This window comes from Manacus vitellinus, unplaced genomic scaffold (genome assembly GCF_001715985.3).
Source record: "Manacus vitellinus isolate BGI_N305 unplaced genomic scaffold, ASM171598v3 scaffold_16_pilon, whole genome shotgun sequence".
NCBI lineage: Eukaryota > Metazoa > Chordata > Aves > Passeriformes > Pipridae > Manacus > Manacus vitellinus.
This window is the reverse complement of record NW_021939189.1, coordinates 8,669,927-8,796,167: the sequence shown is the minus strand read 5'-3', so window position 1 is coordinate 8,796,167 and position 126,241 is coordinate 8,669,927. Positions and strand designations below refer to the sequence as shown.

General features: G+C 40.7%; 1 protein-coding gene across 3 annotated transcripts; it reads right to left on the bottom strand.

Moving 5' to 3' along the window:
* Positions 1–10,933: 10,933 nt before the first annotated feature.
* Positions 10,934–104,922, bottom strand: ARNT2 (aryl hydrocarbon receptor nuclear translocator 2). 3 transcript variants are annotated; one of them, XM_029958723.1, is made up of 20 exons: positions 104,896–104,922; positions 81,079–81,190; positions 75,375–75,422; positions 72,250–72,294; positions 69,445–69,658; positions 67,805–68,018; positions 50,983–51,085; positions 48,938–49,003; positions 48,376–48,461; positions 41,140–41,216; positions 39,029–39,163; positions 38,114–38,188; positions 35,135–35,286; positions 29,320–29,392; positions 29,041–29,164; positions 24,960–25,059; positions 22,314–22,452; positions 20,647–20,812; positions 17,989–18,125; positions 10,934–15,574 (listed from the first exon to the last, which is right to left on the bottom strand). In XM_029958723.1, exons 2-20 carry the CDS (start codon positions 81,186–81,188, stop codon positions 15,476–15,478), a joined length of 2,163 nt encoding a protein of 720 aa, XP_029814583.1. In that variant the 5' UTR covers positions 81,189–81,190; positions 104,896–104,922; the 3' UTR covers positions 10,934–15,475. The 3 variants fall into 3 exon arrangements, with proteins under 3 accessions (XP_029814583.1, XP_017925185.1, XP_029814584.1); XM_018069696.2 differs by lacking the exon at positions 104,896–104,922 and adding an exon at positions 87,216–87,350; XM_029958724.1 differs by lacking the exons at positions 72,250–72,294; positions 104,896–104,922 and adding an exon at positions 87,216–87,350.
* Positions 104,923–126,241: the final 21,319 nt, after the last annotated feature.

The following is a 126,241-nucleotide window of genomic DNA, read 5'->3' as shown; positions in this document are numbered from 1 at the left end:
TTTCTTCTTCCTTGTGTTTAAATGACTGGAAAAATGTTTTGTCAAAGTAATTTCCTGGGGTTTTCAAACTGGAATAAAACCCTCCCAACTCTGCAGACCTACCTATCTGGCACACAGTGCTTCTTGTTGAATGGGAAAGATGGAGTTAATTACCAGGAAGTGTAAACTGCGCTATAATATCTTGGCAAAAGTGTGTACAATGAAGAGCTGTTTGCTCTGCTGGCCTTGCAGTGCTAATAACACCCATGTGTCTGCTGGACTAGGTGCCATCAGGAGTCAGCAGGAACTGGAGGACCTGCATGGCGTTGGCGTGGATCAATCATTAATCAAAACCTGGCAGCTGAGTTCGGGGCTGTGCAGGAGGGACAAGGAGTCAGCTGGGACAGGCAGAGGGATATGCAGAGGGAAACACAAAGGGAAATGCAGAGGGATACACAGAGGGATGTGCAGAGACTGTCCCCACACCAAGCACTGCCTGTGCTGACCTATCCCTGCAGGCAGCATCAGCACGAGCCAGATCCTGCACAGGGAGACCCGTGGCTGCCTGGATCTGGCATCCTTCTCTGGGCTGAACCAGGACACCAGGGCAGAAATATCTGACCTTGAAATCAGTCAAATACATGCATGTAAATTAATAAACTGTAACAAAGTGCTTATCAGTCCCTCATTACTAAAGATTATTCTCCAATGCCTGCACCACTTGCAAAACCTAGAACTGGCTGGGTTTGTTCCTCTCCTGTTCCTCCCATAAGGTATACGTGCAGTCAGCACTATTTAACCATTCCCAGGAAGAGATGAGTTTTCCGATGAGCTTTCCTGAAAGGAAATCAGTGTTTCATCTCCACCCAGAAAAGTCAGCAGGACTGGATAAAATCTGCAGTCCTGTACGTAAGCCCGGGGGAATGGCAAGCGAGCTAGGCTTGTACAAGCACTTTTGGTCCAGATGAAAGGTTCATGCAAAAAGAATTAAGCCCCTGAATTTCCGCACTTTCAGTGTGAAACAGAGGGTGCCCAGCCTGGTTCTGCTCCCCCCAATCTCTTTTTTTCCCCTTGGCTTGCTGCCATTGTCTTTGGCAGAGCTGGGGTGGTTGAGGGAGCCCAGGGAAAGGGGGCACTTGCTCCTCTTGCCCACCATAGCAATTATTTGTAGCCCTTTCAGGTATTTTCTAGCCATGTAAGTTTTGCTCAGGAGTCTGTATACACACAGACATACATTTATACATCCACACACACCTACTTCAGACATATATTCCTGCATATAAACACATTTATACAGTGACCTTTGTCCTTCAGAAAGTGTGTCAGAACCATTTCTGCCATGTCCATGTAATTCCATCAGCACACGTGCAACTCCCAATGCTTTTCCTGCAAAATGATGACACAGAAGGGCAGGATGAACACACCATGGGAGTGTAGTCAGCCCAGTGCTGCCTTACACACTGGCACCTCAACATGAAACTGGGGGGCAGTGGATGGCCAAACTGGTTTGATGGTTGTGTAATACAGCTGGTCACAGCTCATCTCCTAATTGCTGTCCCCATCCAGGAAGGACCCTGAACACCTACACAACTTTTGCGACAGCAGGCCTTCAGGCCAGGCTCTGGGCTCACTGGGGCTTTGTTTAGTGCACCAGAGCCCTGAGTGCCCGAAGCAGCTCTCAGCATTCTCCCCTCCCTCCTGGCAAATCCTGGAAGCAGCCCAGCCCCTGGAAGCTGCTTTATTTTGTGTCAGGAGCTCCAGTTCCCTCCACTGCCCACATGCATGCTATTTTGGTGTCACAAACACATGCCCTTTCTGGGCTCCTCTACTGCTTGGGGGACCCTGGGTGCAGAAGCAGGTTCCTATAACTGTAGATTTTCAGGCTGCTGAGGTTGGTTTTTCTTCCCTTTCCTGTTCCTTGGACAGGCCAAGGCACCTGGCTTTCATTACTTTTTAGTGCTCTACTCTAGGAAGCAAATGGTAGTTTAAGAAGGACTTTTTGCTTCTCACATCTTGCTTTGAAGAAACTACTGTTTAAAAAAAATGTTTTCTCATCCAATGTCATCACTGGTAATGCTGAAAGGCTGCTTTCAGCCTGCCGGAAACCGGCCTCGGGGAGACCTCAACACCTGCTAAAATCCTGCCCTGAGCTGGGGCCTCTACAAAAACCCTCCACCACAGCCCTCGTCAGCAGAATTCAGAGCCAGTCCCTCTCCTCGGACAGCTCACAAGGCAGCCAGGTGCTCTTCCTCCAGCCTCGGAGGGCTGAGGAGCCTCACGTGAGAAAGTCAGGTCTGAAGGACCCACCAGCAACCTCACACAGCTGCCAAGAGCTGCCTGGTCAGGATGGGGCTGGTGAAGCAACAGCATCTCCTTGTGAGCCCTGCGCAGATTCCTCAGCCCAGGAGCACGAGGCTTCACACCCATGTACAGCTCATCCTCACTCCTGGTGTAACAGCCAGAGGAGGCCCAGACCTGGCCCCCCAGGGGAACAGAACAGCTCCCCTGCTGCATCAAGGCCAGGTCACAGCTTAATCCACCTCACTGCTATTGCCAGGGCTCAGCACAGCCAGTGTCAGCTCCAAATCCCTGTTTGTGGGGCTGGTATCACACTCAGTACATTCACAGAGGCATTTTCTCACCCACTGGGTGGGGTGACCCCCTGGAGAAAAATCCAGCCCAAAAAGGGCTGAGGATGGGAAAGGGGAGGGCAAGGAAGAAGAGGAAAGTCGTGGAAGCAACAGTCCCAGTGGGAAACCCAGATAAGAAATAAACCATGAGAACTACCTACCCCTGACTTGCTCTGTGAGAAATATCCACTCTCAGCATTGCCAATGCCAGCGTTATCTTTAACATCCAACACTCCAACTTTCTTCCTGCCTGTACCAGGCATTCCTGCTTCATTAGCATACCTGGAATTTCTGAATCATCTTTGATTTCTTTCACTGTGACTGCCTTTTAGTTTCTATCATCCACTGCCCAACAAGATAGCATCAGTGGGGCTTGCAGGCTCCAACACAATCCCATTGAACAAAGAATAAAATAATTCATTATCAATGCTCAGAGCCCCAGCCTGAGCTGAGCTGTGCCTTTTTGCAGTGCTTGGCTCAGTACTTACTGCTGTCAGTCAGCCTCCAGCCTCAGAAAACCTGTGTGGACCTTTAAGACCCTGTGGGACAAGCCTGTTGCAGGTGACACAGAAGGTGAGCGTTTCTCTTTCCTGTTGTCGCCGTGCACTTGGCAGCAGAGGAAGAGTGTTGGATCTCCAGCCCTGCATGGGTGCAGCTCCCTGGGGAAGCCGGCTCTGCATGTAGCTTCTGGAGAGGAACAGAGACAGCACTACTGACAAAGGCTGCAGAAACAACATGATACATGTGTAAGGGCAAAGCTGAGAGCTGAAATGAACTGCCAGAGCCTGCTCCCCTGGATAGAGCATTCCAGTGCTGTAGAGCAGAGTATGGAGCAGTGGGATCACTCAGTGGGATCACTTAGCAACTGCATTGACACCAGAACCTGAACCAAACTGTTTGGAAGTGAGAAATGTCACTACTTTTTGATGTAGCTGTGCCCACATGCTGGAGCAAAGGGAAGTGATTTGAGCCCCAGGGTGCCTGTGCCGCCTACACAGCCAAGAGAAGGGCCCTTGATAGTGAACTAGGGAGCAGGTACAGCAATGGTTTTTCTTTCAAGACATCAGTCAGTCCCACTAAGCCTGAAACATTTTGTCTCAGAGGAATCAGCTCACGCAAGTGCTGGGACATTTTACTTAACCAAACCCACTGCTTTTTATCTTCATAGTGGTAGTAAATGGCAACCCATCCTCTGTTTTTTATACCAAAAACCAGTGACCAGGATGGGTCACATTACTGTTAAATACATCCCTTGTTCTTCTGTACCCTGTAATGCAAAGACAGAAAAGAGGCATTTTAATAAAAGAATAAAGATTGGTTGTTGGGTGGCTGGCTGTGTCCAACATCAGGCAAAGTTTTTTCTTCTCATAAATGAAGAATCACAACACTGAACACTGAGGGTGCTCAGACTCATTAACTGATAGCTCTGACTCTGACAGCAACATATTTTTAAGAAGGGGTGATTGTTCATCAGCTGAGGAAACCCCATAAGGTGAAAAGAGGTGTCTTTCCTACCTGCCATATGGGCACCAGCCCATCAACCCCCAAAACTAGCTCTCAAATCAGAAGCCAGGCTAGAAAGTAGAGTCTGGTAGAGGGGAAGAGGCTCACTGTTCAAGGGGAAATGAACTTGGTCATGTCATCAACATTTTCTGTAATGCTTTTGTTTTTCCTCATTTCCCTATTTTTTGTTTGTGAAAATATCATCCTGGAGGAGGGATTATTGCTTACAAATAAAATAGACTGCAACTTGCCTAATGGGAGCAGTTCACTTTTACATGGTTGTCTCTTGACATGTTTACACAGCTGGCCAGATACCATTAAAACATATTTTCTCAGGAGGCAGTGTGGTCTAGTGGAATGAGCATGGTCCTAAGAGTCAGGAACTCCCACGTTGTAATTTTGGGTCACCAGTGATTTGCTTTGGTGCATAGAGTCATTTAACCCCTGTGTATGTCAGTGTCCCAAAAAGACACCTCCTTGTCACAGTGTGATGCTGAAGATCAATGTGTGAGTTCTGGGGTGGGAGGGGATCAGTCCTGATGTGGTACCCAGGGTTGAAAACACCCAAATAAAGACTGGAAAGGAACAGATTGGCTTTAACTTCCTTCTCCATCTTCACCTTTGGTGGGTTTGGGTTAGGCAGTCTCTGAATCAGAAATGATGCATCTGACATGGTCTTGTGTAAGTTGTCCTACTCCAAACTGAGACCATCCATAAGCACCCTGCAACAACTTGTTCCTATTCTCAGCAGTAAGGAACACAGGCCTTCTTGGAGAGATCCCCACAGCTTTGCAGATCCTTACTGAAGTGAAAAAGCCAACAAGTAGAGTGCTTTTACCTCAGGAATATTAAGGACTAAAAAGCATCAATTTCCAAAAAGCTGATGAACCTATCAAATATTACATCTGAAAAGGAGCTTGCATGACAATGGGATTGTAAGAGCCATGGAATGACTGGCTCTAGTTCCAGCTCAGACAGTTAAAAATCAAGTAAAACCTAAATTGATATAATTGATAGTTCAGTGATATTGAACTAGGGCCTATACTTTGACACCACTGGAAATTACAGCCTCCCTTCTTAGACTGCATCAATCCAGGATACTTCTGACACAGCATCGTGCTTCCTGAGTAGACTTCACATGTGACCTACAAATTGCATGGACACCAATCCATAGTGCTTCTGGGTGATGGTGGAAATAATCCTATAGGAAAACATTTTAGCTGGCAGCTAAATTGTGACATTACCTATTAAAGATCCTCGTTTACTTCTCCCACTGGTGTTACGTCTGGCAACTGCTGTGTTTGCGTTTCACTCTGTAAATAACCATTTTATATGATGGGATATTGGAGATCCTCCAGCAAAACAACATTCCAAATCAGGCAACAGCTATTGTGTTGCATCAAGATGGCCTCTATCTTCCCTCTCTTGGTTTCTCAGGGCCTGTAATAAAAAGGAAAAGTTGCTTGCAAAACTCAGGGACTGGCCATGCTGATAGGCTGTATCTCTGGGCTCCTGTCAGCAGCCTTGAGGGATTTTTGTCAACAACTTGAGTCATTTCAGAGAACTGATCTGCTCTTTAAAGGAGGATGGGTGTGGGAACAGCTCAGCAGCAGAACATCTGACAGGCAGTGTGTGGTACAGAGCACTTTCTCAAGGACTCTGGATATGGGAAAGGATGAGTCAAGGGGTGAGGAGGTGGTCGCAGCCCAAGTCTTGTGGCCAAGTATGTTCAGTCCTGTGGCTGCTCTGCCTGGCTGAGGAGGCCAGATGGACTTTTTAACTGGCTCAGGGTCAGTGACCACATAAAGGTCTTTGTGCCTTCTCTGACTGGGCTGTGCTGAGGGCTGGAGCTGACCCCACCAAATCCCAGGAACACTGGAGCTACAGCACCCATGGACCTGCCTCTTCCACCTCCTGGGGAGTTGGGGCTCTCCCCAGCTTGAGATCTGGTCAACCAAGGCTCTGCCCAGCCAAAGATGGAGACAGCAGAACCCTTGGCAGCCTGTTCCCAACTGCACAAGCTCTCCGATAGAAGTTTTTCCAGATATCCAAACTACATCTCCTGAGCCATGGGTTGTGTCTGCAAAGCTCTGCTGTGACCTGCAGTTCAGCAAACAAACCTTCTCCACTACTGCCGAGCTCCAAGTCCAATGAGGAACAGAGGAAGGTGGAAACCATTTCAGTAACATTTCTGGGCACATTTGAGAAAAGTAGTTTTTTAACTCAATGTCAGAGGTGACAGGGAGCCAAAAAATGCAGCATTTAGTGTGCATTCTCTTCATGAGAAACAACTAAAAGAACTAAAAGTTTTCCTTTTTTTTTTTTTTTTTTTTTTTTTTTTTTTTTGAGAAAAACAGTTTCTCTTCTGGATGGCAGACTTAAATAGCAAAAAAATTTGTGCCTTCAGGATATCTTTAACCCAATTTTAGAACCTCCTGGAAGTTGGAGTTATTAATGGACTTGTTGCTGGAAGCTCAGTTCCAGTGTTTTAAATGGCTGTGAAACAAGCTCCTGATGGATGAACGAGCACAAAACCAAGAGGAAAACAGGAATCTGTTATCTGATATTCCCACCCCTGCTAATAAAGTTCTCTTTTTCAATGCTGAGGTCTTGGCTGGTGTTAAAAAGAGTCTTGAAAAATTGCCTTGACGCCTTATTAACATTGGTACAAAAATCTACTCACCCTTCACCAACATGGGACAAAATGGATATTTTACAAACCTGTCAAAGGAAATGTTACCTGAGCTCGGAGCAGGTGCTCAGTCTGCGATGAAGTGTCATGTGTATCTATAGTGATCTATAAATATCAAATATTGCCTTTGACTGATGTAAGGCTTTTGTCTTTTAGTAGCCTTATTTATATAATTGGCACTTGCTTCAGTGGGTTTGTTCCAGTATTTCATTACCAGCTGATATATCCAGGTCAGCCTTGGTAGGTTAGTGCAGAACCCCACTCCCTCAGCAGGATCTGAAAATTTAGGTCAATTCGCATAACTTTTACGAATCTTTAGAACTAAAATGATTAAAGTGACAACTTCCATTGACTCCCTGCTGACGTCTCTGACCTTAAATCATGGAGGTCACAAAAAATATGTGAAGAATCTAAATAAACTCCAATTCAGACCTCCTTTAGATTAAGCATCTCTGTGGAGTGGGGGCATCGATATGGCTTAAAGGAAGTGCACAACATAGTTTCTCAATAATTAAAACTTTTCATAGGCATTTAACAAATTTCACTGCATATCTTTTTTTGTCTACCCCATGAAATGCAGTTTTTAAACAGACAATGACAAAGATAAACACATCAAGTTACTGTGGTATCAGTAATCTGATAATTTTTCATAAAGCTGTTACCATCATGAAGTTTCAGGGTTGCACGGAATAAAATTTTTCAGTCAAAGGGTTTGATATTTTTCCATGCCACACCAGAAGAGATGCAAACATTCGGTGTTTAAGCTTCATGGGTGCAATGACAAAGATCCCTTTCAACGTCACCAAATAAATCATCGGGCAAGAACCTTTCCTGACTGCACAAGAAAACCATGATGACACATGGGCTTGGTATTAAAGGAAGAGGCCATGACTGGTTGATGCTGCATAAAATCAATGTCCAAACCCAGATTTTCTTTCACTATAGCATGGTGTTTTTTTCCATTTTGGTACAGGAGCCTTGCAGGAGCTCTGGTGGGCTGAGTCACATAGTGGAGAGCACTGTGGGGAACAGGGATGAACAGGGAGGAATGTAATTCCACCTCTGCAAGCTGTGCCAAGGAGACACTGCCGGGGGGGGTATGAGCTGGTGTTTCCAGGTACCTCTTATGAAGGTGGGATCCATGTTTGCTCATGTTTCCCAGAGAAGAGCAAGGTAACTGTATCTGTCCCTCACATCCAGAGTCCAGTATGGGTCACCTCAAGCAGCTGTGAATTTTCAGAGCATTCACTCTATGGTGGCTCTCTCTGGCTTAATTTATCATCACCAGCACTTTATGGTGTTGCCTCCTGATGACTTCTGCTCCAAATTACATGGACCAGAACCTAATGGCATCTGTTTGAGCGAGTGGAAGGAAGGAAGGAAGGAAGGAAGGAATCCCACAGCACTTATGTCCCCTCCATGAGTCATGTTTTGGTATCCCAAGGCTGTCACACACATTTGGCTCTGGACACATTGAAATTACATGCAGCAAAGGAAATCCAGGGAGCAGAGTGCTGCTTCTGAGATAATTCCACAGGATAAACACTTTCATGAAATGGAAAGTATTATGATCCAGCTTTTGCCCCCTACCACACACACTGCAGTGAAGGCAGAGTGGGCTGTGTGTACCTGTGCCAGGGCAGTGTTTTCTCCTGCGTGTTCATTTAGCAAATTGGAGGCCTCAAACAAGGCAAGCTTGGGTCTTCAAAATCCTTGCTCCTCAGTGGCAATGGGTCTGTGAGGCCAGTAATCCCAGTGTTAAGTGGAAAACAACTGTACTGTGATTTTATTTTGCAGACTGAAGTCACTTCCCATCAGGGCCACACACAGAACTGCTTTGGGCTCCAAGGGAAGGGTCATTAGCCACAGCAGCCAGGGATGGGCAGCAACTGTGGGGAGGCTCTGAGAGCCACCCAAAACATGTTTGGGATGACAAGGTGCACCAAAGTAGTTCAACCTTGCACTTGCTCCCATGTTTCCAGACCTCTTGTTTTTAAAAGCATTCCAAGTATCTAAAACTTCACCTTCTTCACTAAAAAGAGGAACCTGCTATTTCTAAGAGGCAGCAGCAGCTTTGGGGGATTCAGTCTCCTGTAACAGAGTGTGTGCTTTGGGGAAGGCTCCCAAGCTGCAGTATGGACTTTCTTCAGTCTCTGAGCTCTGCCTGCACATTTGTAATTACAGCAGTGTGTCCAGCCACTATATGTTTTTCTGCAAAAGCCATGGTAATTGCACTTCTGCACTGCTGCATTATCCAGGTGTGAGCCTTGGGTTGACATTTTCTTCCATTGGGTCCCAAATGGCACATTTTGTATATTAGTATTTAGTGCCAGTCTATAATTAGAAGATAATTTTTTCCAGAGCTAATGAAAAGATGCCCTAGCAACCTCTGGATCTGATCCCACATCCATTAATACAGCTCAAGTGATTCCATTTCATTTTATGTGGGACAGACCACAAAGTTTGAAGAAAGATGCTGCCAGGTATTCCCAACCAGGAATATGATGAAACTTGGTAAAACATGAGGGAAGAATTCAACCTGTATCTCTCCCTGTTACATCCAACTTGGAGAAAATCTGGGAAAACTAAATGAGTAATACTTCCTGAACTATGACGGTATAACTATGGAAATATGGTTAAGAATTAGCTCCCATGGAAAAACTAAGAAAAATGTATTTCTATCATCATAATGAATACCTGACCTGTTGTTATGAGTCATTAGTGCCAGTTTAAGTAAGTGCAGGGATACAGTGAGGCTTAGTTCCATTTCTTTCCTGCACACCAGACTCTGTGGATTTCTATCATGGTGCCCTGCCGAGCTGCAGTGACTACTGGTCACCAAACATGTGGCTCCAACCCACATCCAGCATCTCCAAACCCATATTCCACACCAGAATTAATATCTCCCAGCACTTCCACACCCAGCTGTCACCACGGTGCCCAGAAGTACACTTGATTTAGCATGTGAGAGCACATTTAATGATGATCCATACGAAAGGAGTGCTAGGTGGGATCCTAAAACATCCCAACCACACTGTACCGTGCTTGTCATGGATGCAACACCCGTTCTGTGTGGGTAATGTTCTTCAAAAGCAACTAAGAGCCTATTAAAATGCACTGGAAAAGCACTGAAGAGCTGCCAGGCAGCTGCATTTCCAAAAGGGACTCACGGTCTGGCACAATGTGCCCACTCATCAAAGATGCTCACAAACATCTGAGCAAACGCCAAAAGAACATCACTTTGCTGAAAACCCAATTTTCACAGCAAAACAGCTCGAATGGCACATTTTCATGGACCAACCTCTGTCTTTGGCACAAGCAAGTAGCGAGCAGAGCCTGACAGAGCAAGGGGGGCTGGTGGCTGAGTACGACTAAGCCCATCTGAGTGCTCCAGTTTCCTTTGGGGCCCAGCAGAGCCCATGGTCATTCTCCACAAGCAGAGCCCTGAAAATGGAGTATGAACTGTGAAAACACCACCTACCCCACATCAGGAACACAGGCCCTGGGGCACAGCATCTTCAGCTCCTGCCATGGTCCAGTCATCAGCTTTTTGGATTTATTAGAAAGGTAAATCCTGCTATCAAGTTGACAAAGAAATACAGTATAAATGCAATGAAGAACAGAGTGAAAGGCAAATGAGCCTTACATAAGAAGGGCTGAAAAGGTCACCAGAATGGCTGTGGGAAGGATACAAGTATTTTTCAACTTTGAACAATGGGACCAAAAGGTGGACAAGGAAACCACTGTGATACCACCCCAGGGAGTGAATAAATATTGCCACAGAGCATGAATTAACTCTAAATCAATTGTGCTCTAATGAAACCCCGTATAATACAGACACCGATTCACCCACCTCAGCAAAACAGGCTGTGAATTAATGTTTTTCTGGAACTTCTTTTAGCAGTTGAGCTCTCAAACTATCATTCCTCTCTTGCTCCCTCTGGACAGCCTTTACAAGACAGATAAAAGGGGAACATCCTGTCCCCAACCACAAAGTGCAGGAGGAGATTTCAAAGACAAAGATCAATGCTTCATCTTCTGATTTCTGGCATGAATCTTATAATTCAGGATTACTTCTTACTTGACAATTCCCAACAGTATATCTTACTTATTTACAGAAAGACAGGAATTAACAACAGTTCATGACATTTTTTATTTTAATGAAATTTAAAAAGGCAGTTATTAGTTATACATACACACAACTGATTCTGTACTTGTTAGTCATAAATATAGAACATTCAGAAGTACAAAATACACTTTATCCACAGCACAATTTCACATCAATATGAAGAGTTTAAACAGATATGTAACCAAGTGCCTAACAATGGCAGAAGCCCATTTTTGGAGTTGTTTTCTTTTTCTTTCTTTTCTCTCCTTTTTTTTTTTTTTTTTTTTTTAAATACCATTAATCTACACAATGTAATCAGTGCCCACACTCATCAGTTTCATGAAATGCACTCTGGAAAAGACTGACCTTTTAAAGACAATTAGATGCCATCACCTTTTCTTTGCTCCATTAACAGCAACAAACCCAAGCCTACATTCTCTTTTTCTTCTCACAGTTAACAACTGTGAAAAATGGGACTCTGGCAAAAATCACCTGAAGCCAAACTTGAGCACTGCCAGAAAAAGTGAAAATATCTGAACTAGAAACTAGTCCACTCGATACCTTGCAAACAAAGAGCAACAGCAGTATGACACCGATAAGGCATTAATGACAAAATGGCTGTATTATTCTCGAAAAAAGAGTACACCTATGTATAAAAATATATGTCATAGCAATTGGGTAAATCCAACACTATTTAACACTGTGCCAAAAGTAATTAAGAGTTAAAAAGGCAGTTCTGCAAGAAGTATTTACAGTTTCATACTGTACTTCAAAAGAAAAGAAAAGGCAACAAAGCTACAAATGGAACTATCTGGTTAAAGCATCACTGTAGTACTGCCAGTAGCACTTGCACAAGTAATGTGATGGAATCCCTCTTGTTAAAACAGGATTTCTTGTCTGAATAAATGAATATAAATATTTTCATAGCTAAAATCTTCTGTCTACATCTCTGCTCCTTGAAATAACTCACCCAGACCATCACTATTTTTAGTTTCTTGCTCCCTTAGTTTAAACCCCAAAAGATTCAGTTTCAAGAAACACTGTGTTTGCAACAGTTCGATCAGAAATCACGGCTTTATTTCCAGCTTAAAAAAACACAAAAGAAACAAGAAATCCACCACCTGTGAAATTCTGGAAACTGGAAGCCAGAGTGCCAGCAAAGCTACACCGACAGCACGTAATAAAAACATCAGCATTCCCAATGCACCTTATAACTTCAGCTATAGGATATAAGTAAGTTTGCTTTAGTAACCAAACACATGACAAAAAGAAACAGCACAGCCAAGGCTACACAGCTTTGTCAGCCACAAGACCTGGGGCGTGGCTGTTGGAGAGGAGCAAGCCACGGACACGAGAGCGCGGAGGGAGGGCAGCGCAGGTGCCCGGCGGCAGCAACGGCTCGACTTGATCGTTTGCTTGGTCAGAAGCACAAAGTTGCCAAACTCTTTAAGCTCATTAATTGCTCCCTCCTCGCTGGCTCGGGAATGGCAACCCAGTGCCTCCCACACAGGTTGGGAGAGCACTGCAGAGATGGGATGGCCAGGAATGGGAGGGGAGGAAGGGTGGAGATGCCAAGAATGAAGCACAACAGAAACGGGGGGTGATAATGGCTCACGGGGAAACCCCAAACCTGGCACTGTCCAGACTGCCCTTAACAGAGTAGCCCTCACCTTTCCCAACCAGAAAGGCAGGAGTAGTCCATAAGGTAAGAAGCAGTCCATGTTCTGATCCCTCAGGTACACTGATTTGAAAAAAAATAATACTGTATTTAAAAACAACAACAAAAAAAGAGATGTGCTTCAAATTCTGCTAACAGTGCACTTCTAACTGCACAACCAAATTCTGTACATGAGAAGCCTTCTCCAGTAGTATAAAAACCATGATACGCTGAGGAAGTTACCATTGCTGAGGTCAGGAGAAAGAAAATTACTTTAAAAACCCCATTTTTAAATTGAATTCAGGAAGTAATGAAAATTACACATACTTAAAGCAGTTTGTTGGGTAAAATAAGACAGAGGAACAGCATTTTTTCCAATATTTTTTCACTTTAGGGAAAAATATTTTTTAAGAATTTTATAAGAAATTACATTTATTATGTCAAGCATCTTCTGTGCAGGGACACAAACTGCTCACCTACTGCTCCCTCCCTCGTGATCAGCCCCTTTCAAGTCCCTGTACGGACACTGAGTGCCTCGCTCAGCCAGCGCAGCATCCAGGCACATCTTACAGACATCACTGAATTTCACTCTGGGGCAGCAGAGCTTTGCCTGTCCAATTCCATGAGCACTCACTGATCCCAGCAGCACGAGGGAAAAGGGAGATGGCTCCGAGAGAATAAACATCCATGTATTTAAAAGAATAGTGCGTAAGAGCATGGCTTGCTCACCTAAAAAGATGTTTTCCTGATCTCTGGGAGAGAAGAGATATGAGGTTTTTTGTTTGTTTTCAGTGTGATTTGGTGAGGTGGGTACAGACCAGGAGATCTGAGGCCTCTCAAGTACTGCACCTAGAAATATACAAAAATTTCCTACAGAAGGAGTCCCTAACCCCACTTGCTCATAGGGTAAGAGATTGGTCCCAGATTTAGTGAAAGAAATAGTAGGACGGACTCTTCCTGGATACTGAAACCTACATGCTGATCTCGGAGAAGGCTGGGAAAGCAGTGTCAGATGGGCACACCACCACATGGCCACCTGTGACAGCTGTGTCCCTGGGCCATGCTCACAGCCCAAAGCCTGCATGGCCAGAGTGGGCTGTAGGGCAGGGCCTGCCTGCTTCCCAGGACAGAATCCTGACAGGATGGACTGTGGTGATGTGCACCGTGCCCTCTGTCAGAGGCACCCCAGAATTCAAGAGGGGTTACCAGAAGGAAGAGCTTAGTGCTGTGAGGTCTAAGAATTACTGCACACACTGAGATCTTCTGGATGGGACTGTGCCCTGGGGTTGCTGTTTCAAGGTCCCTGATGGTCCTTAAATATGTAAAAGCTGAGGGAAGCTGTCCCCTTCCTCCTCTGCAAAGGCTGGCTACCACTGTCCAACCTCAAAGGTCGTGAACAACGTGCACGTGGGAACTTGGGGTTTCTTGTCCTCATGAGCAATTCCTTCTCCTCCCATTCCAGAAGAAATGATCTGGATAAAAATTCCGACTCTACAATCCAACCTTTGTAACTCATCATGCATATGAAATACTGAATAAAAAAACTTCCTACCACATCTCTGATGAAGACATATGGTAGGCAACTCATCGAAGAGGAAGATGATTAACTTACCTCTGCAGAAAAGCATATGGCATTCAGAGTAGTCAAGAGTCCTCAACATACTTGGTAAGCTGAAAATCCCATATTTAACATAATAGGGTTAAAAGGGTTTAACAGAAGCAATTGCTTGGGAATCCAAGCAAAAATTCAAGTTATCACTGTGTACGCAGTGGACAATAGTCCAATCGATATCTATTACCAACTCACTCTAAAAAAATTATACACTACAAAACCATCTCACTGCTTGCAGCAAATGAGCTTGAATGATTTCCTAGAAACAGGCCACCACCCTGCACTGTTAAAATGTGAGGTTTCACAGTATAAAAAAGTACTTCACAGAAAGGAAATGCAGCTAATATAGAAAATGCAATATCAATGTGTTTACAGTCATTTTTTACGAGGCAATTTTTTGAGAAAGCAAGAACAATAGAAATTAAAGCAGCCAGTGAGAAATGTACAAGGTTATAGGCCTCAATTCAGTGCAAAACCAGACTAATAGCTTATGTAAGTAAATGTTTGTTCTGAACAGAGAACCACCTGAATTAAAAGTAAGAACACCTATGTGAAGTGATGAAGATTCTCACGATATTCAAATCCGTCACATACATCATCAAACTTTTTAGTACACTCCAGAATGGACCCTTTGTAAAGGCAAAAGAAACCAGTACAGGAAATCACTTCATACAGCACAAGATATACATAAAGTACCAAAATGTACACACATTCAAGTTTAAGTTAGAAAAGGCAGAGCTGAATCTTCTGGTGAGAGAGGCCTACATTATGTTGCTTAATCTCAACATTTAAAGTGACCTAAAAACTACAAGAATCAAAGAAAACAGAATATTGTGTCTGCTTTCAGAAACTTAAGCTTAAAGCAAGGCATCAAAATTGAGCGGTAGGCACTGTAACAAGACATGACCTTACCTTTTCTCTGTTAGTCTTTGTTACTTTGTTATCTATTTAAAAATTACCATTCAAAGGAAATATTAGGTATCATTCACATTCAAATATTTAAGACTCAGAGATTTTTTTTTTTAAATCAAGCAAAGTTTTTCATCTCTGAGGTAGATGACAATAAAATAAAAGAAAAAAATGGAGCTGTCAATGAACACTAACAAGTGCTGGAGTTCCTCTGTCGGCACTGATGCACCCCAAGGAGGAGAGAGCAAGCCCTACACCACTATCTGAAACATGAGAAACGTGTCTTCTGGTTTAGTAGCTTCTACAGAAATGCAACACAGAAAAAGCAGCGCCAAAATTACACTGAAATGGCCTTGGAGAAGAACTTCCATTTCTGCTTTGCAAGTTACTCAGAAAATGGTGGAAACATGCCCAGGTCAGCAAAATCTTCAATGTTGTAATTGCCAGTGCCCTGCGTCGGATCCCCCGGCATCGGCAGCATGTCCTGCACGATAAGGAAAAATCAAAGTGAGGTGTCACTTGCTAACACATTATCCAGACACAAACTGTTTCCTGTTCATCTTTTCAGTGTAAAGCCAGAAGAGGCCAAGTTTAGATAAATAAGGTGAAAACCAGACTTGTGCAGGGGGCCAGGCTAAGGTTTATGTGCTACTTATGGTTTGCTGGAGTGTTTCTGAGCAAGAGGTGGGACTTACACAGGGCAGAAGTTTTGGATTGCTCCTCTGAATGAGGCACACTTGAGCTGCCTCCTACTCCTTCCAGACAGGAAAGGCTCCCCTTGGAATGGGTAGCCACACATGGAGAGAGGCAAACTCTCTGGTTTCATTACATGGGAAGTATGAAACACCTCACAGGCTTGAGCTCCTGTTGTATAAGGGTGGGTTTGGGCAGGGTCTCCTCCCCAGCACTCTCTAAGTGAACATATTAGTGCTCTGCAGAACACTAAAGACTGGACACCCACCCCAGCTCACAGGATGCCCAAGCAGCCTTCATGACTGTACAGAAGCAGAGGAAATAGCAGGAACTTCTCAGGAGAAATGGGATTTCATGGTAATTGCTCCCACGTGTCTTGAGACAAGTAAGGTCTCTGCAGGAGGCTTCAAAAAATACTCAACCTTTCCTCTCAGCCGGAGACCGAAGCCACAGGGAAAAGATATCCCTTGCTGGGAAAACCAGAGTTTATGCTTGCTTTTCCTGTCAGTCCTTACAATAATAAGCTCTTATTGCAAAGCCAAGTCTTGCCAGGGATGGCTCATTATTCTCACAATAAAACAAAACCAAAAAAACAAACAAGAAATCTCACAGGACCCGCTCTGTGAAAGAATAACTCAGAGAGCTGCTGCGCACTGGGAAGTCGCCTCAAAATAAAGACTGATTAAAATCCATCTGAGGTCTTCATAGTATCCCTGTTGATGTGGTTGTGAACACAACTGGCAGTGTCTGAGCTGCCAGGGAGGGCCTTCCTTTTCTGACCAAAACTTGCACTTATTTAATGTTTTCCCACATTGTCTCCCAGCCAAAGGGAAGTTGTAGATGCCCCCATCTGTTTACATCTCCATCTCTGAAGGCATTTCTGCTGCTGGGGCCTCCAGGCCGACTTCTCCTCAGGTACAGATCCAGCAGGGTCCCCTCTCAAGTCTGCCTCTCTCCTTATGTCCAGCTAACCCAAGGTTGGCTTTGGGCACAAACAATCCAAGCAGCTTCTTGGAGGCCTCTGAACTGAGTTCATCCAAGTTTCTCATCACACCCAGTTATTATCCTAATTCCCTCCAAATGCACACTCACCTCCAAGAGGTCTGCAGGTGAGCCCAGCTCGCCTTTTCTCCTCTGGTCTTCTTCCCACTAATTTATTGAGAATTTTTTTCAGACACAGCACTTGTCTTTGACACAAGCAAGACCCTGCTTGGAGCCCAGTGTCTCTGTTGGCCATCAAACCATACTGTCACTGGATTCCAGCTCCACTGGAATCCCTCTGAATATTCTTTTGGTTTAAAGTACTTGCAAAGCGATTAAACTTCACTAACACAAAGAGATGCAGCAGATTAATCTTGCCTGGGTCATGGGCTAAAAGCATGCAGACAGATGTAGTGCTGTTATTTGTTTCTGTGTGAAGCAATGGTTCATTCACACAGGAGTATTTCCATGCTAACATCTCTTCTGCAGCGTTCCTGCAAGCAACTGTGCACGAGCCTGGTCTTGCAGGTGGATTTACTTTCTAAAAGATAATGAGGTGCCCCACTTCTAAACCTTGCTTGGGGCTTGAACTGTCTTTCCTGCATTTATCTGCATTGTTTTCTTGGAAACTGTCTTCTTGATCTAATTTAAAACCAGTTATACAAGGATAGTGATGGTATTAGTTAACTTATGAAGTCCTACTCCACCTGTAGTGAAGGCTCAAAATTATAGGTAGTATTACAAAATTAGATAGTTGAAGAGGATTGTTTACCATCTATCTGATATCTGACTGGGTTTAACCTTAAAAAATTATTGGCCACTATCTTCTACACAGTATCAGACTCCTTTCCTGCTTGAACTATCAAAGACAAACACATTGATGTCTAATTGGACTTGACTGAGATGTTAGAGGCCAGAATCAGGATAAGAGACACTACACCTGGGAGTATTTCTTGAGTTCTCTGCAAAAGACATGAGCCCTAAGTGCAGAGTGCAAAGAGATGGGGAAATAGCATTTTAAATCAGCAAAGATGCTGTTCTGTGGCAGGAAACAAAACCAGCTCAGTAGCTCAGGCCAGCTAACAGCAGTGCAGACCTAGAGCAGCACCCAGCAGGAGGGAAGGGCCCCAAGCCCTGCTGCACCCTGACCCTTGAGTGCCACGGCTCTGAACTCAGCAGGGGGAGGCTGTCAGAGGGACTCTGGGCTCGCTGAACTCTCCTCACCTGGAACACCTCGGTCTGACTGGGCTGTGGGTGCGAGTGCTGGTCGCTGCTCTGCTGGTTGTGGTGTTGGCTCTGCCACTGCGACCAGACTTCGGAAGGTCTCCCCTGGAACTGGCCACTGCTCTGGCCACCTTCAGCTGGAGGAGGGGAGAAAGGGCACAAGTCAGACAGCAGCTCCTCCAAAACACCTGCCTGCTTTGAGGCGTCATCCATCAGTGCCTGGGTTTGCAAATAAGTCTTGGAGAAAAGATCCCAAGGGACACCAGCCCTGTGGGGTGGAAGTGAAAGGGAGTTTCAGCCCTGACTGCAGGGTGGGGGCCAACCCAGGAGCAAAGCTCAGGGCCATGGCTGCACAACCTGGCAGGTGAACTGCCCACAGCAGAATGCACAGTGACACCACAAGCCAGGCATGGGAAGACAATTTTCAAGCATGCCCCCAACATTTTTTAATCACTATAAGGAGTATTTGCCATTTCACTTAAAAACCAAACTGCACCATCTGAATGCTCTCTCTCTTCAAAAGGCTGAATTGTTGCAGAGCAGTGGGTGCACAGCTCTCTACCCATCTAAGAAGCATGTAAGCAGATGTAAGATTTCTTAAGCAGATGTAGAAACAGTGAGATCAACACACAACAGCCTCACAGTATTAAATGCAATCATTACTGCATTAAATGCAGTGTTGTTTGTTGGACTATCCAACATTATAGATGCAAAATGATTTATTTAACACACCGTTTACAGCAAATTATCATCCTGTTCCTACAGTGATAGTTTCTTAAAAGTCTGAGGCCATTTACATTTCACAGAGTAACACAAACAGCAAGACTTTATAGTAAATACACTTAAAATGATGATTTCAGGGAGATTTAATTTCTTCTGGATAGTCTACCAGGAAAAACATATGTTGGTTACCTGTTACACGTACATTTTTCAGGAGTACAGCCACAGAGCACACTTAAGCTGAACTCATTTTACCCTGTATTTCTACAGACTGGCACTGTATGTGTAATATTTCTGGGTAATTTTCCTTCCATTATTTACAGTATGTCCTTCTAAGAATGCTTTTCCTCAAACATTTTTTCCTCTTTTTCTTCTATATGTTTTTCTATATAACTACTCCAAGTATTTTTGCCTGTTTTCCTCTCACTGTAGAGAATCAAGCTGTGTATATCTGCTTCGTCCTGATCATCAGTGTCCTCTGCCAAGGGTGCCAAATTTCCTGTGCCAAACTTCCACACATGTGCTATGTCAAGTCTTTGATAACCAGACTCGGTCATGTCAAATCAGCCACTACTCACAGTCATGGCTTCAGAAAATACAGAAACACCTGCTCAATCCAGTCCTTTTGGCTACCAGCTAAGCCATGCAACACAGATAAAGGGAACATTTTACAGGAAAGTAAACAGGTTGTAGTGATGTATTTCTATCACATCAGAAGTAGATGATTACAGCTCTTCCCTGACTGACATTACCACAACCAGTAATTCAGCTGACTCACAAACCCTGCAGCCATTTTAAGGGCCAAAATAAAATTCATCCAAGTTACCCTTTAAAAGAAAGATTGCAAGTTTGGTATTTGTTTTTTTTTTTTTTCCCCTCAGAACAATACACTGAAGTTAACTCAGTGAAGCAAATGATGCTTCTTTTCAGCAGAGCAGTTACAGCCAGCCGGCGGTCGAAGCCATTCGTCTCCGTGAAGGCTGTTATTAATAGCATCCAAGCTGATGTAGGTCAGGAGATGTTTCTCATTAGGTGAAAGGGTTCTTGCCAAGTAGCTTAGGCCTGAAATACAAGTCTGTCTCATAAACAAATGTACAATGCCTGGTGGAAATGGAAATGGAGGCAGAAATAAGCTCTGTGGGAAGAGCTCCCTTTCAATTCACTTTTTCTAGGCACAGGTCTGCAGTGGGTCTGCACCAGCTCTGTTCCCAAGGGACAGGGGAAAAATGACACACATTAGCTCACTGTTACCTATGCTTTTAGGAATTGCACATTATTACCAGCCAGTGACATTTTTCATGGAATTCACGTGTGTTTATCATGGATGGATTCATTGTATTTTTTACTCTTGAATATTATTCTGCACCGGGTCATGGTCTGAAAGCCATTAAATTAGCATGTAATAGGAAAAGAAAACAACTTCAAAACATGGCACCTACTCTGATTAGGTTAGTAGCAGTACAAAACAAATCCTGCTTCCAGCCAAACTCCGACACACCATCTCTGTGCAAGAGGACGCTGCCGTGCAGTCAGAAAAGATGAAAAATGAACTGAACGCAAATTTGTGCCACTTAAGTGTTCTCCTGAGAAGTAAAAAGAAACTGAACCTGCTGACCACAATCAGGGAGGATTTGTACTAGTAATATAAGCAACTTCTGATTCTTTTGTGATAGCATTTACCGGGAAAAAATAAGAAAACTTCCCTCATGCCATAAAATGCCACAATATTCTGAAGTGTGTTGGATGCGGAGCAGATGAAGTGTGGAGGAAACAGGTCAGCTTTGTTCCCTGTACTCAGTAGGAGAAAGCAAAATGCTCTCATCACGTGGGCTTCCCAACTGACCCACCAAAAGAACAGGTTGGAGGATTTTTAATGAAGTTAATACTGGAGAGTTTCATTTTTATGCGCATTTCTGTTTTACATCATTTAAAACTTACCAAACCCTGCACTTCGGTTTGCCAAGCTGGAGTAGGCATTCCCACTTGGAGAAGAGGTGGCTGGGCTGGAAAGGGGGCTGTATGATGATGGATCAGCTGGGTAGGTGTGACTTGTTCCAATCCCAAAGGGAGATGACTGAGCCTTGCCAGACTGAGATGGAATTTGCTGAGGAATAAAGGGTAAAAAAAAAGGATAAGTTTTATTGTTGAGGAACAGCACAGTAGAATCACTTTTTAACAACATAAAGCAAAGACTAAATAAACTCTGTAGATGTGAACAGGCACGTTTTTCCTGTCTCAGCCATATTTCATTTCTGTCAAAGCCAGCTTACTGCTGCAGAAGGAACACAACAGACTGTAAACCAACACTTACAGCTCTCCTGCTGATTAACTCACATGTACTCTGTATCAGAGCTATATGGAAAACCAGGATATCCTTCACCTCTATTACAAAGATGAATCTCAAACTGAACATGTATAAAGAATTAATGGTTGGTCTTGATGATCATAAAAGTCTTTTCCAAACTTGATGATTCTATGATTTCTGGAAAAATGCAGGGCAGCTGTGGGACTAAAACAGATCCCTACAGGCACATAACACGAGGAAGATAATATTAAGTCTTCAGTTCAGTTCCAAGCTAAGAAATTGCACATTTCTAAAGGCTTCCACAATGGCAGTGAGAGCATGCCATGTCACTTCTGCAAGGCTTAACTCTATTTTACTTTATTTAAGATGGATAAATGAATTTCAATTTCCTTGTAATCACACACAAATTCCATTGACTTGAACAGAATTTGTGCAGTAGGAGGGATGGGTAATTTCTTTCGGCCATTTTCAGCACCCTCCATATCATTTAAAAAAACCAAGTTAATGTTATGACAGGATTTCCTTAACCAGGTGTGACAGATAATCATGGCACACTGAGGGCTGGGAAGAATCAGAGATTGATGTGGAAACAATTCAGTTGCTGAAAAGTTACTTAGTGCCCACCCCAACATGCCATTCCAGCCTACCAAACAATGGGAAGTCAAGAGTGATTAAGAGCAGCATTATTAAGATCAAACTTGACCATTTCATATTATCTGTCTTCTAACAGAGTTTCAAACAGGTTTTTTTTTAATTGTTACACAGAACAGGAAGTGATTTCTGGGCTAACATTGACAAGCACAAGGCATCTGATGGAGGTATGTGCTGTTTCCTCCAGCACACGACACAGTGTGAGCTACACTGGGCAGTGCTAATGGAAGGGCAACAGGCTGAGCAGCCTCTGCCCTGAATTCATGCCTGGATTTGTATGTGCTCCTTCTGTCAACCCTGATAACTGTGGGTAACATTGCTGTTCTGGTCCCAGAAAGATTTAATTCACAGGCTCAATACTAAAACAGAAGATCTGTCCTCTTTTACTTCATCCAGTGCACATATACAACAAATGCAGGACAAAGACCTTCCTGGGCTTTAGGTCAGCACAAAATCCAGTGCAGTTGCACACAGGGCAGCTGGCTCAGATTATTACAACCTGCCAAGAAACAGAAGGAAGGTACTGATTCCTCTCCAACCACAAACTAATAACATTCACGTTATAAATGGGGTTTACTAATTCTTTTGTAAAAAGCAGAGAGATTGCAAATCTTTATTGACCATGAAAATAAAGCATTTAAATCAATACCTGTCCTGGGAATGGTGGCCGGTTTCCTGTCCAGGCCACCTGACTCTGGTTGAGCTGGCGAGATATCTGTGTCAGGTTCTGGCCTGTTGATGAGGAAGACTGGATGTCGTTCACACCAGGCACATGTACCACAGATGAACTAAGGGAACAGAAACCTCATTTGTAGGGCATATTCTCAATCTGTATTCCAGATATGAAAATGCTGACAGTAACATTAAAATGAATTATTCAATCTGTCTTGATAAAAAATTACTTGGAACCATCACAAAAACTATGAAACATACTGGTATTCTAAAATGTCAGTTCAAATAGACACAGTGGGCAAAATTATTTTTAATTAGACTTCAGTAATCTCTTTGAAGGGTTTCTAAGAATAAAATTGTTCTCACGTACAGTGCATAAACACTTAGCCCCATGCTAGTTTAGCATTTAACACATTAAAAAACCTCCTTTCAGAGAGTATTCAAGCAGGTACTTCATTGTAAATTTGTGCTTGAAGTCAACAGTATTTAAGTATTGCTTAAATGCCACTCTAAATGAAGATGGGCACAAAAGACAATACTTATAAGCACTTCTTTATTTGTTTCCTGCCTGGGAAATGAAGAAATATGTGTTATATATTAAAAGCTGGGCTTTTAACTCCTTTTTTTCACTAACTGATGCTAAAGAAGAGCATGCAGTTACATACTCAGGCAAAAGAATAATCAAGACAGGAAGTTAAACTAATGTAATAACTTTGGAATAATAAAGTATTTCCAGAGGAACTTGTTTATATGTTAGCTGTTCCCTAATTACTGAATTTCACTACAGAGAAATACCCAGAAATTCCTAATTATAAATAAAATTCTATGAAGGACTGTTACGCTTCCTAATTTTACTTTCATGGAATTCTTGAGCAACTGAATCTACACAACTACACATTGTGAATGGGTTTTTATATATAGAAACATTCAATACTTTACATGTGCTATATAAATGAATATAAATGAAGACACAGCATACAAAACCACTTTTGTGCATCAACTGAAACAGTTTGTTCTTTTCTCCAACCCCTTCCCTATTGTTTATTTTCACAATCTTACAGAGAAAGAATGGAGCAGATTGGGAAAAGAAGTAAACAGGACTGAGCAGAGAGAAAGCTGGAATCAGAATCCTTGGAAAAGGCTGACAGAATCCCTCCCAGAGTGTAAGCAAAACGTGGCAGGCATTTGAATATGGCCATTGTTATTCTAAGTTATTTCTTAAGCTGCCTAAAAGCAAAGGGTGTGTTTAGAAATTCTTTGTAGAGTTTTTCTATTTTTTTAATTTTTATTTTTTACTATCACAGAGATTCCAAAGAGGGAAACATAGACTAGCAAGTCCATCTAAACCTGGCTGAAGCACAGAGCAGCTGCTGGGGAGGGCTGGCCCTACTGCCTTCTCAGCTGGACTGGCAAGTCCCATCATCTAAGGAGCTTAGATTATATCTGGAATATGTACTTTGAAAACAGGATTCTGCAAAATAGTGCCCAGAGGCTGCCCAGGCTCAGTAACTGAATGGGCCAGGCTGGAGATTATTCAAGGAGGACAGTTCATTGAGGGTGGAAATGCTGGCAGAAGTGCAAGCCACTGTTTGATGTAAGATGTAACAGAACAGTAGTAGGAAAAAAGCTATAGTTAAACATCAGGAATTAACAAAAGAAACAAACAAAACACATGCCAAACCCCAAGATGCCAAGTCTTATCCGGTAATATACAATATCCAATTAAAAGACATTTTAATTTACTGTCATATCCCCCCAAGTTATTCTTGATTTTAATTTGGAAAACACACGCATGGGGATTTTATTTCTCCCCACTGAGATTATTAGCAATTATAACTTTAAGAATACATTGGTTTAAATAAAATCAGCATTTGCAGATGTTTTCCAGTTCCTGGAACTGAGAGGCTCTGAATGGCTGTTTCTTCACTTCCACAACCTTGGTTGGTCTGAATAGGAGAATGAAACTCCAGTATGACAATCCCAGAGCGATACCAAAAGGCACTAAGGTAAATAGCATCGCTGTTACCACACTCTCAGAAAGTGACTGGAAATGACAGGCACACAGAATAACTAAAAAATGCCTCAGAAAATGCCAGACTGCCATCTTATGTGTATTTGGGAGCTGCCTTAGAAAACTATTCATGCCTGTGTCCCAGTCGTGACCTGGGACTGTGGATGCAGCATCCCTCTGTTCCCTTTGGAAAGGTATCCACATTGATGCCCTTCAAGGCAGGCTGCAGGAGTACTGACAGCTGCGAGTGCAAAACAAATCTTTGCACCTTCCTACTTTGGTTGAATATTCCTCAGATTTCTGAGCCTGCTCCACCACCTCTCAGATTTATTTCCCTTCAGGATTTGTTGTTGCTTCTTAGCTTTTTTCCAATTACATGATCACAGCAAAAAGTATCTACTTACCAGCCAATAATTCTGAGATACCCAAATCACCCCAGCTTGTGAACCCAGTTTAAGTGCTGAGACACCACGTAGCAGGGAAGTGCAGACACAGCTAAGTTCATTCACATAAAGAACACCCTTAGGTTGGTTTTTTTTTCCATCAGATCGAAGGGGAGCAGCCCCCCACTCTCAGACAGAAACTGATACATTCAGGATCTGGACTAAGTACCTGAAAGTCTTTCCAGAGTGTCCTGGCTGAAAGGGGCTTCCCTGTGAGTAAAGCTGCTGGTTTCCTGCTGTGGATGCCGAGGCCATCATTTTTTTATCTGCTACAAAAGAAAAACAGTGCACAGAAAAAAATTAATTTAGGGGATGAGAAAATTTTTTTCTTTCCTTCTTAAAGCTTTATGAAGAAGCCCTGGGGAACACATTAGGAATGACACAAAAGGGCTGTATGACAATTCAGTGTGAAACCAGAGGCACAGCTGGTTTGTGTCTCCTCCATACCCTCCTCACAGGCCATACCTCATTAATGCCATTGTTTGCCTGGAACACAGCACTGGGACGTGCCCTCTGGCCACACAGCCCCGACCCACTGGAAGCTAAAAGCTGCTCCTGACCACGCAGGCAGGGGCAGGAACGTGAGACAGAGCACAGCTCTGGCTGAAGTGGGGAGTGAGGGGTGCCCAGGTCCCAGCTACAGACTGGAAGGGGAACAAAGGTTTTCTGGAAGAAAGATGTGAGGTCTGCTCAGGGGGATGGAGGAATGTCACATGAAACATGGTCTGAAGAAGGTTTGATGCACGTGCACCTCTGGGGCTACCTGGGAGTGGCCTCAGGTGAGGGTACATTTCTGGCACCAGGAAACTCCCCCCAGGGCCACTGCTGTTATCACAGGCTGCTTGCACTGAGGTAGCAGTTGAGGGCCCCCACCCTGCTGGGTTAAGCGACCCAAGGAACGGTGCCAAAAAGCCTCTCTCCTGACCAGGTGACAATCTGCTTCCCCTGGGATAGCTGGAGAGGAGCACCCACCTCCCAGGCAGCCTGGTGGCACATCTCAGGGTGACCACCTGAGAACCTGGGTGGTCCTGCAGCCCCCACCTGCATCTCAGTCTCACAGGTGTCGAGTGCCACAAGCTGTAGTGCACACCTGAGCCGTAGCAAGGCAAAACACTGGTCTCTCAAGGATTTTGCTGTCCTATATGTGGCTTGAGGGGGCCATGAAATAGGATGCAAGAATCCCAGTGGGATGTGAGACAAATCAGTGTAGTGAATAACACACAAAAGAAGATGCCATTAACTTTTATAGTCTACTCTTAATGTGGCAACTGGAGATCAATCTCTAATTGAATGAAACGAGGTTGGGTGAACAGCATCATTTGGTCCCTTAATTTAATTAGTTGGCACTGGATTATTCCAAAGCCCAGGGAAATCTCACTACTACTACTTTTCTTAAAATAATTTCCAGGTCTGCTCCACCATCCTTTATTCACTTTCTTAGCCTTCCCTCCAAGCACAAAACACCCTGCAACTCGCTGATGGTTTTGCAACCATTTGTTGCTACACACCTGACAGGCCTAGGAATCAAGTCTGCCTCCTCATTTTCCCCTTTGATCCTTTCAGATTCCCACTCATTTCACAAGATGCTCTCCTGGACAAAAGGCCCAGTCAATTCACAAGTAACAGAAGTATTTTTTTGTTTTCACTAGCTTTTAGAGACCTTCTGAGTGTGACTCAGAAAAAGGCCTCCAACACACACCAGCTTTCCTTCCCAAGGAAAAAAGTCACCTCGAATTACCTCACAGGAGTCTTGGAGAGGGAGTGTGCATGCCACTGATGAAAGCTGCCATTGCTTTTCCTTTGGAATCTAGAAATTTGTAAAAATTCCTCGGCAGCTACATATTGCCCAGCACAGTCACCGAGTTTTGGCTGCAAACCTACGCTCTCATATCAAAAAAAACAGGGAGAAATGGGGACAAGATCTAGAGAATGTTGTGTATGTAGCAGGAAAAATTGAAAATGGCTCAGGATCTCTCTGAGAAGGGCAGATGATTTTTCCTTTTTATGTAGTAATGTCATTCTTGCATGAGATGCCCCATTTTCTAAGGTCACTCTTTGCAGGGACACCAAACTCTCAGGGTTGGAAGAGACTGAGCCAAAATCCTGTGGGTACTTTAGATATTTGAGAACAACTGACCAGCAAAATTGAGAGTGCCCTAAATGAACAGGAATTCCTCAAGTGGAGCAGAGTTGCCATGGCAGCTACCAGGGTCTGTGCCACAGGATGAGGCCAAGACAAAGGGGACTAATCGCAAGCAGTTAATTCTCCTTCCTGAGTTACCCTGAATGCTCTTTAGCCTCTGAATCTGGCCCACATCTCTCCCAGCTGTATTCCTGCTCAGGACTTTACACACAGTTCTCTGCTCTCACCTTTGGTACAGCACTGAAAACTTTTTTCTGTGTATGTTTTACCTGTTCCTCTCTAAACTCCACCACTGTACTGGTCAATGATGGCCCATCTCCCAGTAGAACCAGTGTTTCTGCTTCTAGAATGAATATCTCTAAAAACTGCACCATCCTGGGCTTCAAAGCATTTACATGAATCAGTAAAGCCAGGCTTCCACTCCCAACTTTTGGTTTTCTAATGATGTGTCGTCATTACATGCAATAATGGCAGCAATCTCCCTGTGTCAACTCATGTTTTTACAGAATGTAGCAGAGAAAGAGATCGGGTATCAACATAATGCAAATGTCTTGCAGGCAGCATGCAGGCTTGTCAATATTGGTTTTGGACAGGGTATCTCATCTCTAACTGTGAACCATCTTTTATCATTCAGAGGAGACCTTGATCACAGCTTCCATGAGAAATTCAGACAGGGAGAATGTCCCAAAAAAAGCACAGCCTGTAAATTGATAAGAATGAAAAGAGTAATGGCATTTCCAAGAATATAACCTCCCAGCTACTTCACAGCTTGCTACACCCTTAACCCTAACCCCTCCTCACAAACAGTTGAGAGTTGCCTGAAAAAGAGCCAACAAGGCAGCCACAAAGCAGTATGTTCTTGCTTGGAAAAACATATTCTGGTGTTTAGGGTTGGAGTCTTGCTACCTTCTAATGGACCCCTTTTATGGCCTCAGCTGTTGACTTCACTGTTAGAGTAGACAGACAAGGATGAACAGGAGTAACAGAAAAGTCCTAGCAACAGGAGGACACAGTATCAGGTCTATCCTGCAGTTACAATGCCTTCTCCATTTGAAAAGGCCAAGCCAGACATAAGAAACCAACACAGTGAGGTCATCTCCCAACACCCCTGGAGTCAAACCCTGTGGGTCGTTTCCTCTGTGCACTGCGTGACACTTGCACAGTGATTTATTTAAAACAAATGTAAAAATTTCTCTTTTTCAGTGAGGACAGTTAAGAACAATAAACAACCAATGAGTTCTTCCACAAGTAGTGGAATTAATGAGCCTGGTTTCCTACAGATATATTTCAGATGACCCCTTCAGCTGCCAGTCTTCTCAATGACTTCTGTCTGTCAGGGCCAGAGGCAGCACAGGCTGGGCTAGTTTGAGTCAGGTACATCTCTCCCACTGGCAGGTTGGCTGTTACCTCTTAGAACAGGGCTGGGAAATCCTTTGGTGAGGGTACTCAGTAAGGACTCTGCCCTCACAGTAATTTTCAAGAAATATAGAAAAACCTACTGTTCCTGAGACTCCTATCACTCTTAGAAGAACTTGCCAACAAGTTTAAAAGTTGTGGGAAAAAGAGCAGGGACTCTTTGACAGGTAACGTGACTGGAGATGCCTCAACTGACCAGAGAACAAGTATCTTATTACACTTCAAGGCATATGCCTCTGAAAGCATCACTGCAAAAGCTGGTGATTTGACAAAAAACTGCAAGTCTATCTTAAGACTATATGGCAACTTTCTTAATCCATCCCTATTTAGAGAGGTGAACTCACTGGCTTTCTAAGAAAGAAAATACATACTTAGAAATGGCAAGATCTGTTCAGTATGTTTAATATCTATGAACACTGTTCAAGGTGTTTTCCTGTGAAATGAAAAGGGAAGCAAAACCAGGTAGCTCTGGTGATAAAATCTGTCCTTCCCTCCTTGAATTTATTCCTATCATTTTTAGGGGAAACACCAACTAAATGCAAATGCCAGGAAATGTCCCCCAAGACTGCTGCTGCTTACAAATTTCTCTGCCACAATGTAGTTTCTTTTCATTCTTTTGAAGCTGTGTTCCACATCATGTAACCAAGCTTAACATAGTATTAAAAATTAAACACCAGAGACATTCACTTACAAGTAGTTATTCCAGCAAACATCTCAGCAAATCTAGGATCTCTCTCTTGGGAGAAGATAGCATCAGGCTTTTCCACAGACTTTCCACCCTCATGAACATTAGGTGGTATACTTGGAACAGGCACCTGTTGAGATACAGAGAGGAAGGTAATTCCCTCCACTGTATTTGACAAAAACAATTCAGGGACAGTCACAATGTAGTTTTAGTTTTGCTGAAATCTGCCATTGCTTTACATTTTAAATGATCAGAGGCACAAAAAGAAAAACACGAGAATTTCACCTGAGATAAGTCATAGGATGACAGCCCATCTCTTTGATGTACTTCGAGTTCTGCTTGCTGTTGCTGAAGTTGTCTGCAGGGGGGACAAAATGACTTTGTTACAAAACCCAGCTAAGATACAAAAAGGAATAGTCATGGTCTCCTGTTTTACACTCCCAGTGAAATGTCTCTCAGGTGATTTAGTAAATCCTTTCCTGTGAGATTCATCTGTTTTTACAGCTTTCTCGTTCAGAAAGCCTCCACCACAGGAATGCAACGAGGCATAGGAAGAATTTTGCTGTGATAGCACAGAAATGTAGGTGGGTAAGTAATGGAGGATAGAACACAACCTCCTTATAAAGACTTTTAGAGTTCACCATTCTTAATTCATCACCTTTCTCATGTTAATGATGAATATACCAGACCCCTTCTCTGATCCTCCTGAGACAAACAGAATGCTTGCTGGCATTGCAGGTCTCAAGGGAGACTGCTTCTCTAATGACAAACACCTCAGCAGCTGCAAAGTTATCCAAATGTTTTGTACCTTCCATTAACAGTTGCTTTCTGTTGCTTGGTCCCAATGAACAAGATTACCTCTGGCACTGGTAGCACACTTATCTCTGTTGGGCTCTTTGCTCAGTTAGCAAAAAAGATAAACCCCCCAAATTATGCTAAAGCTCAGAGATTAGGATAAGATTGGAGTTGAACTGACAAAATGCTTGGATTTGATACTTGCAAATGATACTTGACAGTGCTCACAGTTTCTGTTTCTTGCCTCCTTCCGAAGGAAAAATCACCCAACAGACTGGAATTACACACTATGTGGGTATTCCCCAAGGAGACACAATAATGGGACAGGTGGGAATAGATGAGATTTTACAAAACAGCAAGATCATGGATTTGAAACTCCAGAAAATTGCTTAAATTTTAGATTTTCATCCAAATCTTCCTTTAAATTTTGAACTAGATAGATTCAAATGTCAAGGGGCCGAGAGAAAAACTGGCAGACAAAGGCAAATGACAAATTAGGCACAAACTGATGGGAATGTGTGAAATCACTCAAACAAGCTACCGAAGTAAGTAACAGATTTTTCCATCCCTTGATGCTTTTCCAGAAGACACTTTGCTCAGCCACGAGGTTCCATGGTAAATTGGACAAAAATCTGTGACCTGCAACAAACAGCAGATCGGAGGCGATGGCAAAAAGCCTTCTGCAAGCCTTGGGGTGCAAGAACACATAATACAGGGAATCACTTTTGTCCTAGGAGCAAGATGCAAAAAAAAGGCAGTCCTCCAGGTCATTAGGGAGCCATGGATTTTCCATATTATTTTAGCCAACAGAAAATTCCTGAAAATTACCTCTGGAATGCAAAGACATTCTTTGTTCACAAGCATAAAATGCATACTTTTCCAACAGAACTATGGGAGGTAATTTAATCATGGGGAATCTATGGGGAAGTTTCTAAATACCACCCTGTGGACAATAAACACCCATTAAATCCTGTTGTTAACGTGAAAGCTAATTACACTGTTTCATTTGTTTTTATTACCACCAACTTGGTTCGTGTGTCAATAAACAGCACATTAGGTCTCCTCTGTTCCTTATAAAGTATGTTTTCTTGATTCAGCCCTATACATACAAATGAGCCAAACAAAACAGCACACTTACCAGTCATCTGTTTTGTAGGCACTTCTCTAACCTAGTGCTCCTTTGCCCTTCTCTATCTTTCATCTCTAATACTCATTAAGCTGCAGTACAATATAAACATCACATCATGTTAACAGCACTGAACTTAGGAACAACCTCCCAAATCCATTTCCTATAAAAACCAAACAGTTGTGTGTATCTTTACTGAACTCTGTGCAAGCTATGCTGTACTTAATTAAGACTGAAATGCAAAGCCAGGTTAGCATCTTCTGCTGTTGTTGGCTTCTACAGCATAAATAGTTTAAATGATGCTTGAAACCTGAAGAAACTGTGCAGCAATTCCTGGAGCAGCTGACCAGGGAGAGCTGAGCAGTGCTGTGGTGGCCGCTTCAGACCCTGCCATCTCACCACCCTTGTGACTGAACAGCCAACACAGGCAGGTCTCTTCAGTCACCCAACTGCTGGACAGTAAAAATGATACAGAAACAAGGAATTAGCACCAGTTTGGGCAAAACTCAGAATGTCTTCTCACTTTGAAACCAAATCCCAAACTGTCCCTGGTTTCAATTTCAGTTTCACAGGTTCAAGGAGTAAACAAAAGAAACTTCCTGGCTCTACAGGATATCCAGCACAGCAAGTGAGGTGGTACTGTCTGGGTCAACAGAGGGTTCTTCACCTACATGTTCAGTATGAAACTGGGAAAGCTCTTGGCTTGAACAAGGAATGGTTCAGCGAATCTAAAGGCCTTGATAGTTAATTCAAATTTACTTCAGTAAAGCTATGTGGAGGAAAAGTGAAGATGCTGTGAAAGCTCTTTTGTCATTGGAGAGGATTTCTGATGAGTTAATTTCTATGAACACTGAATTCACCAGTTCCCTTTCCAGGTATCACAATAACTAAAAAACTTTAAAGTTAACAGTTTCTACGGTGGGAAAGAAACAATGCTACTGTATCCCTACCAAGCTCTTTTTATGTAATAGAGGCACCCATGCTTCCTGTATCTGGTTGGGACAAAAGTGGAGTAGTAAAAGCCTTGGGGATGCTGTTGCAAAATCCTCTTTCAGAAATTGTCAGTATCTCCCTTTTTAGCCTACAGCATCAACTTACCCCAGTGAAAGGGTCTGTTTAACACCAGGACCAGGGAGCCTGCAGATGGCACGAGATCATGAGAAAGTAAGTCTCTACCACCACTACCACAGGCTGGATTTTTATCAGAATAGTTGAGCTCTATTGTTTGGCCCAGAGAATCTGAAACAGAAAGCATCTCTCCCACAAAGTGCAGGCTGTTTCATCCAGAAGGCTGCCTCCAGCAGGGACCTGTGCCAGCTCACTCCGAGAGAGAAGGTCTTGAGACTCAGGACTCAAGGATTCATAAATTCACTCACAGGATTCATAAACTCACACAGTGTGTGATTTTGAGGTTTACAAAAATGAAGCATCAGAATTTATATGAAGGTCAGAAAAATACGTCTCTTCTTTATTTTGAGAGAGATATATACATATATATAAAATATATTACATAATCTGTCACCATGACATTATTTCATTCAAACACTGCTCTATCTGTATATTAAATAAACGCTGATCATAATTATTATTTCTCTTTGGAAATCAAACAGTCCCAACTACACAGGAAGACGTGGCCAAATGGGGGACTTCTCTTTTCAGCCGAACACAGCACAAATGCAAAACGTTAAATGCTCCAATTCTCCAGGAAGTTTCTCTTGGATGCCTACACCCAAGTGAAACTGAGAGAAGTTTTCTTTTCTTTTTTTGCAAGGAACTAAGTGAACATTTGAACCTAATGTTTCCTTATCCTTCTGTACCAAAACCAAGCTTGGAAGGTTGACTATTTGAAGCTTCAAAGGAGTATCTTTATTAAAAACAAGGAGAAAAAAGAAGAAACAAAACAACCAAACCAAGCCAACAAATAAAAGTAAAAATCAATTAATCCCTCCACAACTGGAACCACCACTGCCCTCTACAGTCTTTTGCAAAAATGCTGTTCACTGACCAACTGATTTAAACCTAGATCTTTCAGCTACATTGTCTTTACAATTTCATGCTGAATTTATAACTGCCTCAAACCTGTATTTTATGAAGCTGCCCAGGTTATCACAGCAATAGGTAAATCAAAATACATCTCTGTGTAGAACTGCCTTCAGTTGGGCAGAGGCAGGCAGCCCTTCCTGGTCTGCATGGGAAGCACCTTGCTGGACCCAGAGCACCTGATACTTCCAGTGACACGTAAGGATGGCCACGCACATGGGGTCAAACCACAAGTCCCAGCAGGAGCTTAGTGAGAAGGCGGAAATCACCAGTCACCGTGACGTACAACTCCCCAAGGCAGCTAGGAAATCATAAGTCAAAACATGACCCCAAATGTGAAAATAAAAGAAAATAAAACCAGATACAGGCAGGAACATCAATACTTTACAGTAAGTTCTCTTTGGAAATCTGTCTGAGAACTGGGAGAGAACGGGGGGGGAAAACAAAACCAGTTTGAATAATGCATTCTTTCTACTATTCAAAAGCAGACATATAATGGGATGTATCTTGCCCATTTCAGAACATTTTCAACATGACAGGAAAGAGGGAACATCCTCTGTCAAAGTAGCAGCAGGCAACTTCCATATTAGGTCAGCATTTCTGGGTTGTTATTCAAACCTAGCAAGAGAGATGGAACCAGAGCCAGGAGCTGGCACTGTCCTATTCCTCACAGTGAGTGCTGCAGTGCCAAGCTGAACAGTGTAGTGCAGGCTCAGAAAAAAGCATTCCCAGAGTCAACACAGCGTAAGTCTCCAACCCCACTTTTTCATCTGTGGCCTCTTGGGAACAAAGCACAATTAAGCCAGCCCGGGACAAATCTCAGAAGTCGTTTTTTTTTACTTTGCAGGACTGTTTTTGCATATACAAATTACTTGGAAAAGTATTATGGGACAGCAGAAATGCAGAAATATCTCTTTTGATGCACAGTGCAGACAGTAAGATATTTAGCTGTCTTTTCAAGACACGTTTTCCTGTTTTCAATGAACTTAACTATTCAGTTGTTTAAGCCCAACTTTTCAGGTGTGCAGAGAAAAAAAATGAGCAAAACAATTGTGATGTAAGTGAGTGCACGGTCCTTTCAGTTCAGGTATGTGCCATGTCCAAAGGAGCAGGACAAGGAACACCCAGGGGCACTCACTAGCTTTCCAAGCTCAAATGCCAAAGCCCCAGGGGTTTGGTTTTGCTGCGAAGCAATAAGCAGGCATCTCCACTAGCAGACTGCTCATTCAGCACTTCAGATATACAGTCTAACAGGCTGAGATCTTAAAACCAGTAATTTCCTCACAGCTGAAAACTTGGCAAAAAAACCTCTGGTCAGACCAGAAGCAGACTGAGTTTTAGGAATACATTAAATTCATACTGGAAAGAAGAAACATTTATTAAAAAAATCCCCACACTACAAAGCAATTGAGGCCAGATTAACTTCTGCAGTTACTGGCTGAGAACTCAGGAGGCTCCAAAAGCATCTCTGCTCAGTCCACAGTGACAAACCTCCATCATACTCCGAGGATGACTTCCTCCTAAGAAGCCAAATGACAGATTTTCGAAAATAGTAATGCAAAGACAGGATGATTTCATTTCCATTTTAAGATACGGATTGGATTGTCCCCATGTTTGGGGATATTCCACAGACCTAAACTGAATTCCAGGAACCCTCCTCACTCAAGTCTACTAGGAAATAATTTTCCCAGCTTCATTATGTCATAAGAGTAGACACAGCTCAAGCAGAAGATGCCAGGACTGCAGAATGGTATGATCACAATGAACATGGACACAGAATTTTCTTTTGGCTTCGGAATCAGACTAACCTTCCTCCAGTATCAGGACAGCTGGCCTGCTGCTGGAAGCTCTGTGCTAGTTTAAGGCAGCCTGGACCGAGATCAATGGGTTTGTTTAATGACATAACAGATAAGTGACGTTTTCCCCCCAGTGCAGCCAGGCCCTGGAAGCATCTCAGGATAATGACACAGAGAAACAGCTACACTGTGAGATCCCATGATGCAGAAAAACCCTGTTACAGACTTACTGTTATACAGAAACAAAGGTAGCTAGAAACAGGCTACCAAAAAATCAAAATCTGCTTTACAGCAAAAAGTAATGCTAAAAAACCATGTACAGAGCACCTGGGAAGGCACATACTTTACGTTAGTGTTGGTGCAGATGATGTATTCAATCTCATCAGAATAAGGATTCTGAAACGTGAAGCTGCTGGTTCTGATCAGCATCCACTCCCGGTTTTTGGTGCGAAAACGATACATCACAGACAGGACTTGACCTTTCAGTTTCACCACCTGCAAAGCCATTTGGAAAGGTTAATAAAAGGAGATTGCTACCTGCTGTGTAAATGAATAGTAAACAGCAGCAACTGGTATGCTTTAAACTTGAATTACAGAAAGCCAAGGACAGATTGGAGAAATCTGCAGGCGGAGAGAATAAACAAAATCCTATTCGTGTTTGCAGCTTTTTCCTTCAGAATGAAATCCTCACACTTTGTCATATAAAATGCCATTTTCCAGCCTGCTTAGAAAAAGAATACAGACTCAATACAGGACAATCATTCAGGTCGTGTTGCTCTCCCAACAGGGAAACGTTAAGAATGTTTAATGTGAAGCACTTATCGAGAGAAACCAAACTGAGGATCTTTTAAATGTTTATAGGTAAACCATAAACCAATCACTGCAGCTAAAACAAAAGACCACAAGAAAAGCCATTTCAACGTTGACTGACTGCTTTTCTGCTTGGATACCTAGCTATACAATTCATACATGTAATATACCAAATCACACATCAGCATCAAAATTTAGGACAATGCTTAAACACAATGGTGTCTATTGTTTGGGGTTTTTTTTAGAAACTGTAAGGGGTTGGTTCCTCCCCACCAAACACACTAAAAGACTCTCTAGGATGGCAAAGTGCTAACAATAAACACTTTCTTTGGGCTTTCAGAAGAAAAAAAGAGCAATCCAGTGTTTGAAGGGAGAGAAGACTGATAAGCAACTGTCCATTCTAATAGTATGAATGAAAACAAGAGAGCAAAATCTTTGCATGGACAGTCTATTTGTTTGTAACTAAGAACTCAGGTGTCTGGCAACATGTAATTCAAATCCTGGGTTTGGTAGCTGAAGTTTTGTTCAAGTCAACAGTTGGGCACCAAGTTAGAATTAAGAAGCTGCCAACTCCAGTACACTCAAAGCAATCCTCACACACTGGCCCTGTAACCACATTTCATGTGTCATCCAACAATCTTGGTTTAAGCCAGAAGAAAATTTTCATGGTTTAAAGTCATTCAGCTGGCACTTTCCTGGACTATCTCTGTTTACATTTTATTGCTTTTCCACCAAGCTATCTCAGAGGTGCCTCAAGGAAGGAAAGGGAAGGTCTACTGCAAATAAATATTACATCTTTCCGTGGATTCTTAATCCTTAACACCTGGAATTTACTTTTTATTAGCTATCTGCAGCCTGTATTTTCTAAAAGTAGAAATCCTACTATTTATCTTCTGTCTTTATTGACAAGAAACTGGATTAAGAAAAATGCTCCAACCTTGTTTTTTCAGAGGTTTGCACTTCAAATTAATCAACTGGATATAGGACTAAATGGGAAGAGTGCAAATAGAAGACACAAAAAGATTTAGCAAAGCCCAGGAAAGTTCAAAATCATACTGAAGTAAATGCTTGGTTGGTTTTATTGGTTTTTTGTAATGCTTTTGTAGTTTGAGTTCACTGAGTGACATTCTTTTATCAGCAATTTTCTACCACCACACCCAGGGTAAAAGCCACAGAGCCGGTATAAAAGTGTGCAATCCCAAAAGTAACCTACTGGGTATCCAATAGCTGTGTTCTGGACCCTTTGATACTATTTGTTGGTCTTGGCCTTGAGACTATCTTATTTTGGCCTGATTTTTCCCACCCTGATGAATGAATTTATCTTCCCAAGGAAGTAAAAGCTCTGAGACAGATACTGGCAATTGACCAAAAATTGCAAAACCCTGCCTTCCTCCTCTGTTATGCACCAACCTTGTTCTGATACTGTCAGCAAATTAGAAGTGTCAAGTTTACAGAGGGTTTTTGTCAAAAAAAAAAAAAGAAAAAAAAAGGAGTTTGAAATCACAGTTACCTTTTTAATTAAGATATTTCTAAGGCCAAAGAAACAATAATAAAACAAACTGCAGTGATCTATTGTCCTGAAGTCTCGATTAAGCAAACACTAATTCTGTAATAATACATAAAGTACAGAGAGTGCTGGTGGGAAAATTCTGAACTGTCTTAAAACAGTGCACACAAACAAAATAGCACAAAAAATTTCAAGGCTAATGTTTAACTTTACTTTCTTACATTCTTTCGAAATAAAAACCACCTGGTGCAAAGCTTAACTGTTTACTTCAGTCTTTTATTGCATGACTGGAGTAACAGCCCTAATCACACTGCTACTGTACTGAACAAAAATATACCCAAAAAGCAATTGCCCACTAAAGAAACACCACAATATTTTCATAGATTGGACACAGATTGAGTGAACAGGAGCTTTTACTTCTAATTACATTTTTTCCTGCTGTCTTTTTTTATGACCTTAAGCAAATCATGTAGGTCCATGATCCAGCAAATCACTTATGCACATGCCTAACAGCGAGTAGTGACAGGGAAGTCCCCAGCAACTGAGTTCAGGGACACTCTGCCCGCCCTCCAAGGCCTGATCTCCCTTCCAGTGAACAGAGCGAGGACCAAGTCATTAACTCAATGTTAGTTAGTCAGCCCTGCTGAGCCCCAGGCAATCACTGGATGGATTCACTGGAGAGGGATGTTTGGTGTGTTATTATCCAGCAGCTCTCTGTCACTGTCTCTTGGATAGATTAGTGGAATCAATCATTTGGGCACCAGTGAAAAACAGCGTATGTGTTCTCACTGCTCCTGCGCCGCTGATGCGATCGGGCACCAGTTCAGGTGCACCATTTATTATGCAGCTTAACCAATTTCAAAACTGACCAACAAATTGTTTTGTATCTTGGCACTCCTCCTGCATAACAGAATACCTTGAGATGCTAAACATAAGAGCTACTTCTGTAATCAAAATAGTACCAAAAATAACAAATTGTGGAACAAAAGGAGCAGGACACAGCACCTGTTGGAAACTCTCTCGCAAATGGCTTTGATCTTCAGGATGGCAGAATTCTAGAATATCTTTCCCCAGAAGATCCTAGAACAAAACATAAACCTGTGTAAAAAACCCAAACCACAACCCAAATCCATGAGCAGATGTGCAAGTAATCCAGGTCTACCACCCTTAATGTGACTAGTCAGTTAATCAGGGATGAATCACACAAACAAGGTTTGCAGGCATCATGTCCTACGTTATATTTGTACTGCTGCACAGATATATGTATGTACAGAAAATTTTGAAGTGCTTCTTTAATAACTGTGGAATGGTGCCTTGAAGAGACTGACATTCTCTACTACAGTTCATTTTATGGCACTGATTTTTGTAAAAATAGTTATTATAAGGCTATCTAAAATCAAAATAAATTGAAAAACAAATGAACAAGAAATTATTTTTGCCTTTAAATTGCAACTGTTGGGAGTTATTTGAGGGTGAGTTGTGGTAGTCAGGAATTCATTTACTATTCTGCTCAGTTCTGTACTAGCCTCCTGTTCAGAGGAGCAGATGTAAGCCTAAAGGAAAATATATGCCATAAACGATGTTTGCTTACTGTTCAATAGATTGGCAGAAGCAAAGGTCTACAGGATTAAAACTCTCTCCAAGCACTGTTAACTTTCTATCACAGAAATGTCTTCACTGTAAAGCTGTGCAAGGTTTAGAGCACTTTGCTGTTAGAATTCTAATCAGATCTAAAGGTATAAAAAGATATCCCACATACCAAAGGGGAAAACAACATTTTACAGAGGCATGGACAGCAAAGAAAAATGAAAAGCATTTAGTGCATAACGTATGAATTATCAGCTACAAAGATTTCATGTTTGCAAATGGAATTCTCTTCATTAGCTCTAACCATTCTCCACCTTCCCAGTGGTCACAGACCTGGGGCTGGTAGCCAATGACGCTGATGCACCTTGGGTCGACAAAGGTGATGACTCCATCAGAGTTGTGCCTAGACAAGAACTCAGTGGGGACTGACATACCATTCATGTCCATGCACACTGGAGAGCTGGTTACCTAGGACCAAGGAAGTCCACACAACAGTCACCTCAAGTCAAATTTGGTTACGTAACTAAAGAACAGAATCTGTTGGCACACTCCTCACTACTGAAGGAAGTCATACATAAAACAACAGCAGATAAACAACACAGAACATCCTTTAGTCTAGTTTGCAGACCAAATACCTCATCCCATGACACTCATCTATACTTAACAGCACAAGAGAGAAACAAATACACCAGAAATTCCCAAGAAGGAGGGATATAGTAAGGATGTAAGTCCAGCTAGATTCATCTCACACTGCAGGCACATTAGGCATCTTGGTTCCTATCTCTGTCAACCAAGAATGTTTAGAGAACAATGCAGTCCTCCTGTTTTAGCATAGGAAGGTCAATCTCTAGAAGAAGTCAACACACTATCTGTAGACATATCCTACAGGACTGTGCAGACTAAGCACCCATATTTCAGGTGATGTGAACCTTACTCAAAACACCACAGAACCTGAATGAAGTCCTCCAGAGGCTGAGGCAGGGGATGTTAGGCCAGTAAGTGCCTGCTCATAATGAAAAAACACAGTCCTCTAAATCTCACCAGAGATTTGTACCTCAAATCTCACCAGAGAGAACGATGCATTTCCAGCTCTCTGCATGAAATCTGTGCAATCAGGCCATTTCATATCCATTCTATCCTACTGGGGCTACGGTCCCAATGCAAAATGAGCAAAATCTCTCTTTTTTTGCTGCCTAGAAGCTGATTAGCCAGTTAACTGTAGGCAAGATTTCAATTTGCTGTTAGAGAACAACATTTAACAGAGTTTTTAACAGAGTTTTTAAGCACCTTGACTCCTCTGTGATTTAACCCACCCACAGAGCCTCCTCTTGCCCTCCCTCACATACCCTGATGGCTCTTCTGACAGAACAGATGCTTTGACACTCCATACATTATTAATGTGATTTTCTTGGAAATCATCTTCCTTTGGCAGCTGTAACATATGAATCCCTATAACTTCCTTCTCTCTGTTAGTGGAATATATTACTCTTGATTATGAAAGCATGATTAACCTAAAAACCATCCTGCAACACTTCTGTAGCTCTGCCATGGCAATGGAGACCCACTCTACAGAAGTGCTCACATTGGCAGGCTGTTCGCCCCAGGTAAGATGGGTTTGGCACCTGTGCTGTAATGAAAGGTCATTCTACCTCTCCTCTGAAGGAGTGATACCACCCCAGCAGATGGCAATGAGTGCAGGAGATCATGCAAGAGGCTCAGACACGTTCCCCCGTGGCAGAATTCCCAGACCAGGAAGATAAAAATTAGCCTCCCTGCTGTGGTGATGGAGATTCACCACGGTTGCTCTGAGCTCTTGTCAGCAATGAAAAAAGGAAGAAAATACACTACAACAATTGCAACTGTCTGGACAAAAAGGAAGTAAAATTTTATTCTCCCAGTTCCTTTGGCTGACATCTCATTTGAATGCACAACACAACACACACTGAGAATAAAGCTGTGATTTCTGAAGTGCCTCTTGACTACCTTATCTTTGCCATTTTCAGAACACCTACTGCAATCACAGTTTTTGAAGTAGTTGATTAGCCAGAGAGAAAGAGAATGAATGGAAAAATGGCAGGGAGCATATCACGGGCTTTGGGAGCCACTTTAACCCACCATCTGCAGCACCTGTACAGCCACGTTTCTCACTGTCTACAATATCCCAGCCCTACACACCCTAAAGAATGGCAGATCTGTACACACTCATCTTCAGAAGTATCTCTGCTGTTCTTAGTGGACTAAGTACACACATGCACCAAAATTACAGTTTTATTTTGCTCTGTTGAAAGTGACTGACTGCAGACAGACATCAAGGTACTTTATATATTGGAGGCATGTTAGAATTTACAGTCCAGTACCAAAACATTGTACAAATCTTTTACAACTAAACCAAAACAGTGATCATGCTTTCAGAAATAGTTTGTATAAGGAAAGACTGCCATTACCTGAAGCCTTCCTATTGCCACGAGACAATATTTACTACCTTGTCCAACATCAGCATCTTCTTCTGGTATAGTCATTCCTAGAGTAAATGATAATAAATACTGTTACAATTAGGAAATTGGGCTAAACATAGATGCTGCTAACCTGGTTCTGTACTGTTCTAGATGCTCTAAATCACAAAAAATAACTTTATTTTCTTCTCTAGGATTCAGTCATTATTTCTGGGTTCAGATCAGATGACCTTTCTCAGTTATGCTCAATCCTCACATGCATACACAGGACCCACAGCAGCAATTCTGGCTGCTGAAGACAAAGCAGATACTAAAATCCCATTATACAGTGAGATGGACAGTAAGATTTCCATGAGTATGGCTCTGCAGCGTGTTACTGGAAACATGGGGTCACTTAAATGGTCAGTGCATGCACACTATGTTCAGTTTCCTTTGTGAATAATATATTATAATGAGTCTTATAAACAAGGTACAGCCTAAATTAATCACTAATTTTACGCTCATATTTAACAGCTGGTATTACTTTTTTCTATAATGGACTAAATCTGGGTTGTTACGCTGAAAGACAAAAAATGCGGATGCTTTGCTAACAGCCCTTGCTTCAGTTGTGTAACAGGAGTAACTGTTATAAACACAGGAGTAATTTCAAAACATACATGTGTACTATTTTCCATCTCAGTGTTTCAGAAATAGGAACATCCAGATTAACACTGTTTACTTGCTCGTTGGCTAAGCCTTTAGTAAAGGCTGTTTCCCAACTCCAGTTCTGAGATACCAATTTCCTATAAAGCACTTGAAAAAACGACTTCCAAGAGTGAACCACTGACTTATTTTAAGTGATTTGTAAACTCTTTCACAAGGCGTTTCAAATAAATCAGTCACAACAGGCAGTGAATCATTTAAGAGGTACTTACAAGCATTAATGAAATTAATTGCAAAGCAGCTATCAATTACAAAACAACAGCCAATTTATTCTCTAAATTTATAATTCCCAATGTAAGTCAATCTTTGGACTGTGCAGAGGATGACAACACAACCACTTTCTTAAATGACACCTCTGAAAAATGACTATAAATGCTGCCAAATGAACTGAAGTCATCTCTAAGGAAGTTATTTTGTATCAAAATAGTTGAATCTTATCTGACAATCAGCTTCCAAATAGCACTTTACAGGTATTTTTTGGTCCTCATTGAGCTATATAATAAAATAAAATACACAGTGTATGAAAGAAAACCCCTCATGTTTTTGTATATATATTCAAACTTGTTTTGCGATTAATCTCAGAATCTGGGGGGCACAGCTTCATTTGCAGCCCCCGACTGATAACTAGGATTTTATGAAGGGATCTCAAGAGTTTTACAGAGGAGCATTATTGTCCCATCTAACAAGAGCTGTTTCAAGGAAATAACTCCAGGCACTGCAGTTGGATAACCTTTACCAAAAGATCCCTTTTAAACAGAGTTTTTCATTTGAGAAGGACAAATTTAAAGTATTTTCCCTTGACTTCAAAAGCTTTCTCAATCATTTCCTTAGTGGTTCAGAGTATTGCAAAGGACAGCAAAGATACAGCTGGATGGTTTCCACTTTGTATAATCTTTTTTTTCTGCAGCTTTCAACAATGCTTTCATTTTTAGGAACTCGGTCCATGCTCGCTATTGCCCAAATAAACTCAAATAAACTCAAAGCAACATAAACAATCTCCAAAATTAAACCTAGCTAAGAAAAATTATTTTTGACGTCACTCTGTTGACAAAGGGAGGCTGTTGTTATAATTTTCACTCTTTCTTTTTTCCTCCCCAAGGTGGATTACATTCGGTCTGCATAACACATTGGAAAATGTATTAGTTGGGTTATCCCACAAGACACTCTATGAATAAAAACCAATCTGCCTGGAATTAATCAATACATGATCCAGGGGGAACTGCTAACCCTTCCCTGAAGTGCCTAGAGAAAAAATATGACAAAATGATTGTGTGCTCCTTTGCAATGTAGGTGCCATTAGTGGCAGCATTTCATAGAGGGAAATTATTTTCTTTACTCTTCTGCTGGTAGTTCCAACGATTCAACTGTGCCTGTGCTTATGTGGGAGGATGCATTTGTAGAAGAAACTTACTTTGCTTTAGCACACTTCTTATTGAACATACTCCAATATGGACAGGTAAATAAAGATATGTGCCCTGCACTTAATACCCGTTTGTCCAGCTCTTAACATAATGTAATTTTGCTCCTGGACACCGCCAAGTGCCATCATTATCTCTAAAAAAAGTAAGAGCTTGGAGGAATGCAGCCATGAAACTGATCTTCAGGGGACATCAACAACATAAACATACATTAGTTATTCACAATCTTTACGCATAACCCCGCAAGAGACTTTATTTCTCAACACTGAATATACGCTCCTCTTGAATAATAAACACAGTGCTGTGCTTGCTCCAGTTAATATCAACAATTTGCAAAGCTAAGCCTGCAACTGAGCATCACAAATAGAATGCGGTGCCGTCAGAGGTTATATTTAATTTCCAAGTGTCCTTTATGCCAGCAAACAGTTTCCCACAGGGCAATGGCTTGTGTTTGTGTGGACATAAGGAACTTTTCAGTTTTCCCAAAGAGCTTCCACTTGGCTTCAACACCAGAACAGCTTCATCTTCTGCCTTTTTTTTTTTCTACCCTTCTCCCCCATATTCTCTGTGAGACACAGAACAGTGTTAGTGGACTTGTGGTTTTATTTCACTACACTAAAAATTAAATGATTTACAAGTCTTTAGAAAGATGTAAGCTAAGTGTCCAGAGATCATTAGCAATCCCCTGCTAATGTCTGTCTCCATCAGAATCATTTCTGATGGTTACTTGCTTGGGGATGGAACTGCACTGTGTGACTTTATCTCCCATGCACAACAATGGAAAAAGGCTTTCATAAAAAGAAAAGCTGTGCATGTTTATGGCATACCAAGGAAAAAAATCTTGTGGAAAATCCCAATAAAAACTAAATTCTTCTTTCTTTAAAAAAATAAATAAAGCCTTGAAAATGATGGCACTGCAAGGAATATTCAGGCAACTATTTTGTTTTGTATTGGAAGAAGGGAGTACTTTGCACAAATGTCTAGATTCTGGCCAAAACTTTAAAAATAACCTAACAGCTTCGGCATGCTGTGGTTAAGAACGTTACCGTAAGTCTGACTTGGAAGATTAAAATGTTTCTTTTTTAACTAAAGAGAAAAAAAGATTTCAACATTATCTGAATTTGACATTATTCTGGGACTTTTTATTGAAAGCTTTTGAAATAAGTATCTATCTAAGCCTTTTCTTCACTATGTGCTTTTCTGCTGGTGCTGGTTTTGATTTACAGAAAACAACCAACATCTTGACAGACTGTATATTCTCTCTACACCAAATATTTTCCATCAATTGTTATGGCATGAAAAAAACAACCTATTAGGAAAATATCATATGGACCACAGAAGACTCATTTCCTTCCAGGAAGGACATGCTCAAAGGGGAAAAAACACAGCAGAAAAGCAAATCTTGCCTAGGTTGAAAATGGAACAATCAAGAGAAGGTCAGCATTTCTCAGTTTTGTGACTGGTTATGAATTTGAAGTACTGTCTAGGCTAAGGATGACAAGTTCTAGCTGTGCTGCTTTGCTGGGAACAAAGGGACAAAGGCTGGAATTGGTGCTCACCCAGTTCCAAACCAGCGATCCTCCTACCTCGTTCAAAATAACCCAACTCTATGTTCTCACTATTCAATCTCACATGCAACATAACTGGTTGGAATGTCCATCTGGATTACCTGACTCCTTTTTCCTTTGACTTCCACACAAAGTTTACCTGATATAAGCGTGTGGGTATCACGTGCTGGGTTTTGCACTTGATCTTAGTTTTACCCTTCTCTTTTCAGGCACCGTGGAGGAAAATGAATGGACCATTAACAAACACAGCCTGAACAGAGGATGAGGCATGATGCTTCCTGAGTTTTCTCTTCCATTTCTCAGTGAAAAAGGGGCTAAAGGCAGTCTCCAAGTACCTGCTGCTCCATAAATGTGAGAAAAACCACAAAGGCAGGCAAGATGTGCAAAATGTTTTCATGCTGACCACAGACCTGAGCCATAACACAAAAAACGCAGTCTTTAAAATATGCCACCATACTGGTGCCAGCTGTCTGTAGCTTATTCTTTTTTACCTATTTGAAGTACCCAGATTACTTCACAGATTTGCATAGACTCTTCACTGCAACAACACTGTCAAACCTGATAGTCTGTCACACTGATAATGATCACAGAGCAGTTCTTGATATTTCTGTATCACCACTGATTGTTATATTCAGTGTGGGATTAAAAAAATTACACAATGGCCACAGACAATGCAATTCAACCCAGAAAGCAAAAATAACAAGTGCTAAACAAAAGAGGTTAAGTACAGATTAAGTGCATTTGCTAAATATTTGTTATTTTGTTTTTGAAAGTATGTTTTGTGTTGTATATTACCTATATAATGCACATGCCACACTGCATGCTTTGAGAGAAAAAGATCTGGAGTTTATATTAGAGTGCCCACTTGGCGATTGAAAAATAAATTAAAATTATCTTTTCCACAGATGAATTTTTAAACAGTGATTTAGCACAAGCCCATTTATTTCAAAGAATCCAGAGATGATGCAAAGGCCAGGGCTTGCTGCTCTCTAACTGATTTGAACAAATGTAATTTTATTACAGGGTAGAAAGGCCTTAGCAAATTCCATTACTGCTGCAGTTATTTCATTTGCTTTGCAGATTATACACATCAGAATTACCACAGGAAAAGAGAAGAAATGCAGTATGTTACCACTTATTTACCTAAAAACATAGGGGAAAAATTCAGCCCATGGATATTCCCACTCAACCCTGAAAGTCAATGAATGCATGACAATCACCAGCACAAAGTAGGGAAGACTGGGAGGGCAAATAAACACTCATGAAAAAGGCCCCAATTTTCAACACTATGTGCCCTGAAAAAGGCACTCAGTCATGACTAATATGAGTAAAAATCTGGATGGTAACATAAAAGACCACTGAAATTCCACACAAGGCCATCAAAAACAAAAACATCCCTTAGGATTGTGCTATAGTTTGGAGAAATTAACATTGTGGAGGAGAACTGGGATATCATAAGGGAGCACCATGTGACTTTGAGGAGTGGAGTAATAGAAATGGGATAAAATCCAACATTACTAAATGCATAAGCATGCACTTGGGGACTAGTAACAGTCATAAGCTACAGCAACAGAAATGGGATGGAACTTGGTATTACTAATTGAAACATCACACAATTCAAAGCAAGAAGATCTGCAGCTGACAACTGAGGAGAAGGCAGGCTGGTACACATATCAAATGACTGAGGATGCCAGCAGGATGCACTATACAGAAGAGAAGGATGCTGTATCATACACTGCCAGTCAGGACAGGAGATATTGTTTGCATTATACACCATTACAATCTCATCTGAAACAACAGTGTATAGTGCCAGTGACCTGCATTTTGGGAAGTGAAAACACAAACAAGTGCAGAGAAAAGTCACAAGGATAAAGAGAATGCACTGTGAGAACGGAGAGTAGAAGAAGTGGGCTGGATTATCTGTGCTAAGTCCAGGCTGTCAGGATATGATCTCCTTCTGGAAATGCACCAGAACACTGGAGAGAAACAGAGATACGAGGCAGGAAAACTCCCACTTGATCTTCAGTGAAATAAAAACTTCCCATAAAATAATGACGACTGAAAATTAAAGAGATTGTTAGGCATGGGAAAGCAGTGAGGTTTTGGAAGAGTTGGAGACAGGGAAAACATCTCACTAACGTAAACTGGAACTTACAATGTGATTGATACCCGGCCACTGGGCACTCAGAGATCCAGAAGATCCTTTTAATCCCATGTTCCTGCACTGCATCCCTGCTGTCCTGCAGAAATGGTGGCTGAAGGGCACACGCTGCCAATGTCATAACCTAGTGCAGGTTCATGCATCTGCAGCTCTACACTAGCAACATACACTCCTGAAGTGTTAGATCTCTTTAAACATCCCATAACGTGCAGCAAGCTTCTCATTCAAGCTAAGCAACGAGCTGAAAGAAATCTTATTTGACCTGCACATTCCTGAAGAGACATCCTGTATATCACGGTTGAATTCAATTATGTTTGGAATTACCAACAGAAAAGTTAATGTCTTTGTGGAAGAAAACAAACAGAAAAACCCCTGCCATTTGCAGAACACTTGACGGTGCTCTCACTCTTTTGAGATAGAAGTGAAACTGGAACATTTTCACTCCTATTAAATCCCATTAGCAACAAGAGGGGAAGTTTTCCTCTGCTTCCCAAACTGCAATTCAGCAGAAACCCAACAAGAAATTCACATCTGCATGCTGGTGTTTGCACCCCACTGCAAAGACTTGGTACAAACAACCTCTCAGCACTCATCATCTCTGGATAAATGTGATTTATGGCTGTGGTACACGACCGCAAAAGGGCAGGACAGCTCCTGGTTTGATTCATGCCAGCAGCACTGTCACATTGCAAACAGCCTCTACAACTCCTGCAAACGCCAAGGTCAAATAACCCTGCTCATAACCATGTCTGGATGAGCTCCTCTGTCTCCTCTTTGAATTTTTCAAAGGTAAATACTCCCATATGTAATATTGAGTTCCAGTAGGTAAATGTTTTTCTCTGTAGTTCAAAGCAATATGCCAAGACTTATTCCCAAGAAAACAGCCTCAAACCAGAATTTATCACAAATACTGAACATTCTCAAGTAACACCATCACTGTGAAGACCCATGTGCCTAAACTGTAATTACAAATTTTCATACACAGGTGCTTGCAATTCAGTACTTAAGTGTAAAGTATTAGCTGGTGTTTTCTAGAGGTACACATGCTTTGCATCCACCTTCTTCAAATCAGACCATTTTTATGTTGGTTTATGAGGTTGAAAACTTTTGTTCTCAGTTGCTGGAATCCTGCATTACTGACAATTCCTACAGTTGCTCTGTGCCAATGAAATTGAGAACGGTGTCACATGGAAAAATGGGGATGCCCTGAGTAAATAACAACAACTGATTTCTTGTTATCAAGAGCTTCTCAAGATGAGGTTTAATCAGTGACCCCACTAAAACTCATCCTGTTTTTCTAGAAGCAAACAAAGCTGAGCCAGGTTTTCAGGTGTCACTGACAGTGTGGTGCACACCACCTCCCACGAGAGACACTCACCTGCTGGTGGCCATGCCTTGATATAGCCAGTGCAATGGACAACAGCATACTGTGCTTCTCCCTCCTTCACTGGGCCAAGGCCATTCCTAAATGAACAAGAAACACAAAAATATCATGTTGACTGACATGCAGAATAGCTTTGTGCTTTTAAACTATGACAGTTAATGACTTACAGGTATTTGTAAGTTATGCTGGAAACAACCAAGTGTCAACCTATAGTTCTGTGCACTGTCAGCTCCATTACGTTGCTATTCAAGCTTTACCTGTCTTGCATAATATTTCTCCAAGAAAGATACTGAAGCTTAATTCAGAGATGGAGCTGGTTAAGACAAAGAATTTGAGTGACACGTGCAAAAAGATTTTGTTTGCAAAAAAGGCCCAGTGACTCCAGCACAGCTGAATTTGGTGGTGAGCTCTCCTCTCCCCAGCCCCAGGGCTGTTTTATGCTGTGTGCTAATGCAGGTGTTTGTCCAGGTAGCACTCCTGGAGAGAGCATGAGCACTCCCATTTCCCACTGAGGTAATGGCAGCTAACTAGTCTGTGGTAAAATAAATAATAGTACCTGTATCTTTTTCTCATGGTTGTTATTCTGTTCAGAGGTAAATGATCCAGAGGAGCATTTCCACACCTAAAAGTAAATTAACAGTTTATAGGACTCAAATATAAATATAAATATACATGATGAAAATGCACTTTCAGATCTTTATTAGCATATATAAGTAGACAATAATGGATACTTATTTCTGACAAAAAGTTGCAGATTCATGTTTTCTCAGAATGTGCTGCTTCCGCAGGCTGAGCTTTTTAGGTATGCTACAAATATTTTCTCTATTTTAGAAAAATAGAAGAGACTAGAAAAAGATTCCCTTCTGCACTCCCTCAACCTAAAAATTATTTGAAATTGATATTCCAAGGGTGGCTAAAGAATAGACACTCTCCAAAATACCATAAAACGAGGGTGAAAACTGGAGAAGAACATAAGTCAGGACACCAAATACCCACACAAACCAATCTCAGTTTTCCAGTAGCTCCCCTGGACAGAGCATTTTGACTGCCATAGCCCAGCTACAATGTCAACAGACATTAAACTAATGTTTGCAAGATCAAACTATGTACACTGTCAAGAAACTTTAACACTTATTGATGTGCATTTTGTTATATTTCTAAACATGTCTAACTGTATAATTTCAAAAATTCATTTGAAGCTGAGTAAATAGTTTGAAGGGTAAATGCAGTTCATTTTCAATGGGAAAAGGAATAATAACAATGAAAGAAACAATCACAAGGAAAGTTCACATTATTTGAGGCTCATTCTTCCCAGAAGGTTTTTTTTAATTCCCCTTCTTTTTTTCTTCTCAGTCATTGCCAAGGAGATGGAATGAACAATTAAAATAAGATTTAGAATTAGAAAACAATGGGGCTACTGGCACTTGTACAATCACTCTGGTACACTGGAGTTTACAGAAACAGAGTGCTAAGAAATAACTGCAATGTGAATTGTTTTGAAAGCTGGGGAACAACTGCAAACAGGACATTAGGTCTGGTTTTCTGTGTACAAAAAAGTCCTCCTAACACCATCAGTGTGTGCAGCTTGGAGGAAGAAACAGCAAAGTTCCCAGTGCTGCTCTTCCTAACTGAATTTCTTTCCTCCCAGTTAAGGGGGGAAAAGTGCTCTAGGTGCTCTATCTGTGAAGTCTGATCTTGCAAGCATAAAGTGTATAAACACCTTACAATGGCACCCAAGAGCCATACATTCAGTCTCCTCACATGATGAAGAAAATTCACCACAAAACCAAAGTATAGGTATCTGTACTGTAATATGTCACATATTTTGCTTTGTGCTTTTCACTCTCTGGCGAATTTTGCATTTGCTGTTTTCAGCACATATATTGTATTTAGGCTGCAGATGCAATTATGTACTTTCCCCTCTTAACCACACAGACAGAAATTTATTGCAATAGCAACAGGCATTTTAGCCTGTTAGCACCTAAAACAACAGAAGTGCTCATGAGCCCCGATGAAAAGCACTGGGCAGGCAAATATCTTTAAAGAAGCCCAAGCATTGCAGGAGAGGTTGGAAAATTGCGAATTAAAAACCCTCTAACAATTACTCATTTATCTAGTATCAGCCAGCTGACATCTGGTAATTCATACCAGGCTTAGGTTAATTCCTACATAGCTGGCTAGTTTGCAACTGAATTCCTGTTTATTTTCAAGATTCTTTTAATATTATTGGTTTGCTGAAAAAATACACAGAGTTGGGCTTCCATTACTCTTGCGAAAGCTTTGTTCCTAAAGTATTGATTCAAACAACTTAACTGGAAGAGACAATGGCTAACATTCCAGGGGTGAAGTGGTCATGAAGTTCTCTGAAAAAAGCATCCTACACCCCACACTATTAAGAATAACTACAACACACAAACAAGGTGCTGTTTTGTCATTAATTGTAAAGGAAGACAGGTTTCAGTTTTCCTCCAATTCCAAAAGCAAGCATTCTAGAAATGCTTCATGGGAGTGTCATTACAGCTTTGGCTTTTAAGCAAGGTCTGAAGTCAGACAATCTGAGGCAGGACTGGAACCATCATGGAATCCAAGGTAAATGCATACCTCATCCTGCAAATGAAAGAGCGCCTGGATCCCATGCACATTCTCATTGAGGACTGCTGACCCTCTTTCTTTACTGTTCCAGTCTTCAAGTCCAGGATTCGTCCTAGAAATGCCAGGGAGAGCAACTGGTGTTCAGTGCATAAATTTAATTCCATTTACTAGAAACTAAGATAACAAGAAGTTCATAAGCTGAATGCCATTAGCCCAGTTAGGGGAAAAAATACCAACGAAAAGTCTTGATCCTGGTCTCAGAGGGGAGGATCAGTTATGTGCTGGCTTAACTAACGATTTCAGCAAGGCTGACTGAGTCACAACAGTGATGGCTCTTCTCTTGATTGGCCCAAGACCAACTTCCAAGGCAGAGTCAAATGTCTGGAGGCAGACAATGACAGCAGGCATAGCTTTTGACTTGATTTGCTCCACTCTTTACCAGAACTGTGGATAAAGCAACTTGTATCATTCCCCAGACAGCTGCTCTCTTTCCCTGTGCTTGTGCTTATCCAGATGCTCCCATCACAGCACCACTTCACACAGCCAGAACTGTTGTGATGGTGAGAAGCACGTAAAACCAAAGTTTTCTCCTGGATAGCGAGATACATCACTTGTGGCGGGGTCCTTTCATAGTTGATGAAAACCTGATAAGTCAGAGTATTTCTGAAGTTAATTTTCAGCTGGACCAGTGAGAGGATCTGACTCACCAAACAGAAACACGAGTCCATGCAAGGTCCATGTCCAGACCCTGCTGACTACAAACCTCAGAATCACACACCAGAGGCACAGCACTGAAAAGTGCAGACAGCTACCAAGTTGTCAAGAGGGACCACTGAGCTGGCACTCCTATGGTAAGTGGGGGGAGGTCTTTAGTAAAAAACAGGGGGTAACAGATTAATTTTTTCATTCAAAACAGAAGGCAGTGGTTACTACAGATAGGTTCAGATCAGTGACTGCAGGGTACTAGTTATCACCTATAATCCTTCTGTTTATCACCAAAGATCTAACAGAATGGACTTTTGTATCTACAGCTCAGTTGATAACAAATAACAGATGAGTATAAAATCTTGCACAGACTAGAAATGAATCACTGGCCCAGGTCCATGATGCTACAAGGCTGGAGGCAGCCACAGAAGTGACAGTGGGCAAGAGAAATGCAGTGCAACATCTGCTGGGCAATTAAATGACAGCCACCAGTGCTGACAACATCAGACCATGAGCAAACCCACATGCTTAAGGTGGGTATCTTTCAGTAACAAACTATATAAGCCTAAGTCTTTACTGTTATATAACTAGCCAAGTTTACAGCAATGTAAGATACCATACTCTGTACTGTAGAAATCATGCAGAATACATTCAGTCTCCTCACCAGACTGACTTAAAAGTCTCTGTCCAAAAATTAAGTTATGAAACAATCCTACTGCCAAACACCAATTTCAGAATTACTTTACCCTTAAATATTTGCTTCCATCCATGAACGAGAATAAAATAATTATGTAATAGTTTAAAGATTAATGTTTTAGCTAAAGAACCAGGCAGCAGCAACTCTTAAGGTATACTCCAAATAACTCCTTCTGGAGGAAAGCCATCCTTGCCAACAGGTCATTTGGTGTATCTCCAAGGTGTATCTTGGATGGCTAAGAAGTTAACAAGTCTGGGAACAATTCCTAAAGATGCTTCAATTCAGAGCACTGTGCTGTATATCAGTACTGGTCTACAATTCAGGTGTGAGATGGGATGAAATCATACCACCATATTTCCCAGCTCAGTTATGCTGACCCTATGAGTTAGGATGGATCTGAAGTTCAAACACACTTCCTTTCCCTGCATTGGAGTCTGTCTCTCTGTCTTATTTTGTATAGCCAAAGCCACAGTCTACTTCCCTATCACCTCAAATAATCACACAATTTAGAAAAATAAAGTATCATCAGGTAGAAGGCAAGCTGTTCACAAGCGAGGGCAATACATGACAAAACAAAGAAGATAGAATACATGCAGGACCCAATGGCTGTCCATGTAAGTATGCCAGTCAAATCAAATCATTAAAAGCATTTTTCTCTTTGGACACACTAACTTTGTCATACACATAAACAAAAGTTGTTTTCTGTGAACTTTTTTTTTCCGTTCCAATATAAATTCTTGAAGAGACACTAATAATCAAAAAGCAGTGACAGTAAATGTAACTCAAACAGCTAAAAGGAATTTCTCTGGTTTTATCATCCAAGAACATCTATTAAAAAAAAAAACCAAAAAGGATGCTTCACAATTACGTGGCCACTAAGTCTAGAATTGCTGACACGTGTTCCTTTGGCATGTGTGGAACCCCCAACAACAAAAGACAGAGTTTTTAAATTTAGCTTTTTGTTTGGCAATGTCTTAGAAATATGTACCAGATAACAAAGAGAAGTCTAAATTTTGCCCTGACTTACAAAATCACTGCAGGGGGCATGTGGGAGTATGAGTCAGAAATGTTTGGTGTACAGATATTACGACAAAGCTCTCTCAGCAGCTTGTTTCAATAGTCCATCATCCATGTGTTAACCTTGCAGAGCTCTAACAATATACTGCAGATTTTGACAAAGAACAAGCAGTTTGTGTCTCATCTGGTACTAGAAACATGATAAAATTGTATCAAAAAGAGAATTATAGATCAACAGACTAAGTAAAGCAAAACAGCATAAATCACATCTCAGCGTCACAAAGGCAGCTCAGTTCAAGGAGGTGGCATGCCCTGATGATAGCTCTGTCACAGAACCATAAAATATTCTTATCTCTGTGTTCCTGCATCCTCCATGATAAATGTTCATTTAAGTTTCTCCACAGGATGCACATGAAATGCATCTGATGTTAAAGTTGACAATTACATTTTTATTAATAAGAAATACTCCAGGATGCTCTGACAACTTCTGTTAAGTGAACAGTGCATGCATGTATTTTTTTAATTTCTTCTTCTAGTTTCTTCAATAGAAGAGTTTAACATCCCAGTGCCACCACCAGCTGGACTCCTTATGAGCTTCCCCACAAACTGGTAATTGCATGTAGTTCATTTTCATGGTAAACTTTTCTCCTCTCCAGCTCCAGACACAACTGTGGGATACAGCAAGTGCAGGAGCACTGCTGTGACTGACACTGCTGTCTTATTGCCACTTACAGCAGCTGCACAACTTGGAGGAAAACAGAGTTTGTTTTGCTGCAAAGGAGAAAGCAAACAAATGAGCACAATGCTTGTAAAACTAGCACATAAATCTCTACAGTTGGTCTGGGTATAATTGATAATTTGTTGAAATCTCCCCACTACAGCCCCCATCCAGAAGGCAGTGTTGCTTCAACCTGTAATAAAACCAGTTGTCCTCAGAGCAGGAACCTGCTGTGTGATCCAGGAACCTGATGTCAGCTGTCATGACAGGAAAGGGCTGTCAGAGGGGGCCACAGAGGTGAGGACAATGAGCAAGTGATTCATTATTTGGGTAAAACGAGAGGCCATATAAAACTCTTCCCTTTAAAGAGGTAAGTTGGTAGCAGATTCAAGGAATGAGGATACATGCCAGAAACATTCCCTGCAGGGTGTTTTCAAAGATGCTCTAAAACCACTCTCATGATGATCAGGGGGACAAATGTTCATATTGGCACCGATACATCCCTTGCGTGTGCAAACAGTGACCGGATTATGCACAAACCTTCCCCTTTTGGACCTCCAATTGCTACTGTGAATGTTCAAACACGTTTTCTGTGCTTGCAGTGTTTGAGATGAACCTAAGCCAAGGATTGGCCCAGGCCTACTGAAGTTCGTGGGGTTTCAAATCTGGGAGGTTGGCTCAAATCCACTTTTACACAATAGCACCAGCCTGTTAGAAAATTTGTTACTCCATGTTTATGCACCGCATGCTAAGGTTTATAGCCTCGTAATCAAACACAATCTGTTCTTTGTTACTTTTTTAATTTCTTTCTCTTTTTTTTGGTGGATTCAAAACTCCCATAAACTTCAACACCTAATTCCACCACAAATGCTTTCTCTGCTGGAGTTCTAGTTCTAAGAATCCTTCAGTCTGTAACCAGAAGGAAGAGTTGCTACATAAGGACATTCTTCCGCAAAAATTTCAGTGCAAGATGAAATGACTGCCTCTAAAAACAGGCATATGGTGCTCACATCCAGATTGCAGCATGGAAACACCCAGCTTACAGAGATGGGATGAAATTTGCTTTGGCCTCGTGCACAAAAATACTATTGGCAAAGTACAAGATACAATTTTCCATTTCCCTCTAACTCATGAGTACATGGACTGCTGTCCTGCACAGAATCTTGGACCTGATAAGGAAACAGTCTGAATGAATATATGGAGTCTCACCTTGCCCTCAATATCTTCAGCAACCCAGCAAATTTCACTCTCTAGATGATAATGTCTTGTCTTACAAAGAACAAGTTAGATATTTCATAATTCTTCTCAGCCACCAGATTGTCCACATATTTCTTTCCAGGCAAAATAAAATAAAGGATAAACTAAGTTTGGTTTGGACAAGATAACAAAAGATAACTTTGTGCTCATCAAAAATACTCCACAGGCTGCTCAAGGAAGACAAACAGAACACAGGAATACTGAACCCAAAAATCCTTATGAAAACTAAAAACATCTTTATCTTACTATAAAACCGGAAAAAGCAAGACAGGGATGCAGGAAAACAAGAGGAAATAATTAAAAATAAAAACAAAGCGATGGTCAAGGTATTGTTGCTTCTGAACACAGCTTCAAATGCAAACTCACCCTCAAACTGAAGGGTCAGACAACAAAGGACTTCTATGGTGATGCTCTATTAGAACATTAAGTCTTTATAAATTAGTAGCAAAGATCAGCTGAAAGATGACTGTTCTCAACTAAAACAGTTTGTAGAGAACCAAGATACAGGTCACTGCTTGGGACAATCAAGTTCAAGAAAACCAGGTGAAACTTTTTTAAGTTTTCATTTATCAGTTTACACCTGTGCACTGACTAGAGCTGAACATTCAGCTTTACACTGACTGAGGTGCTCAGCTGACAGAGTCCCTCTTGAAAGCAACAGAGACATTATGAATACATGAAGAAAATGTCTTCAATAAGATTAAATAGCCTAAATTTGATCAACTTATGTTAAATCACTCTTGATAAGCTTACGACAGAGCGATTATTCTGCATTAATTCAACAATAAAACAAAATAAAAATCTTTACAAATGTACAGCCTTAAAACTCTAAGGGATACAATTTTATCTCATGTTCAATGCAGCAACTGCTTTAAGCTCTATTAAGTTTAATAAATATACATCCACCCTGTGGATCTCAACATAAAAAAAGTTATAGATGATGATACAAGAATACATTAAGAATCACAATTGCAATGCAAACACCTTTCAGGAACTCACATTTACATAAACTAGATTCTAGAAGCTCACAATATACAAATAAGACAATATACACATAAAAAACCCTCAAAACCCCAAAAGAACCATGGACAGTCTTTCTTTCAGAATTTTAGGGTTTATTATTTACATAAAGGCAACGCTCATAAATGCAAAGACCTATCAACCACGCACATACACACACTGGAGCACACAGTCTCTGTCCTGAAAGCCCAAGTCCCTGCCCTACAAATATCAAGGTATTTACTGTAGGGTTGGTGAGACTGAGAGCAACTGCCAGAGTTTGGAAATAGGCTGCAGGGCATCCAAGTATCCTCTATAAACAGGAAAACAGAGCATCCCTTCAGCATCACACCACCACATATGTGGAGTGAATCCACCAAACAATACAATATTAACAAAACTGTACCAATAAAAAGTGCATGTCTCTGCCCCCTCATTGAAAAGAAAACAAACACATGAGGAATAGAAATAGCCTGAATGCTCAAAACAACAGACAAGCTTAAGACCATCCTAACTTAAAATTACAGACTAAGGGCACAACCACATGATTGGCACCAGTTACCCTGTGCACCTACAACCAGCACTGATTTTACAGTGGGTCTCCCTTGGTCACATCAAGGTTACAGTGCAGATCCCACAGGCAATGCCCACCCAAAACCTGTTGTTTATTGTAACACCACTCCTTCATATTTGCTGATTAGTTAATGGTCTTTTAAATCTTTGACAAAAAAGACACCAATTCTTGAACATTTAAAACACATTGAGAGGCCATGAAGAATGCACAGTTCTTGAAATTAAGAGACTGATGAGGTTGTTTTCCCTGAACAAATTTGCTAACTCGTGATGCTCATCTCGTTCACAAATAAGCCCAGCGTGCAGACACTGGCACTCCCCACAACACTCCTTCCCCAGCACCAGACACAGCACCACGACATGGGACTGTGGCCAGGGATTGGGATGATGCAGAGCAGATGGGCTTGGAACAGGCAGCAGGCTCTGCTCTTTCATACTTTGGATTCATGTACGTACAGTTTTAATTCACATGTGGAAAGGGTCTGTTCTCCAGACTGTCTCCCCTGTGGTGCAGGAGCTCCTGGGTTCTGTTTGGAAGGTGTCTGGTAGCACAAGTCACCACTTACTGGTATCACAGCATTTACAGACCACAATCACAACTCCAATCTCTGGTTTATAGGAAAGTCAGGACATCGTACGGGGTGAGGGGATAGGGATGAAAACAACAGTGGACGTGTTCCTATCATGTGGAGATGGTTGATGCAATTTAAATCTTTCCTGATTCTTAAGCTAAAGGAAGGCAGGTCTAGATTAGATATAAGGAAGAAATTCTTCACTATGAGGGTGGTAAAACCCTGGCACAGGTTGTTCCATCCTGGGGCAGACATCCCATCCCTGGAAGTGTTCAAGGCCAGGTTGGATAGAGATTTGAGCAACCTGGTCTAGTGGAAGATGTTCCTGCCCACGGCAAGGAGGTTGGAACTAGATGATCCTTAAGGCCTTTCCAACCAAAACTATTCCATGATTATAAATATAAACCATCAAAGCTCAGTCTCCTCACTAGTCTAGCTTCTCAGGGGGATTATTTGAACCTCTCTAAATATGTTAAGGTTTACATCATCTAATTGCAAAAGGCGTTGTATAAGCATTAGTCAAGTTATGACATTCTTACAATAGAATGAAGAGTTGATCCAATCAACAGCAAAGTTAAAAAAAAATAAAAGAAGTAGTAATGCAATAGAAATGCAGCTATTTTTAAATATCTGTCTATCCCCTACTTACCAACTGGAGACACTGACCCACAAAGGGAGAATTGAAAAGCTTTCTCACCCCCTCTTGTTTTTCAATAAGAAACCCCTCATGTTACACAGCTGTTTGCTTAATACAACTTGTTATTATAAAAGATCACAAGACCAAAAGGTCTCTGCTGTGCCTGCCTTCATGTTTGACTAACCAGTCTGCATCATGTCATTCTCCACAGTGCTGGGCAAATATGCATCATTTTAATTAAATTAAAAAGGAAACTATGTGCTCTTTTGAGCCTTGCTATTGAGTTAATTTTAAGGGACTATCTGAAGGGATAGTGTTACAGATCACATGCATGCTGATGGACCTGGAAAAACTGGACATTGAAAAAGTGAGCAAATAATTCAAAGCATATGTTGAAAGTTAAGTTATAACACCAAAAAAAAACAACCAAAAAACCAACTCATAAAACATTTTAAGAACTAAATGTATTTTGAACTCTCAAGAATGGTTACCTTATGTATGGGAAACAATCAGTGTACTAATGAAAATAGTTTATAGAAGCCCATATAGATGTATAAGCTCGCCCTAGACATAAACACAGGGCATCTATCTCTGTTTCCAGTTCCCTACCTGTAAAATGGGGCAATGATCCTTTCTTTTTTTATCTTTGCATAGTTCATTTAAACCTTAGCAGCAGCTTTATTGTGCTATAGGTTCATACAAGCCCTGACTCGGCCACGCTCTGATCTTTGCAGGTACTTTCAGGCTCAGTCCCTAAACAAATACACACAACAAAGCTCGTGGGTAGCTGGGGTAGCACTTCTGTTACAAACACCATATCAGATGTCTTTGAAGGAAAGACAGCTGGAGAAAACTATCATACAAAGGCCTGCCTGTGATCCAAGATACAAATGGCTCCTCAAAAGACAGTCAGACTTTCTGTAACTAGAAAAAGGATGTAAAACCCCAGAAACTCCAAAGCACCATCAGCAGATACTCCCAGGACAGGACAGCTATCCAAAATAACACTGAAATACGTAATTGATTCTTTTGCCATTCACAGCTGCATAATAAATCAATATATAAAGGTTGTAAGTAGCTTTTAAATTAACCTATTTGTTTCACTTGAATGCTCAGCAAGAAGCTTTACTGAAAAACCCTTCTGCCAAAAAAGCTTCAGCTCCTGGCCTTCCGTATTATTTGTACTTCATTATCAAACTCAAATAACTGGGATTTATGCTTATTAGTAAACACTAGTATTGCCTGGTTCTGAAATCTGGCTGTGGTGACACACCACGGAATAGTCCATTAGAGGAAATAAATACTGACCACAAGATGACTTTGTAAGATGTTTTGCTGCGGACAGAATGAAATTGAAACACATGAGAGGGAAAGAGAGAAAGGAGAAAAAGGCCCGAGGATGTTGTCTGGCTGTTTTTATAGGCTACTTCTTTAGCTCAATTAAAATAAGGTTTGTGAGGCAAAACATCACTGTAAGTTTTAACTCTCTTTCTGAAGACTCGAGACACTTAAAAAACACATGCAAAAGTCTCCACGCTATGAAAATACAAAGAAGATGATGACATAAGTTCAGATTTAAGGGGCTACAACAAAACGCATCAAACCACAGAAAATTGCCAGTGGGCCACATTCCCACTCCGGTTATGCACTGCCACACAGGAGGCTTTTCCCTCCCTGCAGCTCCGTGCAGGGTACCAGTGAGGAGCAAGTGAGTCTCAACAGGCTGGTGGAAGGCCAGGGAAGGATCAAAGACTGTGGAATTCCTGCCTCTGCTCTCTCAGTATTATGAAACAGTTGAGCCTCAGGTAAGGACAGAGAGATGACAGCAGCATGGGGTAAAACATTTATTCCCCTTTTGAAGCAAGTGGGTGGAACACTACCACACACATGAGGCACTCCTCCTCCCTGTGCCTCCCCAGGCTGTTACTACAACTCATCACGTAATAATAAAATATTTTAGTGTATCATATTAACTGCATTGAGACAACACAACATTCAAATGAGGCTAAAGGAAAAGCTCCTGCTCCACAGGGCAGATGTTAAGGCTAATACTGCACCATCCCAGCATCTGTGGAGCTGCCATCAAAGAACAGAAACACCTGAGATTTACAGAAGGTTGCAAGCAAGGCCAGTGCCAAAACGTTCCAAGATGCATATTTGGACTACTTTGTTGGCGATGTGTTAACCAAAGAAGTTGGTCAAGTATTTGTAAAACACTGGTATTTTTCAAAAGGGGTAAAAAAAAAAATATCATCAACTTCACATATCTCATCGTGTTTAACTAAACAGAGCAGGTTGAATAAATATTGAACATTAAAAAAGTACCCACCACCCTTGAAACCCAGCAGCTGAAAATGATCCAGTCCAACATCTGTGACAACAGACCAAAGTACGTGGCAGTTTCCAAGTGAGAAACTGAAGACTGAAAGAAATAGTGACCGCAAAACCCACTTGCACATGCATGTCCAAACACCTGAAAATTCACCCTAAAAGCATTCCCTAACGCTAATCAGGTGTAATAAGTTTGCCTCAGAGTACAAGGCTAAAACTGCTTCCTTATTTTGGTAAAAGCATGTACTGACCTCTTTAAACCACCATTATAATTACCAAAGTAATTTAAAAAAAATGCAACTTATTATCACTGGTTTTCCTTCCAGCACTTTCCACCCAAATGGAATGTGTCAGCAGCAGGGATACCACTGGGTCACTGTGTTTGTGTAGGAGTTGCTTTTTGAACTGTTTTATACATAGTTGGCTTCTCCCAACATTAGGGATTTTTTTTCCCTCCAGAAACAGTCCTAGAGACCAAAGGAAAACAAAATTCTCTTGGAATGTTTGAGAGATTAAATGTACCATACATTTAAAATATGACCATTTGAAAGTACTGATTTTTTGAGAGCAGACTGGGTTTTTCTTATTTCTGTGTTATTGTCTAGTGTGTGACAGGGCAGGAATGGCACTCTTAAGATGTTGTACAGTCACAGATTCCCTGTTTCTGCTCCTAAGTACTTACTGCACTAATGCATTTCCTTGCAAACAGAATGGGGATTGAGGAAGCAGAACATTCATTTCCTCCATTCTACATTTAAGAAACCTGTCAGACGAACAGACTAAAGCTGAAAATCCATGAACTCCTATGCTTGGCACTGCCCAAGTTCAAAGGCCACGTGGCTGGCACTGTGACTTTCCTGCTATGGGAACAAACAGTCCACAAAAATGTGGGCAGATTTTTTGCTTTGGAACAACAGGACAGCAATGGGCTGGTGTGTGGAAAGTCTCACCTCTGGAACATCCTCTTCACTCTCCGCAATGCCAGTGGGACCACATAACTTTACTGAAAAACAGGTATCACATGATGATTTGGTAGCTGTCAACAACAAGCCAAATCTCTTCCAAGATTTCACACTTAAAAGATGCCTTGCCAAAACTGTTTTTTTCTACAGTAAAACCAGAATGAAACTTGAAATATTCTGTTCACAATCACTCATATATATTCTATACACGGCAGTATGTTTCAGGAATTGTTCCCTCTTTTTTCAGGGCAACTACAGTGTTGAAGCTTCTGTTTTCCAAAATCTCTATTCCCTTCCACTGCAGGTGTAATAATCCTGGCACAGCTGTCTCCAGCCTCCACTCTCCTAAGGAATAAAGTGGGGGCCATGTGGGTATGTGTGTGTGTGGGTAGGTGGAAAATCCCATAAAATATTGAGTCAAGTCTCAGACAGTTCTGCAGAGACATAAAAGAATTCAAGACATCTCATATAATGTCTATGGAAAATTTCTCTCCTCCCCATCCCATCAGCTTTGCTCCATGTTGTTTACTGGATGTCTGCTCATCTTCATCCTACAGGCTGTGGTGCTTCATGGACATTCCGTGAAAAGAGCTGATGAGGAACCAATTGTTTTATCCTGGGATATAAAGCACAAGTAGCTATTAATCTCTCTATAAACAAAATATTATACAACTCATTCCCTACCTGCCCAGAAGGCAACTATCATACTGGGTCAGTTATCCTGTGCTAAGATGTTAAAATCGAAAATACTGAGATCTGCTTTTAATTCTCTGTTCTCTTACTTCCTAAGCTGCTGGGCTGGGCACATTTCAGAGACAGATGGTTCTTCAGGGTTCATGTACTTAAAAGAGCTCACAGACAGAAGTAAAAAAAATAATAAAGAAATCAAGTGCTGTCAGTTGAAACCGCCCTTTACACGCAGAGTACCTTTCTGATGCATGAACCTCTGATAAATATGCTCTTCAGAACCAAAGGCTAGAGAACAAAGTCCCAAAGGAGCTTTATGACAGCTCCTTGTTTCGTTGACTGTCTCAGCAAGGACACACTTCTCTGAAAACAGGGTTTGTTTTTTTTTTTTCCATTTTTTTTCAAGGAGTGTTAAGAGCCCTGGGTAGAAAAGCATCAATCTTTGACAAGTATCTTCATGTCTACAAAAGACACGGGGAAGACAGAGCTTCTGACAATATATTATTGGTATAAAATTTTTGGCACAAAAGCCTATAATAGAATAGACTTTTTTACCATTTTTTTTAATAAATAGGCTGATCCAACTTTTAAGTGGATGTGGAGAAGTTAATAATGTGGCTTGCTAATACAGTGCAGAAGTCACCTCATTAATTGTTTTGATAATATATTACTTTTCCATTAGACGTGAGTTTTACTGTTACTGATGATGACATTTAAGGCATGACAGAATTATATTTGCCAGGGCTGAGTTTCTGGTCATGCCTCAAGTCGGTCTTTGAATTTCTTTTGAGAATTTTACATGTGAAGCCAAATAGGACTCTCATCCAGCTCTTCCCTGTATCAGCTGGAGTTCTAAATAATTCATGGAAAGTCAGAGTTCAAATCACATTTGCATTCACTTGGCTGGCTGTCAATATGAGAACCCCCCCCTCTCTTCTAAGAAAGATCATGCAGAAATCAGTTGGAAAACTGACATGGGAGTATAAGGCAGCTCACAGTATAAAAATCATGTGTCGATTTTCAGGAAGAGTATCTGTTGTAGAGAGAAGTTATCCCTAATCTTCTCTTTCACATGGTTATCTACCATTTATTGAGCACTTCCCATCTGTTCAGTGCTGTGGAAAGCTTTACTTTGCTTCTCCACTGGTGAGCTACTGGTGTCTAGCACTGCTCTCTTTCAAGTTGAACACCATTTTTCTCATTTTTACACACAATCTGACTCTATCTACAACATCTGCATTTTGTGTCTGTGTCTACAAACTGCTTGGTAACAGAGTTTTGCAGTTGGACAGAGAACTGCATGTGGTGAAATCATCACTGCAAGACAACACATTATTTGAAGGTTCTGCAAGACAGGTTCCCCAATCCAAATCTCTGTTTGTATAACATGGAGTGATGTTTCCATAACATACACAAACCACAGCAAATTGTCACAAAATGCTCTTTTCTTCTCAAAAGGTACCTATCAGCTCAGTTTTTTCTGTGGTCAGTCACCATTTCCGTCATAAAGTTCTACTTTTTTGCACTTATAACATATGGCAATAAAAGATCATGCCAAGACTAAACTTGGCATACAAGTTCTGTCCAGAAGTAACCTCAATTAATCTTTTTCAGCTAGCAAGTGAAGTGACTTAGTCATCTTTAAATCAGTTGAAAATGAAAGCTGTAAAAGTTCTGGTTCTAATAACTTTCTTGCAGTCATGGGTCCACACTTTCAGCACCTCTTAACTGTTCAGCTGAAGCAGTTTGCAAGGACACCTTCTGAACCCAAATGTCCTGAGGAGGCTTTGTGCCACGCATATGCTGCTCCCTGCCTTGCCCTAGCATAGAGAGTGAGGCTGAAGGCAGATGTTATAGCTCGATTTCTACATGCTGTCCTACCTGGAGCTCAGAATTGAAGATAACCTCAGAGCTGAAGGCAACAAACTTGGGTGTTTTCCATTTGCACCACTGGAGATGCTGGGTGCAAGAACAGGGATCTCACAGCCTTGACAAGCACATCTCAGACATATCATGGAATCACTTGGGAGTATTTCCAGGTAACCATACAAAGATGTCTATATTCATCACTCTACTCTTTCATTACCTGCTTACGGAGAACCAGATTCGTAGAAATCAGTCTTGCAAAGAGCTCTGGAACACTGAATTATAACAGGATAGTCTACTACAGTACTTGCCCGGCCTTTTTTTTTCAAGTAAATGTAGCAGAGGAATTCTTCAAAAATGTTTTTCTCTGCACTTCAATCTAAGTTCTGTCTGTTCTCTGCACCACTAGAGATTTGGTGTCTGTTTAGAGGCTCTCACTTGCACCAGGACTGAGCCTGCATCTGAACCCAACATCCACCAAGTTCCATCAGTGCATCCTAAGGGCAAAGAGGTCTTTGCTAACGGATCCTCCTGTGGGATCTGATCTTCATCCATATTTGAAGTCATTTGTTTTGCCATCTGCGTATTTCCAAGAACAAAGAGGAAAAATGAATTATCACTTTGCATATCTGCCCCATTCTGATTAATCAGGCACATGATACATGTAAAGACTTTTTGAGAGTACTATTTGTTGCTATCATCAAGCCTCAGCTGCTCTCTTTTCTAGAGCATTTCAAACCTTGCACACACTTCACAGTTCAGCTTTCCTGTTGCTACAATGTGTTAGCAATTAACATACAACAAACAAGCAGTCAATTGTTCCATTTCCAGGGAATAAAATCTCCAAGGGCACAAAATGAAATAGAAACTATGCATCCTTCCCCATAATCCTAAGAGTTTAAAAAAGAGCAAGCAATTAACTCTCCAAACACACTATGTGGTTGAGGCCATAGTTAAACAGCCACTTCATTCTGACATAAATTTTTACAGCTCCTGAAGTCCTGTCTTCTCCTTATCCTTAACTATTCACTTCCCACTTCTCCTTGGTGTTAGCACTCTTCAGAGTTCAAGAACCCCCGTGATAAGGTGGGCCAGAGAGCTGTCTCTACCAAAACCAAGGGTTTTTAGCTTAGTTTAGCTTTTAGCTGGGCCCTTGATGTGACTCATTGTAGTACCACATAAATGCCAAGGGAGAGGGTGAGATGAGGTGAGGATTGCATAAGCTGTGTGACTGCCAAAGAAATGCTCATGTGAGCACAGCCCCAGTCCCAGTCTTACTCCTGGGGGCAGAAATGTGAGCAGGAGCCTCCTTTCTCCACAGGCTCTCTGTCACTCCCCTTTGGCAGTGGCAGCCTCCCAAGTTCTCAGGGTCTGCAGTGGCTTCTCTGGGTAGAAGAATTGCTAAGAGGTGCTGGGAAAATCCCAGCAATACAGCACTAATGATCAGCACTTGACAAGACAAATATAACCAAAGGACACCGTTCCAATCTGCTGCAAGGCAAGTGAAGTTTCTCCTTTGTCAAGATGCGGTCACTGCTTCCCCAGATCAAGGGTTGAAGGAGAAGGTTATAGAGCTGAGAAAATGGACCCTGAGAAGATGAGGAAGAGAGCAAAATTAAAAATAATAACATATTGTTACACTTTCATTTGAAAACCTTTTCCCTAAGCAGATCCTGTCCTCCACAGCCAGAGGTCACTAAAAGATGAGGATTTTCCTGCTGCCTGAAGTGAATTTCACTTTGAGCAGGAAAAACGTCAAATGCAGCTGACTGGTTAGTGGTTTCTATCTCTTTCAAATTCTCCATTGCCCTTTGTTCTGCATGAAACATGACTTTTAAAAGCCCAGGGAAACTTGGGGGCTGCCTAAATGGTTTAATAAACACTGACTTACAGAAGTGCATTTGCCTACTTGACTTCTTTTAAAATGTCTCTAAGGCACAGATTATTTCAGGTCACCACAATGCTTCAGTTAGTACTGTTACAAAGCAGCTACTCTCAGTATGATCTGTGTTACAGGAAGAAAAGTGCAACTGGCTGAATGCACTCTGGAATCACCTTTCTCCCAGAAAGGTATCTCAAAGGAGCAAGAGTAAAATGCTGAAGTCCTGCTGCATGCTGTTTATAAACAGAGGCTGGACTGACAGCCCTTACAGAAGACTGCTTCTCTTACTTAATGGTACCTTATGGAATCAAGGAAATACAAGTTTAATATAATAAATCTAGAGCTTTCTGTTTATCTATATGCTCCACAGACTGACAGAACTACTAGTATAGCTGGTGTACTTCACCAGTCATATCTTTAAAACAAAACTACTCAAAAAGTTAAACAGGTAACCCTGCTTTCCTCACACTGGGAAAATGTTCAGCTGTCCGTGTACACCAGATTTATAGGTCTCCTGTGTCAATCTGACAACTCCAAAAGACTCAGGCAGGGAAAAGATTTAGCTCTATAAATACTATTGATCTCTTTCCACTGGCTACAGATGAATTTAGTGTAAAAGAAAAGCACATAGCTAAGGCTGGAAAAATACAGAGTTGGGTTTTCAGAAGTGCTCTGCATCTGTCTAGTCCTCCTCTAGTTTGAGCAGGTTAAGTCCCATAACTCAGCACCTCTGGAAGTCAAAACATGACTTCACTGAGGCTTCTTGGAGGAAGATGGTACGTACACTAAGATGTATTACAGGCTACAGAATAAAAACAGAGGTTGTGCTCCTTTGCAAGTCTCGTGGTATGAAACTCTGCTGTTTTGCCCTGCACAGGTTTTCCTAACTGTTCACTTGGTTTTGATCCATCTGGATTTTCACCACAGAATTTTGCTTTGAGCTTACAATGTGAATACATGAAAGTTCTGCCAAAACCACATCACATTCAAACCACAGGAAATCATGAATTTGGCACTGTTTTGACATGGAAGCTGTAAACAGTGTGCAGGTTCACTCAGAAGTGGATCACTGTTCTTTGAGTTATGAAACACAACAAAACTTCCAGCAAACCAGGTCAGAATTCTTAACTATTAAAGCAAAGAGAAAATATGTGACTTTTGCATGGATCAGGATTTTGTTAATATTATCCCCTAGATTTTTTCCTTTAGCTATAAACATAATATGTGGATAATAAAAAGAGAAGATGGGTTCCCTCCTTTCCAAGTTTGAGTTAAACCAGGATTTAGCTAATTCTCATAGCTATAACATACACATATCCTATTCAAAATGAGGTAATTTCCTATTGGCAGCTTTGAACATGATGTAAAAGCCAGAGTTATAGTGGATATATGAATATGGTTTAGTTTTATGTGCAACATGATAGGTAATCAACTTACAGGTAACTTACTCCACTGCTATAGGAGCAAGCCTCCCATTTAAAATCCATTACATTTTCAGTTGCCAAACGTTGGATTTTTTCCCCAGGATTCCAGTTAGCAAACCACAAGAAACTTTTACAAAAATGGAAAAGTCTGAAGTATGATTTTCAATGTCTAATCAAACACTGCCCTAAAGAAACATGTATTTGTAAAGAAGTCACAAGTTCATTGAGGATAGAATGAAAACAACCTAGATTTCCAGACCAAGCCTGAGAACAATCCAGATTCCAAACCAGAAGTCTGAACGCAGAGCTATGTGAAGGTGGTTTGACTGAAGTCAAACAAATAGGGAGCAAAAGAAGACTTATATTACTGCACTACCTGCAAGAAAACAGCTTAATCTTGCTGAATTTCATTTTTACCAGATTTTTAAACCAGGCATTCTGAACGTCAGGAAAAACTCTGCAGGGATCCATAAGACACAGAACCATACATCAGACGTGTCTGACCTGTCATTGAGTTTTCGGATGTACACAGTTGCTCTCGCAGCTTTTCCACGTCGTCTGGGTGAACCTGCTCATACAAAGTGCTGCCAAACCACTCAGACTGAGGCTGGTTCAGCACAGGAGTCACAGAATCTGATACGTAGATCACTCTCCCCGTCTCAGCTGCAACTACAAACAGGAACCCGTCTGCAGCCTCCAGGATAAGATGTTTCAGTTCCTTCCAAAGAAAGGATTTGATTAGAATGCCAACATGAAAAGGGAATTAAATAAAACATCTGTCCCTGTCAAAGAACATTGTTTTCTTGTGATCTTATTAGTTGATCAAAACCTAGACTGAAATTTGCACTGTAGTGCTGATGTAAAAACACAACCAAACTTGTAGCAAGGCATAAACTGCCAATCTTAGTAACAAACAACACTTTGTTTTCCTTTATTGCCTTTCATCTGGTGATCATCTGGTGTACTTTAGGAAAAACAAGCAACTAATACTCACTGCATATTGCATGATAGGCATCTAACATTATACACATATTAAAAAAAAAAAAAGATATTTCAGAGTAAAAACAGAAGAAATGAACAGCTCTAACTCATATAGCAAATTCATTCCTTAATTAAATGTCCTGAATAATTTAATTGGAAAGAAACCAACAAGACTTTCTAGATTGGTTTCCCCTGGCCCTTCTCAGGATGGGCTCCATTTGTAAATTAAACAGTCACTGGATAAAAGAAAGAGAGTGCAATGGGAACAAAGAAGGAACCCCCAGCCTCCCCTTCCATTAGGGGGCCTGAGCCACAATACAAGAAGATTATATCACTTCTTGCTTTCATTTTCCAGTCTGTGCATATCAAGCCTCAGAGATCCAAAGGGTCTGAAGCAACCCTGTCTTTGTCCTTTTCTTTACATGGTCCCTTGCTCATCCATCCTGGGTGATTCTGTCCTGAGACATCCACCAGAGATGCAGCACCCAGAGCCCTGAACCCACCTGGAGGCACAGTCCCTCCAGAAACACACTTCAGGAAAGCCACAATAACTAGAGACATGAACACTGAGAGGTCAGCAGCAGCTGCTGTCTCTCTAATAGAAAGCAGCATTGCCTCTGGCCATAACTTACATGTGTAAGTGCTTAAATCGTTTCAGCCCACAAAAATGCACATTACACCCATAGGACTTCAAAAACAATGGAGGTGGCAGGAATTTCAAATGCACTCAGTTAAACACAGTTTTCCTTCAAGCACTGGGTGCATCTCCCTTTTTCCATCAAAAATGTAACCAAGGAAGTACCTTGGCCAGTACAGATGGGATTCATCTCTGCCCAGTTCAGCTGCTGGGAATTTCACTGTTAAGACTAAACAATGTTTTTAACCTTCCTCTAACCCCCAGAGGGACAGACAGGTCTTTCCATACTCATATTTTAATTATTTTAGAGAATCTTTGTTAGGATGGGAAGAACTCAGACCTGGCGGTGAAAATTCCTTTCTGAGAGGCACCAAGTGCCTTGTTTTTCAGACAGACCTCACACTAAGAACCCCAATTTGCTTCTTCAAAGAGGAAGATCTGTCATAGAGTTAAGATCAAGTCCAAACACTCACAAAAAACTGACTGTATTCACACCAGAGAAGACAGACATTTGTTGAAATTCTACCTGTTCTGTAAGAAATGAAGGCTTGTAAGCTCCATCAGTAGATTTGTTTCCAGTGCCCCTCATTGATTTCATGTGTGAAACAGCCATCCGAAGGATCGTCAGCTTGTCGGGCTTCCGAGCCAAGGCGCTACAGGTGGGCACCATATCAGACAGCTCGGTGATGTACTGGGTCATCTTATTTCTCCTGCGCCTCTCGATTTCACTATGATTCTCCCTGAACATTTAAAGAAACACCAAACCAACAGAAAAGAGACATGAGCAGTGTAAGAATTCAAATTGGAGGTAACTAATCACGATAGTTTGCACTTCTTTTGCTGATTGCACCCCAGGAGAGCAAAGTCCTTTACAAAGCAAACCACTGTTATCCCCCCAGTTTACAGGCAGAAAATCCAGGCCACAGACAGACAAATATGATTTGTTCACAGCTGTGAAAAGAACCTATATTTCTAATTATCGGCTTGTGACCTTAATCTCTTAACCAGCTTAATCTCCTTTGGCTTAAGGACAAAAATGAAGTAGAAAGATACGAGGAACTGACATCAGCCAAACTCCCAAATTTGCTGAGATGCATCTCTCAGCTTCCAGTCCTTGCTCAAGATGTTGGATTTGCTTATAAAAGGTGTCTTTTAGAGGAAACCTCTCACTAATAGCTGGATCAGGTCAGCAGCGTCAGTGCTGACTTACAGAAAAACCCCCATTCAATGATACACAGATCTCTAGTCCTGAAATACTCTTTGGAACATCCCACATCCTTGCAGGGAGTAACTACATGACTGCAGGATCAGACTGCAGCACTGGGACTATATATGGTATAACAGTACACACAAAAAAAAATCCCAATAAATAAATAAAATGAGCATGAAAGACAGCAAGTAAACATCTGGCTTGTCAGACATAGACTGGAATTTATGCTCAAAAACAATCTAGCACAGCAGGGAAATAACAATGACAGTACTTGATGCTGCCCAGATTGGGCTGAGCTCCAATGTTCTCATCCTTTAGAGGAAACATATGACTGAGGTGGTGAGTCAAATTTGAGAATTCTCTAAATGGACAGCCACCAAAATCTTTCAGAAACAAAGACCCGGGAGTTCAGTTTTCCCCTTCTGGAAATCACCATAGTTTGATCACTATTAAGGAATCACACCAATATATCTGAAATGGTCCAAGTGGACCTAGAATGCTTCAGTGCCTTGCACTTATTCTTCTTATACTGTACCTGTCAGGTGGCAGCTAAATACAAGTACACAACAGGTAGATGATGCTTCAGTTGTCAAAGCAGCATCTTCCACTCATTTCAATGAGCTGAGCATGGCATATTCTTGTGGGATCGCTGGCTGATCCAACAAGACGTGAGAGGTGATCGCTTGGAGAGTCCACCAGCACTGACTGATGTGATAACACAACATTAAAAGAAACTGGAACGTTCTTTAGAGCTGACTGCTATGAAGACTGATCATGAAAGCAGAAAATAGGCTTGGCACACTTTTTGGCTTCTTTGAAGAATGAAGCCTTTTCTTAAAATGCAAGAAATAATATGAGTTGTTGCATGCTGCTTTCTGAAACAGAGGAATGCATGGGCTTGGCCTGCTTTACAATGTGTATCCTGTTCCTGCATACAGGTGTTACATGCATGAGGCACTGTCTCCAGAAATACCCCTTGCTGGGGCTACATGCAGAGTTATCACTCCTACTGATGCCTGTGCTTACTGTCTGATACTCAGGAAACCCAGCTGTGGGTGCCTGCAATGACAGCCCATGGCTGCTCAGTAAATCACAGCCAAGCCTTGCCTGAGGTCACTATCTATTACACTGTAATTGTGAACCTTTCATTTCACCTGGCTGATAAACAGCCTTTGTGTGGGTCTGCACAGATGTGGAAGTTGGATCATGTACACACACATGAGCAGAGCAGCTTGTGTTGACAGTGTACACGTACATACAGCACACCTGTGTACATGTCAGCTTATACATGCAGGTAAATGTGGACAAGGAGAAGAAAAAAAAGCATTTTTACATGATGAAAGCTTGCTCTAAGTTCAGCATTTTCACAGAAGCAGTGATCAAGAAAGAGAGACAAAGAACGGACATATTCAACACACATTTTTACATTTATAAATACATATGACATTGTCTTGCCACTAAAGTATTTTAATACTCCTGAACTATAAAAACAACCATTATACAGAGTAAACAAAGAGACTGCAAAACTTCATGAGAAGAAAAGAATATCCCAACAGTCCATTTCATTTATGATCATAAAAGCTAAAAGTAATAGTATGTTAATCTACTGGCCGTGAAAATGTTCAAGCAAACAAAAACCCTGACACTTTCCTGAAACTTGTTAAAATTTAAATCCTTAAAAGAAAAAGAGGAGCTGTGGTCCTCTTCTGAAAGTCTGTGTCCTAGGAACCCTGGCATTCATAAACATGTATACAGAATGATGTCCTAATTCTGTCATTTCTACCCTTGTTTTTATATGGAAATTCTGGAAGGACGTTAAGTTCTGGGATACCGGGGAGCTGATTCAAAACCACTTAGGGTTTGTATTTCTGATTTCAAGCACTTTTGGATCCGCCATCCATTCTGACTTTTGATAAGTCAGAATGGCATCATATAAAGCAAAAATGGGGGCAAACCATATTTGACTTCCCTTTTTCCTACCTGTGTCAGCAGTCCTTAGATCATCGTCCCACCTAAAACAAAATAACCAGCTCTCTAAGCTAAGGCACACGTACTGACATTTTTGGACACGAACATCCCCCTCTTTTCTCTCAGCAGAAAAGCTCTACAGGACACGCCTACCTTGCAAACTTTTCCTTATCACCAGAGATTTGATCACCATCATACCTAGAAACAAGAGATAGTACGTCAGTCAACAAGGGTCACACGTTGCATTATAGTCAACACACAGTAGAAAGCAAAGAGGTGCACAACTGCAAACTATTACAAATAACAGCAAGAAAAACAAGGGAATGAGAATGACACAGCAAAGAAAACACAGAGCCTGATGATACTTCCAAGCCATGCCGATTAAAAAGTTTCACTTGTATATTTAAAAAAGTAGAAGACATGTTTCAGTGGATTTAAGCAAACACTTTGACATACACTGATTGCTTGGGAAACTCGACAACCAGCACCATTACAGAAAACACCAGTGAGCTTTTATCGACAGCAGCCCATGAAATATTCATTGCTGTGTTGGAAGTGAACGAGCTGTCTCTGTTCCAGCTTGCAACCACAGCTCACTCCATTCAGCAGAGGGCACTGATGGTCTACAGATAACATGGGAGGGCAGAGACTCGGCTGAAGTGCGATGTGTTATGTAAGGACGCCTTCAGAAAAAAGTTTTGGAGGTACAGACACTGTACTGGCTGTTGTGGAGACCAGCAAAAGTCAGGCAGGCAGGTGAAACTGCTCGGTAAATAGAAGTGAAATTTAAACTGGCTTAAATCCCTAGAAGTAAACAGGTACTTTGTTCCTACACAAATCAACAGAAGTTGGATGCCCAGCCAGGTATGTGCAGTGTATTGGCAGCACTTTTATGGAGGAAATCCAAACCAATGGGACTTTTGCCCTGGGAGACCAAAGCTTCACTGTTTCTGAACCATTGTCCCAAAGACAGGCAGCAGTGTGACATTTCAGCAAAAAATTACATGCTGCTCCTCTTTCCCTTTCCTAAAAAACATTCCAATTATTTGAAATTAGATTTTGCTAGCACAGTTACAAAAAGACATCTGTTTGAAAAAGCTCTTACTTTTGGAGAAACCAAACTGCTTGTTCCAAAACAGAAAATGTAAGTTTTGGAAAATACAAAAATAAGGTAATGTCTTTTCTAAAAGTAAGGGTACTACTGCTCAAGAATATTTAAGTGAGATTTTTTATTAGAATTACACCTTTCCAAAATGATGTAATTTATTACAACAGACAGCATATGAAGGTCCCATGTATTAGCTAACAAAGTAATACAGACTAAATAAGCATGTTTTTCTCTTCTAAAAAACTAATAATGAACTTTTTTTTTCTTGAACTAAAACTAAGTTCCTAATGAAGTTTCATATTTTCCTTCCTCATTAAGACTCAAACACTGAAGACAAAGCTTAAGCAAGACTTGAGCTGTCTTTATGTTGCGTTTAACACCAGCACCCTCAAAACATTCAAGTGAAAATGCCACTTTATTCCCCTTGACTGTGCCCAGAGAACAGACCGAGACTAAAAATTTCCAACAAAAAGACAGATTCCATGAGGAATGGCCACATGCCACCATTGGGAAGCACATGCAGACGGCTCCGTGTGAGGATGAGATGCCATGCAGAGATACCTGAGCTGACCTGGCAGTCCCTGAGAAGCAAAGTGTGTTAACTCACGTGGAGTACTGTACTACACCACTACTCCTGTGCTCCCACAAGCCTGGGGCTTTTCTACTCATCCTTCTCTGCCTAACTGGGCTGAAGATGTTATTGCCTCCAACTACTGCTTTTTTATTTCCAGTCTCCCAGCTGACCTTTCTGCACACATGCTCCTTCAGGCACTTCAGTCAAAGCCAGCTGGGTTAGCTGAAACATTTAAACAGCAGTTCTTTGCTAACCAAATAGTTTTGACTGAGATAAGCTAGGAATCAGTCATGTGAGCACCCTGGAGAAGGGAAAAGTCATAAAGAGAGAGAGAGAGCACAGCTAGAAGAGGATGTCTGAACATAGCGGTGGGTTGTCCCTGCACTGTTTTTCTGTACTCCCTAAAAACAGATAATCTGAGGTCTGTACAGCATTTCAGATTTAAATACCAGATTTTGATCTGACATCTAAAATCAACTGAGTCTAAGCACATCACAGCATACCTCTCCAATAAAACTAATGGAACTATTGGCTCAACCCACCAGCAAACTTTGAAAACCTGAAGCCAGAATGGAGAGAGACCAACACATGTGCACCAGTGTGCCTAGAAACCCTGATGCTTATGCAGGCATGAATCAGGTCCTATTCATCAAAAACCTTGTTCCCTTAACATGTATCTTCTAGCAAATATTAGGACTAAGCCCTCAGATCACCAGTTTTAACAGCAAGGACTGGAGCAGCCTTTCAGTAAATGACATCAGCTCAACAGGAGTACTGCTGGTCTTGTCCAGTAAATTCTGATAGAGTGTTACAGCGTATCTTCAGCACACTTATCTTTCAGACTGACTAGGAAGATCTGTTAAACCCTACAGTGACAGCTGTGTTTCAACATGGCTGCTGCTAGAGAGCTGCAATTACAATTTGGATAATCAGCAGTTACCTACAAGCCTCAAAGTGTCTACACCCCTCACTGCAGCTGCTTGGTTTCTGATGAAAAAACGCAAACAGTGTGACCAGAAATGAAAAGGAAAAGTGAGAAAATGACAATGATGTTTTACTGTTTATTTCTAGCTTAGAATATTCCACGTTAATTAACATTTATTTTGTCAATTTTTACTATTCAGTTACGCCTAATGGTACATTATGTAAAGCTCACTAATCTTAAAAAACTCAATCCACCTCTAAGATCTGTCAAATTGTCTTAATAAGCAGTTAACATCTGAAATAAATTAGAAATAAAATTCCATTTTCAGTGGCAGAAAGACAACTTCAGCAATGTCAAATAGCCAAAGTACATCTACAGCATTTGAAATAATAAGCTAAAAATCACAATTTTTTTCATTTGACATAGCTGCAGAGTGAAATTATGACACACACACTGTCAGCTTTATAAACCAATAACTACATTAGGCAGATTTCTATCGAGATGCCTAATTTGCAGAGGAAGTTGATAAAAACAGTAACTAAAATTTGGGTCAAGTTGTTGGCAAGTTCTTCAGCCATATTCATATTGACTTTAAAACATCAGTAGTGAGACAGTTGTCTTTCTTCACTGAGAGAAGTCAGTGATTTGGCTGACTCTTCGTAAATGCTCACCTTGAAAATTTGCTGGGCCCCTCCCCATCTTCATCATCGAAGTCCATTCTGTGAAAGCAAGATTTCCAAATCAGTAATCAAGACACAGGCATGGGGCCATGAACATTCAAGCCAGTGGTTCTCAAACTTGTTTGTTTTGTGTTTTGACTAGAGATGTTAACGACTGCAGATTCCAGTCTTGCTCATATTCTCCAGACCTAGAAGCAGCTCATTAGCTGACTTATGTCCCAGACCTCCTTCTTAAGTCAGCAGAAGAGATGAGCTCTTCCTTGGGCCAAATCCCAGCCCTCCAGTTTGGCTTCTCCAAGGAGCCACAAAAAGCAGGAACCTCTTTCTTCACTTCTCACACAGAACAACTGGGAAGATTAACTTCCTAAAGCAGACATCTAAATTAGTTTCCTATGTTAGGCAGTGTGATTGTCTCCTTCCCACTGATATTAAGCCACTACAAAGCTAAGCAATAGAATAATTTCCAAAGCATTTTATACATTTTTATACTTTAAAAAGAGATGGACAAATATATATATGCCAATCACAAGGTGGTGACTCTGCCACTAATTTAGAGTAAGAACCAAGCCGATAAAAAATTACCACATACAATTATTGTATTAGTGTATTTATTTTAATAAGATAATACATTAGTATGATATACAGATCTTGATTAGTCACTTTAATTTGTGTAGATAGAAAATCATAGGTCTGTTTTGCAAACAACTTTGTCAGATTTCTTTGACACTTTAGGCTTTCTAATATTTCATTGTAATAAAACTTCATACAATTACAGATTACATATGTAACACTCTTCATATTAACAACACATAGAAGTCCTATTAAAGGCAAAATCCCTGCAAAGTGACAATGACATTTATCTCAGTATTAAAAGAATTCCTACCAATTACAAGTTGAGATTTCTATGTTTAGGGTGTGGTAACAATGATGTAAAAACACTCTCTGGAACTACATCAGCATAGAGAAGTACAAGTGCCAGTTAAGCAGTATTGCCTCACTTCCTAACTCTGATAACCAAGACAGACTGGCCCATAAAAGATGTGTCCAAGTCACAGCAACCTCCATACAACTGGGACAAGGGCAGCAAATCAGCACAGGAATTGGACACAATATTAGGAAAGTCACAATAATATTTTCCAGATGGTTATAGTGATTATTCATTTCTGAAGGAAGCAGAGGGAAAACCATTTTCCCCAAAGAGTCGTAAGAAAAGCTGTGTATTTAACTTGCTTAACTTTGATGCAATCATCATTTTCATTATAAATTACATCTTTGCTCGCCTAATTACCACCAAATCCGGTCCCAAAGTCTGTGACCTTTCAGCTGCCTTGTGCAGAACACCACCGACCTCCAGTGGCCAGTGCCCTCACTCATGTCATGGGGCTGCAGCTAAGCCAGGACCCAGCTGCTGCTGTCACCCCAAATGTGGCCTTCAGTGTTGACACCAGCAGCCTGAATTCCCCTTTTACCACAGACAATACTCCCAGCAATTTAACATTTACATATTATTGCCTAGCCAAAGGTCTCCTCTTACCTACCTGCTTCTTCCCCACATATAATAATGTGCCTGCAGGTGACATTCCAGAACAAACTTCTGAGTTATTCTAATTGCAGTGTTTCTACCCACACTGAAAATGTGAAAGTCAAAGTTACAGGAGAACTGCTGGTCCATAAGTGGAGGGCACATCAGACCAGCACTAGGCTGGCTCCACCTGAAACCTCTCACAAAAGCATCACATACGGCAAGTCCTTCACTGAAACACAACTGAGAGAAACCTCCAGTGTCAAACCAGGAGGGAAAGGGCTGCAGAAAAAATATGCACCTATGGGGAAAAGCCTTTCTTCAGGGATTTTATGAGACACTGCTTTAATATGGGACAGATGAATTTCGTAACTCTTTTCCTTCCTCTCCAGTACACTGAGATCTCATGCCTTGGTAGATATGATTCCATGATTTTCTTAGCTTCCAGCCAAATACTCCAGTTGAGTGGATTTTCCCCCAAAATCAAAAATTAGCTCTACTGCATTTAGTCTAGTTTATGATTTCTAGAATACAATGCAGAGAATTACAGAGAAGCTGATGATACTTAAAGGCTTGATCCTGCTGCCCACACTGTGTCCCCACCTCTGAAGGAGTAAGGGGGACTACTTGTCAAGATGGTTGGATATCAGCTTCTCACCTTAGATGGGTTAATACCATAGGTAACAACTCCCACATTGACAGTGGGCTCATTATGGCATAACCTGAGTGCTTAGGGTGCACTATCAGTCTGTACTCTAAATCTTTAAATAATGCCTTTGCTCTGTTAAACTACCCAAACCCCTCGACTTTATTCCAAATGCAATATTATAAAAAAATCCAGATATTGAACACAAAGTTCATTAAAATTATCAATACTTGTAAAAATGCAACAGCAAAATGTATCTTTGTCCCATCTTTGTTAATAAACACATTTCCTAATTTCACATTTCCCTGTGTAAAATGAAAAAAACCCTTTTGAAACATTAAAAAAACCCACTCAGGTACAAAGTCATTGATTCCAATGTCCTGCTTGATCCACCGTGTCTGCTTTACAGTGAGGCAGAGGGGAAGACAGTGAATCAGTTGTAACCTTTAGCAGAACACAGCAGAACACGTAAAAATAATATTCCATCAACCTCCTCATACCCTGACAGATAAGATCTTCTGTTTAGATAGAATATACTGCACATTAGCAAAACAGTAGAAGCAGCCTCCCAGAAGACAAATGACATCATTTCAGAAGATTCAGAAAGACTATCTTTTATCTTCATTTAAAATTCCCATTAAAAAGGGGCTTTAAAAAAAGCTGCACTATGCTCTCTTGTTTTGAAGAGACAGCATAAATCTTGTTTTCGTCTTTCATACTGTTCACATCAATCGTGAAAAGGCCTGATGTATGAGGTACTTATTAAAATGTATTTTCCTTAAAAGATGTGTGGGTACCATAAATACAGTGATAAAAATATTGTTAAAAATTTAATTATTCTCAATTATTTTCAGACAAAACCCCCCTAAAACTCTACAACAAGGTAGACCTGCACAGGTTAAAAAATTGAGATGGGAGAGAATTTCAAGACTACGACAAAATTACTATGTAAAATTCCCAGGAAATGTCAAAAGATGCTTGCCATGATTATACAGTGTAGGAAGGGGACAGGCAGGAATGGTCAGGAGCAGATGCAGCTGAGAGGCAGATGGGGATCTGTACTACAGCCTTTTGTTCAGTAAAATATCGTGGGGGTACAATGGTGGGCTGAGGTCTCTTCCTCCCCAGATCTTAATAGTTCTGGGTCAAGGAAAAGACCAGAACAAAACCAATGCAACTGAAACCAAATAATCAGAAAAACTCCAAACCCTCCCTGCCCAAGTACAGACAAGCCAGGAAAGTGAAAGAGCCCCTTATTCTCTAACACAGTAAAGCCTAAATTAAAAACACATTAAATAAAGAACTGAGGGTGCATTAGTCTAAGGTAGTCATTGACCACTGCAATGCATTATCTTATGCTGCCACTCTTTTCCATAAAGCAGTTGGTGTAATTTATAGAAAGGAAAAATATTTTTCCAAGCTGTCAATGAAGCCAAATGCCTACACGGCAGAGAAACCTTCTGGGTAGCCAATGAGTTTAAACTAATCTACATTCAAGTCCATACAGCAATTATTCTGCCAGCTTGCCTCAGCAATTATGAGAAAAGAAACAATTTTCAGAGATAACCAAAACTGGGAAAGCTGGTTGTGTACACCAGCTCCATTCCTTTATGTCTGACACAAAGCATTCATTTCTAAAATGCCCAAGGATTTAGGTGTACAAAGATGTATCGCCAGGACAGTAATGAAAGGACCAAGTGTTAGTTGCAACTTTGTTCAGAGACAGGCTTGGAGGAATCAGACACAGCAGGCATTCTTTCCCTCAAGGTCTGAATACACACACACTGAGCATAAAAAAAAAAAATGCACCCTCAGCTCAGGGTTGGAGAAGGGCTATTAGTTCAGAGCTGTGGTGCACAAATGAAATACCACCATCTGGGTATAAAAGCAAATCTATACTGACTCACTGAATTTGCATGTTAAATACATTTAAAATAATTTGATTTTATGATCCTCTCACCCTCCCCTCACTCCACCTTCTTGCAAATAGATGACAATACTTAAAACACAACAGTTAAAGCATTTTAATTAATATCAAATCAGTACTTAATATAATCAGAATATTTCACAGTCAGCAGCACCAACCCTTGGCAACAGTAAATTGCAAACTGGTACTCACAGTTGACATGGTTTATGATCAAAAACGAGATCAAATATCCTGCAACTCAAAAGCACAAAAGCTTATCTATGTTAGGTAGCAATGAAAATATGTTAATGCTTTGTTTTCTCTTTTGAGTGCAAGTCTAAAAAGGTTTTTTCACTCAGTAGCTTGAAAATAAAAATGTGATGCCTGTCAAAGACAGATTTCAGAAGTCTCTCAGACCAGTTTCATACAGCTAGCTCAGCAAAGAAAGGACACTCAGTGTGAGCAGATCTCCAGATTGTTCTGTTCAAAGGAATCTGCCTCGGAACAACAGCTGGAGTGTTCATGTCACACCAACTTAGCTCCCCTTTGGAGGCACAGACCACCTTCTCCTTGTTAATTCACTCTAAGATTGAGAGTCCAGCACTGTTACTTGAGCAGACACCTAAAACTGGCAATGTGTCTTGGCAAACAATCCCTAGAGTAGCCTCACAAGGAATAATGTCTTCTCCTTAGGTGCCCCTCACTGAAGGTTTTACTCCCACTATCAACCCTGTTAAGCCCTACCATTGTCTTATTCAGGACCAAATCAATCTCTTTTGAAGGCAGTCTCAGATCAGGTATCTCATCACCTAAAGACCATTATTATATGTGATCAACCACTGATAAAAACAGGGGTTTACTGTAATACTAGAGAAGAGTTTTCTACTCTTCTGAAGCTCTTGCTACACTTTTCTTCTAACACAGAGGATTACTGTGAGTTGCTACAGAGCAATCTGATGTGGAAAAACCATCCCTGTACCACATCAACCTCTGAAGTTCCCTGGTTTCTCCTTCTTCTTTAGCAGAGCCCCCACGCTTGTGTAAGGGTTGAATTTGCTTCAGGCCCTTCTCCCAGCAGCAGACTGTGCTGCACTTCCAGAGAGACACAGAATATCATAATCCACAATTTGTGAAGGGGGACTGTTCATGGTATTTCTGTACCTGGAACTATAAAGAAAATATCTTTAAACAGGCCTCCATTTAAGAGACTCCAAGTGCAACCTTCAGGTGAAGCTGGATAAGTCTGAATGTGCAAACTTGCTGCTTTTATTCACATGATAAATCATTTTGGGATTAAGCAGATGTAGGCAATATGCATTCATTACATCTACGACAGTCACAGGATCCAAGTTCCATTTCTGGATGCTTTGCCAAACCTGGAAGTCTTTTGAAACAAGCAAAACAAGAAGCCACACAGCAGCACGTTTGATCTTGCAGAAGGAGCAGATATTTTGAAGAGAAAAACAAAACATCAGTGACTAATGTCATAATGTAATTTAGATACATAAAACATTACATACTAAATGTACACATACATATAGGTACATTTTGAGTTTTACAATACCAGTAATTTCCAGTTCCAGACCTCAAAAAAAAAAAAAAAAAAAAAGAAATGGCTTACCCAGAGCGACGCTTTCCCCCTCTGGAAGGCATGGATCCTGCCATCCTCACTTGTCCACTTGCCATTGGAGCCACTGGCAAGGCCACCGAGCCAGGAATATCTGATGCCATTTCTGTAAAGCAGAGGTAGGGGAAGAGGTGGGGGAAATCCTTTAATCCATTACCTTCAAGGAGAAACCCATGGTGGCAACATTAGATAAAGGCCCTTTCCAAAATAAACAGAGAAAGTTTTCCTTTTTATTTCTAAAGGAAAAATAAAGCTCTCCTACCAAAACCCAGCAGATTTACAGCTCCCTTACAAGAAGCCCAGTTGTGTCAATAGCCATTACCAGTGCCTGGGAGACAATCACAGGTAGGTACCTCTGTATTTCAAGTGACCTAATGGTTCTCGTTTTATGTCTCCAAGGGGCTGTCAGATAAAGGCCAACAACCTTTCTGCAACAGTTAAAGTGCCCTGTACAGAAATGCAGAGCTGAATTCCCAAGACAAATGAAGCTGTGGATTGTGGTACCAGGGTCTCAAGAAAAATAAAAAAAAAATATCTTCTCAGTTTGCCAGAGAGGTCAAGAGTTTAGAGTAGAGATGAATTATCAGATGACACTGTTTTTTATTATTTATGTTCTGAAGGTATTAGAGGACCAGACTGAACTTAGCAGAGCTTGAAGGTTTCCTGCACTTCTGTGTGGTGTCCTGCAGAGCAGAACCGAGCCCAAAATCCAGGTTGATATCAAGGTATAGCCACAAGTTAATGGGCTCTTCAAACCTCTAAACTTTGATCTGAGAAACAGCAAGAGTTCACCTTATGCAATGGTTTTCATACCACTAATGGCAAGTATTTATAAAACCTACTAATAACACTTCAAAAAAGAAAAGTGGAATATAACATATTTATAACTTTCCCTTCTATCCCATGGATTAAGCATGTTTTTCCTCTATGTAACTCTTATAAACTATATGAGCAATTATAACTTTTAAATGCAGATATACTTTATTCACTCTGGAGGTAAAATCTACAGTCAAAACATTTAATTATCTTGAAATAAAATGCATCTTCCTTCCAACTTTTCTTTTTAAAAAATCTTGGCAAGTTATCTGGAGCTATAGTTAAATATAATTACTAATGGAAAGTAAATCTGTTAAAAAATCCTGTTTTTTTTCCCCAACAGATAAGTACAAAATACCTTCAATTATGGAAACAGGAATCCATGTTCTTTCATTATGTCTGGAGAGCACTTCCATCTCTGCCATACTTTATATACATCCATTATGCAATATTATGCATTTCAAATAATAACATTTTATCTGTTCACTGATTTCATGAATTTCTTCTAGTACATTTACTTTTATTAACTCCTCTTCAACTAAAAAGCAACAGAGCAATATATTTTAACAAAGTCTACAAGGCCAAACAATGAGATCTCTGCCTACAACCCCACACCACAGAAAGTCCCACTGTGGCTAAAGCTGCAGCTATCTGGAAACACAACATTAATGTACATTAGCATATTTCCATACAAATATAAAAGCATGAGCATCCAAACAACAGTAAATCAGTATTTCCAGAATAAGTACCCTTAGCAGTCTAATGCCCATAATTCATTCAGAACATTCAAACTCGCATTTCATGGACAGAACTGAAGGTCATTTTGAAATGCTCTGCTCGCTCATTTATTAAAGCAGATGGTAAAAACCATAATAAATCTACCTACAAAGTGTCCCTGTCACTCAGAAACACATTTCAGTATAGATCATCAAGGAGATCAGATTTTTTTTAAGTAGTAGTTGTAAAACAATTTCAATCATCTCTGAGCAGTATTTTTAGAGAGTAAAAACAATATCGTTTTTGTTACTGTGATGAGAAATTCTTGTAACCTCATCTTCCTCAATCTAAAACAAAGATAATGAAAAAACAGGTTGGATTAGTCTACTCTTAAAAGTCCAAAAGCCAAAGTTAACTATTTAAGGCAACTTCCCACATCACTAAAAAGGAAACAAAGCCCCCTTGCACTCCCACATGCATCCCATGGTTGGTGGTACATCCAAAACAGGTTGAGCAAATCTCTTTCTATAGGGCACTTGTTCTCACCACTGTCAACTTGGGGAGACCCAGACAGATACATTTTGATCATTCTGCAGTATGAGTGGTTGTGGATAGGCAGAATGAGTTGCTTTTCTGCTCTCACATTCAGCCTTTCATGTATGAAGATAAAAGAGACAAGGGTAGCTAGCAGTTTTCAAGTAGGAAGGACAAACAGAAATTGTGTATAAGGAAAAAGAAAAGGTTAAAGGAACGGCCAAACTACCAAACCAGAGGCTCAGTTATGTCACTGTCCAAAAACACCTGAAATAAAACACTCTGCAACAAATAGATCATTGGTGTAAAAGGGTATAAGCCAAAGAGTTACTATGTAAGTATCTTGATTCTATAGAATGGTACATCAAAAATAGTGTAATACCACAAGTAACTTCTTTACACCAAATAGCCTTCACGTACATCTTCACAGTCCTGGGAGAATGAAACCATTGTGCTGACTGCTCTAAAAAGAGGTCTTCAAAAACTTCCATTTCCCAAATATAAACACGACAAAAAAAAAAAATTAATCAGGGGATCCACTCTCATTAATCCACAAGAAAGCTCAGATAAGAGGAAGGAAAGGTTCAGGCCCTTCAAATCACAAGACTTTCCATTATACAACAGTCTGAAGGTATGACAAACCTGCACATACATCGGTTTGTAAGGCACTTTTAGAGTTTCCATGTCAAAGAGACACCAGCCCTTGTGTCATCCATTGCAGCTTTCCTGAGACCCTCGAGGGTGGACATACACTGCTAAGAAGTGCAGTCACTTTCCAGAATTTCTTCCCTTACACAACAGAATCAGAACTCTGCAGATGGAGAAACCAAGAGGGCTGGGTCTCTTTCAAGCCAGGCAGGAAATACAGCAAAGAAGGCAACTCCAAGAGCAAGAGCAGCACAGAGAAGGGAACAACCTGAACCTGACTTGCCCCAGCGAGGGCAGCCAGAGCAGCAGTGAAGCACCTCACACACAGCCTTGGCATACAGTGACACCAGAGCACCACAGGAGGACTTCAAGAACAGAGATGACAATGTGACCAAGTGCTCAGTTGCAGCCAACAGGGTGTTGGAAGCCCTATTGAAGTTGGGTGGTTGCACAGAAATGTAAGCAATGGATTCTGGTTGTAAAAACTTGGCTCACAAAAGGACCAGTTCTCTGCTGAAGGCTGAAAGAACTGAGGAGACAAAGGAATGGATATGAACTACTTCTCAAATTACTTTCATCTCTACTCGTTCACAAGCATATAAAAAAGACAAGATGATATTTTTACATTTATAAAATACAGTTGGTGAAAACAGTAGAAACTTTGACATGTTATCTCAGACATGAGGGTCAACCTGGGAAGGCAGAGCCAGATGCAAAATCTGATGGAACCATCAGCTGCTTCTCTGACCAAGCACCTGAGAAGTTACCTGTCTGTGCCTGCTCAGGAAAGAAAACAAAAGAGACGAAAAAAGACACCCATAAATTGGAGTCTCAGATAGAAATACTGTAGTAGAGAGGCATTCCAGGGAGCCTATTACCATAAACAAAGCAAAGAAAAGGTCTAGTGTGTGCATTGGACACAGAGCTAAAAAAAACCCAACATAAAAATTTGTAAGAGTAACCTGCAATTGTGTGAAGTTGCATCAATGTAAACTGAGGGCAGTCCCAGTTACTCTGTTGGAGCATAAACTAGTATAAAAGTCCAGCACTGCAGAAGGGTGTCAAGTTGGTTATTGATATTGATATTCATATATATATATATATATACATAAGAACATACTAGGTCAACAATCATAAAGATCATGTTTCCAGGCTCATATAAGCAAACCCACATCCAGACACATGTTAACACTGATGTTCACAGAAATGTTTCAGCCGCAACAAAAGTTATGAAACAAGCTGTTCTCTTTTTGAGATTGAACGTTCCAAGAGTGGACCTTCCTTCTTCCAACAGAAATAAAGCAAGTGCTGCTTACTTTACCCAAAATTAAAACATGAGCATAAGGGTATAATTCTCAAAGTAAAACAAGGTCAAGCTGAACATTCATGAAAATCATCTGCAAGCATCAAGGCAGTGTTCTGAATAACTTTACTTAAAAGATGTTCCTTAGCATCAAATAGAAGTTACTTTTTGCTGAAAAAAATGTATACAATATTTAATTTTGAAGGTTACAGAGTTACCTAGAGATATGCCAAAGAACACAGAAATGCTATTAAAACAAAACCCAACACAACACTCACAATCTTCAGTGATCTTCACTCACAATTCTTCCAGTTAGATGACACCTTACAGCTCTTGTCTTACCACTGGAAGCAGGCCTGATCCTGCCCCTAATACTTATATTCATCTTGGGGATCTCTGAGGGGCCTCATTAATCCAGGGACAATGTCAGTGCTCAATGTAAAAGCAGCAGAATTAGTCCCTCCATTTCCATCCAGAATTAATTTCACTGCTGAACACTCCAAGTTTGGATATTACACTTTTCTCCAGTGCCACACGTAAGTCACCCCCAAAATAATCAGGGATCTTTTTGAAATGAAAAACAATCTGCAAATGCACTTTAGAAATACAGGGATAAAACATAGGGTTTTATTCCCAATAAAATCCACGTTCATCTCAAACTCTGTTATATAGATCTGCACAAGAAACAGCTACTGTGCTCTTCACAAAGTAAAACACAAAGAGCAAGCTAAATGTTGCACAAAGATACTGTGAAAGTGCATGAGAACCACAATCACAGCAAGAATTACTGGACATTGCAATTAGCCACGATGAACCCGGACTTCTCAGGCAGAGAACTATTAAACCATGGCTCTTAAGGCCAAACTTTAAATCTTGAACCCCACCCCAGAACCACCACCTGAAGTGCAGCCTTAACTTGTCTCTGACACAAATGTTGTGACCTGCTGAGGCATCCCCCAGAGAAGTTCAGCTCTTTGGCCAGATGTCTTCACAGTTTGCACCACACAGCTCCAGGGCTGATGGTCTCTGCTCTGCTTCTCTCCAGAAATCACAGCCATGCATCTTGCTGTGCAGCTTTGAAATACAACCAGACGCCGTGCATGACAAGACTTTCTAAGTCCATCTTACAAAAGGTCCTATTAATTACACTGCTTTTAGCAACTCAAGCACCCAAACTATACTCCCCTTGCCTACAAACACCAGACACGGACAGGGCCAGGTTTAAATCCAAAGTCTACTGGAGAAATGCTTCTGCCAACTCCAAGAGACTTTGAATCCCTGACATTGACTTTAACGACCAGTTCCAGGTTTGCCATTACTGAGCATGCTCTCCACAGGGCTCTCTTATCCTTCAGCATCTACTGTAATAAATGGGATTAAAGTCAGATACCAGCATCTGACTGAACGAAGGAGATTCTGCTTTTATCAATACAAATGTGACAGATTTCCAGCCACTAATCCATAAAATGACTGAGATGTCAATCACCTCCAAGTAAATGTGGATCTAAGCCTAAACACAGAATTACAAACGTGCCCTCTCCCATCAACAGCATCATACACAGAGATCTTAAAATGTTCTTTTAAATATTCTGAGAAAGCAGATTTCAAAAACTTCATTGGAAACTGTATTTTTCATTACCCTGAAGTCATACGGGAGTTGGATGCATCTCAGCTAAAAGGTTTTGATTGCAGTCAATTGCAAAGGGGATTTTCTGCCTAGCACAGAGACATTTAAGAATAAAATTTATCATATCTCTTACTTCAGAATATGCCAATTAAAATATGAAGCCATCATGTAGTCAAAAATATTTCACAGAAACACTAATGCTAGAAATCTAGCTGTATATTTAGTCATTGCTTTTATGTGTTAACTACAGAGATTATAAAACAGAGCTCACTCTCAAAGATTATAAAAAAATAAAACATTTTCATTGTTCCTGATAACTCCGTTAAATACTGTTTTACTTGCATTCCATTGCCAGACACTTTAAATAGACTCCACATCAAAAAGATCTACTGTACGACAGGATATGCAGAAAAGCAAAAACATTCCTTTCCATGCTCTCAACAGAATCACGATTACAAATAAATCACAAAATATAAGAAATCCCACCTTTAAGGAAGATTCTTACAAAGATGCTATTTCTCTCCCGTGAACAAAACCTTCTAGGAGAGAAATTTTATCCGCATATAAGAAGAGTCAGAAACCTCTGGGAAGAAATGTAGCAGCATTGGTATTCTGCTCAGAAAATGTCATCACAGATCTGTTTACCTTAACTGTGGACCATGATTCAGCCGGTGACAACCGTCTTGCATACTGATCAATTTATTTGCAGCAAAATTACTAACATTTTCTACTTTAACCATTTAGGTTCTGGAAATAGCTACTAAGATAGGAAGGGCTTTTATGAATAATATATAAACCCTAATTAATTAAAAACTTCCCCCTCCACCACGATGTCCTGCATTTTGGGGTCTGTGTGGGGGCTCACCCCTGATCTTGAAGAAAAACCAGGACATATGGTTAGTTACTAGAACATTACGAGAGAAACATTCCCTTTTTTAAAATTAAAATCAGAGCTTTATCATCCGTCTGCATCACAGGTGAATGTTAAGCAGACGTGCAGGGGGGGAGATGAAGCTGTTCAGTTAAGGGGCTGTTCAGCAGAGACAGGGACCAGCAATTTAAGAGAGTGATCTAACTGGTGTTCCAGATGCCAAATCCAGTCATCTTGCTCACTGCCTTTTCTGCTGTGACTCTGGAGGAGATGCCAGAGTTAGTGACAAATCTAAGAGATATTTACCATATGCCCCATCAGTAGACCAGGAGAGCAGGATTAGAAGCCAAAGAGGTGAAATACTCTACAGTGTCTCCACACCTGACTGCTGTATTCACAGAACCCATTCACGGAGCCCTGGGATCTCAGTACAATCCATACTTTTTTGCGTGCCCTATAGTTCAACACCACCACAAGGATGTGCAAAAGAAAGTGGGATGCAGACACAGAATTAGAAATAAACCTTGACTAAGAGGGATTTGGTCTGCTTTAGGGGAATTCTTGCTTCAAGTGTTCATCTTGAGGGACAATGCAAGTCGGATCTCTGCAGGATGAGCAGCTGACACTGAAAATCAGAGTCCTCTGAAGCATTCAAAACTAGATACAGAAACCATGGTACCCAAAAACCCAGTTGTAAAAATGTCAATCTTATGATTCTTTAAACAAAAAAACTATTTCATACAGTACTATGTGATTTTGAATGCTATTTTGAAAATATTCTTATTTTTATTTCCTATTTTCATGTTAGTCACTGTTTATTCCAGTCATGTCTGGTAATTCCATCCATCCATATCTAATATCTATCCTGTGGTCAAGGCACAACAATTTTCACAGATATCAGGGCATAAGAAAAGGGTGGGGACCACATCCATGCTCAGTGCCTGCACGACCAACAACAACCCATCTACAACTGAATAAACCCAGGATGGTCTTTAGCATGATCCAGAAGAAGACCTGGAGTCACACTTCTGCCCCTACTGCAGGGAATGCTATAGACTAAAAATTAAACTTGAGGCATAGACAGAAAATGCACTTTGCTACCTAAACTTAGGCTGGGAAGAAGGGAAGGGGTAGCTGCTTTGTCATTCCTCCTATCTTCCTGACAAATGGCATGGCACCTATGACCCTGAATTTTTCTCTGGCTATTTTTCCACTTCTTATTCATAATTCCTTGTTATCTCTTCTTGACCTATTCAGCCTCTGACTGAGGTGAACTATTCCCTGTACTCCCTCTAATAAGCCAATACATCCAACTGCTGACAAATCCTGCCAAATTGTGACCATTCCCCTCAAAAGAGGTTGCTGGAATTCAAAAAAAGGAGGAAAGGTTAAAAAAGAGGTTTAAATGGCTCCTGCCCTGAGAGCATGTCTCTAGTCTTGGAAAACAATAAGTGCTCTCAGAATTAAAACAAGGCTTGTACCTGCACTGCAGAAGGAACTCGAAGATGCACCTGAATTTAAGCACCTGGCCTGCCTCTAAAATTTGAGAATCTTTCTCACTGCAGAAGTGACAAACAGAACAGTGCCCAGGTCTGGACCACGATTACAATGGACCGATGCATTAGAAGAAAAGCACTTCTACAACCAAGGCCTGGAAATGCATGAGGGAAAGTGAGCTAGAAACAACTCCAAGGACCTGGGGTAGACTCACATTGAAAACACAACCTGAGCCTCCAGCACTTGGCAAGTGTCTCAGGTATAAATAGTCACAAGTGGGAAAGTGAACATGCAAATCGCGCAGGGAAGTAGGGCAGCAACTGTAAAAGGCCGGTTTTCAGAGAGGATGAAAATCTGGCTTTGAAAGGCTGTTTCAGGATTGATGGAAACATTATTAAAAGAAGGGAGGCAGATCCTTACATGAAGGGTCACAGTAAAACTGTAGTCAACAGCAGCAGGACCATTTGAGGTGTCTGAATGTGAACCTGACAGTCTTCGGCCATTATACACATGCACTGATAAAACATAATTCTACACTTTATTGTCTTCTCCATTAATTTGCCCTGGTTTTATTGACATTATTTTGGTTGATATTACTGACACATGGCAAAAGTAGTAAGTAAATTACCAAAAAACAAAGCTCCCTATGCATCATTTCCATTTGAAATGAATGGTGATTCTCTCTCCTTCTCTGACATTTTGTATTTGCCAAAAATAACTGCATAATTATAAGTTGTGTGCAAGAAACAGAAGGTAACATTCAATGTTATTTTCCATACTTTTTACTTAGCATCAGACTGAGCAAACAGCATATATGGCTGTTCTGTTATGCAGAAGTGCCCAAAGCTGACCCATTAATGAACTCACACAAACTGTGAAAGCACACGCCCAGCCTGAGCAAACAAACACCAGGAAAAAAATAATAAACTGCAGTGACTTTCTTTCAGGTTTCTCAGAGACAGATCACACTCAGTCCATTAATTCTTCATTTAACAAGGCTGTTTCATTTAGCTTGTTTTAGCTGGTATTCAATTAGAAATTCATGTACAGGACAGTTTTTTCCCTTTTCGAAACAAACACTTGCTGTATTTCATCCAGTAAAACTTCAGGAGGTAAAGTGGAAGCTGCGAGACCAGCTGAAGCTACACTAAAGCCAGGCATAATAACACTGAATCAGGCAAAACACTTGCACATGGCCCTGCCCCACAAGATTATCACTAATTGTTAAAAGGTCCTGGTAAAATGAGTGCTGCTCAGTAAACACACAGAGTATACTGGATAACTCTCAATTTGTTCAAGTGCAAGTTAAAAAAAAAATAACCCACACCACTGTACATCAGCTTTACTGTGATTTCAGTTATGGGCATGTTCTGTCACATCTCCCTCTGCATTCCGAAGATTTACTAAGATTGGACTTCCGTCTATACAGAAAGATAAACCCTCTCATCCAACCACTCCTCATTTCCTGCCTTGCACATTGTCACATCCCTTGCTGGCCACCCTCATGACTACAAAGATAAAACACAAGAGTAAACCTAGATTCCTTCTCCCACTGCATTGCTTGTCCCCTCTTGGGAGTCACCCCAAGCCAGTCCTCTCCTCAAGGGCAACATGAAACTGTTTCAGCTACAGTCAGACTGTCCCACAACTTCCCCCTTGTCACCTTTTATATCTTCCACACCCTTACTATTTTTGCCAAGCCTTCCTGACCAGCCACAACTATCTTTGGACGCCCCAAACTCCCTGCAATGGGAACCTGAGGATGCTAGAAAATTACATGGCTTTTAGTAGAGCCTGTCCAAAACTGTGGAAAGGAAATTCACTGAGCTCTACAAATCAGATGTCATACCTGTCTCAAGAAGCCTCCGAGTCACACATGCCTGGATGGTGGGATGGTACCAAAGGGAGGCACCACACATGCTTCTTCTGATTTTACACTCCTTCAAGCACCTGCTTTTGGCCAGTGCTGGAAAAGACAAGCTGGGATTGAAAATTTTTACTTTTGGGACAGGACAGCACATTTTTACTTCATGAGCAGTGGATATGAATATTCCTTAAGCGTGTTTCTTCTACAAATATAAGAAATTAGCCAATTACCACTATAATTTATTTTATTAGCAATCAAATCAAGTGTTTTCCATAGTATGCCCTTGCTCTAGATCACTCATTATTTGTTTTATACCATCACTGCTATCTGTCCTTCTCCAAACTCATCTTTTTTCCTCTCCGTTATATAATTCAAAATATAAGTCAAAAATGTTTGCAAGCGAATTTCCTTTTATAAAGTCCTATGCAACTGTTTTATGATAAATAAATAAAAACAATAGTAACTGCTTGATAGTTTATCTGCACTACAACATCATTTAAGCTTTCATTTTTATTCATTCATATTCAAACTATTTATTTTAAAATAACATTTCTATGATTTTCTATCAAGAAGTCTGGCTTTTTACTATATCTAGCAACTACCTTCCAGCAATAGAAGCTGGTTTGGATTCCAAACAGTATCAGTGCTTGATCAAAAATCTATTTTGTTCATGTACAAGTTCAGCTACTAATTTATGGAAACTGTTTTGAAACTGCTATTAAAATACACAAGAAAGAAACCACCAAGATCAATACTGTAGTTCTCCAGTTTACATCATAAAAAGACAACAGTGCTTTAAAGTCCTAATAACTACATAAAACTTACTCAATAGCTATAAATATGCAAAGAAATAAAGCTAATTGGTAATAAATCTGTCTACAACACTGACCAAACCGGATCTAAACCAAATGCAAATCGGGAGCAGCTTAACCTTCCAAGGAATCCAATGTCTTCTCTCAACAGTTTTACTTCTTCTCTCTACCCAGAAATGCACAAAATTCACATGAAAGTCATTGCCAACATCACTTGTCCATATTTTCTGTTAACTACAGTAGAAGTCAGGGGATTTCATGAGCATTCAAGGCAGTATTTTTAACTTTTGGTTCACATTGGAAGAACTCTGACAAGATATTTCTGAAATAATGAGCAGAGATGTTTTTGTGAATGAATTCATTCCATGACTTGGCTCAATCAATTTTCATTGAGAAAACATTGTCTAAGTTCACAGGTGCAAGTATTTCTAAAATTCATCCTAAATTTAAAAATTTGAAAATCCAAGAATCCAGACCGAGACAGAAGTGGTCGTACCTGACCTGCAACAGAGCAGGAAGAATCTTCTCTGGTCATCACCTTAGTGAGCCAAGTCATGGAGGGGCTGTTAAGGAAGACCAGGAAAGATCTTCACATCCTATTTCTGAGGAAGTGGTGACTGTCAAACTACATCACACCAAACCCACCACCACTGCTGTGGTGGTGACCCACCAGCTGCCCTGCAAGCCACTGACCAAGCTGGGCTCAAAGACCTGAGCTCTTTGTGGTTCACCCACAAAACCAAGACATTGACTCTCCATGAGCTGCAGGAAGCTCAGGAACAACACGGCCCAACGACAAAGATGTAAAATGCAAACCACTCTGATTTAAATTACTCATTGAAAATTACTTACTCATGTCCTTCAAATGCCTTCGTTATTTGTTACAAAGATTTTTAAGAGTGCCTCAGAAGCGTATGTTAATTTTAAATTTCATTCAGAACAGCAACTTGCATCACCAAATACTTAATTATCAGTATATTTACAGTGTCCTTGGGCACTGTTAGGTAATCAGAATGCTATTGTTTTCATTAAACAGCATTCTATTGATAGCACTAATGACTTCAGTTCTGCTTGATCAACAAGCAAATGATGCTTATTTGATGTTACAATAATTAATGGGCCTTTTAGGTGTTTCCATACCCCAATTTATTACTAAGAATAAGAATATTTATGTGAAATACCTTAAAAAGAAAATAACTATCCATCACAAAACACATTCTAAAAATAGGGTGTGGTTTAGTATTTTTTCCTTTCCTCACAATTTCTAAGGTAGCATTCTCTGTCTAAAAATTGCAGGGGAAAAAATCCCACACTTAATTCCATTTCAAAAACTCAGCCTGAGCATAGTAAATATTCAGTTCATTTTATCCCTGACTGAACTTCCAGCAGGTCAAAGGATATTTTCTGATTAACATTTCTTTTATTTTTTTTTTCCCCTAAAGATGGGAGAAAACAGCCAACCTCACTTTCCCATAGTAGCAACAAGGTTCAAAAACTTTATATGACTCAAATAAGATGTACAAGTGAACAGGTTGCTTGTGTAATCTATTACTCCAAGCCATCACTTCTCCAAATCCCAGGCCCAGTTTATGAAACATTATAGTCCAGCCTCCAGACCATGGGAAAAGGGCTGTGGATAAGAAAATTTCAATTCAAATCAAACTGAACCTCGAAAAGCCACCCAAAAAGGAGTAGTGCAATCTTCCCACAATGCTCATCTGGCACCTCTCAGTGATCTGCATGTGTTCAGTTTAACCTCCCGCCAAGGACAACCTTCAGAACTACTTCTGAAGTCTTTAATGTTCTGATATACCAACCCTTATTAGCAGCTACCCTCATCTTTGCAGATGAGTTTCCCAAGCTGTGAATTTTTCTGCAAATAAACAAAATTACAATTAAAGTCTTAGTGATTTTCCCACCTTTCACTGCTCCTTCAATAAATGCTTTTTAGAACATTTTGCCTTTTGGTTCATTTCACATATTATATCTTCCATATCTGCAAATAACAACAACAACAAAAAACCCAAACCAAACAAACAAAATACAACAACAAAATCCAAAACAAAAGCTCACAGGCTTTTGGATACTCAAAGGTAGCTGCATTTGCCTTTTTGTTTCCCATTAAATTCTAGAATTTTTTATTCCCACAAAAATGCTCCAAATAGCACAGCTCATCATTATGGCATATAGAAAATACAAAATGCTATGCTCTGCTGCATAACTCTAAGATTTCTTAGTGTTACTTTAGGATTACTACACACCCAAAAATGTCTCATGAATTTTCAAAATTTTAATGATTAACTTCTTCATAGAGCTATTTCCTGAATAGCTTTTATAATACTGAATTTTATACTTTGCTTTCTGAAATTACCAATCTTAAAATAAGAGAGAAAATGCTGTTTTCAGGTAGGCTCTGCTAGACTTTCAATAAGCAATCAGTAATAGCCAGGTTCTTACTGCTTTTTCAGAAGTACAGAATACAAGAATTCACTGGATGTTCTACCAGTGAACTACTAAACAAAGAAAGCATAAAACGACAAAGCATTATTTTTCCATGTCACCATACTCATATTAAACATGATTTGACATCCATTACAAGCCACTTGCTCCCAAAAGTATACAGACAGTTCTGTGGATATATCAAATACAGAAGTGAAGAATGATACTGAAAAAAGCCTCACTGCAAACAAACTGGATGTTTGTTAAAAAACAAGCTTATTATTTGTCTGTAAATATTGACCAAACTAAGGTTTTTGCTTTGCTATTTGCTGACTGAAGAGCAGCCCAGACAAGTACACAGGACACACAAGATTAGTCTGAATTCCAAGCTGGGCGATGAGGTTCCAGCTACTACAGGGGACCCTGCACAACAAAGCAAACAACCAGTGGCAGCCAAATGCATTTACCAAGAAATCACTACCAGTACTTTATGATTTCTATTTCAACATTAGAAAGAATCATGATTTAATTTCTGGAAATTTATTTACTTCCAGTGACAGTTCATTGACTTGAATTAAAGAGCAGTTTGAGTTAACCCACTAACCAAATACCCCCATATAATGCATTTTCCTACTTTCAAATTCAACTTGCAAATACACAATAAACACTCGAAAACTATATCAGAATTTTATCTCAGTGCAACTGTATTTTTTATATAGTTTGATCCTTTCTTTGGTGTATGAAGTAATGTACATTTTGCTCTCAATCTTAATACAAACAGTAACTGGATGAGAACAAATTAATGCGTTTTCAAAGGCAAATTAAGTGTTGAAAACAACCATAAGTCAAGACAACAAGAAATAAGTTGTAAAACCTGTATTAGTACTTTAAAGTCAGGTGGATCGTTGCTAGTTAGTGAAATAACTATCTGTCATGTGTATATTCTGCTAAGGCACTTAAAAAGCACACTATCCAAGTATCACATCTACTCTGTAAAGAAAATACAAATTAATGGTTATTCGTGTGCCTGGAATAAATAGTAACTGCTGTTTCCAGTGAGAAAGAAGCTACATATTCTGGTTTTTTATCTCTGCTCCTTCCCAAAGGGAGAAAAAATTTCTGCTAATCCAACATAAATGTGGTTGCAATAAAAGCCTATTATTAAAACATTATCAATTAGGACATTGCTATGAAAAAGAAAATATTCTCTGCTTGCTCCAGGATAGACACTTCACACTCTCCCGCAAATATGTCACTTTATAATGGACACAAATGAAAAAAACATCCCAGAATACACAGTCTTATAAACAGAACATGCAAACTGGAGGTAAGAGAAATGGAAACAAAAATCACATGACTTAACTGTGGCATGTAAATGTTACTTGTCAGAGGTTCAGCAGGAAATCTGCAGTAAACCTGAGCCCTGTCCTGTGCCCGTACCACCAGCCTGCCTTCTTTCCCTGCTCAGTTCTCAGACACAAGACAGCCAGTGACACACAGGGGACATGCAGCCAGTTTGTAGCAGCCAAGAATTCTCCTGCACAGTGACAATCTACTGGTCTTTCAAATTCTTATTCATAATCACCACATTCATTTTAAATTTAGCAATGATGAAAGAACATTTTGTCCTTAAAACCACCTTGAAAAACCAGTACCAACAGAGGGGCTTAGGTGGAGACACAACAAGCTCTGGAGCTGAACTCAAATAAAACGTCATTAACCTCCACAGGTAACAGAGATGGAGCCAAGACTCCTCACACCCTGAACCATTTACCACATGTATGCCCTTCCTAGAGCAAAGTGAGGACTGGCACAGTGCCTGTGGCTTGTTCAGTTCTGCCAAGGGCAGAAAGGCTTTTGCACATCATCAGTGGATGAGGCAGAACCAATTCCTCAATGTCATATCAACCTTTTCATCAAAGCCGTCAGATACTACTTTAGAGAAGGAATAAAGAGGCATGTGCCAGCTATGAGAGTAATGAATAGTTTTCCTCAAGCAAAACATAATTCAGCATGAACTTCACGTTAATGTTCTTTCCACCCACTCACACATCTCCAACTGATTCTACTCAACCAAAATGCCAACAAGTAAAACCACCCATCTTTTAACTGAGCTCTTGTACACCAGTGCTAAGATTTCATTTACAGTGTCATCCTACAGCTGCCTAACCTCAAACATTACTTATATATTTACGTGCCTTTTTTTTTTTTAAAAACATGCATGGAACCTGGAGAGAGAAATACAAGTAACAAAAGGGAAGAGCAAAGATACTGGCACTGGCAGCTTTCACTAAAATGTTAAAGACCATTATAAGCCTCAGTCCCATTTACAGTTCAGAACCAAAAGGTTCTGAAGCAGAGAGGAGGACCATTAAAAAAGTAAGATTAAGTCTTGAGTCAGGAAATGTATGATGTTAGCTTGTCTGAACAGTGAAAGAGTATCAACATACATTTAAGCAAAAGACTACTGTATCTCGAAAGGTAGAAGTTTATTTGGTTTATCGAGAAGACATCAGAGAGTACAGAAAGTCCAGAAACACTCAGGTTTAACTTAGAAGAAAAACCCAACAGCTGTGATCATTCAATATCTAAGTCTCAAGCTTGAATAAACTACAAGGAACCCAAAGACTCGTATACACCCAAGTACTTCACAGTGACTACCATCAACAAAGAAGGAAGAAAATTCTCCATTGTTGTCTTATTCTGTTAGTATCCATAATGGAAATTTTATACTTAACTCTAAAATGTCTGTAATGGGATATTTTTGGACAGTGGTTCCATGTAGCACAAGTCTGATCTAGAATGTTTTGTTCTTAGTGGGAATCCAGTTCCAGCACAATAGCTCCACTTGGACCAACTTTAACTCAGAGATGGCAGGGAATCTACAGAGACATTACACATATTAAGGTGTTTTGGAAATGGGGAAATTTGGACTCTGTAGGCCTCAACGCGTGGCACTCAGGAAAGATGGTTAACGTTCACTTAAGAAATTCTTAATCCCAGCAGTCCCCTCTCCCCTTTCCTGGAGATCCCTGCTATGATTGCAGAGCCAGAACAAAACACGTCCTCAACACCTCATGCCTGCTCAGGATCATGGATGGTCAGAACCCAGTGGGCAGGAGGCATCAATCCTCCTGCAGTGCAGACAGACAGATACCTCTGCCACATAAACTGTGCTTCACAGCCAGTGAAGGGCTGAATACCCCCAAAGTTATTTTCACAGAAACTCTGGTCTGCTAAGTTGTCTGCAAGAAAGGACGTGATGACTAATTATTAGGACTTGAGTGCACCTTTTTAACGACCTCATGCAGTCAGAAAGGATTCTTATTTTCCAGTCCTCACAAAAGAGTTTGAAAATACTCCTGTATTTTTCCTAGCAATGGTTCGTTTATTTTAATTTCAACAATGAAAATGCACACTTCAAACTTTCACTGGTAAGCAAAAATACACTGCAACTAAGATGCAATTGCTGTTCCCACAAACCTGATTGCACAGCAAATTACACTTATTTTTTCTTTTTTTTTTCTCATAAACCAGAAACATTGCTTATGAAAACAAAAAAAATTAGCAGAGGAAACTTTATCCCCAGAAATCCTTAATTCGTTACATAGTTCCAATAGTTTGACATTGTATTTCTAAGGTCACTGAAAAATCTCATTAAAATAAAGGGAAGTTTTCATTACAGAGCCTTGTTTTTTACTGGTCAAAACACTACGCATTACAGAAAGTGCAGAGCATTTTCAGGGTGAGCCAGCAATATGCAGAAAGCCAGTGGATCTCTTAAAAATGCTTTAAAAAAAATAAAATTAAATCTGAGGAAACCATTGGTGTCCCCAAACACTATTACATGAACATGACTCACGGGAGTAGTCATCAGACTGGCCTCATCAGACTGGCCTCTCTTTTCCCAAATTCTCTCACAGGGAAGCCTCCACAGACCGATGCTAAATGAGCTGCCTCTCAGTGGTTGCAAACGTCAGAATTAAGCATTTCAAACCAAGCTTTTCTAGCTAACAGCACTTTTAAGTCTTTAAAGCTGAACTCAAAACTGAGCTGGGAACTTTGCTCACAATTCCATTGGACACAACACAATGGAAATCCAGCTCACCCAAGCCCATGTTGGCTCTGCAGAACCAACAACAACAACATTTTTTGTCCATTAAAAGATGAAGCATGACTCAGAGGGCAGTGACACACAGTGCCATTTTACAGCTAATTTTATTACTGTAATCCACTTCCCACAGCTACTGTTACAATCAGCACCTCATTTCAGGGGTTGACTTCTGCCACCTGCTGAGGGTCACCATGCCTTGGGCAGATTAACCACTTTGCATCTGGCAGCTTAGCAAATTAAAATACTAACTAGACTCATACTCACATGCTGGTCAGCCACATAACTACAGCAGCCTGCCCTTCTCCAGGAGATTACTGAATGACTTGGAGGCATATCAGATGCAGCCTGTTATTTATTGCAGCAGTACCCGGAGATTGGGGATGCACTTTGCAAAGTACTGTCCGGAAAACAGAAGACAATCTGCATTTTCTAAAGAACTAAACTCTAAATTAAATAACATTTGAGAATGTGATCTATTCACAAGAAGTTACTTTAATTCTCCTTGCATTCAAAATAATGAGTTTTATCCCAAGTTTTAAAAGTATTTCTATTCCAGTTTGATTCATCATTCCAGATATTGCAGTTTTAAAGCATGTGCATTTCAAGGGCGTTTAACAGCACCCAGCTGTCCACCTACCTTTACTAATAGAAAGAGCCAGCAGTAACAAGCCCCTAAAATGACCTACTTGCATGGAATTGTGTTCTGGATTGTTATTGGTAGAGTACTAGAGACCATTTTTCAAAATCAGGCCTGCATGTTCCTCAGAAACAGGTTTTGCTTTTACCTCTGAAGAATACAAATATGCACTGTTTTTGTTCTTTGCAGCTCAGTGATTTACTGGCATGCCTCTTCCCATAAAATATTTGCATATATCTGAGAGTCAAACTGTTCTGATACATTCTGTGTTTGCCAGGAAGTGAACGCTTCAGTTCAGTGTAACTGAACATTTAAAGAACGACAGGCACCAGGACAAATGGCAGCATAATTAACATACCAATGAAGAGCCAGTCGTTAATTACTATCCATTTCAGGCATTTTGTAGGAGCAACTTACCTGAAAAGCCTTTCCATCTGCATGCTGGCAAAGCCAGTAATTAAACAATTCAACACCCTTTTCGGTTGATTAGAGAAAAAAATTATAATTATTTTATATTATTCTATTTGTCACATGCAGTTGACATTCAGATGGGAAAAACCTGCAGCAGCTCAAATCTAAGCATTTGAAATTAATATTATGAGCTGTCCTTGAACAAAACAGCAACACATACACATCTAGGGCAGATGCAAGCTAATAGAGGCTCCTAATTTGAGCCAACTCATTATACCTTACAGTACCTGCTGGGTTACACAGAAGGCAGCACAGTTGCTACTTACAACAGAAAAGTACCACTTTTCTCTAAGGGGAACTTCAGACGCTCCCTACAGAACGGAATCTGAATTTATAAGCTGTTGAAAGACCTGGGAGTAGCACCAGTAGAATGCCAGGATTCATTTACATTTAAACAACGCTGACTGAGAAGTCAATACAAAGCTCAGCACAGCTCCACAGAGAAAATATGGTACTTACAGGAGCTGTGAGAAAGGTAGAGGCACCTAACTGTGGAAAGCAGGGTTGAAACCATAGGACAGAAATACTAAAGATAGGCAAAATGGGAAAAAAAGCTGACAAAAAGGAGAGGAAGCAGAAAGTTTAGAAACATTCATCAATATGTAGAGTATCCAAAACAAAGGATTTCTGTTTCTCCCTGCGCAGATGGCTTTGCTCAAGGAAGACCAGCGTGCTTTGGGTACAAAAAAATGGAAATTACATCTATCTTGAAAACAGCTTCTAATTCACTGCTGATCGCATGACTACAGACATTAATCCATGTAAACAATAAAACTGAGATCCATTTGAAATTCTGACTACCCAAACTAAAGTTTGAACCAGCCCTCATTAAAAAATTCTGTTTCTCCTTGCAGTTTCAAACCACGTAATTTCTGCACTTTAAAGGCCAGATTTTGCTGGAATCCTGTAACATTTTGTGACAAAGTAGCTCTTTCTGGAGCAGCCAAAAAGTGGATATTTGGTCCACATGGCTTTATTCAATCCATTAATTTTCACATGTATTTTTTTTTTAAGCAATGGAAGGCAAAGAATTTTTTTTAAGTTTTTGCTTTGCTAACAATGTGCATCTATCTTATTCGGATTATAATCAGAAGGTAACTTAAATGTACAAAGGCAGCTTCACAAAATTTTTCTTTTCCTCACTTGACAGAATGATTGATACAGATGGGGTGACAGGAAATGCTTTACAGCTGAACAAAGAAAATACTGTTAGCAAGAAGTAAACTGTACCAATGGTTTGTACAGCAAGTGCCCACCCACAATTTCTGGAATGTCAAATTTTTTGCCTGTATCGTCCAGCAAATCTAAGTTTTTGCACAGATTATGTTACAGAACAGTAAAGTAGCACCTCTGTCTTTGGAGATTTCTTTCCCACATAACCTTTACTGAGAACACTCTCACAGTCAGAAAAGACTGTAGCTTGTGTTGGTGGGTGCACACTTCTGCATCCAAGGCAGTATCTCCGCACTCCACAGAGCTGGCCAGACAGAACAGCTCATCCTGAGCTGATTCATCCATCTCTAGACACTGCTGGCCAGCCAGAGACACTTTGCTATAGATAGACTGGAAAATCTGCCACAGATCTACAAGATCCAAGAACTAAATTCCCATCTCTTAAACTCAAAGACCTCTCTTTCTCTTTTCTACTGCATATTTTAATAACTGTGATTTCTGCAGGTAGCACTGAATTAACGCATTTTCCATTCTTGCTTGTCAGTTATGAAGCAGTAAGCCCCCCAAAATTACTCTAAACGACACACATATCTGATCTTCACAACCATTTAAGCATAATCTCTGAATACATCTTCATAATGACAGCCCCATTTCTGTCCTCTTAATAACAATAATCACTACATCAACAGAGTTATTTTGCCTGCTTTGAAAAGCCTATTTTTTTTCCCTTTGCTACCTAATCTCTGTTGCAATTTTCCTTACTGGTAAGAAAAATCAGCAACACCATATGGTATTACAGGAATCAGCAATCTCTCTTTTATTTTGCGTTTTTATTAGAGGCATGGGGAAACATTATTCTACTTGGAAAAAACATTTGGAACTAACCACAAGCTACTTATGCAAATTTTAAATAACTATTCTGTGATAGAAGAGATATCCCATAATGAAATCTTTTGTTATACCTATATATTAGAATTATTAAAAAAAAAGAGAGATTTCATCAGTGCCAGTTTATGTTCAGTACACAGTCCTGAAGGACAAAACATTATCACAGAACAATTCAAGAGGCACTAGCACCTCATAGTTTGACTGAATTATGGACCCACTCTGCAGCAAAAAAACCTATCAAAACAAGAGAACAAAAAGATCTGCAATGTAAACCTCCATTAGCTAACGAGTGTTCTATTTTTGAGACCTTTTTTTTCAACTTTATCTTAGAATGAAGACTACTTTTTTGCATCCCAGAAACATCAGAACTCATTAAAACCTCCATCACTGGAACACTCCATTTACTTCCCAGGATGCAGTGAAATCCATTTCCTGGTTTACTGGATCGGCTGCATTGGAATGAAGGGCAGAACTGCAACAATAAAACACAGCAACTTTTGGGCTATGAGTTGAACAGACAATTCAAAATCTAATAGACTGAAGTAGATCCTTTTTTTTTAATGATCACTTTCAAAGCTGTGTGAAAGCTGGAGAATGGCCAGATTGTCAGCTTTAGAAAGCCAGCTCCTTATGGGAATATGGAATGGGCAGCATCAAGAAAATTCATCCACAGCACTTAATATCTCAGTAACTTGAGTGCAAATGTAAAACTGGGTAACAAATTATTTGGTTCTCAGAATGTCCGGCTGAAACAGGAGAATGATTTATCTCCACTAAACTCCCAAGCTGAACAAACAAAAACAAACCAAAACCAACTCCCAGAACCAAGTGCACTTGCCTAGAACAAGAGCTCAGATGCAGGGCTGAGTTACAAGCTTTCACTGATATGACATAAAATTACAAACTGGAAGCAAGAGAGCTTATTCAATTATCTTTCTTCAAGTTACAACCCCAATTTTTTCACATCTTGAATTAGCCATTGGCTAGAAGTACCCCTCGTGAGCTGCTGTGGTTGTAATGATCATACTTAAGCCCCAGCAACTCTTTTTTCTCATGTCCCACCACCTCAAGACAATCTCTAGTAGATGCCCTTTTGAGGACATGCTGTTCTCCATACCCTTTGGATTTTGGGCTCTCTGCTTAAAAACAAAATGTTAAAAGGAGCTTTAGGGATTACATGAAGAACCCGGGCTTGGGATTTTTTTTCAATTAAATATAAGGATATACACCCCTAAGGATTCACAAAATCTTAAAACATAGCATTCTAAGGGATCTTCCCTCTAAGGTAACTATAGATCAACTCAAAAATCTCATGATTTCTCCTAACTTGACTTTTGAATTTGTGGCATTTTGGCAATCCATAGGGATACCTCACCAGGAGGAACTGAAAGGATACAAACAGTTCATTTCACATCACCTGACCACAGCAGAAAGTTGCTGCTCACACATTGGACTGAGCCAGACTGGAACTCATTACCCAAGACCAAGCAATGTCTCAGGAAAAAAAAAAAAATCCTACATTCATTAAGAGTTTTGTTTTCAATCCAACTTAGCTAATACACAAACCACCACATCACGTACTACACACAAGTTAACCAAAGTTTGACCCCAAAGTAGCAACAGTTATGGACAAAGTTTGCATTCCAAAAATACACACATTTGAAACAGACATGGCACTAAGTTACTTTGCTGCAAGCAATAATTTATGAAATGCTTGTTACACCTCCACAATTTTTTTGTTCTTAAATCCCATTTAATATGCCAATCTTGTTTCAGGAGGAAATAAATTAACTCTGATGCTTTGTGCCAATGCAGATGAGCTTCCCACACACCTGTATTGTGTTTCACACTCCAGTTAGTCATCCAGATTACGACAAACGAACAAAGTACTTCTAACCAGATCTGTTCCCAAAGCTAAGCATGCAGGAAGAGGAAGGAGCCTATCTCGCAGAGCCCCCATTTTTGTCAGTGCAATGTCCAGCTGCAGCTATGGACAAACACCTTCACCAAAAAGGACTATAAGTTTAGATCTAACGCAGCCCAGGAAGCCCAGAGAGGTGGTGTGACCTCCACCACACTTCAGTCCCTGACACTGCAGTTCCCATGAGCCCCAGCCTGGAGAGGCTGCCAACTGCCCCCACTCCCATGAACTTCTCCAACTCAAACTGGCCATTGAAAAAAGAACAGTGAGAAAACGGATAAATCTGCATCTACTGCGAGAGAGAAGATGCTACTGCAGAGCAGTGCATGGTTCTGAACCAAGAGATCCCACACTGAAAGACGTTCCAGAGTTACAGAACACCCAGCTTTTCTGTCTCAGCTAATCCCCATTCCACTGCCTAGAATATGACTAAAATCACATGTATTTGTATTGTAGTAGCTGCAAGTTAATGTCCTGCCTAAATTATCAACTGTTATTAGAACCCCAGACAATTGCTTAATAAAAATTTAATCATATTGTAATTTCTAATCATCATTAAAGATGCTTAACAAGTTAATCTCTCTATTGTGCTCCCCTAACACTGCGGATCAGAAAGTCAACTGGCACAAGGCAGCACAGCTTCGCTACCACTAACAGGGCTACTTTCATGGTCCTTCAGCTGAGGATCTGTCCCCAAGAGAAAATAGCAGGATTAAAATAATTTCGTTACAGATTTTGACTGTTTCTCTGCACCACTTCGCAGTTAAGGCAAAAAAATAGCAGAAGCAACAAATTATGACTTTAAAAGCCACAGCACAAATCAAGGTATTTCACACAGCTCCGTCTTCTGCTGTCCGTGGTAGAGCAAATGCAGCACTATGCTACAGATCAAAGGTCTCCTCTCCTCACTGCCCAAAAACCCCTTATTTTGACTTTGTCCATGCACAGCTGCATCTGACAATGCTTATACACAGAAAAGGTGGGAGGATCATTAACAGCCAGCGAGTTTGTCTTTCAGCTCAGATCTATTCCAACTGCGCAGACGAGGAGTGAAATGATGCTCTGTAACCTCAGCCTTACAGAAGATGTTGGTTCACTTCAGGAAACCAACACATTTCCTCATCCTTCTGGCAGACCATCAATCTGTGCTTCAGAGAGTTTGAGGACCACACTGCAAGTCAACTTTCACCATATCAGATGCACAGAGATGCACACAGACAACACACTTGGCTCTTCTTTCCCTCTTTTTTTTGAAGTTTCTTCCATAATCCCATAACACTCTCTCATTTCCCAAAGCGGTCACAGGGGAACAATGGTAAAGCCCTACTCCAAGGCTAAGCAATCCATGCACACTGTACCTCCTGCAACCACATCTTTCTGTGGCTTCAGCTGCAGGCAGGTAGAAATAGAAAGAGGAGAGGGCTGGTGCAAAAGGGGCACCAGGCTCTGCTATAATTCAGCAGTTTCAGCACTGACCTCTAAGCAGTCAGGGCTGTTCCTCCAGTGTGTAGCTCGGAGGAGCAGATGGGAGAATGGCAAACCAAAGCCCTGTCAAAAAAGGCTATTTGTATCCTCCTCTGTCTGCAACACCACTCACTGAATTGTAGCTGTGAGTGCACACTGTGAAACTCTCCATTCTCATGTGCAACATGGTATCCTGGAAACTAAATAATATTAATTTAATAACCTTCCATTAAATATTGATTTTTATTTAATATGTAGAATTCTGACATTAAAACTTAATCTGATTGACAAATATCAGTTCCTGCTTAATTTATTGGCACTTACTGAACCAAATTAATTGTTTATATCACAATATTTACTTTCAGCATGACAGCTACACTACCAACTACAGAAGGATTTAATCTAATGAACAGGCTTTACACATTAGTTGGCATTTACTCAAGCAAGCCCTTAATAGTCAGAACTGAACCTGGCTCTCCAAAAAGTGACACAATGCAAGCACACACTAAAACAAGTAAACCAGGAATCGACCTTTGATAACAACACTTTTCATTACTATTGAGCTCAGTGCAAGATCCCTTGTCTCACTTATTTTTAGTGTCAGACACCTGTTGATTCACACTAAGTCGACCCAAGTACATCTCCAAAATATGTCGTTTCATCCAAATATGTAATTTCATCCAAACTCACTTTATTTCATCAAGTACCCAACAAAATAGATGTTGCATCTCACAGACACGTAACGAAACGTCAGGGAATGTCTTCCCTCACGCAAAAATTCAAAGGGAAAATTTTTTGTGAGTTTCTTCTCTTAGTAACTGTAGCACTAACACAAAATATTTACTGCACCCTTTGGGAAACAAATAAACACACGGCACACGCCGAGGTGCCCTTGGTCAGTTTCAACACCCTGTTTTGGCTTCGCACGCCCCACAATAAACCTGCCCCTCGTAGCGGGGCACGCACAGGTCCGCGCGGTGCCCCGCTGCCCGACCCCGCTCCTCTCCTGCCCTGTGCCCGCGATGCTTATGCGAAACTGTTCGTTCCCGAGGAACCCGCCCAGGGCTCCCGGCTCTGGGGGGCTCCTGGCCCGGCTCTCCCGCAGCGGGGGCGGCGGGAGGAGCGGCGGGGACCGCCCGGCCCCAGGGCTGCGGGGCCGCGCCGAGCCGGGGGGTGCGAGCTGCGGCGGGGGCGTGGTTGTGGCCACTGGGGGGCCGAGGCTGCAGCTACTCACTCGGAGGGTTTACCTGCCGCCGGCCGTTGCCATGCTTGTCTCTGAGAAGAATTAAACACAAATGCAAGGAGGGACGTGAGGGAATGCTCTGATGAGCCGCTAGCCCGAGGGGAGGCGCGGCGAGGGGAAGGCTGGCGGGCGCGGGCGGCCGGGCGGGCGCGGGGCGCGGCTGCTCCGTCCCGCCCGTGGTCCCGCTCCGCGCTCGAGCGGGGGCGGCCCAATGATTGTCCCGATTGGCCCGCGCCGCCTCTGCTCATCGGCGCCGCGCTCATGAAGCATCGGTGCCGAGGCCGGCCGCTACATGTGCGCTGGCTCCGGGCCGCGGTGCCCGCCCAGGGAACCCGAACCCCGCAAGAACCGCCAGGCGCCCCGCGACGAAACGGCCCCGCAACGGGCCGCCGCTCCGGCGGGGCTCCGAACATCCGCGACGCCCGGGGGCGCGAACTCCCCCGAGGAAGGCCGCGCGGTGAGCGGCCGGTGAGCGCGGGGCGGGGGGAACTGCCCAGCACCCTAAATTAGGGGAAGGGCGGGGGCTGCACAACACCCCCGAAACCAGGGGCAGCTGTGGGGCGCTGTCCATCACCTCTGAAACTGAGGGGAAAGGATGGTGTGCTCGCCATCACCTCCGAAACTCAGGGTGAAAGTCGGGGTACTGCCCACAACCCCTAAAACCAAGGAGGGTGCTTGGAGTGCTGTCCATCACCTCTGACACTGAAGGGGAAGGCTGGGGTGCTGCACACCACCCCAAAACCGAGGCGAGCTGTGGGTGCTGTCCATCACCCTCTAAGCGGAGGTGGAAGGTTGGGGTCCTGCCCGCTGCACCCAAAACCAAGGGGAAGTGTTTGAGGGGCTGTCCATCACCTCCAAAACTGAGGGGAAATGTTGAGGTGCTGCCTGCTGCCCTCAAAACCAAGGCAAGCTGTGAGGTGCTGTCCATCACCCTCTAAACGAGTGGAAGGTAGGGGTGCTGTCCACCATCCACCAAACCAAGGGGGAATCTTGGGCCACGCCTGCTGCCCCCAAAACTGAGGGGTAGTGATTGTGGTAGAGCTTACCCACTTAAATGGTGAAGAAGGGAAGCTGTTGGACAATGTCACTGCCGCCCCTGTTGTCCCCAGACAATGACATCCCTTCACCCCTGAGGTGGCGATGTCCTCTGGGAGGTGGAAGGGGAACAGAGCCCTGTGAGTCCATACACCTCCAACACTTTCTCCACTTGGGTTTCAGGAGAGCCATTTCTGTGGTTCCTCAGGATCACACATGCTGACGTGGTGTGCAGCTTGGTCAAGCGCTAGATAAAGATCTTTTGGGGGAAAAGAGTAGCTGTGGTGTTATCTGCATGTTACAGTACCTCTGACTTTGAGGTGGAGGACTTGGTGCTTCAAATGGACAGTGTTGTACAGAAACATCTTAGTTCTTTGTTAATAATACTAATTTCCTGGAATTACAGAGGAAAGTGTAATAACTCTTGGAGTTCTTTAAAAAAATATCCAGGAGTTCAGAGACCTTCTATGCCCCTCCAGGTGGAGCATATGAATTGTATCATATTCCTCTAAAAACCTTATTTTGCCTCACACTGCACTCACATTCACGCTAAGTAGCACAACTGAACAACTGAGCCTTTGTAACTCTTCTCACATTTCAAGCCTTTCCATTGCAAACACAAGGACGAAAAATACACTTTCAATGGAATTGGAGATTTTTCTCATAATCTCATAACTCAGGTCTTTAAGGGAAAAAAAAAATCAGTATCACAGATTTAAACCACAAGATTTCTGAAAAGCCACTGGTGTAATGACTGTAGCAGTCACGTGCAGCATGTGTGTAATACTGGAAAAAAATTAATGAATTTTGATGGCTTTGTCATCTCCCCAGAATGCCACAAAGGCCTGTTAATCTTTAAATACCTGCCCATGGCTGTGCTCAGTTGCCCTGAACAGCCCTGCAGTAGTTGATGGGAGCACTCAAAATGAAAAGTTGCAAATCAATCCCTTGCTTTGCTGAATGAGTAACCTGAACCAGTTTATCCATTAAGATGCAAATTGGCAGAAAAATGAGGAAAGCATGGAGGCTGTGTTTACTGATTTCCTATAGAGGAGTTTAATCAGAACAGCGTTAAATGCTCCTGGTTATCTAGAAAGTTTACTTTATCTTTGATTTATTGTGCTTTTGTCTATCAGATGTGGAGCTGTTTTTCTGAGCAACTTAACTGCTTTAGTGCCTCCTGATGCCGTAGAGTTTTGGATGCTCAGCAGGCAATCTTAATTCTTATCTTGAGGCATTTACCCTGCTAATACAGGAAGACTGTGTTAATATCAGCAATTTTGTAAATACAGCTATTTCCATTCAGATAAAACGTTGTGATTTGAACAAAGCAACATTTGGAGTGACTTACCCTGGTGCAGGGTCAGAGCTCAATTCCTTTAGGTTCCTATCAAATCTGGTGTTCAGATTGCATGGCTAGTGCTGCTCATGAAAGCTTTTCAATGAGCCTCCATTATGTCAAGTTACATACATGCATAAAGGTTAAAGGATCAAACCCCTAACACTATAATGATAGTAAAAGGCCTTATAAAACCATAACTTATAGCATTAGGCACTTCTGAAGTGTCCTCTGAAGGCATTTACAAGTATTTAGGGGTTAAACCTTATCTCTCTCTTGCCAGAAAAGCACTAATATTTCTTATTCCATTTCTATTTTAGAGATAAGGAAGCCACCCCCCCAAAAAAAAACCAGATCTGACAGTGTGCTATCATAGCTTTCAACAAACATATGGGATAAGTCCTACAATGACTGAATATAAACCAACAAAACCATTCAACTGCCTGTGCTGTCCCCATGCGTGATATCCCATGAGATATTAGATTAGCCCAGAAAGAGCACATTACAGCCAGGGTATTTGATGTTGTGCTCCGCCTAAATAAGACCTTAGGGCTTAGCATGGAACAGGTTCTGTCAAATCTACTGTGGTTCAGACATAATTATGCAAAAATAAAGCTTCTTTTCTTTTTTGTTTGCTGTGAGCTTTGTTGACTCTCTCTGTTCAGTTTCACTCGCAATTCTTTGTTCACTTAAATAGATTAAGAAACAAATTGATTTTTTTCTCCTCCCCATCTTCTCTATCTTAATAGGCAGTATTAGCAGAGTCTTTCAGAATCCCTGAAACAATCCATAAATGTAATGGAATTATTCTCTGTTTATCTGTAATAAACTGCTTCCTTGTTATCTCGTCCTGAGCCTTTCCATACCTCTGGTAAGATCTGTAACGTTGGTCACTGGAGAGAGAAACCATCACTGCTCTTAAAATCATGTTCTAGCCATGGTGGAAATGCATGCTCTGTGTTTTACTTTCAGTGTAATGCAAAGAACATGTACAGACTAAAGCAAGAAATCAATTTAGTTGATGAATTCACGTTTCTCCAAGTTCATGCCAAGCTATGTACGTTGAAAGCCTAATTCCTGTGGAATGGGGCTCCTCACAACAAAAGCAGGGACAGTGCTGGACTTTACCTTTGTGCTTGCAGAGAGACTGAACAGTGTTGTATCAATACCAGGCACAAAACAGGATGGATATGCAAGACAGCAATATGCAAACTTTACACTGTTCCTGCCTCACAACAGGGGGTGCGTCACCATTTTAATATAATTACAAACAAGTGTTGACATGATGTGTAGCAACAGGAAAGTAAACGAATTAAGAAAAGTGATTTTTACCTCAGTCTTGTCATTATGTACCGGAGAATGTCTGTTAGATGTCTTTACAATGATTGTTTCCAATTTAGAGGGCTATTACCACTGATAGCAGTGCTCAGCATACATGTGTATTCTGCGTGTTGGCTTCAGAAGCAGAAATAGATCAGTTGAGCACTGCAGCTCACTGAAAATGCTCTCCATTAACACCTTTCCTTTGAAAGCTCAGCACTGCCCTGCCAGTTGGAATACTTGGATGTGGTACTTTTTTGGTTAAAAAAGATCTTTGGTGGTTTTTACCAGTACAAGTCCTCTCTAATAGCAACGTTGAAAAACAAGGTCTGAAACCTTGAACCTACAGTTCCCTAGTAGAATTTTCTTTTCTGGGACATGAAATGAAATTTCAGGCAATTTAATACAGTATAATCAAAACCAGTGACATTTTAATAAAGTCTCATACTTTAATAAGACCTCCCAGCTACATTCTTTGATCTGTGTTTCCATTGTAATTGAGTTAATATATTGCATTCAATTCATCCAAAAGTCTTTGATATTTTGGAAGAGTATGATATATGTATATTAAGCAACCCCATACACCCAAGTACTTGGAACTGGAACATTATGTGCCCTTTTTAATTTGTTTCGTCACATATGGGTGACCACACTTGCCTAAATAAGCTATAGAGAAAATGATAAAATTTAAAATGTGAACTATCATAGGAAGGTCTTAAAAGCATTTGTTAAGGAAATTACAACCTTGTTCTTTAAACTATCCCATATAATGTGAGAGAAAATTGTATTCTTCCTATAAAATGCAATAAAAGACCTTGATAAGAATGTGTAAGTTATATTAATGTCTATTCGGTCCTGGAGGTATAGAAATGTAATTTCTATGATGTTCTCTATAGCTATTGCTGTTAAATTCTGCAGTGGTTTTCCTGTAGGGAAAATGACATTGAGTATTACAGAAACCCTTCTAAAGGTGAAATGTCTGTGGCAGATGTCTGTTACCTAAGAAATGTAACCGAGATCAGACAAGTGTTCCTATGCTAGTAGAAATCTGGACTGGGAACCAAACACCTGACAGATACCTTTTATCTCTTAACTTCAGCTCTAACATTTCAAGCTGCTTCAAAGTTTGTATAAGTTTAACCATGTATTAACAACCAAAATTTAAACATTGAAACTTGATTATAAAGCCTAAGAGAGGAATAGCTGGTGCAAGCACATTAACACATAACCTGTTTTCTTCACAATGTTTACTAAGCAGATTTTATTTTATTTCCTGATATTAACCTCCCTCTCTGACAGAAGTACTGCCAACAATAGACATCATTAAGCTGATAGAGGCTGTTGGTGGTTACCTCAGGTAGAACTGACCACAGGGCATCTGGGAATATAGTTTCCACAGTGCATACCTAATTATATCCCTGAAATCATTCTGTGAAGCAAATGGGTAAAAACCCAAAACCATATAAACAATACTGGTCTACTTACATAAACCCAAGACATGAACAAAAAGACAGATGCCAGAAATAGCACTTGGGCCTGAATCAGCAAACTGACACCAAGAACTATGCAAGTCAAGTCTTTTTTTCCAAAATGCAATATATCTTATATTGAACCAAGAGCTTTTTCTTTTGAAGGGATGTGTTTGTGATCTGTCTTGGTTGGGATATTATTATTTAAAGCATGAAGCAAATGAGACCTGTTGGGTTGAAGAAATAGGAATGGAGTTCCAAGTCAGTAGAGAGTCCTGAACATATTTATCCCTTTCCACCTTCAGAAATAAGGTCCTGAGCTAAATTCTGCTGAAACAAACATGCACATCACAAGTAGCTCCAGGAAGGTGAAGTCTTTTTGTTAAAATTTTGCCACTGTGTGGCATCCCCCCAACTCACTAGTCCTATAATAGTGGCTGGAGTAAAAGATTAGTCAGTTTAGTAAAAATGAACAGTAAAACCAGAGCTGGTCTTTTGCAGGGAAAAGGGCCTTTTTCACTCACTGCTCAGCGTGAGACCAAACTGCCGATTTCCCAGATTCCTGCTGCCCCATCTGCTGTATTACAAAGTCTATGAATGTAATAAAATATAAAGATTCAAGTAATACAACATCCACACCACACATCTTGACAAAAGTATTTAATTTCTCGGTTCATGATTTCTAGTTTTACAATATTTCTAGAATTGATCTAATCGTAATCAACAAAAGATTGATGTGCTTGGGCATACAATAAAACATACAATAGGACCAGGACACGTTTACATTTATGGCAATGCAGTTTGAAAAGCATACTTTAAGAACATGGCATATTATAAAAATACTGCTGCCAACTTGAGGGAGGCCTTTGCCTTGTTTGCAGTGAGAATTTACGAAGAGTACTTTGATAAGTTTCATAAACAACATTCTATCCCCTTTACAGAGTTTTCTGTATCTCATCAGAGAGATTTACTGGTATCATAAGCTACAGAGACTAAAATGGCAGAAAATCTCTCACAGCTAATTGCAACAAAACCATCTGAATCCCATGAGACATAGGAGGCAATCTGTGTCCTAAGGAAAATAAGAAATTATGAGGAATTTGAAATATGCTGTGCTTTTTCAGTTGAGCACAGGACAGCTAGAAAAAACAAATATGTGAAGGAAGTGACTGTCTGATATTTGCCCTCTGTTCTAATGCTAATTCTATTCTAATTCTTCTCTGCTTTCTTTAGCCTCTCTTTCTCCAGCTAAGCAAGATAACAATTTCCAAGAACCATAAAAGAGAACAGAAACACATGCATTTAATTGTCTTATAAATTGAATTATGATTTATGACACATTTTACGTTTCATGAGTAAGATTTTATGCAAATTCTCAGCAGACTCTTCTATTTAAAGAGCTTGCACAAAATATTCCTACTTGATTTTATTTCTGAAATAGACAAACTGAACACATGTACCCATGTCTCTGAGACCAGGCAGTACATGCTTAATTATGTTCAGAAATCTAATCCCTGAATTATGGAATGCATCATAATTTATTTCTACATTAGCAAAAGCGTGCTTTAAAAGTGATGGACCATCCCTTACCATATGCTTTATGGTTCTCACATTTGTATTAACAAAGAAGGAACAACCATCTTGAACAGATGAATATACAGCCATAGATAATTTTTCTTTCTTATCCATTCTTCCAGATCACCTCAAATATAATAAAATTCTTTTACCGTATCTGCTAACATATAAAAAAGTGAAGTAGTATACTTATATTAAAAACAGGTGTCAATACATAACAACTAATCAGTCCAAAGATCCACCTGGCTGAGCATTTTGTGTCTGACAATGTCCACTAACTCTGCAATGATTGAGGAAGGAAGGTAAAGACAAGGCAAATGCTGAGTTATACTTCCCTCTGGTGTACTCTTGCAGCTTCCAGCAAACTGCTGCTGGGGGAATTCATGCGGTAGAATGTTTCATCTGCATCATTAAAACCACTCTTAGCATTAGCCCAGTGTTGTGAATTAATTGTAAAATGTCACATCAATTAATTTCTATCCATCCAGGCCAGATCATGTATTGATCCCCTCAAACAGAAGGCTGAGTGTCAGGATTTTGAACAGTGGAGTGATGGAGTTGGCACCCAGATTCCTGTTTGGTGGTTGCATCTTTTGGGGTAGGAGATAATGGTACAGTGGAAACAGCACTGCAAGGCAGCTGAGATGAATGCTTATAAAGAAAAGACTGTGGAATAGCAATGCCTACGGTGTATGGTAGTATGAAAACATTGTGTCAATATTTTTTCCACGAAAAATACTGTGAGAAAAGATGCATTTTGCAGCTGCTACTCTTTGGGACACATTCCTACTATTCACTCACCTGTGCTTAGGGGTAAGGCAGCAAGAAGCAAAACAAATACCTTCTTTGGACTGGACAAAATCATGAAGAAATTTGTCACAAAATATCCTGGATATCCAGAGACTGAAATGCATTTTTACTCTGCTCATCTTATCTCAATTCACTGTGTCTGAGTGTTTCACACGCACAGAGTTTTGTTGAAGATAAGACTCCCAGACAATATTAGGCAAATGAATTGTGGGGGTTTGGAAGCTGGAAAACCATCATCTTCCTTTTCCCGCTCTTTGTCTAAGAAAACATAAACAAAAAGTAGTTAGCTGTTTCACAATTGTCACCATATTGCAAAATGGAATGTGATGAGGGCTGAGATGATATGCTGGGCCTCTCCTGTTTGTCTTGTGCGCCAGTTCGCACTTCTGGAAGAGCCACTTACTGGCTGCCCCTCCAGAGCATCGTTTTTTCCTGAGTCCATGGAATTCACTCCAGGACAGCATGCTCACAGCTAACTTGGAAAGAAATACCTTAAAAGCTTTGTTGGTGGGGTGTAAGCAGGACACTGTCTTTTCATACTGCCTCTTTCATGCTGTATTTTATTCTTTCTGTTGGTGTGAGGCAGAAAGACAGACAAAGCCAGAGAGACCAAAAGGAGAAATGTTGGTTGGTGACTGATTCTTCAGAGCCTGAGTTATCTTTTTGTAATGTGATGTTTACAGGTTTTGTCAGGTATTTCCCATTCTGAGCACGTTGTGCTTCACCTCAAAGTTACCATCTATCAATTAGAGTATTGAACGGTGATGGAAGGCAAAATCTGAGAACAGGATTTTCGAGAAATGCCCTTGGTGCACTGAAGCTATAGAGGACCACAGAGATTATGCTGATTCCCAACCCCAAGGAGGGAGGATGTCAAGGCTGTTCAGGCATATCTGTCTGGACAAGGCTACACATTTTCTCCCATGTTACAATTACATCCCAACTGTCTATGGCAGTGACTGTGCATGATGGAGACAGACCAGAGCACTGAGCAACTGCAGGCAGGAGCTGCGTGAAATGTGGTTAAGTCAGAGCATAAGTAACAATATGGGATAATAGGAAAGTACTTCCAGCAGTGCTTCCTGCAGTGGTGCTGGACACAGCTGATCCTTGTCTAAATTTGCCTTTAATCATGCTCAGCATCAGTCTAATGTTTCCTCTGCTGCTCCTGTTGCCTGAAACAGATGATTTCCATAGAGAACAGTAAGTTTTCCTCGTCATGATCCAGCTGCCTGAAAGCTGGATCATGTGGGTGGAGTCATCTCTGGAACGGTCATGGTCTGGAAATGAGAAATGTGTACACAGTTTTGACACTGTCCAGTGCCAAAATGTGGATTGGGTAAGTTCTGCATCCCCCTATTTACCCTCAGCCACCCCACTAAATTTAGGATCTTCAAAAGGCCTGAGCAAACCAGGCCTTTGAGAATCTCATCTTGAAATGACCAATAGTTATGAAAAATAGGATTGAGTGCTCTGTGCTTTCCCAAGTTAGAACAGTTTATTATTCTTATTCCCATTGAACACATTCTTCAATATGTGTTTGAGGTATTTTTTTGCTTCTTGCTGCCTTACCCCTAAGCACAGGTGAGTGAATAGTAGGAATGTGTCCCAAAGAGTAGCAGCTGCAAAATGCATCTTTTCTCGCAGTATTTTTCATGGAAAAAATATTGACACAATGTTTTCATACTACCATGACTAATATCAAGTGCTGTTCTTGGACATTATTCGAATAGTATAAAATAAAAAAAAAAAATAAAAAAAGGTGAAGTTCTATTAATACCATATGGAGTCAGATTAGCCCCTGCTGCTCAAGTATTCACAAAGAAGGCAAATCCTTCTATCTTCTCCCACCCAAAGCAATAGCAAAATAGACATAAGCTGTGTGATTACCAGTCTGAGGGCGATGGAATTCAAGGTCATGTTGAATTACTAATCATCTAACCATCACTTGGAACACACAGCCACACATGCCAGGCCAACTCTGCTGAATTGTGCTACGACAGCATAGTGGTAATAGGGAAGAAAAAGAAGTTCTTAAAATACCAATGATTTTTCTGGTGCTCATGCTATATTTACCCCATATTTTTATGTACAGATTAACTCTAAATTTTCTGGTTTTCTGTATTGTATCTTCAAAAACAAAACTCTGCCGCAGTCAAATGGAGGTTTAAGTACCCACAATTAAATGGTGTGATTCAGTGTTTTTAAATTCTCAAGTGTGATGCTGAGGGGTAAGTCTGAGGATTTAAATAGAGGAGAAGAACTCAGCCGTAACTGCTCATTTATTCCTGTCTTCACTGCCAGGAAGAAGAAATTATACTCAATAAATTCATGTCTTTGCCTCATCACGGGATCACATGGGGCTGGAGATTCACTCCCAGATCACCTGACATCCATTGCATAGCTCATCAGCATCATCATTTTTGTTCAGAGGAGCACAGGAACATGTCCTCTACCCACCTGGGCTTTCTGCTAATGCTCAGGGCTGTTAAAGTCTAAGATAAATGAACTCTGACTTTCTGTTCTACCAGGATTTGGACATTAGACATGAGCCTCTTGCTAATGAGGTGTAACCATTTATAGCAATGGTTTTAAGGGATTCCTGTAGCATCCAGTCCTGCTTAGAGCTGCCCTGGGTTCATCACTTTTCATGCTCACAAAAAAGAGTAAGAATTTGAGTTCCAATTAACAGCTAATATCAAGTACTTGGCCTGATGCCACAGACTTCCTACAGTGTTACAATTCTAGTGTTTTCCAAAATGAAGTTCCCTTTTAAAAATGTATGGCTTGTCCTTCTTGATTGCAAGTGTTAGCTTTGTGTGCATTAAATTGCCCGAATGAGCCCCAAGATAGAGGCTGATGATGTTTCTTGAATGAAACAACTTTTTCCAGAATCTGCAGTTTCATCAGAGTTTGGAACATGGGGTTTGGGGGGGGGGGGTTTGTTTGTTTGTTTTTGTTTTCTTTTTCCCACAAAAAGAGTTTACTTACAAATTTTCTTTCGGGCATATCAAAATCACTAATTTCAACCAGAAAAAAAAATTGAGTTTTGTCAACCATCCTCATATACCTGGCTTAGCCTTTTGCAATATATTATAATAACACTTTAGTACAGAAATCAAAATGGGATAAATTGCAAAAGTCAGAATCAAATACTTCTGTCCTATTAAATGAAGCAAGTCATCACAGCTTTCTGGGCTTGAATGCATTGTTGCCACACCAGCCCTCCACCTAAAAGGTAGGGGTTTTAAACTCATACTGAAGAAAGTCCTAGAGATACTAGAATTCCCTAAGAAACTGCAAACTTATTTTATGACCAGTTTTTTAAAAATAATATTTTTGCTGTATTTCCAAATACCCATACTTTTCATTGAAAATGCTATTGAATTGCTGACAATATTGACATTTTTAATTAGTGTCACTAGGTTTCAGAGTAAACAATAAATTGCTGATATTTTCAACAAGTCTACCTGGCTGCTCTTTTTATCCAATGGTCCCAAGTGCCTCCAAACTGTCAAATTGCAGAAAAACAACATCCAAAGGGTCTGCTGTGAAAACCTGCAAGATAATGAAATACTGAGATTGTGACTACAGCATTAAAAGATTAAAAAAGCAAAATGAAAGTAAATACAAGTGCAGTATTTACATATTACATCATTCATCTGCATTCAGAGAGATTGTCAGTTTTAAATATATATTAAGCTGCTACACAATTTCCTTTTTACCAGACCAGATTGTGAAAGAACATCTAAATTCTTCCACAAAAATTTATGTTTCATTCTGCTGCAGAGTACAAAGTGCTTTAATGCAGAGCACACAAATTGTCATGTTCTTGTCTGGGGAACAGTCTTGAAATCATTAGTCAGTTTGCCAGCATAAGGAACATAACACAGAATCTGTGAGATGCATATGGTAACAACTTAGAGTCTTATGACCAATCTGTTTTTTGTAACAGTTTGTGAATCTCTTTAAAATAAATTAGATCTATTAATCTATCTGATTTTGAAGGGGGTTTTTGTCTCATGTCAATTGTTTCTTTGCAGATTTGGATGTTTTCCATTTTAAACGTATGTGCTGTGATTAGAATACCAGAGTGATAGGGATCATTAAAATAACATTTTTCATCTTAAACTGTTATTGTTGGGTTTGGAACGTATCTGGTTATTTTAATGTGTCCTCCTTAAAGAGAAATAAATTACTTCATTTTCCTGGGAAAGTCCAGTCGGTTTTTGAGAAAGCCTTGTTTCAAGGCTGCCTATACTGTCTGCTTGGTTCTCATAATGCTTTTCATTCTTGTGTTTTGGTTTGGCAATGTCCATCTCCAGGAAGCCAATTTTGCCTGTGGAAGAAGACTGATGTGTGGCACAGTGCAGGGAAATGTGCACCTTGTCAGAAAGGCCGAGTCCTGCAAGAAAAATTGTTTGTTTAAAAGTGTGTGCCCCAGCTTTCCTTTGCTCTAATTGAAGCATAAATGTCATTGTTCTAAGGTTCTTTAAATTAGGTTTATTAAGGTCTATGCCACATTTTGGAATGCAATTAATGTGTGTCTAAGCTTTCCATTCCCTTTAATGTCACAGGAGATGTACTTGATATAATGTTGTTTAATATTTTAACAGAAGCTACAGAAACTGAGATTAGGCAAGTTTGTTATAAATTAAAAGCTAAATAGAACTCAGTGAATCAATCTCTTTTCTGGCAAGAGTAATTTCTTCTGCATTTTATATTCCTTCTGAATATAACTCACATTTCAGAATCCTACTCCCTGGCATCAAGGATTTATACACAGTTCACCCAGTTTATGGGCAAGATAATTTTTGTCAGTAATTACATGAACACTAGCATTCACACAAGGGTCGTGGGAGGTTATTTAAATTATACAGATGTCACACAGACGTAGATGAATGCCCAGATTCTGCTTTCATGGTGTGGGTTGGACTGTCAGCTGAGCACTGGACTCAAGGTATTACTCTGAATACGAGGTGTAAGTGCTGAAGTAGAAGAAATGGGATGCAGAAAATTGCTTAGACTTCATAGACCAGTTTTAAAGCAGGTTAATGCAAGTGCTTGCAGGATCACATGCCCTGAAATATTTTCATTAAAAATAAAATGTAAGGATGAAATGCCAAGCTGCAGCATGACAGGCTGGGATATGGCTCTTCCAAAGTTCACACTCACCTGTGGACAGCAGCAGGATGGAAATGGAGTTCCTAGAAGCACCAGCCTCCAAGTCCCTCAGTCATGTGAACAAGTAGGTCTGCAGGATCAGTTGCTTTGGACCTCCAGGAGTTCTGAGAGAACCAAATTGTCCCACAGATACCTATGACATCAGTTTTTCACTGTCAACATGGTGCTTGAGTACTTGCAAAGCTTTAAGTCAAGAGGAAGCAATGAACAGGCATGATATGGAACTGATGCACCATGTAAAAAACCTTGCCATTTAAGATTACTTTTATTAAAAAAGTTTTACAACTATGAGGATCTCACATTGCACATCTTAAAGCATCTTCTCTACCTCATGTTAGTATTGAATGGAATTCTGCAGTTCTTGCATAATGAGCAAGTGCTCATTAGTGCGAGAGGTGTAAAGAAATGTGCAGATGTGAGACCTTCTCATTGCAAGGAATGAGTATTAATGAGCAGTAAAATGAGAGGTACTGAATATCATTTAAATCACCAAGAGAGCAACTCTAGATAGTGCACAAGACTTGTGCTGAATGAGCCACAGAAAAAGCACCAAAACTGAACAAAACATTTAAAAAAGCATAACATAACTGTTAAGCTTATTTGCTTCAATAATTTTGCATCTCTATTCTGACACCATTAACACCCACAGTATATTTGGCTGCTAAATGTGCTGTATTGAAGTATTCTACCTATCAAGACTTGCATTTTGCATTCTTCATTTCCATTAAAGACACTGCTTGCAGCTAGGAAGACATTTGGGCTTCAAAGTCTGACTGATACAAGTAACCTTTAGTTTCACAGAGTCCAGGCCACAGAGGCAGAGCAACAGAGGGGGATGGAGTTGCCCCTGAGTTAACAAAGGAAGACCATGTCTGTCAACATAGTTGCAGAGCTTAGGACAATGTAATTAATTTACCTCTGAGTCTGCTCCATTTATGAGTAACAGAGTGATGTAAGAAATAAGATCTCGATTAGTTTATTGTCAATAATAATTTTTCAGTAGCTGCAGTCCATGAATCCAGTTTCCCTGCAGAGAAAGAATTATTTAATACCATCTAGACAAATAAGAATCTTAACTTTGGATATACAGAACATCCCAAAACCAATTCATATGAGGGAAACCATAATTTGGATGGAAATAGGAAATCTGAGAAGCAGATGAACCCCCTAAGATGCGAAGGTAAATACAGTAATAAAGATTTCTGACTAATCACCAATCATATTTGTAATGAAAAAGAGTTTAAGATCCACAAAAGTGAATCCAGGCAATGGTTATCTCACCTCTGATATGTTTGTTAGAGACAACTAATAGCATGTTAGTAAGAGCTTGCTGAACCAGTGATCCCTAAATATGAGGAATGCAGAGACAGTGGTATTGTTGTATCACTGTCTTATCTGGCAAAAGTAAGAAATAATATCTACCCAGACATGAATTTGGCTGTGACACAGAACAGCACAAAGTCAAAAAATATTTTCTTTAGTTCAGTGGAATTACATTTGACCAGCATTTCCAGAAATGCCTTCTAAAAATCCCCTAATAAACTCAGTGGGTTATGAAGTAATGTTGAATAGCAGACACAGAGCAGTGAGAGGTAATAACATACATTGTTGGATTTATTTATTTATGACACAAGATTACTGGAATATGTGCTGGAAGAAGAAAATCCAAGGACAGAGACAGAGACACTGCATTTGTATCCTATGGATCACATTAGAACAATTTGGGGATAAAACAGGGAGCCAGATTGTCAAAATGGTTTAAGTGGATGAAAATTATTTCTTTCTGTGAGTACCTTATTTGAGAGTGGCTGTCAGAAGACAGAGCAAATACAATTTTACCCTGATGTTCAGTGAGTGTGAGTGGTATTGGATAGCTGTGTAAAAAGATATTTTAGAATTTTATTGGAGCTAGGACAACCTTCCCTCTATCCTGCAGTAAAATTATAGATCAAAATGAAGACATTTTTGTTTCATACATATCAAGGTGCTATGTTCAGTGAGGTACTGTGAAAGAAACACCCTGATCCTACTCAGGTACTGTCTCCTGGTAATAGACAATATTGTTCCTCTTGTCAAAATTTGAAATTACATTTACAAGTGGATTGAGAGTCTTAAATACTTTCAGCAAGCTGTTATGAAGCTCCTGATAACTCATCCTACCTATTTAAGCATGTTAGCATTGATTTATCTATTTAGACATTTATTTAACCATTATCTCTGTCTCCCATGTTCTATGTCACTTTTAAACAAGGCACAGATTTAAAAAAAAATGTATATTTAACCATTATGCATAACTTCCTGTCCTTTATCCAGCTATAACTGACATCAGTGTCAATGGGAAGACTCCAAATGACATCAGTCAGTGATGCTGAGGACTTTTGATAATTAAAAATGTTTCTTTATTTATTTGTAATCCCTTTTTTCCCAAGGTAGAAGGTGGTGAGTTGAAACAATTTGTTACATTTGAAAACCAAACACAATGCTTGCTCCTGTTATGCTGTATAAGAGTAGAAAAAAAGCAAGAGAATTCATGGGAAATAGTCAAGAACTGCAGATGGAGACAAAGCAAAATTGCAGCAGAAAGCCTGAAAATAACTATTCATAGAACACAGTGAACTTCCCTGAAACCAGATATACTGCTCCCAGTTCTCACACCCCTGAACTGACATCCACTGGTGCTGCAAAAGACACTGTTCCCATGTCTGCAGCCCCTACACAAATGTCTTCATTTGTGAGGAAAAGTCACTGAGGTTTATGGCTGGTTCAGGGCATTTGAATATTAAAATATCACACTCATGAGCGACTCCCAGCCCTACCCACTCACTGAGCACACTGGGCAGGGGGTCAGAGTAGGCTCTCTCTGAGTACCACGCAGAGCCAGAACCACTAATACCATCTTTTTTTTAAGTCACCCTTCAAGACTCACTTTTTCCAAGTCCACATGTTTCTTCCAGCAAGGATCCTGGTGAGTAACAAATCAAAGCTGTAAATCTGTGACAATTTAAGACCTGGCCTTCCCATGGGCTTCAGGAGGCTGTCAGTGCCTTGTGATGGCAGTTTCTTGGGAGCAGTCCTGAGCCTTCCTTTTCCCTGCCCTGGGCTGAGAACATGGTTGGCCTTTAGCCAAGATGCAGAGAGCTGCTCAGGTGGATGTTAATTTCGAGGAGGCAGATGAACAAGGATAATACATCACTCTGAAAACTCTGTGGCATAGTAGTTCTGATAGACTTTATAATCCCCTGCTGCCTTGAGCAGCACAGCTTTATCTTCAGTGGGTACATTAAGCTAGTTCTCTGCAGAGATGGAAAAACCCAAGCTCCTGCATTGCTCAGTACTCTGTGCTAACATTAGTCCGTGGGTGGACCTGGATATTGAGCCCACATTGGCACAAACTGGGGCAGATGTGTGTCTGTAACACAACATCCATTTTATTGAGGAGAGAGGGAATGGACCCAACTACACCATAAGATCTGTAGCCTACTGCACAGCAAACTGGATAGAAGCATATTTAGGGTTTTGTTTTCCAACTGCACATACTCTAACATGGAAGTCACTATCTAATGGTCCCTGTTCTGCTGTGGGCTATGGCTCTGGCAATGCAGAGGGATTTCCTCTCAGAAAAGGTAGTATTTTCCTGAAGATATGAACAAGAAATTCCAAATTCAAAAGCAATAATTCAGTACTTAGGTGAATGCTGCTTGGATGAGCTGTTGTTATTGTTTTATAGCAAATATTTCTGTAGCATGTGGTGGCCAGCTCACTGAAACATGAAGATAATGACAATCCTTGCTCCATGGAGCCTTCAGCTGATGAGCCATAGCAGATAGACAACACAGATCTGTGGGATGGTGTGGGAGGCAGGCACAATGAGATTTCAAAAAAATCTCAAACAAACCCCAGCCAGAGAAACAGCTTCCAAAATATTTATTAAGGTTTTCAAGGCTTCAAAGAGAAAAGAGTCATTCCAAACATAAACTCTCATCCCACATAGACAGTGCTTGTACTTACATGCTGTTGTCTCAACAAGCTTCTGTTTTCAGTATAAAACCTTCCTGGTTTTGAATATAATTGCCAGGAGATGAGTTTGGAGATGTGATGTTGACTGCAGAGAAGTGCTGCATGGGGATGATTACAATTTACCAAAGGGCTGAGTATGGCTTGTCTTAGTCTGTATGGCTCAGGAGCAGTGTTAGAGGACAGAAAGAAAGAAAAAGAGTTAAAAATGGAAGGGAAAGCAAAGTATGTCACAATCATGTTCAAACAAAATGTGTTTTCCAGGAAAGTTCAACCTAAAGGCACTTACTTACCAGACAATTTGAATGAAATATATTATTTCATTTAGAATTTAAGCATATCTTGAAGACTTTTTCCACCAGCCAATAGTGGACAGAAACACCAGCTATTACTGCAACTGGTAAGCACGTGGTAGCTTGATGAACATTGCTTGCTGAACAACGACATTAGCACCCTACAGATCCTTTTAAGTAGAACTGACAAGAAATTTCTCCACTGCGTAGAAAGTACAGTCTGGCTAATGCAGGGAAATATTAGCACAGAAAAAGGTGAATTCCAAACTGTAAGGGAATATCAGCTCCAAAATGCAGTTTTAGTTTGCCCTCTTCCTCGTCCACTGAAAACCAAAGTCTATCAAAACACTGACTAGCAGTGCAAATCCTTATGGTAATCAGATATCTCTAGTTACAATATGCCCAGGTGCACCAGGACTTACTTCCACCTACTGCTGAAATAAGCCCTGTGCAGGGGTGAGTTTCAGCCCACATTTTCCCAGTCTGTTCAGTTATCTCCGTCTTTGGGCTCGGCTGCATTCCCTTCCTCTTTCAGAGTCTTCCTCTCATCCCCAGGCAGTGGCTCACAGCCCACTCCCTCCTTTCCAGTTCCAACGCAGTCCTTTTAAGATTCATATTCTTTTTGATCTCCAGGCTCTCAGACTTGGCAAGCCAGCTGTGTAACTGCCTCGGACCTGCAAAATAGCATTTTCCCGACTGATTATTGAGTTATTGTTATTTTAACTCCCTTGAAGTTGTTTACCCCAGGTATCATGTCTTGATCACTGTTCTGTTGACCATTGGTTTCCATCTTCTCCCAGACTAAACAGCTTTCTTGGACTTAACTCTATAAATAATCTTCACATGCACAGGCTAAAGCATATAAACTCTTCATGAAAGCAGTACACTTAATTCCCCTGGTTCTCCAAACCACAGGAGTTAAGATCAGTTATCTAGAACATTATACTAACAATTCCCAGATTTATGGGTTAGATCAGTGGTGGTAAAGGCTTCTGTGCCACAGAAGAGCTGTGTCCAGCTCTTGAATTTGCTCTCCTTCATAGGTCTTCTCAGCTATTCATATGAATAGGGAGGTGAGGGAGTAGGTGAGTTGTCCTGAGGTATTGTATAAACAAGCATCTTCCTTCCAAAAATTCCTAGCAGCCAGAGCTTTCATGCCTGGTATATTCACTTGCTAAAATTGTCCCTTTGTTTAATATTTTCTAGTTATCTTTCTTTTCTTGTCCCCTCTAACTCATATTTTCATACCATTTCTTTTTGTAAACCATTTTGTACTAAGAATATTTTTCCACTATAGCCCAAGGTTTCTTACTTTTTTTGATTCCTTTTAAAAAATAGTGGGAACTGAATAAAAGAGAACCCTTCTAGCAGAAAATGGAAAAATATTTTTCAAGACTTCCTAAAATATACTATTTGTGGGTAGAGCAATGCACTGAAAACAGAAAACACTGCATCTTACTTCTTTGCCTAATTCCACACTTCTGCTACTTACAGTTAAAATGACATACACTGAAAACCTAAGAAAATAAGCATAAGTACCTGGAAGAGGAAAAATAACTTACAAGTGCATTTCCAGTTTTCTGGGAAAATTTAGCTTTTATCAGTGTGCATGTCAGATTTAGCAGCTGTCATGTACCAACAGCAAAGCTGGATGTTGAACACTTAGGACACAATGCTACAGAAAGCTGCAGTGGGAACAAAAGAGGAGATAGGGCTGCAACAGCTGTCACCAATTCCATTCTGTTCAGACCCACATAACACTCTATTAAAATCTTTTATGTCTTTTGCAACCTTGAATATACCTGTGTCCCCAGTCGCTGCCTTCCTAAAGTAACCTGGATCCATCCAGCATCAACTTCCACTGAAGTCTGGGGCTCTCCTCATACTTGGTGCAAGGGCAACAGTTTTCTTCTGATTTAGCATTGAGGTGGAATTGCAACAGCAGGAGTTTTTGTGGTGCTTTGTAAGAAACTTTTGGAGCCACTGCAAAATCCACCCAGACAAAACATCCAACTGCTGGATAAAATGCAGTATCCCATTGCAGAATTAGGAAATGTTCCTTTGCAATGCAGGAAAACCATTCAACATGCTGGTATTTATAAACAGCCACACATTGCAGTCATGAGCTTCTGGAGAACACATTCTTTCCAAGAAGAATGTCATTGTTAATCCACTGAAGAGTGAGTGGGTGAGTGCGAGAGACGGTGTGAACGTTTGAGCACAGCGGCAGGAGGAGGAATGAAGTGTGGCTGTCCTGTGGCAGAAGGAATGAAACGTGGCTCTCTTGATGCAAAAGATGTGGATGAGAACTACAGCACTTACAGAGCTTCAGGACCATATTTGTGCACTGAAGCTATGGCAGGGAAAAGTCTTCTTCCAGCCTTTGAAGGCTTTCCCTTGAGCAACATTTGGCATAGGATGTGGAATTGGATTTTGGGATACCCTTGAGGAAAACTCAGTCCTATGTCTTCGGATTATCCCAGACAGTGGGACTCATTGAGAGGAATTAATTCTCTTTTCCCCTGGCAGTTGGTGAAAAAAATCCATCAGTGTGGAATGAGTAGTAGAAAGAAAGAAAAGTTGTTATTACTGGTGTGAAAGGCTCTTCAGAAAATGTCAGAATGAACTCTGATTCCCTTTTTAGCTGAATAGTGAGTGAGAAAGTCTGCAAAGGGATTTCCATGAAAATTTCCATCAGTTGGGTTGGCTACATTCTCACACTCAGCTGAAATAGGGCTCATTTTTTTCCCCTGTATTTTCTATATACTGAAATATTTAGCAGCACTAAATAAGTAACAAATGCTGATTATATTTTCAAATGTCAAAAGAAGTTGCAGGTCACTAAAAAAACAAAAACTCAAAACCCTAGAAGACATTGTGTTACAATAACAAGGCTGAGATCTAGAAGGATTGTTTTCTGGTCTTTCAATTTGTGGCAGAGATCTAAAATCTATTTTAGTAAAGGACAGATAATCCTAATATGAGCAAAAATTAAAAGAAATTTGTTCAGTACTGAGCCATTCACAGACACTTGGTAATAAAGCAGCAAACAACTCGTCATTCTTAATGTTATTCT

Excerpts from the sequence above, each read along its gene's own strand:
- ARNT2 (XM_029958723.1), bottom strand. The coding sequence starts at position 81,188 with ATGGCATCAGATATTCCTGGCTCGGTGGCCTTGCCAGTGGCTCCAATG. Across the intron at positions 35,287-38,113 it reads TGCGAGAGAGTTTCCAACAG|GTGGTGAAACTGAAAGGTCA; the intron begins GTGCTGTGTCCT and ends ATGGCTTTGCAG. Across the intron at positions 29,165-29,319 it reads CATCCTATGACTTATCTCAG|GTGCCTGTTCCAAGTATACC; the intron begins GTGAAATTCTCG and ends GTATCTCAACAG.